Source organism: Lepidochelys olivacea (assembly GCF_965140295.1).
Source record: "Lepidochelys olivacea isolate rLepOli2 genome assembly, chromosome: 1".
NCBI lineage: Eukaryota > Metazoa > Chordata > Testudines > Cheloniidae > Lepidochelys > Lepidochelys olivacea.
Genome location: NC_140411.1, coordinates 312191490 through 312335668, shown reverse-complemented (window position 1 = coordinate 312335668; position 144179 = coordinate 312191490). Strand labels below are relative to the sequence as shown.

The 144179-nt window shown below is 42.9% G+C and overlaps 2 protein-coding genes and 1 long non-coding RNA gene across 5 annotated transcripts in view; 1 reads left to right on the top strand and 2 right to left on the bottom strand.

Moving 5' to 3' along the window:
- LOC311524323 (hyaluronidase-1-like) overlaps window positions 1-6036 on the bottom strand; it is a gene marked incomplete at its 3' end in the record, with an annotated part of 21897 nt that extends 15861 nt beyond the window's left edge. Inside the window, exons 1-2 of the mRNA XM_084635324.1 lie at window positions 5974-6036; window positions 124-218 (exon numbers count right to left, since the gene is read on the bottom strand). The remainder of the gene's footprint in view (window positions 1-123; window positions 219-5973) is intronic.
- A 42402-nt stretch (window positions 6037-48438) lies between these two features.
- On the bottom strand, window positions 48439-56970 carry LOC311516052. Of its 3 annotated transcripts, none has more exons than XR_014710307.1 (4): window positions 56262-56862; window positions 51701-51777; window positions 51502-51625; window positions 48928-49066 (listed from the first exon to the last, which is right to left on the bottom strand). It is a non-coding gene; the product is annotated as an uncharacterized lncRNA (long non-coding RNA). The 3 variants fall into 3 exon arrangements; XR_014710306.1 differs by lacking the exon at window positions 48928-49066 and adding an exon at window positions 49502-50113 and having other exon boundaries at window positions 56262-56970; XR_014710308.1 differs by lacking the exon at window positions 51502-51625 and having other exon boundaries at window positions 48439-49066; window positions 56262-56841.
- WASL (WASP like actin nucleation promoting factor) lies at window positions 55625-125344 on the top strand. The gene is made up of 11 exons (XM_084619669.1): window positions 55625-56310; window positions 87834-87968; window positions 90234-90320; window positions 91016-91112; window positions 95841-95864; window positions 106433-106604; window positions 112065-112107; window positions 112575-112728; window positions 119422-119945; window positions 121494-121602; window positions 122619-125344. The coding sequence occupies exons 1-11, from the start codon at window positions 56191-56193 to the stop codon at window positions 122678-122680; spliced, it is 1527 nt and encodes a 508-aa protein (XP_084475795.1). The 5' UTR covers window positions 55625-56190; the 3' UTR covers window positions 122681-125344.
- The last annotated feature ends 18835 nt before the right edge of the window (window positions 125345-144179 follow it).

Genomic DNA, 144179 nt, shown 5'->3' with positions numbered 1-144179 from the left:
CTGAGATGTAATATGCTATATGTTTGCCTGTTCCCTTTTCAGTTTACGTTCCTATTTTTCAAACTGAAATTTCACAAAAAGAAAGGGAAAAAGGAAGAGTATAAATTATGGAAGGTCACTTACTGTATCTACTGGGCACCCTGGTCAACTGTTGGAATGTTCTTCATATTGTTCACTTTTACTTTCCCTCTTGAATTCTTAGAGTCAGCTCTCGCCACCTTTGGAAAACATTACAGATTTGTAGAGATCAGGTGTCTAAATACATAGCTTTTTATGTTTCAGGTTCTCTGTTTATGTGAAAAAATATGGAGAACTTATACACATACCAGGGCATTCAGAAGTTGTGCTGTTATTTGTTATTGGATGTACTAAAGAGAATTCCAGATCATGTTTTGTCACACTCTAATTTTGCCACGTGTAACAAGAAGTCATCGTTAATGAAATGCCATTGTCAAGTATGCATATATTTATTTAAAACCCCTTTTTCAGTATTGATGATTTCCTTTTAGAACCTATTTTAGAACATATAGAACTTATTTTCCTTGCAGTTTTCTCATCTTACATTTGGAAAGCACTAATTGTCTGTCTGTGTTTCTTACAAAGCACGTATCAAAAACAGATACAACTCTCAATACACACAAGGATGGGCCCAGCATAAGAACATGAATAGAATAGAAAATGTGCTCTTCCTTGTTTGTACAGAGACAATGGGTAAAATCCTGGCTCCACTGAAGCCAGTGACAGATTTTCCCATTGACTTGAATGGAGCCACGATTAATAGCTATACTGTTAAAATAAATCTGGGGATACTACTAGTTCATGTGAATGTTTACCTTGTCTAACTGCTAGTTCTCTAGCAGCCAAATAATAAACTTACTATATTTTTTTTAGCAAGAGTTAGTGCAATTGTTTAAGGGTACACTATTTTGGAGGGTTAGATGTCTCAGGTGATAGCATACAGCACTTTTCACCTGTGGAATACCGGTTCAAATCTGGCCAAGGGAAGAAATGGTTGAACTCTATATGGTGGACTATGTGAAATGAGCTCCTGGTCTCAGTATAGTTCCTAGTGGCAGATGTCCACATTAGAAAATTGCCACCACAACTTGCAATAATTTAGTTCCTTTTCATAGTCTCAGCAGAAAGGCTGAGGGTTGAAAGGGCATTAAGAATTCACGCTTGTATCCTTTTAAATGTGGTTCTATGCTGAGAAGTCAGTATGTAAAAATGGCAATTTCTTACTCAATTGATCTGCTTCTTGTTTATATGTAGAGTCATATCTGCATTCTGCACACTTCAGTGACACAAATATGTTTTACTTGTTTTCATTCCTGTTAGCCCCACAGAGCCAAAAATATAACTGAGAGAGAGACTTGGATTCTGTTTCTTGTCTATCATCAACAAATTGTGAGCTAAATTTTAATGACAGTAAGTACGCTTGTGCACTGAAGACAAAGAATAGTTTTACTACATTTTTCTCCTGTAGCTGAAGAGAGCATTTGGCCTGCAATACCTTTGTTATTGAGGAGGAGAAGGAAAGGAAAACGCCTGGACTTGTGGATCCCGGGAGTGTGGGGCAGAGAGGGTGTATAACTAGCACTTAAAACAAATATTTTTTACTTATAAACTGAAAATATTTGGTGTCAAAATTAGTTAGGGACAATAAATATGGACCCTCAAATTCTATTTTTACAGAGAACTTTTCAGAATGAACTATTCTTTAAAAGTGACCTGTAAATAACTTTAAAATGTGAGTTTGTGCCATTTCTATATATATATATATATATTCTGCTTCTTAAAAATAACTTTGGAAATATGTCAGATTTTGCCCTTCCTAGTTTTACTGCAGGACCTAGGGAAGGGGAAAGAGGAAAAGAGTGTATTATGAGTTCTCACAATGGACAGAATATAAAAGATATCATTATTTCACAAATGCTCCAGTCACTGTTGGCTTCCAGGCTAGACAAGATCTCTTATTTTTAACAAGCAGAAAAAAAACCAAACAAAACCTTCCAGGGTTTGTTTATAAACCACTAAGAAGCAAAAAAGAATATATGACCAATTTTTTTCTTTTGCAAGTCAACTTTTAATTTGCACTATTGGGTCAGTGCTGAGACATAATGGCAAGGTATGGAGTAGTATGTTTTCCAACTTGTACAGCCATTTACAAGAGTGCAAATCTTGGGCAGAATGCGTGTAGAATGCTGCCATTCTCATCTGGTAGCTCTTTACACAAGTGCAAGAGCCTATACAAGCTATGAGGCAGTGGGGAATTAGGCCCAGAATGTCTTTTCTGTGGCCAAATCGACTTCAGTTTTCAGCACTGTCACTCCTTTCATGAGCAGTGAATTCATTTTAAAAGCAAATGAAAGATACCAAAAGACATTCTTTGTCAGATTATACAGTATTAGTAAGTCACTTTTGAGACCAAAGGTCTGCTTGAGCATTTCCTGTTTAGTTTTACCCTTGTTGTGATGTGTGGTTCATGATACTGTTTAAATTAACAGGAAATACTGTAAATGAGCATGGGAATTAGAGATCAAAGAACCAGCATTTGGGGTAGACTCTTGTAAGGTTATGTTGCTTTCCACTAAACCCATATTTCTTCTCATGGTATCACAGACTTCACTGAAATCTGAGTCTTTGAACAAAATGTTTTTTAATACTATATGGGATCTATATTCTATGGTATGTAAGCTAGTCTCTAGCAGTCAAATTCTACCACCCTTACTCAAATTGACTAGTACCTTATTCCAAGTAGTCCTGTTCATTTCAGTAGGGTTACCCGTGGAGTAAGGTACTAGTCAGCGGGAATAAGGGGAATAGAATCTAGCCCTAGTTTATCATACAACTAGTTTAAATTAAATACAAATCATCATTTAAAGTATGGACAAATTAATGTAACAAATCAACACAAGAAACGCGAATCTTTGTTCTACAGCTGCAATTTTATGCTTGTGAAATCACTGAGATTTTAGGTATACTTGCAGTACCTGGAACAATTGGTTGGGTTAGCAATGGAAGAATATTGATTTTTGTTGTTGTTGTACTTCCTGTGGCATTTGTATCAAACCCTTGATGCTATTACACACAACTATTTGTTTTTATTTCATTCGTTTTAATAAAATGAGAAATTCCATGAAAAGTCACAAAACTTATATTACTGCCCAGGGACATTAAGAATCCAGTCCCTCTGGTGTACAGGTTATTTACATTGTGGACACGGTCAGGCAGTAGATTCAATGCTTCAGGCTACAGGCATTCTTCTTCTGTCCTGAAGGTTCTCTTGTGTGGAGTTATGGAAAGCTCCATCTTGTCTCCCTTTTTGTTTAACATGTATATGGCACTAACAGTGGGGTTAGTGAGGAAGATCTGGGCTACAGAGTTTTCAGTACACTTGAAGCAGGCCTAAACCATGATTAGCTCAATGAATGCAAGTCTCTGCTTGTCCTTGTCTACACTTGCAGCCAACTCGTATTGACCAGTGCAGCTTCACTGATTGCTGAATCTGGTCTGTTCCTGAGAAGAGGCTGCATTAACATTTCACTGTAAACCCCTCTTGAAGAGGTGGGATCAGCAGTGGCCAGAACTGTCGCTGGCAGGGCAGCTTCCTGGGAAGAGAGAGGGGAACAAGGCCCTTTGACTGGTGCAGTTTCACAGGCCTCAGTATGGATGGCTTCTGTCTCAAGTGGATCCTCTAGGCACTGTACAGATCTCAGGACTGTATTCCCTGCCCATTCAGCTGGAAAGCAAGTACACATGCACATACACACAGAGACATAATGATCTTGGGGAAATGGCAAAGGTAATTTAATAGAATTTTTCTCTCTCTTAGCTCCCTGTCATTGGTTTTCCATAGAATCTGGCTCAGAATTCTGATAGTAATAATAGTTTGCAGTGTTGTTGTAGCTGTGTTGGTCCCAGGATATGAGAGAGACAAGGTCAGGTAGGTAATATATTTTGGTCCAATAAAAGATATTACCCACCCTACGTTGTGCCTCTAATAATAGTAATACTTTACCCTTCAATAATGTCTTTAATACAAGGATCTCAAAGTGCTTTACAACCTTTAAGTAATACTCAACACCTTGTAAGGTAGAGATATATTATTATCCCCGTTGTACATATTGTGAAACTGAGACACAAAAAGATTAAGTGATTTGCCCAAGGTCACACAGAAATCAGTGACAGAGTCAAGAATGAAATGGAAATCCCCCGATTCCCAGTTTTAGCCTTCTCCCTCTTTAACTACCATGAATTATGGATGAATAATAGGGCAAGACAAATGACCTTGGATTACATTAATCCTCTAACTGGCGCAAAGGCATAGGCATATATATGTCATGTCCCATCTTTCCATTGCTTCTAGCTGACAAAATGAAAGTTTTTTGGGTGGAGGAGACTGAGAAAAAGCTAGAATATCTCATCACTTTGTTTTTTATTTCATACATGAATTAGAAATAAGCAGTGACCTGAATTTTGACCCACAACTCCAACTGAGCCTGTATTGAAGTTAGAAAAAGTTTTATGTGCATTTGTTTTCAATTTCACCTGCCTCTCTACATCTGACTCTGGACACAAACATATAGAAGGTTATTTTATTTTTCAGTGTATGTATTAAAAGTATAAACAATATTACCTACAAACCAAAGCTTAACTTGATTTCATTTTGTGCCCAAAGAAATATTTTGCGAACAATAAAGGAAGGTGCCTCCGGCATTTTGCCTCCCATGTGAAGTGATATTGGTTGTCACAGTTGTTAGGGCCTTTTTTCCCTACTTTGTGAACTAAGTAAGGACTTCGACTTACATGCTAAACAAATTTCAGTAAATGCTGGGCCAGATTCTGCTCTTGGAATGGTGTAAATTCAAAGCAACTCTAGTGAAATCATTTGAGAGGAGTAAATCTGGAAATACTGCATTGAGGCAAATAGAGTTATTCAGATTTTATAATCCTGTAAATGAGAGTAAAATATGGCCCATAATGAGTTAATATTTCTTAACACCTTGGTCTAAATTTAAAATAATTGCTCATGTTCACTTTAAAATGATAAAAAAAAACCCTGCTTTGTATTCTATAAATGTTTCTTAACCTCTGGATACTAGGAATGAAAATATTCATACTTTGCCGAACAGAGGATAGGCAATATCTAGGCAATATGATAAATAATACATATAAAGTTTCCAAGGTGAAGTTACATTTTGTATCTTATTTCCAGGACTGTATGTAGCTTCTCTGGCATGCCACAGCCTGCCTCAACAAATGAGTTACAAGTATCCCTGTGTCTGCAGAGGCATGATGCAGTGTGTTAACACACAGCAGTGGTAAGAAGATTTCAGAATATTGTCAAGCAATAGTCCAATGAATTCTTTCCAGATGATTTTGGAGAAGATGTTCATAAACAGGACATTGGTTTTAGGTCATTAAATGCTGTTTTACGGTAGGACTGATAAGAAGGGATTGGTGAAGTTCTTTTCAAGTCAGCAAATGGCATGCTATATTCACATTTTGAAACCATACCCTCACTAGTGCTTTTATGATACTAACAAAGAGGCGAAATATATTTCTTAGTGAATCTTAAATATATGATCCACACCCAACAGTCTATTTTCTATGTCTCTGACACTGAATGCACAGCTCTATGTTTTTAAATAACATATTGATTGATACTGTTCTAAAATATATTTGAAGTCAAAGCAATGTTGTTGTTTCTCAGATGTGAATTTTATTTCTAACCAGGTGTCTCTGAGGTGCCTGTTTCAGATCAATATTCTAAACCAAAGTATTTATTATGCATCAAAGTGTAAAGCATCACACAGCTATTTGGCTGGAAAATAAAGAGAAAATTAACCCAGAGGTGTTTTCTGTAAGAGAAAACATTGCAGAAATATTTTCCTCACTATTGGACTGTAAACAAAAGATAAAACATTGACATTTACAATTATTAATTGAGTAAACAATATTGGTACTCACCTCTATAAAGCCAGTGAGTAGAAGAAAACTTTGGCAGAGCAGTTGCTGCTGTGTTTGTATTAGAAGTTTGCTCCTCCTAATGGGTGTACTTTTAACTGTTGAGATACTGACTGGATCTGGAGGGAAGAGGGGATTTTACCTACAAGGCATCATGTAATTGCAAAATAAATACATCATCAAAACCATGTTGACTCTTCCCCAGCATATCATGTTCTTCTATATGACTGCTCATTCTATTCTTTACTACAGTTTTAACCTATTTGCCTGTTACTGAAGTTAGGCTTATTGGCCTATAATGGCCGGGATCACCTCTGGAGCCTTTTCTAAAAATTGGCATTACACAGAGCCATCCCTTGGGTCTGGTAAATTGGGGCGACTGCTCCAGGCCCCATGCTTTGGGGGCCCCCACACTTCAGTCACATGGGGGGCACTGTGCTGGCCCAGGGGGTTGAGGTTACGTGTGCCTGGGAGCCAGGCCAGCCCTGGGAGTTAGCAGGGCACCTGGTGCCGGCAGCAGGAATTGGGCCCACACTCACTGGCGGGAAGCACACGGTCTATTTCTTTTTCTTGCTCGGCATCATGGGGCTCAGGCTTAGTCTCCAGCAGTGGCAGCAGCGACCCCAGCCCACCCCAGTGTCACCTGCCACCTCACTGGCCACCAACATCCTAGCACCACTGGAACACGCCAGCGACAGGCTGACTCCATCCACTGCCCTTCCACCCCAGACCCTTCCCTTTTCTGGGACCCCCCCCACCCCCAGCACAGGAGGCCCCTTCAGCCCAGCAATTTATCAATTTGTTCCAAAACCTCCTCTACTGATATTTTGATCTGGGACAGTTCCTCAGATCTGTCACCTAAAAAGAATGGCTCAGCTGTGGGAATTGACTTTACATCCTCCACAGTGAAGACTGATGCAAAGAATTCATTTAGCTTCTCCCCAATAGTGTTGTCTTCCTTGAATGCCCCTTTAGCACCTTGTTCATCCAGTGGCCCCGATGATTGTTTGGCAGGCTTCCTCCTTCTGGTGTACTTTAAAAAAAAATCCTATTAGATTTTGTGTCTTTTGCTAGCTACTCTTCAAATTCTTTTTTTGGCCTGTCTAATTATATTTTTACACTTGACTTGCCAGAGTTTATGTTCCTTTCTATTTTCCACAGTAGGATTTTACTCCAAATTTTTAAAAACTGTCATTTTGTCTCTTTTACTCTGTTTAGCCATGGTGGCTTCTTTCTTTCTTTCTTTCTTTCTTTCTTTCTTTCTTTCTTTCTTTCTTTCTTTCTTTCTTTCTTTCTTTCTTTCTTTCTTTCTTTGATCCTCTTACTGTTTCTTTATTTGAGGTATTCATATAGTTTGAGACTGTGTTTTTAAAAAGTTTCCATGACTCAGCATCCCCTTCTTAGCAACAAGAAGGTCAAGGAAAGTGTGGGCCCCTCACTGAATGAGGGAGGCAACCTAGTGACAGAGGATGTGGAGAAAGCTAATGTACTCAATGCTTTTTTAGCCTCTGTCTTCATGAACAAGGTCAGCTCCCAGACTACTGCACTGGGCAGCACAGTATGGGGAGGAACTGACCAGCCCTCTGTGGAAAAAGAAGTGGTTCAGGACTATTTAGAAAAGCTGGATGAGCACAAGTCCATGGGGCCGGATGCGTTGCATTTGAGGGTGCTAAAGAAGTTGGCTGATGTGATTGCAGAGCCATTGGCCATTCTCTTTGAAAACTCATAGTGATCAGGGGAGGTCCTGGATGACTGGAAAAAGGCTAATGTAGTGCCCATCTTTAAAAAAGGGAAGAAGGAGGATCCGGGGAACTACAGGCCAGTCAGCCTCACCTCAGTCCCTGGAAAAATCATGGAGCAGGTCCTCAAGGAATCAATTCTGAAGCACTTAAAGGAGAGGAAAGTGATCAGGAACAGTCAGCATGGATTCACCAAGGGCAAGTCATGCCTGACTAACCTAATTGCCTTCTACGATGAGATAACTGGCTCTGTGGATGCAGGGAAAGCAGTGGACGTGTTATTCCTTCACTTTAGCAAAGCTTTTGATACAGTCTCCCACAGTATTCTTGCCAGCAAGTTAAAGAAGTATGGGCTGGAAGAATGGACTATAAGGTGGATAGAATGCTGGCTAGATCGTCGGGCTCAACAGGTAGTGATCAATGGCTTCATATCTAGTTGGCAGCTGGTATCAAGCAGAGTGCCCCAAGGGTCAGTCCTGGGGCTGGTTTTGTTCAATATCTTCATCAATGATTTGGAGAATGGGATGAATTGCACCCTCAGCAAGTTTGCAGATGACACTGAACTGGGAGGAGAGGTAGATACGCTGGAGGGTAGGGATAGGATACAGAGGGACTAGACCAAAAAAAATCTGATGAGGTTCAACAAGGACAAGTGCAGAGTCCTGCACTTAGGACAGAAGAATCCCATGCACCGCTACAGAATAGGGAATGAGTGGCTAGACAGCAGTTCTGCAGAAAAGGACCTAGGGGTTACAGTGGACGAGAAGCTGGATACGAGTCAACAGTGTGCCCTTGTTGCCAAGAAGGCTAATGGCATTTTGGGCTGTATAAGTAGGAACATTGCCAGTGGGTCAAGGGACGTGATCATTCCCCTCTCTTCGGCATTGGTGAGGCCTCATCTGGAGTACTGTGTCCAGTTTTGGGCCCCACACTACAAGAAGGATGTGGAAAAACTGGAAAGAGTCCAGTGGAGGGCAACAAAAATGATTAGGGGACTGGAACACATGACTTATGAGGAGAGGCTGAGGGAACTGGGATTGTTTAGTCTGCGGAAGAGAAGAATGAGGGGGGATTTGATAGCTGCTTTCAACTACCTGAAAGGGGGTTCCAAAGAGGATGAATCTAGACTGTTCTCAGTGGTACCAGATGACAGAACAAGAAGTAATGGTCTCAAGTTGCAGTGGGCGAGGTTTAGGTTGGATATTATGGAAAACTTTTTCACTAGGAGGGTGGTGAAGCACTGGAATGGGTTACCGAGGGAGGGGTGGAATTTCCTTCCTTAGAGGTTTTTAAGGCCCGGCTTGACAAAGCCCTGGCTGGGATGATTTAGTTGGGGATTGGTCCTGCTTTGAGCAGGGAGTTGGACTAGATGACCTCCTGAGGTCCCTTCCAACCCTGATGTTCTATGATTCTATGATTCAGCTTATCTCTTCTTCCCACCTTTGAATTCTTGACCTTCCTCCATATGAAGCGTCTTAATAAACTCAAGCACTGCATTGCTACCTGATGCTCAGATTCATCACTGAATCTGCCTTCTGACTGCTGGTCCCAGATTGGTGCCTCTATTTCTCCATCTGTAAAATGGGAATAATTATACTGACTTCGTAATCTATTGACAAAAAGTGCTACATGAGAGATAGGTATGCATTAATTATTATCCTTGCCTTAAACCACTCCAGTTTATTCCCTGGGAGCAGATTTGCTTAGGCTCACTCTACTTACCCATATAGATCCGCAGGAAAACTGCAAATCATACATAGTATCTCTGTATCAGTCACTCCCATATGGTAGAACTTCAGCCCTGCTACCAGGCATGACATCCAGGGGCTGCTTTGGTAACTCACCAGCATGTAGTTCTGGCATCTTTTGGACTAAGTTCTAGAATGAAGAGGAAACAGTCTAAAATAGGAAGTTGGAAAAGATAAATCAGCGGGGTCAGGTTGGATATGAGCCTATAGCTTGAGTGATGGAGGTAAGACACAAGCGGTGGAGGCTGTGTTGTAGGCCTGCTATTAAGTGAGAATGCTTTGCTAGTGGAAGAGTGGTGATAGATTTGGACATTCTTGGCTCCTGCAGGGTCACAGTGGGGTGATATTCCCCACAGAATGAAGGGAATATAATCTGTTTTACCTAGATATCTAGTTACCTAGATATTTTTAGAGTTCATTCTGTGGACAACTAATCCTGGCTTCATATTTCCCACATTTATCTCTTTAGATTTATACAAGAAATAAAAGAGGCACCTACCCAAGGTTCTATTTTTAAAGGAATTTAGGTGCCTAAAGATGCAGATAAGCACCTACTGGGATTTTCAAAAGCATGCAAGGAGGTTAAATGCCTGTTTAGGAGCTTTTGAAAATCATACTAGGTGCCTAAATATCTTTGAAAATCTGGCCATAGGTGCTCCTGACGTAAACTGCAAAAACAAATAAAATGAAGCTGTCCACAGAACACCTCTTCCCCAACATACAAAGCTGATTTTCCTCAAAAGCAGCAGCCTATGTAAATGGATATGCTCTGATGGTCAGTAGACTTGGACAATTTCAGACTATACTGAGTTAAATTCACCACTGGAAAATAATCACGGGAGTTGTGTGTGTTGATGGTGGTAATTAATATAGCCTGATGATCCTGTTCTGTTTAGGTGAGGTTTTGCACGTGGCTGTACAGGAGCTGGTCTGAGAACACTAATTCATTCTGTACTATTCACAGAATAACTGTTGGATTGTGGAAAAGTTTGGTGACTACTGTCTTGAGCTAGATTAAAGCAACCTTGATTAGACAGGCTCTATCCCATTACCAGTTTCCTGAACGATTTAGACCTCATTTATTTTTACACCATATGTTAACAATATTTAACATCTATGTTGCACTTTTCATTTTTAAAATGCTTTACAAACATTCAATAATTAACTCTCTCAATGCTCCCAACGAGATATCTTCATTTTTATCTGTGGGATGCAGAGAAGGCTAATTAACTTGACCAAAAATATAGAGGGAGCCATTGTCAGAGCTAGGATTAGAACTGTGGAAATCATAGATCTCCTGAGTCTGCACTCTCTCAAATGTATTCACGAATGTTTTTCCTAATTATGGAGTTGAGGCTTCATAGTAAAGGCTGAATTGAGTTTTGTCTAAGAAAATAAATTATCATTTCTACTTTAGAAGGGTATTATATGCACCATGTAGACCATGTAGGTAATCTCACAAAGGATCATGTATGATACTCAGGTTGGAACCTGCACTTTCGTACATCAGGATTTCTTATTTTCTTGACAGTCTTAAATCCTTAGAAGGATTAGTAATTAGTGAAGTATATTAATTAAAAAGAAAAGGAGTACTTGTGGCACCTTAGAGACTAACAAATTTATTTGAGCATAAGCTTTCCTGAGCTACAGCTCACTTCATCGGATGAATGCTGTAGCTCTCGAAAGCTTATGCTCAAATAAATTTGTTAGACTCTAAGGTGCCACAAGTCCTCCTTTTCTTTTTGTGAATACAGACTAACACGGCTGCTACTCTGAAACCTGTATTAATTAAGGAGACATAATTTAGAAATTTAAATTTATTTGTCAGGTAGCTAATAAAGGGGTTCAATAATTTAAGGCAGTCTAAATTTTATTCAAGTAGCAGATCATTTCCCTCCTACAATGACCCGTGTCCTTAGGCATTCCAAAGGGGATAGGTTGCATTTATCCGGAATGATACTTTAAAACAAACTACCTTGCCCTCACTATTTATTTTATACCTCTGCTATTTGTAAAGAGCTTGTAAACAGCTGAAGTTCCCACCCTGCTCTGAACAGATTATGCCTATACCATATGTAGTCCAAATTTAGCCCCCCGAAGGGTTTGCTTTTATTGGTGACTCAAATACAAATAACAACACATAAACTTCAGTCTAAATTATCATCCCACTCTCAACAGTCCCTTCAGAAATGCTTCTGACACAGCCCCTAATTCTCTTTGCTTCAAGGGAGGCTTAAACCTCTTTTATAGCAAGACTGGAGCCCACAAGATCCATCTTCCACTATGAGTTAGCAGAAGTTACTATGTATCTCTATTCAGGGTACTAGCACCTGACTTTATGGTGACTCAGAATAAGAGTCCGGCATTTCAAAGAAACTGTCTTAAGACATCTCAGGCTTTCAGATGTTGTAACAAAGGCATGACAGACATGAGTGCTGGCAAGGGACTGGCCTTTATTGCCTGGTCCGAGTCACATGGTATGTGCCAGAGTTACAAAAGGTTACAGGTACACCTTTGTCACATGGCAGGTTTCAGTATCTACTGATTCTGATGACTACTGTCACATTTCCCTCCTCATGTCCCATTTTGAAAAGTCAAATGCAAACATAACACAACATCAAACAAAAATAATAATCACAAATTAATACATCCAGTTATTAATACATACATAAATAGGTGTAACCCTTTTACCAGGTGGAGTCAGCAGAAACCAGGGCCAAGAACAATATCTAGAGGTTCCTTTTCAATAATACAACACAGAATCAGCTCAAGCTCCGACCCAGTGACCTTGGAAAATTACATTCTACCCCTGGGCATCTCTAAGAGGCAATACTTCCCTTCCCACAGGCACAGAGTCTGAGTGTAGAAAATAAACTTTTAATGAAAGGAGGGAAGTAACCTGGCATTAATTTGGGAAAATGCCACAAGCAGGGTTCATAAACATAAAACCGTGAGCAAAGTGAGTGAGTTGGGCAGTGTTTTTTGCCTCAAGTTCTTGATTCCAACAACCAAAAGTTGAGTTCACCTCCCAGTCTGGGGGGAGAAGGCACCTTCCTTACTCTGCTGTCTTAGCTGTTGCTCTGGAATTGCCACCCTGCTGGCCAGCTACTGTGCCACTCTGCTGGCTGCCCTGCTCCGCCAGTCATTTGGCTGGCTGCTCTGCTGGCTGCTCCGCTCTTGTGGGCCGCTTGCCGTTCCGTCGGCCACCCTGCCAGCCGTCACTGATGCACACCATCACCTTCTGCTGCCACCTCCTTCTCTACTGTGACCTCTGTGGGTCGGTCTCTTGAGTTTCCACCCATCTCTCAGTGATTTTCAGTTCTTAGTGGTGGAAGCAGGCTGGGCAGAAATGTTGGTCCCACAAGAGGTGATTTCAACTCTAGTGAGCACGTAACAAAACAAAGACTCCTAATGGAGCCTTAATTAGCTCTATCTTTGAACAGAGCGGCGGGATGATTTAAGCCAGGCCTAGGACCTTAGGCAGAGCCCACACCTCCAGGCCGGGACATCCCCTCTTACTTTTCACAGTGGTCTGGTATCTGAGCCCTCTGTTCAGCAAGTTCAATTAAGTTGAGGGTGATCCCCTCAATCAGAACAGGCTACTACAGTTCTGCTGCCCTTTACACATGCAATTAAGATAACATTTCAATACCCCTGCCTTCAATACTAACGTAATTTTTAACCCAACACCATCCAAAATTGGTCACTTTGGCAACAAAGCACTGTCTGCTCATACCTAGGCAGAGTGGGTGTGTTCATGTAAATATAGTCTGGTCCTGAAGCCTTTTCCCCTCCCCAGCTCATCACTAGCTGTCGGGGCAGAGCTCATTCAGACCCTGCTTACAACAGGATATCTAGTATGGAGATCAAGGTTGATTACCTGACTCCCGACAGATTATTCTGTTCCTTATTAAAGATCTGTCATCTCAGAACCTTTGTGGTCATGCAGCCACTATTTGGTCTTGAAACAGTTCCTTCTGCTTTGCACTGTTTGGCCACTGAGGTAGTTCTGCCACCAGGAGCTAGTGCTTGCTGCTCCTGGGATTTTTATTGTAGTCCTGGATGGCCTTCTGTTACTCTGTGAGTGCACGGGCATTGTGGATACCTTCAAGAAACAGCCAGGCTTTTGGTTTTGTTTATATATCTTCTGTTCATCTTACAGAACTAACCCTCAGCAGTGGTTCTGACATATAACCTTAGTGCAAATGGAATAGCTGTTACCTTGGTAAGCTTCCAGGCACTATCTATTTGAAATTTATCATTCTCTTCCACTTGCAGTGGGGGTAACTGTTGGATGTTTTGTAATAGTATATCTTCTGTTCTAGTTTCTGGGCATATGGCTCTTTTGCAATTACTTCAAGGTTATTTATTTGTATTTATTTATTTAGTCTCAAGAAGCTTGTTGTACGGTATAACATTTTTTGTTCTTCCAGTCATTAGTCTCTGAAATGGTGATCTTACTATAGTATTGTGAGGTGTCCTGCAATATTATTACAGCACTAAGAATGGATTTTTTGATTGCATCAGAACTTGCTTTTATTTTTATTTGTTTATTTTGGTATACAATTCTTTGTCATTTGTACTGACTTTTCTGCGAACATACTGGATGGGATGATGATGCTTTATACAGTGTGCCTAACTTGATATATCAGAGAGAATTACCAAAATGGGCTACTCATGGGCCAATATCTGTTATTCATTTATCTGGACTCCCATGGCCAGCGAACTGCAATTTGCAGTATATCATACACTGCTACTTGATGTGTTGTGCAATAGTTCAGTTTAAAAAAAAATCAGAGCAGGAGTTCATTCATAAGAGGTAATCCTTCCTATTTAATTCAAATATATCTGCACCAAATTTGGACCACATGCGATAAAAAAAATGAAACCTTCATGTGGTTTCAATACTTCTTTTGTATTCTATTTCCTATATTTATTTCAGATTTTTCACTTATCTTTAATGGCAACAATCATAACTGACAAGATTTGGATATCTTAAACTCTGTTCTTACACTTCTCAATACTCAGAAGGTGACTCTGGATTAGCATTACTGACCTCCTGCTCTGCAGTATCCTTCTTCTTCCTTGTCTTCCTTTATGACATCCCACCACTTCTTCTTGGGTCAGCCTCTCTGTTTTTCTCTTTCAATCCTGATCTGTTGGATTCACCCCAATAAATAAATATCAGTTGGGTCAGAGAGAAATAGAGAGCACAAAAGAGACACTGACTCTATAACCCAGTGGTTACAGCACTCAGATGGGAGGTGGAAGATCAAGTTTGTCCCTGTTCTAATGACTATTTGAGCTAGTGACTAGGAGCAGCAAAGAAGGGAGTTCTCCAGGTGAAGGAGGAGCAATGTTGTAACCCTGTGTGAGTTTGCGGTCTGCTAGTTTGTTTGTTGCTGTGAGCTTGCTTGCTCACTGTGTGCCTGCTTGATTGAAGTTCATAGTGTGGTCTGTTTGGGGGGCTGTGTGCTGAGCCTCGCAGCCTGCTAGGCAAAGCTGAGAGCTTCCTAATGAGGCTCTTGCCCATCATCCTTTAATCCCTAGCCCCTTTAGGATCCCTTCACAAGGGGGCAGGACTAACGCAGGGAGAACAGGGGCTTAAAAAAACAGCTCGTAAGTGGCCAGAGGCGCTAGCAAACTGAAGCAGCAGACAGAGGAGTTTTATGAAGGAGTTTAGAGAGGTAGCATGAGAGCCAGATACACCTAAAAAAATTCTCTACATTTAGGCCAATAATACGCATTCCCCTTCCCCCCAAAAAATCACCACAGACAAAGAACAAACAAACAAACAAAAACCCCAGCAACAGTAAAAATAATGCAGGCAGAAGTCCAGCAGCAGAGTGGGGGTTAGCCAGTTTATTGCACTGAATGCAGCATGTACGATTGATTACCTGCCTTGTGGGCAGGTGGCATATGTGTGCATTCATTACAAGCAGCTCATGGCTGTCAGAGGCAGAGTGTGGGCTCTTGAAGCCAGACTGGATGAACTGGAGGAGTGAAGGGAGACAGAGAGGTATATAGATGAGACTTTCCAGGACACAGTAGAGTGGTCCCACCCTCAGTCTGACAGCCTCTGTGCTGCTAAGGAAGACAAAAGTCTCACGGAAGGAAAACATCAAGCTGGAGAGGAAGAAAATGATCCCATAGTTGAGACCCTCCTTCCAGATGATGTCATGCTATCCTCTTGCACTGAAGACACTTCTCTAGGGGGAAGGAGCCCTTATTATTAGGAAAAGAGAGGTAATAATAATGGGGGATTTGATCATTAGAAATATAGGTAGGTGGGTTCGTAATGACCAGGAGAACTGCATGGTGAATGGCCTGCTGGGTGTGAAGGTTGCAGATCACTCGAGACAGCTCGGCAGACTTCTGCGCAGCGTTGGGGAAGAGCCAATGGTTGTGCTACATGTAGGTACCAATGACATAGGGAAAAGTAGAAGACAGGTCCTGGAAGCCAAATTTAGGCTGCTAGGCAAGAAATTAAAGTTCAGTACCTCTATGATATCATTCTCTGAAATGCTTCCAGTTCCATGTGAAGGGCCAATTAGACAGGCTGAACTTCAGGGCCTCAGTGCATGGATGAGACAATGGTATTTGGAGGAGGGATTTAGGTTTATTAGGAACTGGGGAACTTTGCGGGAAAGGAGAAGCCTGTAATATAGGAAGGATGGGCTCCACCTAAACCAAAATGGAACCAGATTGCTGCAATGTAAAAGTAAAAAGATCCTAAAGGAATTTTTAAACTAAGTGCTGGGGGAAAGCCACAGGTGTGGAGGACTACCCAGTTTGGACAGAAATGGCTCATAGGGGACTATCTATTAACAGGAATTCTCTATACCCTATTTAAGAGGAGAGGATAGAAGTTGATAAAATACAGGTAGGAACTGAAGAAAAACAGTCAAATGAAAGAGAGTCACATTCAATTATATCTCATGAAGGGAGACAACTAAATTTTGATAAATGTTATAAGTGCTTGTATACAAATGCAAGAAGTCTAAATATTGAGATGGGTGAACTTGAGTACTTGGTATTAAATGAGAATATTGATATAATAGGCATTACAGAAACTTGGTGGAATGGTGATAATCAGTGGGACACAGTAATTCCAGGGTAAAATATATATAGGAATGACAGAGTAGGTCATGCTGATGGGGTACTGGCACTATATTTGAAAGAAAGCATAGCGTCAAATATATTTCTATATTATATGAATAAAACAGTACCACAGAATCTTTATGAATATAAATTCCATGGTTGAATAATCAGAGTATAGCAGTAGAAATATACTGCCAACCACCTGACTAGGATGGTGACGATAACTGTGAAATGCTCAGGGAGATTAGAGAAGTTACTGAAACCGAAAACCCAGTAATAATGGAGTATTTCAACTATCCTCATCTGGCCTGGGAACATTTCACCTCAGGATGGGGTGCAGAGGAGCTAGTCATTGAACCCATAAGAGGAGGGGTAATCATTGATTTAGTCCTCAGTGGTGCACAGGATCTGGTCTAAGAGGTGAATATAGCTGAACCACTCATTAATAGTGATCATACTGTAATTAAATTAAACATCCTTGTAAGGGGGAAAATACCAAAGAAACCCACCACAGTAGCATTTAATTTCAAAAAGCAGGGGTACACACAAATGAGGAGGCTAGTTAACTGGAAATTAAAAAGAACATTCACAAGAGTGGAATGCCTAAAAGCTGCATGGAAACTTTTTGATCTACTCTGATCCGTTGGAGTGGTCCTTCAGTCCTGTTCCTTCATTTCCTGATAAGGTGGTTCTCCAGTTTGGCACTTGGATTTGTATACATTTTCACACCCCAGCTTGCGGGGGGTAGGGGCGCGTGGACAGGGGCAAGACGGGTGCGACCCTGAAAAATTTGGGGGCCACTGCTTTAGCACATCAATCCATAGCTATATTTTAATGATTTGCAACTATAAAAGTTTTTAATCTTATCCTTAGCAATCCTTCACTTTTATATTTCAATCTTATGTCAGTCTATATTATCCTACTTTACTCCCTTAATCTATTACGGGGAGCGGAGGGGCTGGACAGCATGCTAGGATTCTTTAATGTCAACATTTCTTTATCTTCTGCAAATATGGATTTGTCAGGGGATTTTTGTTATCCAAAGTCCAAAGCCTTATATTTGTAATTACCAAATCTTGTCAGTGATTTTCCTGTTACAAATTTTGAAGAGCCTATGTTTTACAGGCTTAATATAGAGTTCCTTTTAACGGTAATCCAACAGCTGTATGAAATTTTTGTTATTGTTCTTAAAACAAAAAATACTCTTTATTAATTTTGAGACGATTTTAGTCTTCAATTTAAATTTCACAAACAGCATGTCTTTTCAGTAGGCCTAAGGCATGATCAGGAGAAATTGGAACTATCATAAGAAAAGTGGAATATTCAGAAGGTGTGGAAACATCCTGTATGACTGAGATTGGGACATGTCCCTGTGCCCGCAGCTAACCTAATCGAATACGTATACAGCTACGGGGCTGCTGAAAGTCATATAAATGACTGTGGTTGATGCAAATACTTGAAAAATAAGTTAACTGAATGTCTTTCAACATGTAGTGGGATGGAAATGTAGTTATATACGGTCCATGTTTTGAATAGGTTCACTGGAAAATTAGATATGCAAAGATTAAAATATAGATGAAGCTTAGGGCATCACTTGAGACAGGAAGAATTCAGGTGTGTGGGTGGGTAATTATCACAAGATAATAAGTTGCCTCATATTTGGAGTCACCCACATTTTTTAACCAAATTACCTCTCCCTGTTGTTCTGTTTCTATGATGTGTCATTGTGCAACAGTATCACTGATACCATTTTAGTCACTCTTTGCCTGTTTAGTTTCTCTAGTATAGCTAATTATAGCCATGTGAGTAGAAGCAATTTGGATTTTATTCTCAAGTAACATTTTAAGCCCCCAAGAGACTTACGTGCTTAAATCATGGTGACCTGCAATAGGAGTTAGGCTCCCAAGTCATTTAAGCACTTATGAAAATATTACCTCTCTAACTTAAATACACATTCGGTTCCCACTGGTAAAAAGTAGGGCCGTCAAGCAATTTAAAAAATATATGGCTATTAATCACGCAATTACAAAAATTAATCGCAATTAATCACACTGTTAAACAATAATAGAATACCATTTATTTAAATATTTTTGGATGTTTTCAACATTTTCAAATATATTTATTTCAATTACAAAACAGAATACAACGTGTACAGTGCTCACTTTATATTTACTTTTGCTTACAAGTATTTGCACTGTAAAAAAACAAAAGAAATAGTATTTTTCAGTTCACCTCATAAAAGTACTGTAGTGCAATCTCTTTTCATGAAAGTGCAACTTACAGATGTAGATTTTTTTTGTTACATAACTGCACTCAAAAACAAAACAATGTAAAATTTTACAGCCTGCAAGTCCACTCAGTCCTACTTCTTGTTTAGCCATTCGCTCAGACAAACAAGTTTGTTTACATTTGCAGGAGATAATGCTGCCTGCTTCTTGTTTACAATGCCACCTGAAAGTGAGAACAGGTGTTCGCATGGCACTGTTGTAGCCGGTGTCACAAGATATTACGTGCCAGTTGCGCTTAAGATTCATGTGTTCCTTCATGCTTAAACCACCATTCCAGGGGACATTTTTGTCTATCAATTTTACAGTGCAAGTATTTGTAATAAAAAATAATATACACTTTGATTTCAGTTACAACGTAGAATATAATATATATGAAAATATAGAAAAACATCCAAAATATTTAATTTTTTATCACAATTTTTGTTTTAGTTAATTGCGTGAGTTAATTGTGATTAATCGACAGCTCTAGTAAAAAGTAAATGAATTCTCCAATAGCCTTACCAAACCTGATCCGTGTTGTTATTTGAACCAGAGCTGGTAACAATGCCTAGAGTTTTCCCTACACTTTTCCATTATATGACCCTATTTTCAGTTGCTTATAACATTGCCAAATTTGAACCATTCAGGCTGAAAGTTTCCTTGCCAGGAGTCTCCCTCGGGATGATTATTTTTGTAAAGTTTCTTCAAAAACAATTCAACCAAGAGGAAGATTAGGGGGAAAAATATGGGTTTGTTTAGGGTTTTTTTGCTCATATTAAGAAAATTTTTACAACCATTTCATTGACAAGCTCTGGCATCTCCTTGCTTGAAATGTGGCAAGGGGACAATGTTCCTTTATCAGGAATGGGCCTTTTGCCATCCCCTTGAAAATTCACCCAGATTTGGCCAAGCTATAAAGCTCCAAAAAATCTCAGTTTGCACATGCTCAGCAGAGATTGGTTTGAGTTTGGCAGCTAAATTATCTGAAAACCCCAACATCCATCTGCACTGAGCATGCTCCAGCTAAGCAGGAGATTCCCTGCAATTGCTGCTCCCAGAGCCTGCTGTAGTGTCAGGCACCAGTGCTGAGCATGGAGAGGCTCTCTCTCCTGTGTTTTCAGTTCTCCCCTGCCCTGGCTATCACCCAGGCACCACATGGGAGGAAACAGTTACACTGGAATGCAGAGGGTGAGACATAGGGAGAGTGGGTTGCAGAAGCTAGTGGGTGAGGAGGATTAGAAGGGGAGCGTGGGGGAAGCAAAGGGAGAAGGGGACACTGGAGCTTGTGGAGGGTGGATAGGAGTAGAGGGGGTTGAGAGTCAAGGGGATGGATTGGCACAGAGAGGAAGTGGGGCAGGAGCCAGGAGGATGTGGCATGGATAGGAGCAGAGATGAAAGGGGGCAGAAGCTAGGAACAGCAGGGGTGAATAGGCGCAGATGAGCACTTGAGTTCTGGTATCTCCTAACTTTCAACTTTAATGTTCTTTTCACATAGTTTTTATGGATATAATATTGTCTATAATCAACTGGGACCATAGGTTTTTTAGTCTTACAGTTTTTTGTCTTGAATAATGAACTAATGTACAACCATGATCAGCACTTAACGTCCCAAAAGAGCCAAATGTGGTTTTAGTTTGAAACGTGACTAAAAATGGCATTATGGGTGAATATATTTATTGTCTTTCAATTATTTCTGTATTGTATGTACTCAGTTTATAAGTAAACATTTTTTCTAACTGCCAGCTTTGAAAACCCAGTAGGGATCTGAAAGTAAAGCTGGGTTCTTTCCACCTTATTAATCATCACCAGTAAAGACAATTCTATAACCCAAACTATTCCCTCAGTTACACATGGCAATCTCATTTTTTTAAATTATACCATCAGTAATAGCTGTGCAGTTCTGCTGTCTTCAGTATATTTGCATGGATATAATTCTTTAGAATTTGGTAAACAATTATTTTGGAGATACACAGAAAGGAACAGAATCCAACTCACTTTTAGTTATGTTAGTTCTTCAGGGCTAACAAGAACACAATGTAGTGAAGCTTATTTTTGTCTTTCACGCCAAAAAATATGACTGAATTTTGCAGAGGGCTAGCACAAGGCCTACGCAATATTTAAATCCCTCTTAAAACCTATTCTGAAGGATTACATGAGATTTATGTTGTCCATAGCCCTTTTCACAGGGATTAATTTAATAAAAGTATCATTTTTACATAGTTTTCAGAGTACAATTGCATTCTAAATTAAGGAAGTGGCACCATCTTGTGGGTGATAGTAAAAAATTTTCTTAAAGTGAATTTAGACTTCATTTAATGTGTTTCATTCTACTCTTCTTTCATTTGTCTCTAATATTTCTTCAGCGCTCCACAGAATTCTACAGAGGATTAACACAAGGTAAACATTTACTTTTGTCAGAAGCCTTTAGAGCACAGCCACCCAAAAATTGATCAGATGTATGCCATTTTGGTAACTTGAACACAGTACGTGGATTTACATGGGATACTTGAGATGATACACAAAATGATCTATGAAAATCCATTTTTTAAGATAACCCCAGTCTTACCAAAAATATTTAATGACTGCTGTTTAATATTTGACAAATATATTCACTTAATCTTCTGTTTGTTTTATAAATGCTGTCAGACAAAACATACCTATCAAGAAACTGTTGGTAGTCACACTGAGCCTAATAAAAATATAATTACAAAGACTTTCTGATCACCTACTCCACCCACATTTTCACATGCTTCAGTGCTTCCTGGCAGAAAGAGAGATTGAAACCAGAAGGCTGCTCGTGTGGTATTTTCTGGCCTAACCACAAACATGAAGCAATAGAAATTGTTCCATAAAACCTGTTCTCAAGGGATTCCCAGCCTAACTTTGCACACAGAAGAGGTGTGAATAGTTCAGAAAATTCTTAGATAAACATCCAGGCTTCCAAATTTTGTCCAAGTCAGTTTGAACAAAATAAGAATTGACCCACCTGAACCTTCATCCAGAATTCAAAGTGAACCAAATCCAAGCTGGTTTTGAAGTTCCCAAATGCTTGGTTAACTTCATTTGTCACCCTGCCTGTCATGTTTGTTAACTGTCAATAACCATTAATTATCAGGTGCTCTGGATTTCCTCATTTTGGGCTACCTTAGAACTGGCACTGTGAAAATACAGCTTTTCTTGCAGTATTTTTGACTTGGCTTAAACCAGAAAGCAACAGAAACTTTGGGAGGAAATCTGTTCTTGTGAGACTACTTCCCAGACCAAAGAGATTTAAAGATTTATAAACTATGATTTGGATAAACGTTGCAAAAGCCTCCAAAGCCAGCCAACCTATGAGCCTTCTGAGGTTTTCCCTTCATTAGTCACTGCATTTGAAAGGATCTTTATTTTTTTAAAATGAATTGCCATCAGTCTGCCATTCAGATCTAATGCCATCCACCAATCTAATGGATGGGCAACTTGATTGGATCTTCAAGTTACTGGACAGCTTTAAGATAAAAGGGGAGTATATACAGGGATAGGCCGCTCCTCCCTAAGTGCCCCATTGCCATTGGCCAGCCTGAGAGATGAGAGCCAACTGGTTCTGGCTTCCCACAGTCATTTATTAAAACTCTGGTCTGGGATTTTCACATCTTTTGTATATGTCTGTGTTTTCAGGTTGCTGTGGGTCTGACTGATCACTTGTTCAAGGGGTTTAGGGAGCTGAACAAATAGTGCCCCTTTCCAATGTTAAATTTTTATAATGTTGTGGCCTGCAGCTTAAAATCCATCCCTGTGTCTGTCCTCATTCACCTGTGTGTCCTGATCAAAAGGACAGTACACCTTTTCTTTGACCTTCAATGTAATGCTTTCAATGGTATTGATAGGTCCAGTGTAGGAGGTTTAGATTTTATAATGGACAGCAGTAGAGCAACTTGGTAGTGAGTGATCTTCAAGCACTGTTAACTGGACAACAACATAAGTCTCTATGGGCCCAAGCCTTTTCATTCAAGTCAATAGTAAAAATCACATTTATTTTAATGAAAGCAAGATTAGATTGTTTGGGATGGATGCTCAGCTCATGTAAATTGTCAAAGCTCTACTGAAGTCAATTTATGCCAGTTGAAGGATCTGCCCCTTTTGTCTGTTACATTTTGAATGATGTGTCTTTCTTGATGATGTGTGTTTCTTACAACATGCTGCAGCGGTCATTTAATATATGGTTAAGCATTGCTCAAAATTAACAACATCATTCCTCCTGTACTTGGCTCTGAGTGGGATAATAGACTTCCAGAAGGAAACAGCATAGTTGTCTGTTGTTGTTTCTCATATTATAGTCCAAGGCGTTTATCCAATGCCCATTGAAGCCAATCTTTCCATTAACTTTAATAGAACAGGCTCTAAGGCAGCAAATTATCCTCTTTGGAATTTATGATCTAACGTCTTATTAGTACAATAAGGATTCCCTCTCCGCCCTCTCCCACCTCGATTTATCTTCAACTAAATTCAGATAAATATTTACTAAATCCAGGAAGTGAAATAGCATGCTGAGTCACTTCACAGACAATCAATAGGAAGAAGTTGCTATGCCAGCATACGTACTGTAACAAAATTAAAAAATGGAATGCTGTCTTTAAACTTTTATGAAGGAGTCAGTGAAGAAGATTCCTTTTCTTCTTCAGATAATGAATATAAAATAAAAATAATCACACAACCTAAGCCAAAAACACTCAGCTGAAACATTATGGTATTGCTAAAGCATTCACTAAACTTAAAGATGGGCTCTCATTATAGTCTCCTGGTTTTAGGTGTTTTCACTTTTTTCTCAGCCACATCCTTCTCTTTTTGTTTTGTTTTTTTAAATAAATATAAATGAAACGGAAGGAAACAAGAAAAAATGTTAATGCTAGGGCAGGACATCAAATGCTAGAGTCGAGATTTAAATTCCGATTGAAATCCATACTTAAAATTCAATCTTCTTCCGATTTATTGTTCCAAATGGCCTACTGTAGAGATACTGCATACCTGAGCTGTACTGTTTGGACCAACATCTAGACCTGAACTTCCCCAACATTTGCATGAGCTCAGATCCAGTGTTCTACACTGAGCTTATCTCTAATGACAGTAAGAAAACGTGATGATTGAAATTTTGAATACACAAAAGTCAAGAAATTCAGGTATGGTTCCTGCAGCAACTCAGTCCTGCCGCAACTCAGTCACATTGAACATGTATTTTAAGACTTTACCATTAACAATCTGCACAGAGAGACAAGCTACGATATATGGGTGAGGGGATTATTTACGTGTGCCTGGCCCAAATTCTGATCACAGATACACTGGTATAAATTTGGAGTGAAGCTAACTTCAGTAGAGTTACACCAACAACTACCGAATCTATGAGCTGAATTTGGCCTGAGTATCTCTGAATTTCCCAACTTTTGTATGTTTAAAATCTCATCCACTGTGATGCATTAAGATACTTATTTGCATTTTAATTATATATTTGTTTCAAACGAAGCTTGCAAAGGAAATAACATTATTTAAAAGAAAAAACAAACACTTTTTTTCACTTGTCTTGTGCTGCTTCACCCATTATTCCCATAGGCAAATGTTATTTAAACAATTGCAATGTGTTGGCTCGTTCTGTACTATTAGATATCACATCTTTCTGATTAGATAGTAGAAGTGCGCTAGCCCAACAACTCCCAACCTTATTAAATTTATGTATGGTTTTATACAATATGCAAAGGCTGTCCACCAAGATACTGCAGCTTAATGCCTACCCAGCCATAAAATTAAAAAATCCCTATTTTTTAGTCTTTAGAGAGGAAACATATTAGGATTTTACATTTAATTTTCTGTAAACATGGTCCATCCAACACTTATCACAGAGTAACAGATGTTTCTTTCCATGGAGGAACATATTCATCCCTTGGTTCTGGACCGGGAGAGTGAATAGTGAGAAGAAAATAGACCAAGCTGGTAAACTGTAAACAGAAGATTTTCCTTGTAATTAAAAAAATAAATGTTTAGCTAATCAAAATAAGCTCTGGCTTCAATGGTATTATAATTTATTCTTATATGCTGTATTATTTACTGCAGTGTATATAGACACACTGTAGTAAATAATACAGTACAGTATTGGTATTATGGGAAGGCACTTAATAGACTGACAAAATATAACTAATATATCTGTCTTATATTATTTATATATCAGTATATTTTTGCCATTCTATTATGTGCTTTCCAATAGTACCAGTTGTCCCACTGTGGCAGCTAAAGTCTTAATAAACGTAATCTTTTGAAACATTTGTTCACAGACTGATTTTTCTCCAGGAGACCCAAAATCACTGAGTCATCCACATAATTTAAGACAGGGGACTCTGGACTCCTCCCATTTGGTAAATCAGAGACCGTTTTTATTACTACCCTTCAAACAACAAGAAATCAAAAGGGTAAATAACATTAGGATATAGTGAGTAAGGCAGCTCATTCATTTCACTGAAAAATTAACCAAACTGCAGATAATGAATTGCATTATGCTTTGAATAAATGAAAACATTATCATATAAAGCAAACAGAGTTCAGGAGGCAAATGTTTAGGTACATCCAAGTAACGTGATGAGTGAGTTATCATTTATTTCAGCAGATACCTTTTTCAGTGTAAATGTTATGATTTTTATCTTCTCTGCAGAAAACTGCAGATTACAGCTTTTGAATTTGTGGGCCAGATCCTTGTCCCTTGCTTGCATTCTACCTGCTTTGCCCCAGTCAGCAAAGGAGCTACTCTCTAGCGTGAAGAAGGTCCCCAGATGGCATAGAGCTGATGTAATGCCCTCTTTTGTAGCCCTGTCCTAGCATATGGACATGGCCCAGGAAAAGGAAGGCATGAATGTAACACTGCTCCATTCCAGTGACCCTAGGCTGTCAAAACTACTCCTTGAGGCCCAGTACAGCTGGACATAATTTAAAGGTGTCTTGAGCTGTCTCTAAATTACATCAATGGACAACTGAGCCCCTGTCTGACAGCAAAATTGTTGGGTGGGAATGTGGCATAAAGATGGCATGACATTTGCCTCCTACCACATCTATGCCAGACACAGCATCTATGCAGATGAGAATATGACCAAAGTCATGTGCATTCTAACAAATAAATCTTAGCTTGACATTAACATTTGAAACAAATATCTTTATTCCAGCAAAGTTCCACACTCGAAGCTCATGAGTGTATTTTGTGTCGGCAGTATTTTGGCTCTCCAGCTGGCAGTCAATGGCACAAGGCAAATGGCAGCTGGCTAGAGACACAGGGCTTCCAACTTTCTTCTTCTGTTAATATTCAATTTCTCAGTTAATGGTCTGAGACACTTTGTGTTTGGTCACTGGAACCAGCAGGAATCAGTGGACAACACTCACATATCCGAAATCATCCTCTTAAGGTACAGAAATGTCTTTCTCTTTAACTTAAGGGTGATCCTCTCTCTCATATATCTACCAAGTTACCAGTTCTCAGTCTTAGCTAACTAAATTCTTGGACAAATGTTTCTATTTCCCAGACTAAATGTTTACACCTGGTATTTCCTTTTGGTGATATAACCATCTACTTTAGCTAAGTGTACGGCTACACCTTTTACTCCACCTCACATTCTCATTCATGTTACTTTTTTTCCCTTCTGACTTCCTTTTATTTCTAACTTCAGTCTCTATTTGAATTTAAGTCTCTCCTTGTTCCTTCTCTGCTACTTTGTGAATAAAAATATTTGGCAGTCACAAACCTAAGAATACCTTTCCCAACATATACAACTATGATAAGGACTCTTTTGTCTTATGTGAGAAATGTTAGCAAGTTGCCTTCTCATATCTAGGAGTATTCAGCCCAGAATACTCCTTGTTCTTGTAGTAACAGGCTCTTTTCACTCCCCATCAAGTCCAGGGACAAACTAGCTGACATAGTTAAAAATCCCATTAACCCTTAGTTCATCAGTTTTGAGCAAATGATTCCACACCACATAGAATATAGACTTAGTTTTTAGGAGGTTTATTGAACAAACATACTCCTCCTAAACAAATGCAACACAGTCTATACTTAAGGAAAATTATTCTCAAGGTAATCAGCTGTAAATGCTGACAAACTGGTTCTCTTCTGGGTTTCCTATTTGTCTACCAAACCTCCCTCTGGCTCATTGCCCTGACCTCTATGAAAAGGCAATATAGCAGCATTGATGTTTTCCCAGATAGCCTCATTGTCTGTGTTTTATGTTTCTAGTCTCCAAGCAACTGCTTGTTTTAGTCTAACGAATTAAAAAATATTCTAAGTCCGCGGACTTGGTATTATCTATTATACACGTGGAAAAATCCAAGGACACAGAACATCATTGAATAAGTAAGCTCAATGTGCATATTATGGAGTAGCAGCAAACACGCCATCGCAAATGTTCCAGGTAAGTTTCCATTATAAATCCAATTCTGACACTCTTCTAAAATCCATAAAACCGTCATATCAACTCAAAATTAGTATATCTGGCCCTGAGTTAGAATTTCTGTCAGATTTGAAGTTACTAAGACAAGGGTTTTATGAATTCTGACACCCTAAAAATAGAGACTTTCACCACAGTACAAAAGTTGTGTAACATTCATTCGCCAATTTTTGGGAGAGGGACGAAAAGAAAGAGAGAAGCTAGATGACTAGTCTGTCCAACTTGAGCACCCATGATTACTGAATTACAAGCACACTTGAAAAGTTTTAACATTTTAATAGGAAGATCACAGTGGATGTTCATCTACAGCAAGTGTAAAATTTAAGGCTTTTTGGGATGAACCTTGGCTCTCGTATGTGATTGTTTGTGACCTCTGGACACTACTGTAATGCAAATAATAAATAACAATAAGACCAAGTAGCTAGACAGTTGCTAGAAAATAAAAAAGCCCCAACTTTTCCACCTCCTTCATATTGTTTTGAATTAATTGGCAAGCATGTTAAGTGGGCATCTGCATACCACATCCTCATTTTTATGTGTCATTTCATAACAATTGTTTATAATAGGGGAGACTAGTTAATCAAGTGTAGTGATAGGGTAGCTATGAAAACACTAGTTAGAATAATTTGGCTGCTTGTATTAACATTCTTCTAGACATTCATAAGATCTTAAAATAATTGTATAATCTTCTTTAATTAAGAATCTTCTTTCTTTTGGAATCTAAACAAGTCTTCAGAAAATGCAGATTTCTCAGACTCACTCAGACTTTGTGTAATAACAAGACGGATTGTTGATCTTCTAGCCTCCCAGCCACTCATCATCCCCAGTACCTAGCAGTCAGCATAACATTTTGCAAGTGATTTTCTTATATATCACTTTCATCTCTCTTTTCAAGGTAGATATTGTGTTTACTTTTTCTTTTTCCACAGATGACAAGCTGCCATATTTGTTAAACAAATTCTCTTTTTTCTACAAAAACAAAGACACAGGAAACTGTATGTTCTATAGGAAAATTTTCTCTCCTAAATATGGATGTGAACATTTTATCCAGTCTCTTGGAAAATACAGCATAGAAGTTAATGCAAATCTGGCCATATTAGAAGGTTATTAAAAACCCTTACAAAAATGTTTGAGCTAAATAATATTTATTTTTCTGATATTTTATCAACAGTTCAGGTGAACTTATGTCACATTCAGGGCTGAAAACTGCCATTTTTCTTAAGATAAACATCAAAAAGAACTATAGTTATTGTAATGAATGATACCCACCAAGTCAACTATGAGGATCCAACCCAGGGGGTGATACTTACTGACTGACCGTCATTACCATTTGACAGCTGTTCAGAGGCCTATGTGAATTAACTAGTGATATTGAATCAGTCCTTAATGGACGGTTTGCACATCATACTTAGTAGTCTCAGCAGAAGGGCTGAAGTTTGAATGAACATGAAGATTATACTACTCTCTCCCCCAACATGTTCCTTCCTGGCTAAGAGAGAGGCAGGTTGGGGTGAGGAGGTTGGTGACATTACAAAAGAGAATCCACATTTCAAATCCAGTGGGAGCTTTTAGTTGTTAATGAAATCTTTTATACTATTAGTGTGACATTGGCAAACCAGGTGCCAGCTCTTGCCAAGATGGCACGCATTAGCTAAGAACTAGCAAACTCATAGCTAGAGAGCAGACCAGTTCACCTATTTGTTAGTTTTGCTCAAAACAGGTATTAGTCTTATCAGGATGTATTTTGTGTTTAGACTCTATGAAATGCTAGTAAATTGCTGCATGCACTAATCTCACTTGCAATGTCAGTTCTCTATGCAATAAGTAGGGCCCTATAAAATTCACGGTCCATTTTGGTCAATTTTCCAGTCCTAGAATTTTAAAAATAATAAATTCCATGATTTCAGATATTTAAATATGAAATTTCACAGGGAAAGTGAGGGGCACAAAATTATTGGGGGGGGGTCATGGTATTGCCACCCTTACTTTTCCGCTGCTGATGGTGGCGCTGCCTTCAGAACTTGGTAGCCGAACAGTGGCAGCTGCTGGCCAGGAGCCCAGCTCTGAAGGTAGTGCCACCATCAGCAGCAGCAGAGAAGTAAGGATGGCATGGAATGGTATTGCAACTCTTACTTCTGTGATGCTGCCTGCAGAGCTGGGCCCTCGGCCAACAGCTGCCACTCTCCAGCTGCCCACTGCCACCCTTACTTCTGCGCTGCTGCTGGCAGTGCCGCCTTCAAAGCTGGGCACCTGGCCAGCAGCTGGCGCTTTCTTGCCATTGAGCTCTGAAGGCAGCGCAGAAGTAAGGGTGGCAAGATCACAGCTCCCCTAAAATAACCTTGCAACCCCCCCCTTAATCCCCTTTTGTGTCAGGACCCCGAGTTACAGGAAGAAGAGTCTCCCCTATGAAATCTGTATAGTATAGCGTGAAAGTGCAAAAAGACCAGATTTCACGGTGGATTCCAGATTTCACGGTTCATGACACATTTTTCACGGCCATGAATTTGGTAGGGCCCTTGCAATAAGTATGTCAGTTTTGCTTTATAACTTTGAAAATATTTGCTCTGAATTTGTGAACCCAGCACAGGAATCGTCCCCATCTCCATCCCTCCCTTGCCCACCCAAAAGGGCTATCAAAATCTGATGGGCCATGAACGAATGTCACAATACAAACAATTGGTTAATGCACCTTGGAAATGCTATGTGCAAGGAAGTTTATTCTGGGGACTTGGAAGCTGAATAAATGAAATAAAACAAAATTGCAGGAAAATTTTCCATCTCTCTTGGCTGTTTTCGCACTGACATGACCAGAGACTTTAAATTCAGGCAGAGATCCTCAGGAGTTACCCCTGGGTCCACTATGAATTGAATTGACATAACACTACAATTCTACAACAGGCATCCGACAAAGTGGGTATTCACCCATGAAAGTTTATGCTCCAATACATCTGTTAGTCTATAAGGTGCCACAGGACTCTTTGCCACTACAATTCTGTCACTCTTAGGATTGAGATAACTCATTTGTGTCTGTAAGTTTGCTTGCTTCAACCTCTAAATAACTCTCATTTCTTTTTCCTGGTTAATAAACCTTTAGAGAGTTTATTACAGGTGTGACAGGGTCAGGCCAGATGGCTATAGGAGAGTAATTTATTTTTTATTTGCATAACACACTTACAAAACAAAACAACAGCATATGCAATGTGTAACACTGCAACCAATCACAATTGTTTTCTCATTAGCTTCAGGGGAGGGAAGTGTTCAAGCTTGCCTGGGCCCAGAGCGGGGGGCTCTCTCGACTCTCGTGGTCTTCCACCCTTCCGAGTTACCTGGTGGTCCAGAGCGAGGGGTCTTCATCGACTCTCAAGGTTTGCCACCCCCTCGAGTTACCTGGCGCCACGCCCCAGTGTCACCAACAATTCCCTCCTCTAAAAGTACTCAACAAAAGGGGCAGGCTGTGGGGTGGACAACCCGGGGCGGGGGGGCTGCACGTGCACCCACGTGTGAAAGGACCCCTCAAAGGTGGTGGTGTCCGCAGCAGCAATGGCTGGGGCTGGGGTCCCTTACTCTCTCCCCCAATCAAAGGGTCAAAACAAAGGGAGCCGGAGGGGGACACCGAGCAGAGAGCCTCGGACAGCGCCCACCACTCCTCAAAAGCATCAAGGGAGTCGGTGGACGCCGCCCAGAGGAACTCCGCCCGGATACGTGAACGGACCGAGGATTAGAAAACGGCCCCATAGTCACAGGAAACTCCATCAGCCAACCTCCTCTCTCTGGTTTTACAGATGGCCGTTTTAGCCAGGGCCAGGAGGAGAACTAGGAGATCCCGCAACTTTGTGAGGCCATGGATGGGGAGTGCAAAAATAAAAAGGTGAGGGGAAAAATGCAACCAAAAACATAATAAAAGATTTGTGAGAAGCTGAAACAGGGGCTGCAGCCTGGCACACTCCAAATATACGTGTGCCAGGGTTTCCCTCACACCACAAAAGGGACAAGTATCCGGGATGGGTTGAACCGCGCCAAGTACGTGCCCGTGTTCACAGCTCCGTGAAGGAGCCGCCAACTGATGTCCACGACGGGCCTCGGAACCAAGTGTTAGAGGGCTTATTCCTTCACCCACTTACTTCCCTGGTCCTTCTCACATGAACAGAGAGCAACAATACCCAAAGTCCAAAGGTGCAAACAATTTGATGTTTATTGGGGTGAACTTCCAGCAAGCATGATTCCAGTTTCCTTCCTTAATATCCTCCTTCCCAGCTCTGACACCACAGAGCCTTACAGCTGTGTCCCTGTTCCCATTCCTACCCTTAGCCAAACATGATTCCAACTTCCTTACTCCCATTCCCTGTTCCCATTTCCCCCATTAGCAAAACATGATTCCAATTTTCTTACCCCCATTCCCTGTTCCCATCTCACACACCCACATGCCCACCCCCACCCACACCCAGTCACTTCCTCATTGACTACAGATTATATAGTAAAACTTGAGTTCTGCTTAGCTATACCTTAACCAATCATTTTCCTGAAATTTAACTAACCAATCCTAACATATTGTAACATGATTATGTAACCAATTATATCCCACCACCTTAATTAGTTTACACCCAGCAAAATTAATTATACAGCAGACAGGAACAATCACAGAACCAGACAGAGATTATACAGACAAACAACAGCAAAGTGGAAACTATAATGACAAGACAATACAGAAGTGAGGATTTCACATCCCAGCTATGGATAAGTAAGTTCTTGCCAGACAGGATGCTATCAAACTAAGTTTCCTTTTACATTTTCTAGGCACTTCCCTTTCTCTGGAGGTGATAGGAACTATCAGGACAGGATTGTATTCCTAACAGCCGAATAGCACCTTATTTCAGTGTGACTAGTTTGGAATGTGAGGATGTGACCGTTCGCTTCCCAGCTTATGGCTGCCTCTGCTGCTTAGCCAAAGGCCTGAGCCTAAGCACAGGGCCACAGACTGTCACAGTAAGAGAAGGCCCTTACACCGGCAGACAGTGATTTCTTTCTTTTATACCTCTAGAACTAGCCAAGTGATAAGAATACACCTAAATTCTTAGAGTATAGGCCTTTACAGACAGGCCTGAATATCTATATCCTAACACCAAGGTGGAATATAGGCTGGCCCACCGGGGTTGCTCACCCTCCAAAAGTGGCAGAAGGTCTCGCCACTTTGTGTCGGGGCGGGACACTAGGGTGAGGGTGTGAAGGGTGTGGAGCACGAGCATGTATAGATGTTTCCTTGGCGCGGTTTGGAAGCATACCGGCTGCAGTTCAAGCATACCGGCTGCCGTAAAGGGCTGAGGGGGTCGATTGGGCCTACGGGGAAGGGGCCCAATAAAAGGTCCGGCGGGCCTGGGGTAGAGGGTGGGCGGAGAGTGCCCTCGAGCAGGACCTGATCGAGGTAAGCTCTAGCAGCGGGCGGCAAAGCAGCCTTCACCTCCTGAAGTACGCGCCGGGGGGTACGAGGTCTGGAGAGCCCCATGCGCCGAGCGAGCGTCAGGGGATCCAGCCAGTCTCCCCGGTCGTAGTCCAGGAGGTCTCCGACTCTTGTGACTTCTACCAGGATCAAGCTCTGGTGCACCGAGTGGGACTCCGTCACCTGCAGACGGAGCTGGGGGCTGTGTAGCAGGGGCTCCGCGAGGAGATCTGCCCCCTTGGTGGCCGCCATGGACCTGGTCGTTAAAAACCGTTTCCAAGTCCGGAGGAGGTCCTGGTAGAAGACCAGCAGCCCGGAGAGGTCTCGCGGAAGACCTCCCGGACAGAGATAAAAGAGCTGCCGGTCATATCGGAGCCCTCGGATGCGGCGCAGGATGGCGTGCGCCAGTATGCTCCATGCCAAACTGCCTGCACCACAAAGGAGCCTCTGTAGGGCCTGGAGGTGGAAGACGCAGACCTGAGTGTGCAGACACTTCTGGCCCTGTCCTCCTTCCTTCAGGGGTAGATGAAGAACCCCTACAGGGGCCCAGTGCATTCCTGACCAAAAGAACCTCAGAATCGATGTCCAGAGGTTGGTCAGGAAACTCGGGGCCGGGACCAGGGTGTTGAGCCAGTATCAGAGCTTGGACAGGACTAGTTGATTAAGCACCAGCGCTCTCCCACAAAGGGAGAGACATCAGAGTAGTCCCGTCCATTTCCGGAGCCGCTCTATCACCCCACCCTCTAAATTTTCCCAGTTCTCCGGCGGAGAGGGATGCATGGCAGAAAGGTAAACGCTGAGGTAGAGCAGCGGACCCGCGCTCCACCAGATGGTCTGAAGCGCGGGTGGGAGGGAGCTTGCCTGCCGCCAGTCTCCTACCGCCAAGCCAGAGCTCTTGACCCAGTTGACCCGGGCAGAGGAGGCTGCCGAATAGATGGCCTGGCAAGCCTCCACCCGCGCCACATCGCCCGAGTCCTGGACCATGAGGTGCACGTCATCAGCGTACGCCGACAGGACCAGCCGCAGCTCCAGCTTCCGCAGCACCAACCCTGTCTACCTCCTGCAGAGGAGGCAGAGGAAGGGCTTGATCGCCAGAGCGTACAGCTGGCCCGAGAGGGGGCACCTCTGCCGTACTCCTCGCCCAAAGCTGACCGGTTCAGTCAGGGTCCAATTGAGCTTAACCAGACACTCTGCGGAGGCGTACAGCACCCGGAGAAAACCCACAAACTGGGGTCCAAAGCCAAATGCTCGCAGAGTGTTCAGGAGGTACGCGTGGTCCACCCTATCGAACGCCTTCTCCTGATCTAGGGACAAGAGGGTGAACGACAGGCCGTCTCTACGCCCGAGTTCCAAAAGGTCCCGAACCAGAAATAGGTTATCAAAGATACTGCGGTCTGGGACGGTGTTGGTCTGGTCTGGGTGGATCACATCCACCAGCACAGACCCTAGCCGCAGCGAGATTGCTTTCGCTACAATTTTATAGTCCGTGCTGAGGAGCGAGATGGGACGCCAATTTCATAAATCGCGGAGGTCCCCCTTCTTCGGCAATAAGGCAAGCACAACTCGCCTGCACGAAAGAGGGAGGACCCCGCTCTGCAGAGACTCGGCCCAGACAGTGACTAGGTCTGGGCCGAGGACGTCCCAAAACACGCAGTAGAACTCCACGGTCAGCCCGTCCATGCCTGGAGACTTATTAGTGGGCATACGATGGAGGGCTTCCGAGAACTCGGCCAGAGTGAGAGACAACTCTAGCTGGTCTCGGTCGCTCACGCTGACCGTAGGGAGCTCCTCCCAGAGCATGCTGCAAGTGCCAGGGTCAGTCGGATCCGGGAAGAAAAGACTTGCATAGAAGGCTCAGACCCTCCCGCACATCTCTGCCAATTCCGTGAAGGGGGAGCTGTCTTCTGCCAGGAGGCAGGTGACATGTTTCTTGACCCCCTTCATTTTCTCCAGGGCATAGAAGAACCAGGAGCCCTGATCCATCTCCCGAAGGAGGCGGATGCGGGATCGAACAAAGGCGCCCCGGGCCCAATGGTCCTCGAGGGCCCGGAGCTCCTCCCGCTTCTCCCGGCATGCTCCGCAGAGGAGCGGGTCCTCGGGGCTGGCAGCCAGATGCCTCTCCAGCTCTAAGACCTCCCGTTCCAACTGCTCTATCACCGCATTTCTCCATTGGCTGGTGCCCCAGGTGTAGTCGCGGCAGAAAAGCCGGGCACGCGCACCTTCCCCAGGTCCCACCATCGCCATGCTGAGGGAAAGGCATGCCGCTGCCCTCGCCAAGCCAGCCAGAATTTCCAGAAGGACATCACAAAGAAATCCTCCAACAGACTGTTGTTAAAATGCCAATAGGTTGGCCCTGGCCTCTCCGCACAGAGGGAGGCTGTCATGGTGGCTAGATGATGGTCAGAAAATGGGGCCAACCGAATGCTGGAGGAGTGGGCTCGTGAGAGATGGAAGCGTGATAAATAAATGCGGTCCAACCAGGAGTGGCTCAACCGATGGGCCTCCACCCGGACAAAGGTGAACGTGGAAGTGTCATCCGGGTGGTGGTCATGCCAGATGTCCACTAGGGAGTGATGTTCGACTATTTCCCGGAGGGTGTCCGCAGCTGCTGGGCTCTGCTCGGTCCCCGAGCGGTCCTGCTCCTCGAGGGTGGTACTAAAATCCCCTCCCAGGACCAGGCACTCGTGAGAATCTAAGGTGCTGAGGAAGGCGGATGCCTGCATGTAGAATTGCAGCCGCTCCGGATCCGATGTCGGGGCATAGACGTTAATGAGGTTAACCATGAGCCCCTCCATATGGACCCAGAGATGCAGCAGGCAACCCGGCACGGCCTTGGTGACCCCTAGCCCCCTTCTTCTTCGGGCCGTAGGTCAGGGGAGAACAGGGTTGCCACTCCAGCCTGTTGAACCGTGGCATGGCTAAAGTAGACCATGTCCCACCACTCCAGCCACCAACTGTCTTCGGCGGTTGGATCCATATGGGTCTCCTGCAGGAAAACCACAGAGTACCCTCCCTCCAGAAGGAGAGCACCTGGGACCTGTGGAGAGCCATCCTACAACCCCGGGTGTTCAACGTTGCGATGGTGAGAGGTGTCATGGGAAGGGCCGGGGGGGATCCTCACCGGCAGGGACGCTTGCATCTCCCAGCGGGCCGCGCAACAGTCCATGACCCATCCCGTAGGTGAGTAATTATTCACGGAAGACGTGGACCCGCCAGTAGGCCGTGGCATCCTGCTTCCCCGTCCCTTTACGTGCCCTCATGAGAGCCCTTGTGGCCCGAAGGATTTGAGAAAAGTCCCCCCATCGCTGGAGAACAAGCTGTACCTTGTTACGGGAGCCACAGACATCCTCTAAAAACTTCCGCAGCTCTCCTCGCAGCTCATGGGCGGGTGGGATTATGGTTTCCCGGTTGTTCCCCGGCAGGACCCTTGGTGCAGCCCCGTGGTCCACTAAAACGGACAAGCAGGGTGCAGACCCCCGACAGGGTGCCTGATGGGCTGGAGCTTCTAGGCCCGCCTCAAGCTCTGGGGCAATAGGGGGCGGCAGAGGGAAAATAGCAGCTCCTAATGAGTCGGGGCAGGAGAACACAAAGGCTGCTCCCTGGGAGTCATCGGTTGGGAAAGGGAAGGAAACAGCCCCGGGGGGGCAATGACATTGCAGGAGGTAAATTGGATGGGGTAGGGGCAGGGGCAGGGGCGAGGTTCTGGGTTTCGGGAGGCAAGCAGCTGGATGGTGGCGCCTCCTGATCAAGCTCAAGGGTTAAGGGGGTGGGGAGGGAGCTCTCAGTGACACTGGGCGCGCGCTCTGTGGTGGATTTAGCGGCCACAGCATCAGGAGGTGGATTATCTTCTGTAGGGCCCCTGACCGGGAAGAAAATAGATTACTCCGCACCAACGGGGGGTTCCCCTGGCGACTCGTGTCCCAGCCGCATGGCGCCAGCTGTCACCTGAGCAGGCTCGGTGGTCGTCAGCAGAATGCCATCAGTGGCCGGGTCAGTGGAGGAGTCAGGGGCTCCTCGGAGATGGGAGCAGAAGCAGCAGTTAAGGGGAGGGAGCATGGGGAAAAGAGGGGTGGAGTGAGATCGCCCAGATCGAGATTTGCTGGCAAAAGGTCGTCCTCCCCCTGGGCGACCAGGGTCAAATCTAAGGCCTCGATCTCCTTGAACATGGAGGAGAGGACACTTTCCGCTGCCCCAGGGTTCTCCCCACTGGCAGCTGCCACGACGGTTGCCTCCATGTTCACGGGGGCTTTGGGTAGCGTCAGGACAGAAGGGGCTTCCTCGAGGGTCTTGGAGGGGAGGGTCTCCCGTGGAGGGGAGACACTACCTTCCGGTGGGTGCTGCCGTGTCTTTCCTGGCTGACACCGGTGGGTAGGACTCACTCGTGGGCAAAGCGGAAGCCTCGGCATCGGTGCCCTCCTTCCTGGTCTTCCGGGGGGCCTCCGCCTCAGGTAGATGTGGCGGAGCTCGAGCCTTCCGCTTACCTCGCTTCCCCTGGACTAGGGCCCAGCCCTCCATGGCATCATCTGGGAGCTGGTTAGCAGGGGTCGTGTCAGGGGGTAAAGGCGATGGCTCAGGGACTTGGGGGGGGGAACGGTGGGGTAGCATAAGGGAGGGAGGATTCTCCCTGGGGCAGGCTCTCTCCCATGCTGGTGGTATCTCTGCCACACCCTCCTCCATAGGCCCTGCTAGATTGTCAGCAGCGAGGGCGGGGCTCTCCCACTCGTCTGGGCATTGTAGGGGAGGTGCCCTTTGGGCCTGAGCGGGAGAAGTGGTGGTCCGAAGAGGAGGGGGGGCGGGTTCGGGTACCAGGCAGCCAGGGGCATCGGCCATGACGGGGCCGATGTCCTGCCGGGTCTCAGGGATCCCAGGTGCCCCTCCTTGCCAGGCTAGGGGGGAGTCCCCCCGGACATGCCCCGACACCCAGCAGACGTAGCACCGGGCTTCCCCCGTGGAGAAGTACACCCGGTAACGGGCCCCCTGGTGGGGACTAGGAAGGACCCCTCAAGCGCCTCTCCGTCACGCGCCACTGACGGCAGTAAAAGTTGCACTTGCCGGCGGAAGGAAAAGATGTGACGGAGGATGGGGTCCTTGAAGCCCAATGGGAGAGGGCTGATAACAGAAACAGGTTTCCCCAGGGTGGAAAGGGTGGGTAGCAGGGCAGCATTGGGGAGAAAAGGAGGGAGAGAGGTCAGGACCAGGAGGACGCCCAGGTCCTCCAGCGGCTCTAGGGGGACAAACACCCCCCTCCACTGCCAGGCCCCTCTCCACTGCTTCCTGGGCGGCAGCCTCCGATGCTAAGAAGAAGACGACCTTCCCGTACATTTTGGAGGCTGCCCCAATGGCCGAGGGCCCCACCACCCTTGCCAATGCCCACACGTAGGTCTTCACATGGGGCGAGACGGGCACCAGGAGGCATCGGACACCATGCTTCCTTGTCATGGTGGGAAAGGGGCCCCGGCCGCTATTGATGGTGGCGGAGGTGGTGGGCGGGAGAGATGACGAGGCGGCAAGCAGGGGGGCTGCCACCACCCGGGCGTACGTCCTGGGGGCTGAGGAAGGGACACCCGCAGAGCTGGTGGAGGGGGCAGCGGGGAAGGACACCGTGGTCGGTGGCAGGACCGCAGCAGTGGGGGTGGCCCCTGCCATGGAGGGCCCCGTGGTTTTAGCGGGGCCCTTCCCCTTCTTCTTGCCCTGGCCTTTCCCACCGGCTGTGGGGCTTCCCTAGAGTCTGGGGAGGCGATGGGCATGGCAGCGGCGGAGGTCACCCCGGTGCCCTCCATTGCCGATGCCCCGGCGGTGGCAGGTGGTTAACAGGAGTTGGGGTCAGGTAGAAAGGGACAAGCTGTGGGGTGGACAATTCAGGGGGGGGGCACATGAACCACCGTACGCTTGTCCAGAGAGTCCTGTTTGGTTGGCTGGTGCTTCTGGCCCACGCAGTGGAATCAGGGCGAGCAGCTGAGTCCAGAGGCAGATGTTAGACAGCCAGCAAAGACGGTGGAGTGCGGTGGTGGAGTGCGGGGGGGGTGAAGATCATAGTGTGGGGGTTGGGAGGACACAGCTGGATCGGGGGGTAGCTCCGTGCCACACCCCCTGTGTCCCTGCACGATTAAGACACAGTCAAGAGCACAGTTCAAAAGTTACTCAGTCTTAGGCCCCCTCCACTGCGATTTGTAGATTTCCCGGGCGGTGTTCCTCCGGTGGATGGCTTTTTCTCTGTCTGTTCCGGGCTTTCTTTTTTACAGCAGCAGCATTCCAGAAATGCCAGAGCAAGTGATAAGAGTCCACTCGACCGGAGACGGGTCCGCAGACAAACAGCAAGCGGCTGGGTCTGGGTCCTTCCACTCCCCCACTCTGGGGAAGCGGGCCGGTAGGCCCCCCGCCTCCTCAGGGGGCATTGTTTCAGCTGGAGCGGCAGCAGCGTCTGAGGGCGGGTGGCGGGGGGCTAACAGCCGGCTGGCAGCCGGCCAGCACTCTAGTAACAGCAGAGAAAGAGAAAAAAACAACAAAAAGAAAAGAAAGGGGGGAGAGCATCTGGCCTGGTCGGGGGGGAAGCCAAAAGCAGGGGCAAAAAGCAATGAAAGCCCAGACCAGAGGGTAGCAGCAGGAGAGCAGACTAAGTAGGTCCCTTTTCCCTGAGTAAGGTAATAGGGAACGTTTTTTTTTTTTTTTTTTTTAAAACAAAAAGAAAGTTTATTGGTAACGCTTACAGAATTACCAAAGGAAACAAAACAACTATGCAACAAAACAACGCAATCAGAAGGTATAACACAGCAGCTTTCAGGAGGGAGAAGTGTTCAGGCTAGCCTGGGCCCAGAGCGGGGGGGCTTCCTCGACACTCGTGGTCTTCCACCCTCCTGAGTTACCTGGTGGCCTAGAGCAGGGGGGCTTCCTCGACACTCGTGGTCTTCCACCCCCTCGAGTTACCCAGTGCCGCGCCCAGTGTCACCGATCCTCCCTCTCCTGAGAGTGCCCGGTAAGATGGGCACGGCTGCGGGGTGGGCGGTTTAGGGAGGGGGGGGTAGACACCCATGTATTATAGGACCCCTCCTAGATGACAGGAATGATGGTATCCACAGCGGCAATGGCTGGGGCTGGCGTCTCTCGCTCTTCCCCTCAATCAAAGGGTCAGACGGAGGGAACCGGACGGGGTCACCGAGCAGAGAACCCCAGACAGCGCCCACCGCTCCTCGAAGGCTTCAAGGGAGTCGGTGGACGCCGCCCAGAGGAACTCCGCTCGGATACGTGAGTGTACTGAGGATCGGAAAACGGCCCCACAATCGCAGGACGTTTCATGGGCCAACCTTCTCTCTCTGGTTTTGTAAATGGCTGTTTTAGCCAAAGCTAGGAGGAGGTTGACCAGAAGATCCCGCGACTTTGTGGGGCCACGAATGGGAAGTGTATAGATAAAAAGGTGGGGGGAAAAATGAAGCCAGAAGCGTAATAAAATATTTGTGAGGAGCCGGAAAAGGGGCTGCAATCTGGCGCACTCTAAATACACGTGCACCAGGGTTTCCCTCACATTACAAAAAGGACAAGTGTCCGGAATGGGGGTAAACCGTGTCAAAAACACGCCCGTGCTCACAGCTCCGTGAAGGAGCCGCCAACTGATGTCCCCGACGGGCCTTGGGACCAGGGTGGAATACAGGCTGGCCCACCGAGGTTGCTCACCCTCCAAAGGTGGCAGGAGATCCCGCCACTTTGTATCGGGGCGGGACACCAGGGTGTGGGCGTGAAGGGTGTGAAGCGTAAGTGTATATAAATATTTCCGTGAAGCAATTTGAAAGCTAACCGGCTGCAGTTCGTGCAGCCGGCTTGCAGTGAAAGGGTGAGGGGTGTGTTGGGATCTATGGGGTGGGGGCCCGATGGAAAGGTCCGGCGGGCCTGGGGTAAGGGATGGGCGGGGTGTGCCCTCGCACAAGGCTCGGCTAACATAAGCCCGAGCAGCGGGGGTCAAGGCGGCCTTCACCTCCTGAAGTACGCGCCGGGGGGTACGGAGGCTGGAGAGCCCCATGCGCCGAGCGAGCATCAGGGGATCCAGCCAGTCTCTCCGGTCGTAGTCCAGGAGGTCTCCGACCCTCGTAACTTCCGCCAGGACCAACCTCTGGCGCACCGAGCGGGACTCCGCCACCTGCACACGGAGCTGGGGGTTGTGTAGCAGGGGCTCCGTGAGGAGATCTGCCCCCACGGTGGCCGCCACGGACCTGGTTGTTAGAAACAATTTCCAGGTCCGGAGGAGGTCCTGGTAGAAGACCGGCAGCCCGGAGAGGTCTCGCGGAAAACCCCTCGGAGAAAGATAAAAAAGCTGCCGGTCGTATCGAAACCCTTGGAAACGGCGCAGGAAGGCGTGCGCCAGTATGCTCCACGCCGAACTACTTGCACTATAAAAGAGCCTCTGCAGGGCCTGGAGGCGGAAGACGCGGACCTGAGTGTACAGACACTTCAGGCCCTGCCCTCCTTCCTTCAGGGGTAGATGAAGAACTCCAACAGGGGCCCAGTGCATTCCTGACCAAAAGAACTCTAGAATCAATCTCCGGAGATGGGTCAGGAAACCCGGGGCCGGGGCCAGGGTGTTGAGCCGGTACCAGAGCGTGGACAGGACTAGTTGGTTAAGCACCAGTGCTCTCCCTCGGAGGGAGAGACATCGAAGAAGCCTCGTCCATCTCCGGATCCGCTCTATCACCCCGCCCTCTAAATTTTGCCAGTTCTCCGGCGGGGAAGGATGCGTGGCGGAAAGGTAAACGCCGAGATAGAGCAGTGGACCCGCACTCCACCGGATGGTCTGAAGTGCGGGTGGGAGGGAGCTCACCTGCCACCAGTCCCCCACCGCCAAGCCAGAGCTCTTGACCCAGTTGACTCGGGCGGAGGAGGCTGCCGAATAGATGGCTTGGCATGCCTCCACTCGCGCCAAGTCGCCCGGGTCCTGGACCACGAGAAGTACGTCATCGGCGTACGCCGACAGGACCAGCCGCAGCTCCGGCTCCCGCAGCACCAACCCTGTCATCCTCCTGCGGAGGAGACAGAGGAAAGGCTCGATCGCCAGAGCATACAACTGGCCCGAGAGGGGGTACCCCTGCCGCACTCCTCGCCCGAAGCTGACCGGTTCAGTCAGGGTCCAGTTGAGCCTAACCAAACACTCCGCGGAGGCATACAGCACCCGGAGAAAACTCACAAACCGAGGTCCAAATCCAAACGCCTGCAGAGTGCTCAGGAGGTACCCATGGTCTACTCTATCAAACGCCTTCTCCTGATCAAGAGACAGGAGGGCGAACGATAGACCATCTCTCCACCCGAGTTCCACAAGGTCTCGGACGAGAAAGAGGTTGTCGAAAATGCTGCGACCCGGGACAGTATAGGTCTGGTCTGGGTGGACCACGTCCGCCATCACGGACCCCAGCCGCAGCGAGATTGCTTTCGCTACGATTTTGTAATCCGTGCTAAGGAGTGAGACGGGACGCCAGTTTCGTAGATCGCGGAGGTCCCCCTTCTTTGGCAGCAAAGCGAGCACCGCTCGCCTGCATGACAGAGGGAGGACCCCGCTCTGCAAGGACTCAGCCCAGACGGTGACTAGGTCTGGGCCGAGAATGTCCCAGAACGCGCGGTAAAACTCCACGGTCAGCCCGTCCATGCCCGGAGATTTATTGGTGGGCATGCGACGGAGGGCTTCCGAGAACTCGGCCAGGGTGAGAGGCAGCTCTAGTCGGTCTCGGTCGCCCACGCTGACCGTGGGGAGTTCCTCCCAGAGCACCTCGCAAGCGTCAGGATCGGTCGGGTCCGGGGAGAAAAGGCTTGTGTAGAAGTCACGGGCCCTCCCACACATCTCCTCCGGACCCGTGAGGGGGGTGCCGTCTTCCGCAAGAAGGCAGGTGACGTGTTTCTTGGCCCCCCTCGTTTTCTCCAGGGCATAGAAGAAGCGGGAGCCGCGGTCCATCTCCCGAAGGAGGCGGATGCGGGATCGAACGAAGGCACCTCGGGCCCGGTGGTCCTCAAGGGCCCGGAGCTCCTCCCGCTTCTCCCGGCACGCTCCGCAGAGGGACGGGTCCTCGGGATCGGCGGCCAGGCGCCTCTCCATCTCTAAGACCTCCCGTTCCAGCTGCTCTATTGCCGCATTTCGCCGTCGGCTGGTGCCCCGAGTGTAGTCACGGCAGAAGAGCTTGGCGCGCACCTTCCCGAGATCCCACCATCGCCGCACCGAGGGAAAGGCACGCCACTGCTCTCGCCAGGCCAACCAAAACTCCCGGAAGGACATCACAAAGCTCTCGTCCTCCAACAGGCTGTTATTAAAGTGCCAATAGGCCGGCCCCGGTCTCTCTGCACGGAGGGAAACCGTTACAGCGACTAAATGATGATCGGAGAATGGGGCCGGCCGAATGGCGGAGGAGTGGGCCTGTGAAAGATGGAAACGGGATAAGTAAATACGGTCCAACCGAGAGTGGTGTGACCGATGGGCCTCCACCCGGACAAAGGTAAACGTGGAGGTGTCATCTGGGTGATGGTCACGCCAGACGTCCACTAGGGAATGATGGTCAACTATCCCTTGGAGAATATTCGCAGCGGCCGGACTCGGTTCGGCCCCTGAGCGGTCCCGTTCCTCAAGGGTGGTGTTAAAGTCCCCTCCCAGGACCAGGCACTCGTGCGAATCCAGGGTGCCGAGAAAGTCGGACACCTGCTGATAAAATTGTGGCCGCCTGGAGCTCATTTGCGGGGCATAGATGTTAACAAAATTAACCACGAGCCCCTCCATACGGACTCGAAGGTGCAGCACGTGGCCCGGCACGGCCTCATTGACCCCTAGCACCTCAGGCCGTAGGTTGGGGGAGAATAGGGTTGCCACTCCAGCTTGCCAGGTCGCAAAGTGGCTAAAGTATACCCCGTCCCCCCACTCCAGCCGCCACCTGTCCTCGGTGGCCGGGTCTGTATGGGTCTCCTGCAGGAAAACTACAGAGTACCTCCCCTCCCGAAGGTAAGAGAGCACCTGGGACCTGCGGAGAGCCATCCTACAGCCCCTGGTATTCAGGGTCGCAATAATAAGAGGCATCATACGGAGGGCTGGGGGGGTGGGGGTCTTGTATTGGCGGGGGGGTTCAGGGCCCCCGGCGGGTTGCGCAGCAACCCATGACCCATCCCGTGGGTGAGTAGATCGCTTCGGAAGCTGCGGGCTCGCTCGTAGGCCGCAGCACCGCGCTTTCCTTGCCCCCTGCCCTCCTTCATAAGGGCCTTTGTGGCCTGGAGGAGTTGATCAAAGTCCCCCCATAGCCGAAGAGCCAGCTGTGCCCTATTGCGGGCGCCACGGGAGTGCTCTAGGAACTTCCGTAGCGCATGCCGCAGCTCATGGGGGGGTGGGATTACAATTCCCGAGGTATTCCCTAATGGGCCTCTTAATACAGCCTCGTGGTCCGCTAAGGCAGGTAGACAGGGTGCGGACCACCGACGGGGCGTCTGACAGGCTGGGGTTATTAAATTCATTTCACGCCTTGGGGTGGAGGGGGATGGCAGGGGAAAAATTGCCACTCCTAACGGGTCGCGACTAGAAAGTGCAAAGACTGCTCCCTGGGGGGAGTCTGCAAAAGGCGGAAAGGAAATAACCCCAGGGGCGGCATTAACATTGCAGGAGGAGGGACCTTGGGCAGGGGCAGGGGTGGGGGCAGGGGTAAGGCTCTGGGGTGCAGGAGGTGAGCAGCTAAAGGAAAGTGCCTCCTGAGCAAAATCAAGGGTTAAGGGGGAAGGGGAGGGGCTCCCAAGAATGCTAGGTGCTGGCTCCATGGTGATTTTAGCGGTCATGGCATCGGGTGGTGGACCACCTTCTGCAGGGTGCTCACCCGGAAAGGCAAAAAGGGGGAGGGAGCATGGGGAAAGGGAGGCTGGGGTAAGGCTGCCCAGCTCGAGGCCAGCCGGCAGCAAATCATCCCCTCCCTGGGTGACCGGGGTCAAATCTAGGGCCTCAATCTCCGCATACACGGAGGAGAGGCCAACTCCTGCCACCCCGGGGGCCTCTCCTCTAGGGCCAGCCTCAACGGCCGCCTCGGGGTCCGCGGGGGGTTCGGGTAGCATCCAGGCAGAAGGGGTGTCCTCAGGAGTCTCGGAGGGGAGGGTTTCCCGTGGAGGGGGGATTCTGCCCTCCAATGCCAGTCCGTCTTCCCCTCCCGACACCGGCGGATGGATCTCGCTCGCGGCCGTGGCGGGAGGCTCGATAGCAGTGCCTCCTTTCCTGGTCTTCCGGGGGGCTTCCGCGTCGGGTGGATGCAGCGGAGCTCGAGCCTTCCGCTTGCCTCGCTTCCCCTGGACTAGGGTCCATCCCTCCATAGCATCATCTGGGGGTTGGTTAGCAGGGGTCGTGTCGGGGGGCGGAGGCGATGGTTTAGGGGTTCGGGGAGGTAGCGGTGGGGCAACATGAGGGGCGGGGGCTTCTCCTTGGGGAGGGCCCTCTCTTATACCCGATAACATCCTTGCCACACCCTCCTCCATGGGCTCTATTGGGGTGGTACTAGCAAGGGTGGAAACCCCTTGCTCGCCCGGGCATTGTAGGGAAGGTATCTCTTGGGCCCGGACGGGAGCAGCGATGGGTCGAATAGGAGGAGGATTGGTTTCAGGTACTGGGCAGCCAGGGGCGTCGGCAGCGACGGGGCCGATGTCCTGCCGGGTCTCGGGGGTTTCGGGTGCCCCTCCCCCCCGAGCCAAAGGGCAGTCTCTGCGGACATGCCCCGCTGAGCGGCAGAGGTAGCACCGGGCCTCTCCGGTAGAATAAAAGACCCGATAGCGGGCTCCCTCGTAGGGGACTAGAAAGGACCCCTCAAGCGCCTCTCCGTCACGCGCCCCTGCCGGTGGTAGAAGCTGCACTTGCCGGCGGAACGAAAAAATGTGACGGAGGGTGGGGTCCTTGCAGCCCAACGGGAGAGGGCTGATGACAGAAACAAGTTTCCCCAGGGTGGAAAGAGCGGGTAACAGGGCAGCATTGGGTAAGAAGGGAGGAACGGAGGTAAGGACAAGGCGAACGCCCAGGTCTTCTAACGGTTCTAGGGGGACAAACACCCCCCCTACTGTCAGGCCCCTCTCCACCGCCTCCTGGGTGGCATCCTCCGAGGCTAAGAAGAAAACGACCTTCCCATACATCTTGGAGGCCGCCACAATAGCCGTGGGTCCCACCACCTTCGCCAACGCCTGCACGTATGTCTCCACGTGGGGCGAGGCGGGCACCAGGAGGCAACGGACGCCGTGCTTCCTGGTCAAGGCGGGGAAAGGGCCTCGGCCGCTGGTGATGGTGGCAGAGGCGGGGGGGGGCGAGATGACGAGGCGGCAGGCAGCGGGGAGCCCGCTGCCGCCCGGGCATACGTCCTGGGGGCCGGGGGAGGGACAATCGCAGAGCTGGTGGAGGGAAACGCTGGGAGGGGCGCCACGGTTGATGACGAGGCCGCAGCGGTGGGGGCAGCTCCCGCCATGGAGGGCTCAGTGGTTTTAGTGGGGCCCTTTCCCTTCCACCCGCCCTGGCCCTTCTTGCGAACCGGGGGGGGTTTCCTAGAATCTGGGGGGGTGATGGGTGCAGCAGCAGCAGCAGCAATCACCCTGGTGCCTCCTGCTATCGGTGCCCCAGCAGGGGGGGTGGCAAGTACCTTAACAATAGTAGTAGGGGGGGGACCTTGGGGGTTGGGCTGGGGTGGTGGTGGGGAAGGGACAACTAATTTTATTGAAGCAGTCTCACCCCTCTCGTTCCCCGCCATTGTGAGCAGGGAGAGACAGGGAGACACCGGAAGGAGGGGGGGGGGAGGCAGAATAGCCCCTCCCTCCGCTGGCTGCGGACGGGAAGGGAAAAAATGCCGAGGGAGGGGGTCTGGGAGGAGGGGGGGGACAAAATCGGGGTCCAGTAAAAGGGGCAAACTGTGGGATAAGCAATCCGGGGGGGGGGGGGGTGCAGACCCACACACGTTTGTCCAAAGAGTCTCGGTTGGTCGGTTGTTAGGTCCGGTCCGGAAGGCAAAGTTCAAAGCAAACAGCTGGATCCGAAGGGAGATGGCAGATTGCCAGCAGGGACAGACTGCGGGGGGGCCGTGACAGTTGTAATAACGATGGGGGGGGTAGGGGCACCGATGGATCGGGGGTGGGGGTCTCCACGCCACACCCCCTGTGCCACCACAAACGCAAGTAATCACAGTCAAACTCCCCCCCACGAGAGCATAATTCAAAAAGTTACTCAGTCTTACGGCCTCCGTCACGATGATTTATATTATTTCTTCTGTCCGATGGAATCTCCGTCTCCGGCTGTGTTGGCTGTGTTCCAAGTCCTCCGGTATGTTAAGAATGCTATAAGGTCCGAGCTACTGGCGAAACGGCTGGGTCTGGGGGTTTCCACTCCCCCCTCCGGACAGCAAAATCGGCAATCTTCCCCCCCCTCCTCCGGGGGCTCAGCTGAGGCAAATAGCTGCGCCCGAAAGCAGGCGTGGGGGGGATGGCCGGCAAAGGACGTAGATGGGAAAAAAACACAAAAAAGAAAAAGAAAAATCAAAAAAAGCGTCTGGCCCGGTCGGGGGGGGACTAAGGCAGGTGCAAAAAGTAAGAAAAATCCGGGCCAGGGGGCTTTAGGAAAGAAAGGAAAGCAAATAGCTCAGGAGCGAGTGAAGAACGATTCCGGCTCCTTAACAGGGAAGGGTCCAGAACAATCAGGAACCTTCTAGAGACAATTAAGACAAGCTGATTAGAACACCTGCAGCCAATCAAGAAGCTGCTAGAATCAATTAAGGAAGGCTAATCAGGGCACCTGGGTTTTAAAAAGGAGCTCACTTCAGTTTGTGGTGTGCATGTGAGGAGTTGGGAGCAAGAGGCACTAGGAGCTGAGTGAGAATGTGGACTGTTGGAGGACTGAGGTGTACAAGCATTATCAGACACCAGGAGGAAGGTCCTATGGTGAGGATAAAGAAGGTGTTGGGAGGAGGCCATGGGGAAGTAGCCCAGGGAGTTGTAGCAGTCACACAGCTGTTCCAAGAGGCACTCTAGACAGCTGCATTCCACAGGGCCCTGGGCTGGAACCCGGAGTAGGGGGCGGGCCAGGTTTCTGCCACATCCTCCCAACTCCTGGTCAGACACAGGAGGACTGTGGGTTCAGAAAAACGGCCAAGCTGAGGGTTGCTGTGAAGCTCCAAGGAGAGCAAATCCATCAATAAGCACAAGACCCACCAAGGTAGAGCAGGAACTTTGTCACACAGGATTGGCTATAAGTATTGTCTGTGGTGTAAGATCTAGGGTACCAATTGATCTGTGGTAAGTGCCTGGTCTCTTGGAACTGGAAGCAACCTACAATTTGTGAGATTTTTTTTTTTGTGAAAGTGACCATTTATCGCTAAGTCCAGATTGTTTGGGTGGCAAGATAGACCGGAGAGTCTTAGGGGACTGTCTGTGACTCCATGGTAAGCCTATTAGCTTGATCAAGGAGTTCATATTTGTTTCTGGCTTGGTGAAATCTAATTATAGAACACATCACCAGCTTGGGGTGTCTCTCCTGTTCGGACAGACTGCCCTGAGGTAGGCACTCCCAGTCATACGCCACTCCAGATGGTGTGACAATCAGTTTGAGGGATTGTGAGTCCTATCTAGAAAATTAAATGGCAATATGCCAAAGTTTTGCTGTGGGGTTGTTGGTTACTGTAAATATGCTGATTAGAGGCTGAAGAGGGATTTACAGGACGTTCTTTTTCATTTCTGTATTATTTAAGAATTGTCAAACTTATAGACAGGAATAGGTGCCCTTTTTCACAGATGTGAATATAAATCAAAATAAATATATACAATCAAGCACATAGTTATTGATTGTTTCCAGGTTTAAAATCAGAAATCACACTTCCGCCAAGGTATGAATCAGCTAAACAAAATAAGCTCAAAATACAAACAATACGCCAACTGTCCAAAAAATCCTGTGGTGGTGTGCTGATGTGTGGTGGGGCAGGGAAAGAAAAATACTTCCCTCCACTCTGTAGAGCAGCTGTTGAACTGCTCCACAAAGGTTACTGCAGCCCAATGGCCAGGACACTTGTGCAGCTCCTATGCAGGAAGGGTGTAGGAGCAGAGATAGGAGGTTCCTTGCCAGAAAATCTGGTGTTACCTCTCCTTATCACTGAACAGGGGGCTCACGCAGGACAAGGTTCCATGCCACTCAGGGACTGCACATGGACTCTTCTTTGCTATGGAGAAGTGGGCTGGATTTGCCCCTTAGTGATTCTAGGGTCAAATCAGTATCACCACTAGGTTTATTCTTCACTAGTACATTCCAAGTCAGTGAAATCTTCTGGCTCTATAGCTAAAACTAAGTTGGTGCTGTCTTCTGCTGAGCAAACTGGAATGGGTACAAACATGGACATTCTTCCTTCTTTATCTGAAAATAAACAGATCAAGGTTTAAAAGTATATACAAAAGATACAGTAAGCAGGAAGAAATGAACAGCAGGCACAATTAAAACACAGCTCCAGCTCGCACCCCAGCAGTGTTAATGAAAGGTAATGAAAAACCCTATTGTCCTAACACACAGAGTCTCAGACTTCAGTCGGGATACTCTGGTGGCTAGGGTGCACTTCCATGTGGTCGGCAGATCTGTCAGTGTTCAAAAAGAGATGCTTCCTGTTAATAGTAACCCAGTCCAGGACTCTCAGAGAATTATCAGTGGCTTTACTGACTAATTAAAGTAAAACATAATTAGTACCTATGTTAAGGCTGTATGGTTGTTTCATGTCTTTCTGTGACAGAACTTTCTCTGGCATAATTTCAGTTAAGAGTGAAACTTGCATACCACAATCTACCAACTTTTATTTCAAAGAAAGAAAGAGAAAATAAAGTCTCCATGGGAAAAAGAATACAGTGATTATATCTGAATGGAACAATAAAATAGTAGATACTTCAGAGTTGCTTCTGCAACAAGCTGGCATTTCCTCATATATTTAAAGGTTCAGTACCCAGAGAGTAAATGAGTGAATGAATTAATCTCCTGACAGTAAAATAACTATATACACATCTATTCCTCATTGATTCAATAGCCATTTGAACAACTAGCTCTGTCAGACAAAGTCTCTCTTGGGGGGGGGGGGGAAACAATGCTGTTTTCCTAAAAAGAGAAGTGTTTGTTGTCACAGCTCAAACCACATCTTCAACCACAACTGGAGTTTTTTCTTAGTTACCACAAGTGGTTTTGGAGGAAATGGAGTAACATCCTCCACAAGGACGATGAGGGAAACATGGTCCCCCTTACACTCTCCCATTTTTTTTTACTATACCATTGATGTCCTCTTTCAATGTGGCTACAATAATCATACATTCTCACTTCAGGTCTCCACCAATTATATTTATGTGGCAGCAACTATGATGTTCTTGCTCTTCATATGTTGTGTCACTTAGATTCTATCTTCTCTGAGATCTGAAAATGTGAGATCTGAACAAAAAGACATTTATATTAAGATCTGCACTGGCCTTTGATTTTATTTGTTCTTGTGGCCAAATCACTTATCTCTTGGTCTGCTGGAAAAATTAAAAAACATTACTCTGCCACGTGTAGCAGTTATCTTGAATTCCTGTTTTAAAAAAATTACACAGTCATGTAGGGCTTTAACACATTTTGATAAAGATCACTTTATCATTAGAGTAATGGGAAAAAACAAAGTGAAAGGAAATTTGGCTCAATAAAAAAAAATCCTCAATGAGTTTCCAAAGGGATGTAATGGAAGTCACTTTGGGCATTTAAAACTAGACTTGACAAAGCATTCAAAATATTCTATGAGTAGGTCCCTACCAAATTCACAGTCTATTTTTGTAAATTTCACGGTCATAGCATTTTAAAAATCTTCAATTTCACGGTTTCAGATATTTAAATCTTAAATTTCACATTGTTGTAACGAACATGAATGGTATTTTACAACAGCAAAATATAAACATGTAAAGCCCTTAAGAGTCCGTGTTTCTCAAACTGGGGGTCCTGACCCAAACGGGAGTTGCAAGGCTATTGTACGCGGGTCACGGTATTGCCATCTTTAATTCTGTGCTGCCTTCAGAGCTGGGTGGTCGGAGAGCAGTGGCCGCTGGCCGGCTGCCCAGCTCTGAAAGCAGCACTGCCGTTAGCAGCAGCACAAAAGTAAGGGTGGCAATACTGTGACCTTCCCCCCCCCCCCCAATAGCCTTACGAACCCCTTTTGGGTCGGGATCCCCAGTGTTAGAAATGCAGTGTAATTTTGTATATTTTTACCCTATAGTATAGGGTACTTTTATAGTATAGAGTAAAAGTATGCAAAAGACCAGATTTCATGGGGGAGACCAGATTTCGTGGTCTGTGATGTGTTTTTCATGGTGTGAATTTGGTAGGGCCCTATCTATGAGACAATGCAATGCAGGGAGACTGATTTTAATATTAAACAGGCTTCTCCACCTCTATTCTCTGTGTTTTCTTTAATTTTATTTATAATTTCAGATTCTGACATTTAATTCACAACCAATGACAAGTCATAAAAGATTTTGTGCAAATTAATAACCAGAATTCATAGAATCATAGAAATATAGGGCTGGAATGGATCCTGAGAAGTCATCAAATCCAGCCCTCTGCACTGTGACAGGACCAAGTAAACCTAGACCATCCCTGACAGGTGTTTGTCCAAGTTTTTCTCAAAAAACTTCCAATGATGAGGATACTTCTTGGAAGACTATTCTAGATCTTAACTACCCTTTTAGTTAGAGCGTGTTTTTTCTAATACCTAAATCTTCCTTGGTGCAAATTAAGCCCATTACTACTTGTCCTACTTAGTTCCAACTGGCTCCTGTAGAGCTACTTACCTTAGAACTTTGTCGTGTGCGTCTTTAAAAAAATTAAATTAAATTAGTCTGAGCAACCATTGCTTGGGGGGTGTCCGTTATAGAGACAGTCAAGGTGCAGTCTTTTTTGTGCGGTCACCAGCAGCTGTAAAGAAATTAAAGACTACTAACATCTAGTCATTTACATTAAACATCGTGTTCCTGAGTTCCAACATCTTACCTTTGGGACTAGTCTGAGGGCTCTCACCTTCGGGTCCCATTACTTCAGCTTCCACATCCCATGAGCCCGTGGATCACCTGTGAAGACAAATGCATCTTAACCTCATTCCTGTTGGTTAAGAAAACCTAGAGACAGCAAAGTATCTTGGGGTATTCTTTTGTTGTCTTTTGTTTAGTTGTTGCAAAGGTTTTGGTTAGTTCGGGCCTGAGTTTTATACTCACCTCTGTTAAACCACAACTGACTTGTTATTTGGTTATGGTTCATGATTTTTTTCTGTTCCTGTTGTTATTGCCCTTAAATAAATCTGTTGTTGTTGTTTTGGAAAAATCCTCTATCTCTTTTGTCCACTACACCACACAAGGGAGGTGGGAGGCGCACCAACTTCTATCTAACCCCAGGTGATAGATCCTGAAGGGTGAAAACATCCTGCTGCTGAAACCAGAATTGTAGCTGGCGTATTTACTCTGAGTTTCAGGTTAACAACTGGATATAAGCAGTGTTCCCTCTAATTTTTCCCACACATGTGAGGAATGAATTTTGTTAAGTGCACCAATATGGAGGTGATGTGTGACCTCCATATTGGTGCACATAAGAAAATTCATGTGGTGGGGGTGGGGCTGACGGGGTTTGGAGTGTGGGAAGGGGCTCAGGGCTGGGGAAGAGGGTTGGGTTGGGGTGGGAGTTAAGGCTCTGACTGGGAGTGCAGGCTCTGGGTTGGGGCCACAGATGAGGGGTTTGGGGTGCAGGCTGCCCTGGGGCTATGGCAGGGAGAGAGGATTCCCCCGAGCTCTCTCTCCTCACAGCAGCAGCTGGGCTGTGGGGAGAGGTGCCTCTCCCTGCCGTAGCAGCTCCGGGAGGAGGTGGGGGTGCAGGGCGGCAGGATAGACACCCTTCCCCCATCAGGTCTGGGCAGGGGCTGGGTTTGGGCCGGGGGCCGGGTTAGGTTGGGGCCAGAGGAGGGGTGCCTTTCTCCCAGCCACAACAGGTCAGGAGAAAGGCAGGTTCCCTGAGTGCCTGCACGGTGCTTAATAGGCTTACAGGGAACTTAGGATATAAGACTGATCCCTGATGAACCCCACTAGATACACCCTCCCAGTTTGACAGTAAACCATTGATAACTATTCTTTGAGTACAGTCTTCCAACCAGTTGTGCACCCACCCTATAGTAATGTCATCCACACCATATTTCCCTAATTTGCCTACAAGAATGTCATGTGGGACTATGTCAAATGCTTTACTAAGTCAAGCTATACCTTACCACAATCAAGATATTAATAGATACGTTTTGTTTACAAAGGTAAGTCCACTAACAAGAAATAAAAAATTACTAAAATTTCACATTTATAAAATAGGCCTACAAAAATAACTGAACTTGCTCATATTGAAGAATGTATGTCATGGTGTTATGTGATGGGCACTTTTATAAGTAGGTTCAAAAAACAAATACATTTGCATGACTCTAAGAACAGCCACCAGTTCCCACAAATAGTGACAGAGTTGTAGTCACTGTTACCAGTGACCCACTCAGCTTGAATCTTAAGAGGACAAGGGAGAAATCCAGAACAAAGCCCAGGAGAAACAGGAATAGAACTTTTCAGGAAAAAAAATCTAAGGTTCAGAAGCCCACCTGGGCAATATATAAAACAGCAATCCCCCTAAGAGCTTTTCTCAGGAGCCTTGCAACCTCTTAAAACAGTAGCTCATAATTCTGGTTGGTGACCTAGCAGGAGGAGATTTATTTGGGACTGGGGAACAGCAGCTCTTTGTTGTTGGTGCTGCAAATGCCATTACAAGAGACAAAAAAGTGATTCCCTGGCCAATTATTGATATTTTCTATCCCAGTACTATGACAATGCTGCAGGAACAGAAGAGCGTTTTGCATAAATAATGGGATTCACACAATGATAGTCACTTCTCCCCACCTATCTACTACAATTAAAACAGTAAGCAAGATCCTTTGGGTGAGGACCCTATAATAACAGAAGTGGAATATTGGAATTTGAAGATTCTCTAACAGTTCGGAATGATTGCTGGACAGGGGAAGAAATAATGCCAGTAGCCCAGGACGCTCGGGTGTGGGAATGGATGGAAGAAATACAGGAAGTGAGGAACAGTCAATAGGAAGCGGGGAAAATGTGACAACAGTCAGGGTGAACAAGGGACAATACAAAAGATGAATCTGCCCAGGTTTTAATGGCTGGAGGTTTGTCAAATTCCCAGTACATGGTCTGACCAGCAGTAAAGCCAGGTTTATAAATTTATCTACAGTAGCTATTGGCTACAAAATAATGCACTATTTGTAAGACAAAAACAGCTGCAGTAGCTTGTAAAGTATTTCCATGTCTGATCATTTGTGTATATTTTCAGTCAATGTAATGCTGCCAATGTTCTAATAAGGGGCTTCCACTAAAATGTTTCTCTCAGCATGTGTCCAGAGGGTGCATAAGCTTACACAGAAGAGGGATGAGGAACTGCAGTATTTATATAATAAAATTCCACGATCACCTGTCTGCATCACTCTGAAACCTAGAATGTCTGTTGAGTCAGTGTGAAGTGAAGAAAATAAGCCATTAGTACTAGCTAAGAGGAAAGTTCCTTTGCCTCAAAGGGCCTGTGTTTCAGAGTCTAACATCCCATTATCCTACTTCCTGCCCTCCACATGTGTGATTTATTATATAGTTGTAATAGCCTCTCTACATTTAGGGTTGTATACATTTCCCAGTAAAATCCTATTTTACCCACACTACAACTTTGGTTTGGGAAATTAGATTGGCTTGAAAATTTGCCAGATGTATGCTGGAAAGAGAATTTTCCTACAATGAAAGAAAAAAATTCATAGAATTTTTAAGTTACAGGTCACTACAAAATTACCTTGCATTAAATTTTTTATTTCTATCTAATGTTCCTTTTCTCCCTTTCACTCAAAACCAATACCCCTTCAAATACTCCATAAAGTAAAACCTCCTTGAAAAGTCATACACCAATTATAGATAATGAAAATAGTTTACAACTAAGAAAATGTATCAATCACACTCCAGTTAATTTTAATGGGACTTAAGGATCAAATCTCTCTCCCTTGCTCCTTGGAGTTGTTGGGTTTTTGCTGTTGTTGTTGTGCATGCTGTTGGCATCAGTGGGAGCAAAATCAGGCACCCTGGGTTTGATTTACAGAGAAGCTGAACATCCGCAGCAATTGTTGACTTCAGAGACAGTTGCCAAATCGGGCCCCAAACCTGTGTGTGAATGTTACCTGCAACTGTCACATTGCAGATTAGAACCAACATAAGGATATTTCTATAGCAGAGAGCTAATACAGAGCTTCATTAGAAGAAGTGGCAGAAGTCATCAGCAACCCAGGTTCCCACACCACATACCCTCCCAGGCCATTTGCAACCCAGGCACCTCCCCATCCCTTGACACCCCGGGGGCATTTGCAACCCAGGCTTTCCCCATCCCCTGCCCCCCAGGCCATTTGCAATCAGGTTCCACCATCCCCTAACCCCTCCCCGCAGATCATTCACAATCCCGGTTCCTTCATGCCTTGGCCCCTCCCCCCAGCCATTCACAACCCAGGGCTTCCTCATCCCCAGGCCATTTGCAACCCAGGCTTTCCCCCAGGCCATTCACAACATATGGCTTCCTCATCCCCAAGTGATTCTCAGCCCAGGCTCCCCCATCCCCTGCCCCCTCCCCCCAAGCCATTCGCCACACACCATTTCCCTCTCCCATGCCTTCTGCAACCAAGCCCCCCCATCCCTTGCTCCCCAGGCCATTCGCAAACCAGGCTCCCCCCATCCCTTGGCCCCCACAGGCCACTCACAACTCCGGGCTCCCCCCGCCCCGCCATTACCAACCCAGGCTTCCCCACTTTCTGTGCACCCACCCAGGCATTAGCAACGCAGCAGGCTCCCCGCCCAACCCAGCCCATTGGCATCCCTGCAAGCGCCTTAGTGCCCAAAGCAAGAGCCCGGCACCGCCCTAGGTCCCTCTCGGCCGGCCGGCCGCTCCCGCCCCGCCGCACAGGCAGAGCAGGTCGGACCAGGCGGCGGGGCAGGTATTTAAGGGGAAGGTGAGGGCGGCGCCGCTCACTAGCGGCACCAGCTCCCCGCCAGCCAGGCGCGGCCCAGCACAGGGGCTGCAGGCGGGGCCGGGCTCCGTCAGCGTGTGGCGGCGGCAGCGGCGCAAGTCCCGGCCTCCCCTCTCGCTCCGGTGCCGTGTGGTCTCGCCCGCCCCCGCTGCCATGTTGGATTGTGCGGCCGTGGGAGCCGGGGCGAAGTTGGAAGTTTAGCGCTGGTCCGAGCGGGTGGGGGCGATCGGGCCGCGGGAGCCGGTGCTGCCCCGCCCCGCCCCGCCGCTGGGCTGCCGGGCGCCGCCAGCTGCCCCCCGAGGAGAGGAGACTCCGCGATGCGGCCGCTGTGAGGCCGCTGGGCCAAGGGACGCGGACGGCGAGAGGCGAGGGCACCGCGGAGCCCCGGCGGCCGGCCCCGGCCATGAGCAACAGCCAGCAGCAGCAGCCCCCGCCGCCGCGGAGGGTCTGCAACGTGGGCTCGCTGCTCCTCACCCCGCAGGAGAACGAGAGCCTCTTCGGCTTCCTGGGCAAGAAATGCGTGGTGAGCCCCGGGCGGCGAGGGCAGAGCGCGGCCCGGGGCAGCGGCGGCAGCCCCTGGGGAGGAGCCGAGCGCAGGGCGGGGGGCCAAGGGCTCGGGCGGGGTCATTCATCCACCCCGAGAGGGGCCCGGCCCTGCCCGGTGGGCTCCCTGTGCTGGGTGGGGGCAGTTCCCTGCCGCGGCCTTTCGCCGGGCCCCGTGGGCAGCTGCCTGGCCGAGGTGCTCCCCCGTGTCCCAGGGCGCTGGCCCGAGGAGGCACAGGGACAGCTCGCTCCCTGGGCGGCCTGGTGTCTCGCCCAGGGCGGCCCGGTGCCCTGCTCAGGGGGTTTCCTGCCTCTCGCGGGGAGAGCAGGGGGAAGGGGCGTGAGGAATGAATGAAGCTGGGGAGAGGGGCCGCCGCCTCCTAGGGCGCAGGTGACTGGGCGCTTCTTTGCCTCGCCCCGGGCTCTTGAAGTAGGAAACGCCGCTGCTCTGCTTCCCCCGAGCAGAGCACGGAGGGCTCGTTTCCCCGAAATTCTCCGCCAGGCCTCGCCCTCTCCCCCCCTGTTGGCTCCTGGGATGCTGCCATGCGCAATGGAGCCAGCGTCTACGCCTGCTGGTTCTGGAGGACTCGGGAGTTGGGCCAGATTTAGGGACTTCAACTGCTGAGGAGCTGGGAATGTCATTATGGGAGAGGGGCAGGGGTATTAATTACACTGGCCTGGGTGGTGCAGATCTGCTCAGACCTGCTTTTCCAACCGCTGGTCTCCGAATGCTGTGGGCAGCTCAGTTCCTCCTCCCCTCTCCCTCTACCTGCTGCTGAGTACTTCTGTAGGTATGTGTGATGAGGGCTTGCCCAGTATGCAGTGCAGCTAATCTCTGACTTGGTATGGGAGCTAGTCAACAATAGAGCTATTGCAGCTTCCGGTAGAAAAGTTTAATTAGTTGACAAGGTTGAACAAATCTGGCCAGATTGCACCTGCAGTAGGACAAAGCTGAATTCATAAAGCTACAGGAAAACTGTTAGCAGAGTTGGGTCTAACTTGTTTTTAGCTTGTCTGTTCACATGAATTTGTTAGCCCAAACAATGGATTCAGACTTGCCGATGCAGTAACTCCATTGCTGCATTCATCCAAAAATACAATAAAAAGATTTTAAAAGCCATTCGTATACCTGGTCCTAGCCACCTTAATTAGTTTCAGGTTTCTTAAATGACATCTTGTATTCTAAAGGTAGAGGATAAGCTGCTTTGGGGCTGCAAAAATGGAAAAATTACTGTTCAGATCTTTGGCAAAGAGGAATCAGATCTATGGAATACTCCTCATAATTTTTGAAGATTTTCAGAATCAGCCCTTGTTAATCTGGTATCAAACTCCTTGATAGGCTACAGCATAGTGTGGTACATTGACTTGATGCTATTCTTTGTCATGTGCCTAGAACATCAGTAATAGGCACCTAATATTTTTATAATTTATATTATATTTTTATTGTATGTATGGTTTATATTATAATTTAATACTTATTTTTAAATAATGTATCATGCACAAGTCTTAGCAGAAGTCACAAAGGTTACATATTTTAAGTGAGGTCTGATCAAACTGACTAATTTCTAAATTGTAAGGGAAGTATGGGAAATATGGTGATTGAACTGGAAGTATGCAATATTTGCGTGCAGGCAGACTACATAAAATTATATTATAGTAATTAAATTACTATTACCTTATTCTAGGTGTTTAGATGTTTCAAAATGTGTTGTCATAAAGCATGAAAAGGAAGAGGAAAGATGAGAAGATTTTGAGGGTAAATTTAGGGCCAGCTTCACCCAACTACTTGAGCTACTCACTAAATTGCACTATAGTAAATTATGCTTAAACATGTTTTGGAGGTCTAGAAATAAGATTTGATCAGGTCAGTGAATTCATATATGCTTGATTACAGAAGAAAACTTAGTGGCTTGGCTTAAAAAAAAAATACGAATTACTCTTTAAAAACAAAAAAAGAGATACTTCCTGGGGGAGAATTGTTTGTTTACACGCCATTCTACTACATCTAAGACTTTCTAGCCAAGCTAACAGTTTTTGTCTGATCTGGTACTGTAATCATTGAGATTTAATACTTTGCTCTCCTATAATGCTTTCTCTGAGGCACTCAGAACTCATAAACACTGATGAATTAAGCAACTTCTGAGGTTATCACCACTATTCACATTTTGCAGACAAACTGAAACACAGGTAGGTTTCAGAGTAACAGCCATGTTAGTCTGTATTTGCAAAAAGAAAAGGAGTACTTGTGGCACCTTAGAGACTAACCAATTTATTTGAGCATAAGATTTCGTGAGCTACAGCTCACGGATGAAGTGAGCTGTAGCTCACGAAAGCTCATGCTCAAATAAATTGGTTAGTCTCTAAGGTGCCACAAGTCCTCCTTTTCTTTTTGTGAAACACAGGTAGTTATTTGACGGTCTCAGGATGTCAGTGCCGACGGCAGCTCTTCTGGGTTGACTTTGTAAACCATGGTGGCCAAACAACACTGGATTTATCCCATCTTTTCTTAGATTCTGTTCATATTTGTGGCATACTCTGAATCTTGTTGTTTAATTTGGTTGAAGATTTTAGGAATTCAAGAAAGATTATGCTTTTATTATGGTCTGAGTAGTAGGACTGCCTAGAAAACAGGAGTTACAGTTTGAAAAAACAATTGAGGTTTCAGCATTTGTTTTTGTTCTGTATCAGAATGAAAACTAGGCCTAAATTTTTTTTGTAGAAAAAAATCAGACTCCACCCTGGAATAGCCAAGAGTCCAGTGGTTAGGGCACTGACCTGGGATAATAGTCTTGAATGTGGGTCTCCTGCTCTAAATTAGGCAGAGCAGGCACCTGAACCTGGGTTTCCCACACCCAATTGAGTTCCCTAACCCTTAGGCTCTGTGTGCATGTTTTTTGCTGGTTGTGACCAGAAATACCATCCTGGATCTATCTGCAAGACATTTTTGACAAAAAATTTGTCAAAACAATACATTTCCACAGAATTTTGGTTTTGACAAATCCGCATTTTCTGATGAAAAAAACATTTCATCTAAAAATTCCCAACTAGCTCTACTGACCACACAGCACACTCCAATTTGCAATTAGGTACACCTTAATTATTGTTGTAGGGACCTGTAACTAAAGTCTGCCTATGGAATCTTCTGGATTAGAGTCTTCAGATACCTTGAGTGTAGTGCTCTGGGGGCATTAGGACCATCCAGTATTCCACAACCATCATCCTTAACGCTGTCTCCTCCTGTATCATCCTCGCAAATTGCTGTGCTATGCATCTATATGACAGATGAAACATAGAGTACTAGTGACCTGACAGGCTTCAACATCAGAGTATTTAAAGTTGTGCGCTGTGCTGATGCATGCTTTCTTCTCTGTAACATACATGGTATTTCTTCACTTTTCTAGTTGGTGAGCACTTGCCATTTTCTGCCGACAATCAAGTATTTCTCACTATGACAAGTTAACCTAACTTCTTGAGATCTGAAATAACTTGGATTTAGACTGGATTGACTGTGCACATGAGTTTGCGTTCAGGTCCAAGTCTGGATGGGACATATGTCACTAGTCTGTTTTTACCAGTTTAGCTCACTAATACGTTGTACTGGATGTTCTGTCAGACTTCAAGCTATTACTGTTACTTGGACCTGTTTACACAGCTAGTAAAATCAAACTAAGAGGTATGGGATGCATTGCTGGTGGGGAACGTCAGCGTCACCCTAAACACTCTTTTATATTAGCAATAGATTTAGGGCTAATCTACATGCGACAGCGCTTTAACGTAGCTTGTGTAGTCGTGGCAGAGCTCTGGGAGACAGCTTTCTGAGTGCTCTAAAAAACCCCTGCCTCCCCAAGGAGCGTGGCTACCAGTGCTGGTGCACTGTCTGCACTCGCACTTTACAGTGCTAAAACTTGCTGCGCTCTTTTCACACCCCTGAGCGAGAAAGTTGCAGCGCTGTAAAGTGCCAGTGTAGACAAGCCCTTAGACACTACTGCTGGGGAGAACATGGTGCTGACATCTCAAATATGTGGGTTTATCTGTGTCCTCATTACCGTTGTTTGATATTGACTCTTGTGCTAAACTTTCAGCTATAAAGGTCTAACACACCTCTTTGGGACAGATTTATTAAAGAAGGTGGTAGGCAAAATAAGTGTAGTGTCACCTGGAGGGTTTCAGCCCATGCTAGCATATAGGCACAAAGATGGCTTTTGGTTGATTATCTCTTCCAAGTGATAAAGGTAGGGTGTCCATATTGGGGTCTTAGATTTGTTGGTAAATTTGGTAATGTTGACCCTTTCAGGATGGTATGGCATGGGACCCTGAGCAATTGCCCTGCTTGCTACCCCCTAATGCTGACCCTGGCTTTTATATGCAGAAAAACAGTTGTGACACAGGTGGGCTGTGGAGTTTTTATAGCATTTTGGGGGGGCCTCAGAAAGAAAAAGTTTGAGAAACCCGTATCTAGACCATCTCTGACAGGTGTTTGTCTAACCTGCTCTTAAAAATCTCCAATGATGGAGATTCCATAACCTCCTGAGGCAATTTATAGTTAACAAATATTTAAATTGACACTCGATTTCAGCGTTAACATCCCATTGAGATGAATTGTGTAATTAAGAACTCTTATAGCTGTTTTGTGCTGTCTGATCAAACTCTTCCAAGACAGCTCTCCATGGGCTTATGTTCAGTTCGTGTTTGTAAGATTTCCTCTGCAACTGAAAGAGCTAAAAGCCTTTTAAAATGATACCTTCTTATCACACAGCTGCAAGTGTGGGTTCTGTGCTTACTCCACAGCCATAGAATATGTATAGCCCTTCCTACATATATTTCAAAACTTTCTAATAGATTGAACTAGTGCATTCAAGAGTTTATTACAAGGCAATGAAGCACCTTACATTTTCTTCGTATTCTGTCCAAATAGAAAGCAACAGAGTCTGCAGAAAAGAACTACATTATAAATTAATACTGACAGTCTCAAAATCACAATTCTTATGTGCCTTTAATGTAAGGTTAATACCATTAAAATTACATGGGAGGGATGGGAGCAACAGTATATAACTGTTCAGATCATTAGAGCTGGCTGGAATAATTTAGTTTTTTTGTTAAAATCTGCTGATTAAAATCACAGACACTGTTACATTTGACTGAACTTCTGACGGAACACTGCCTGCAAGGCAAATTTCAAAACCTGTCTAATTTCCTGAGAGTTTCTCATCTTTCCTCTCCATCTCCCTGGAAGGGGCTCCTCAGCAACATATATTATGGGCTGCCCTGAGGCCAGAGCTTCCAGAGTCCACTGCTCTGGAGCAGGGATTCCACTCCTTTCTGCAGAGAATTCTGAAATTTGAGTTTTGTTCCAAAGTGGAACTAAACCATATTTTGACATACTGAAACAGAATTATCTTTCTCCATCCAACTCTAGTCATGAGAATAGAGTGATTGTTTAATATGTACATTTGTGACACCTTTTCACAGCACTTTCATATCAGTGCAGTATTTAATGTTTAAAGTACCATGTGCTAATCATAAAATAATTTGAAGCATTTAAGTTCTTTCTTCTCTCTTATGTTCCATATCTTTACATAGCTGGAAATGACATCAACATACTGTATATACTCGTTCATGAGCCGAATATTTTTGATAAAAACGTGAGGCATCAAAGAGCAGGGGTCAGCTTATAAACAGGTGTACACCAAAAGTTGTTGATTTTACACTCTATGAAATCATTAAATTGAATATCTAATACATTGTTGTTTTGTTTACCTGGAGTGCCTGCAGGCATGGCGCGCCTAAGTTCCCTGTGGCTGCGGTTCACCGTTCCCAGCACTTGCATTTCTTCTCTTTGTGAATAGTGAATACAGTGACCAAGCAGCCTTTTTTAAACCAAAGTATTTAATTTTAATAGTGGAAACCAAGTACTTAAAAGGAAAGGATTTTAAAACAATAAATACTCTAACCACACATCTGTTTTACCTAACGCCCTACCATCTTGTTATGGTGGCCTTGGCAAGCCTCACTTCTTCAGACACCCTTGTGGAACCTTGGCTTTCCCCAAATAACTATCTCACTTTTTGAGAGGGGAGACCCTCTTGTCAGTTCCCGGACTTTTGGCTCATTTTGTCAAAACCGGGTCTCTAGGCTCAATGGGAGGCTGAGCCAAGCTCCTTGGAGCCAGTGGCTCTGTTATTGTCCTGTAACGACCCTCAGGTGTTTGCTAAAGGGTAGCTTATCCTTAGCTTATTCTTCATCTTTCCCTACAGCGTGCTAGTAAACTAAAGCAGTATATTTCAGACAATAAACATCCCAAATACCAGGTCAGCACACAGTACTCATAAATTTTTCAGAGGAGCTCCACGTGTGTCACTGCGTGTTTAGGTGAAAATTTCTCTTGGTGTAGACCCAGAGTGCCTCACTCTTGTATGCCCTTCTGAAGTTGAAAGGAATATGGACAGATTCTAGACAGGACTGGGTGTGATTCATTCCAAAGGGAGAGTCACTGCTGTGGCTGGGTGGGGAAAGTGGAAATATGAGAAACTGAGCTCTCTGTCCCTTGCTCCCAGGCTCCCCTGCCGTCTCTGGGTCTGCATGTGTAGAGGCGGCTGGGCAGAGCACACTATGATGGCAGTGAGTGGGAGCCAGCCCCCCAAATTCCCCACAACCCCTCTGGGATTACTTATCCCTACCTCCTAGAGTGCAGCAGGGGCAGTGATAAGGGATCCCTCGGGGAGTTCTGGAGCACACTGCATCCCAAGCTTTGGGGGGTGCACTTTACTGTTCCACCGTTGGCAGCAGGCTTGGGGGGGGGGGGGTGTATGCTTTTTCTTCTGAAATCTTGATTTTACGAACTTCAAAACAGACAATAGTAAATAAGAGAACCAAACAAAAACACCTTAATTGAACATTCCATTTTAAAAATTAAGAATTGCAAAGTTTCATTTTAATAGTTTGACAGCTCTAGAGACTGATGTCCTTATTATCACTAGAGCCAGGTGCACATGGGCATTTTCCTTTCAGTGTGACTGAGTTTAGAGGCAAATAGCGCAATTCTCAATTAGATTGTCATTCATTGTAAAGCTTTATTGAACTGAAGTCATTCTATTGAGACAGCCATCAAAGTAGCTAATTAAGCACTTTATGTACTCATGTGCTCTTTAGGGTCCTGAGTCCCATCAGTAGCACCATCAAAGTTAGGGAATAGGGTGGGCAGTAGATTTTTCCCACAGTGCAACACATTCTTAGGGCTAGAGTGTCAACACTGGAGGGGTGGGGGGCACTAGTCTCTCTGGGATAGTTACTTTGTTTGGCTCAGGTCTGTGCACTGCAGTGTAGACACCAGAACTATAGGTTTAAGAATGGGTCAGAAAATCCTTAAACTAGAGTTAAAATGTTGTGTAGATGTTCAAGCCCAGGGTTCCCTGAGATGGGTCAGCTGACTTGAGTCCTACTAGCCTGAGGCTTACATAATTAAGGTGGGCCATTTCCAGCACAAATCCAGGTTTAGTTTGTGTGTGTATGGGGGTGGAGGGGATGTGAGAAAACCTGGATTTGTGCTGGAAATGGCCCACCTTAATTATGCACATTGTAGGGAGAATGGTCACTTTGGATGAGCTATTACCAGCAGGATAGTGAGTTTGTGTGTGTGGTTTTTGGGAGGGGGGTGAGAGAACCTGGATTTGTGCAGGAAATGGCCCAACTTTATTATCATGCACATTGTGTAAAGAGTTGTCACTTTGGATGGGCTGTCACCAGCAGGAGAGTGAATTTGTGTGGGGGGGTAGAGGGTGAGAAAACCTGGATTTGTGCTGGAAATGGCCCACCTGATGATCACTTTAGATAAGCTATTACCAGCAGGACAGTGGGGTGGGAGGAGGTATTTTTTCATATTCTCTGTGTATAAATAAAGTCTGCTGCAGTTTCCGTGGCATGCATCCGATGAAGTGAGCTGTAGCTCACGAAAGCTCATGCTCAAATAAATTGGTTAGTCTCTAAGGTGCCACAAGTACTCCTTTTCTTTTAACCAGGAAAGTGATTTCAATTTGCAGGATTTCAGGCCCTAATGGCAGTTTCACTTTGTTTCAGATTTTACAAGGATAAAGTAGGGCTAAGAACTCATGATAGATTCCTCTTAAAGATTGTGATGGCATTATACACTAATAAGCATAACATCCTGTCAACATTTCTTAAAACCTGCACCCCCATTCCATTGAGATCTTTATTCTTATGGTCTATATCAAAAGATCTTAGTGTTTTTTATTGAGCAGACTATGGCCCTTAATGTCCATCTGGCATTCTTGTTTCATATAAATTTGCTGAGCAGTATAGTTGGTGGATCTTCTATGGTTTTGATATGGCCAGTCGAAAGCTAGAAGATTCTGTCAAGGCTCATGGTCAAAGGTGAGAAATATTCCTCACAGGTTTTCCATTTTTTAATGTTAACATATATTTTCACATGCTCATAATGTTAAAATTTCCTTTTGTGTAGAAACTTCTATACCTAACCTTAACCCCCTAAAAATGAGATTTTTTTCCCTCATATTTTGAAAAACTAAGGGAACTTTCATGTAGCTGTTTGAATTCTGTAAATATGGAAAAATACCTCTTATCTTTTTTAAAATCGGAGTCTTTTTAGACAGAATTATAGGAAAAACAGCTGAAATTTAGTTTCCATGTAAATAATCTTCAGTAAGGAGTGTCTTTTTGCTGACTTCTCAAGGTAATGGTAAGTTGTGTTAGATAAGTTATGCTGGTAAACTTGAACCCTTTATATGTTAGATGAGTAAATTGTGTTCTTTGGAACTAGGTTTTGTGCTGATTGACTTAAATTTAAAATATATGCCTTAAAGTTAATATGGAATGTTAAGGTTCTTATGAAGTGTATAAAAACTTGACTTACCAGTAATACATTAATGGAACAAATATTGGATGGATGATGGATCAACTGCTACTTTCAAGATGAGCTTTGAAACCACAGAACTTTGTAGTACTGCTTTGAATGTAATGCAAGTTTATTTCCTTTTTTTTTTGTATTCTCATTACTATTATCTCTTTCTCTAAAATATGGTCAGACTTTGTATGTAGACAGTCTTCCTTTGCTCACTGTTGTCCCCAGCAAAAGCCAAGAGAAACATCATTTGGTTTATGAATAGACTTGGAAGGATTAGATTTTTATCAGTAAATGTTGATTTCACTGTATACATTCAAAGCCAAACAGAATATTTCCATAGGTAATAACTGAAATGTACAGATGAACAAAGTAAGAAAACTACTTGAGAACTTACTAGAATTTGATTTAAGCATATTTGCTTTGTATATTTTGCAATGTAATGCTTACAATTCAGTTTTAACTGTTATAAAGCCTTAACTTTTTGAATCTCGGCATCTGTCATTAAATAATTCTCATCTCCCCTCACCTCCCCCCACTGACTGTCCCCACTGTAACTTCCAACAATTGTGAAAATATAAATCAACAAAAATAAAAATGCTTAAAAATAAACATTGACATGTCAATTATTAAAAAAAAAAAAAATTCTGCCCAGCTTATTTATGATGCTGAATATGCACAGATACATCTGAGAAAGCTCCTCTCTATATAAAGACAGAGTTGCTTTTTTGGTAATTGAAAACAGAGGAAGAAAGTTATGAACCTCCTATAGTGGTGTGGTTTTGTGGTAGTTGTTTTTAAAGTGAAATACCGCAGATTAGCTTCCTCCTTCCTTTTGTTAAAAGGAAACAATAGGATCAGAAAAATGAAACTACTCAAATGTCTCTGCTACTGACTTTAGTTGATAGTTAAGAGTATATACCAAATGACCTTTTTCTCCTAGAGGGAAAATAAGACTAAATGATTCTTCAGTCATTTCACCAGTCAGTTAAACTTCTTATTTTGTGTACTTAGCAATTGCCATGTACCTATTTTGGGAAGAGGAAAGTTGAGGTGATCGATTTACAAATTAGTCCCAATTTTACACTAATCAGGCTCTTTATTTAGGAATGAAGGATTTTAGGCCTACAGTAGAAATAGAAAATGCCTTATAGTTTGACCTACCTTGGGCAGTGATAACCTTGGCCTGCACCTTTGGGCATTATATTCCACCATTCATCATCTTTTCAGTCTATGAATTTGTACTCTACCACAAACCAAAGTTCCAGTTTGAATTGTAGACTATTTAAATGTTACTGCAGAATTATCGATTGCATTAGCTTGATTTCTGGCAAAAAGCCCAATGCTGATACAACAAATCAGTTCTTTAAATTAGAAGAAATGAATGGCATGTGTAGTTCTAAACTTGAATGATTAAATAAGCACAGATGAGGGTTCTCAGTTGATTAAACTAGTGAGGCAGATTGCTGCACACGTGAGATATATTGCTGACATGCAATTTGTACATCTATCACAGTAAAACCATAAAATTTATTTCTAAAGTCTTCCATTTATGCAAGAGCTGACAAGTCCTTGACCTGTCTCCAATACTGTTGCTGTATTTTCTGTCGCATCAGAGGGCCACTAACCTTTGAACAGTCCCTCATAAATTTCAGTAAATTAAGAAGATTCCAATACTTGCATAAATGGATATAGATGTATATAACACTTCAGATCTAAAATGTGATTAGTATGCATTGATATTCTTTAGACTTGTGATACTTGTTGACTAAATTTCCATTGAACTCCAGATTGAAAATTTTGTTTTCATATTTCATTCCGACTATGGTACAGAAAGGAGAATATTCACTAAGAGTTATTTGGCTGTAGAATTGAAGCTGAAACGCTAACACTCAGCACTCTTGCTTCAAGCTGTAGTCTGAATTAACTAAAAAACTCACAAGACTAGCCCAAAGGAGTAGTAAATAGCAAAGTGTAAATGGAAATCTGTACTTAATGCAAAAAATGTGGTGTGGTTTTGAGGGTTTTTTTTGTTTGGTCGAAAGTATTGAGTGTATTTTGTCTTCAGAGCTTGTCTTTCCTAAATTGAGTGAACTTCAAATGTTTTTTATGGGTCAGAATAGTAAAAACTGGAAGCTTGTTGTATTTCTAATTTGCGTAATATTGTTTTTGTTTCTGTGGAGCAGTGGATAACTAGTACAAACCTGAGTGGCGTTATTGACACCTTGAAGGCTGTAACAGTATCTGTTATGGGAAAATTCACTTCTGGACAAAACTTAAATTCAGGTTGGTTGTATGTTTTATGACATAATGTACAGTTGTAACTCACTGATCAGTATATTGCACAAAGCTGCAAATACTTGTGAACAGGTGCACTGGAAAACTGTTCTTGAATGGACAACTGTAATTCTGGATTTCCTAACAATTGAGTGCTTGACTTTGAACCATAATTTCCTTTTAACAAGGTTTATATAATATCAATATATGTGCAGCTACTCAAATTAATAGTCTTAACCTAGGAAGCAAATGTGATTGGTTGGAGTACTATTTCGCTTGGTAAGCTTTCCTTGGACTAAAATCAAATATGTCATATACTAGTACACAGTATGGTATATTAAGAGTGTCATTGATTGTTGTTGTTTTTTTTCAAGTTGAAGTTTTAAAGTTGCTTAAACGTATTAACACACTTACGGGAATCATACTGAAGCCTGACTGCTATATTACCTCTTCAGTGCTCAGTCATATGCAAATTAGTTTGCTGTTATACTATTACTCATTAGTGCTGAGCTGCTAGTTTTTAGGTTATATTTGTTTAGAAAAATATAACCTCGTTTGTGGTGGTTGTTGGTTGTTCATAGAGATGGAAAATCAGTCAGTCTGTTCTAGAATCTATTAGCATCCTTATGGTATTTTTCTTTTTTGTTATGATATAGTAATTATGCATGTTTTAGTCTTCTAAATAAACATTTTTCCATGGTTTTAGTTCTTAAGTCAAACTGCTGATCTTATGTTGCTTAAAAAAAAATGATTTCCCTTCAGAGAAGTGTATCCAAGATTTATCCTGGCTGGTTATTGGTTTCCAGGCAGAGTTTAAAGTGCTGATCTTTGATCTATAGACTTAAAGGATTTGAGATCTACCAACTTGAGAAGCTGCCTGTCTATCTGCCACAGTTTGCAGTTAGCAGAGGCGCACATTGATACTATCATCAGTACAGAGTCTGCTTTCTGTTTGTGATGGTACATTGTGTTGTAAGGTATCAAAGCTAATACTGGATATGGAAAAATATCTTATAATTTAGCGTTTTAGCTAGAAGTTTCACAAGTAACCATGTATGTTAAATTATAACAGGAGTTGTGTGGACTCTCTCAAACAGAAAATTCCTTTTTTCTTTGTGTTCAGGGCTTGTGTATTTAAATTACTGCACATATTCACTTTTCTATAATTGATAATATAAGATTATTCTGTTTCTTCGGAATGGAGCCATTCCTAGAATCATAGAATATCAGGGTTGGAAGGGACCTCAGGAGGTCATCCAGCCCCCTGCTCAAAGCAGGACCAACCCCCAGGTTTTGCCCCAGATCCCTAAATGTCCCCCTCAAGGATTGAACTCACAATCCTGGGTTTCGCAGGCCAATGCTCAAACCACTGAGCTATGCTGCCTCCCGAATGGAAGTTGTAGCACTTTAAAGCAGTGGTTCTCAACCTTTTCAGACTACTGTGCCCCTTGTGATGTCTGCTTGTGGTTAATAGATGTCAGATTAAAAAGGCAAATGCTGTCAAGAATAACACTAGAGTTACAATTACTCAAAGTTAATTTATCTTTTCTTCATCCCATATTTGCATGTTTTTTTCATAATAGTCCAACCTGGCTTCTGAGCTTCTGTTCTCCTGTTGTATCTGAAAATTGCATTGCTTGGCAAGCTGCATCTCAAGGTTTCAATTTTCCTTATTTTTATTCCCCATCAATAAAATAACTTACATCCAAATATTACCCTGGTATGACTTCATTCAGTAAGCGTTCTGTTTAGAGAGGAGCCTAATAAGGGGAAAATATATCAAACACAAAATAACAAATGGCAAATGAAAGAATTACTGTTTTTGCATGACAAGAATCTAGGAATAAAAATTTAAAATTTGATTAAAAGAAATATATATATTTTAACTAGTTACTTATTAACTTCTTATTGTTACAGAGTAGCACTGAGACAGAGGTTAGTCGGATTCAAAAAATTAATAAATCCAGAACTCCAAAATTCAAAACTAGAACTTTTTCATAGTCTGTGTCTGATACGTGTATAATGATATCGTGTATCGTGATACAACCCTCATGCTTCATGGTATAAGCAAAACAGAAACTGAGTATTTGGATGAAACTTCTGTTGGCAGGTTATTTCATAATTCTCCATTTTATTCCTGATCCTGGCTATGATGTGGATGACAATTCCTAGGTGTCTCTCATCAGACCTCAGGGTTTCCTTTCTAAGTCTCCTCTTTCTTTTAGGGCTCTGCTGTAATTTTTGTTGTGTCGAAAATTTCCCCCATGGATGTTTATAGAGTCCTGGTTTTTGTGAGGAGAGTTCAGGATGACTTCTAGCCATGTGGTAATTCGCTGTGTTTCATCACTTGGTTTTGAGTCTCCTCCCTAATATTCCTGCTTCCTCAGTCTTAAGAAAAACAACCAAAAGGATTAGGGTTAAGATGTATAGTGTGGAGGAAATTAATGAACAATGTGGCAAAATTCAAAAACAACCCAGTAAGTAAACCCACAGTCTCTACAAAGAATTTACATGTGTAGTACATCGTACTTGAAAAGGAATTATAGTACTTTTCAATTCAAACTTGTTAAGATTTGTACAAGAACGGCTTGTCTTCACGGTGCACAATAGCTTTTGAATCCATCCAATGATGATGTAATTATAACTGCTAAATTTTCTTTGCTACTTTTTCCAAAAGCACAGCTGCCCTTCTAAATTTGGCCTTTGAGGATGGGTAGGCATCTTAACAGATTCAAACATTTTGCTATAAATTGACCCTATGTACATTTACTGACTTGCTTATCTCTGATTTTAGTTAGTAACAAAGCAATTATTGTACATTAATTACTGAACTAAGAGGAAATATTTCAGCAAGACCAACTTTTGTTTTGTATATCCTTATGTCTTTTATATACATTAATTGGGTTTGCTTTTGAGTGAGCTGTCAGGACACTGGTGGCATGCTTATATCTTTGGCTGTCATTCATAGTGATTTTACTTTTATTAGCCTTCTCTGGAAGTTGGTTCATATTAAGAAGGGTGTGCTTGTTTGTGTTGGCATAAAAGTGATAGCTTTAATAAAAACGATTTAGTTGACCAACATTTTCTCTTTTTATAAAGTGCTCTGAGCTGTTTTTTATTCCAACGTTATCAAAGTCTGTGGAGTCAGAACTCTTGAAAAGTGTTCCAAACCCCCTACGAATATTAACCATGATAGACACTCTGATGCAAAGAACTTCACCGACCAGCAAATGTGTACCTCACCTCTGCGATGTAATCATCACCACTTTTTATGTGGGAAAATGAATTAAGTAGCATGCCAAAGGCACAGGCAGTTAGTTCCTGAGCTAGAATTATGAGACAGGAATTCCTGCTGTTCAAACTTCTCACCTTCTCCCACTGACAATTTAACAAGTACAGTATTGCTCTGGACCCTTAATTTATTTTTTCCTTACACTAGCAAGTATACTAACATAGAGTAGGCCTATGAAGAATTTGTGCCTTCACTTAATTGGGTCTAAAGGTTTTAAAATAACTTTTGTGCCTTGTCATAAATATAAAGGGAAGGGTAAACACCTATAAAATCCCTCCTGGCCAGAGGAAAACTCCTTTCACCTGCAAAGGGTTAAGAAGCTAGGATAACCTCGCTGGCACCTGACCAAAATGACCAATGAGGAGACAAGATACTTTCAAAAGCTGGGAGGAGGGAGAAAAACAAAGGGTCTGTGTCTGTCTGTGTGATGCTTTTGCCGGGGACAGAACAGGAATGTCTTAGAACTTAGTAAGTAATCTGGCTAGATATGTGTTAGATTATGATTTCTTTAAATGGCTGAGAAATTAAGTTGTGCTGAATAGAATGACTATTCCTGTCTGTGTGTCTTTTTTGTAACTTAAGGTTTTGCCTAGAGGGATTCTCTGTGTTTTGAATCTAATTACCCTGTAAGGTATTTACCATCCTGATTTTACAGAGGTGATTCTTTTTACTATTTCTTCTATTAAAATGTTTCTTTTCAAGAACTGAATGTTTTTTTCATTGTTCTCAGATCCAAGGGTTTGGGTCTGTGGTCACCTATGCAAATTGGTGAGGATTTTTACCAAACCTTCCCTAGGAAGTGGGGTGCAAGGGTTCGGAGGATTTTGGGGGGAAAGCTGTTTCCAAACACCGTTTTCCCGATAAACCCAGATAAATGTTTGGTGGTGGCAATGGAAGTCCAAGGGCAAAGGGTAAAATAGTTTGTACCTTGGGGAAGTTTTAACCTAAGCTGGTAAAAGTAAGCTTAGGAGATTTTCATGCAGATCCCCACATCTGTACCCTAGAGTTCAGAGTGGGGAAGGAACCTTGACATGCCTATTTTGCTTTGATATGCAAGGATGGTACAAGATATGGTGTATTTTTTTTTCCAAAGGTCTCTTCTGCGTGTCTTTAAATTCTGGCAGACACCATGGTGAATGGGAAACCGGTGAGAGGCATCTGCAGAAAGTGATCCTTTCGAGTGAAAGGGAAGGATTTGATGGAGACACTGAGGAAAATGAAGCGCTTGCTGGGAGGAGGGTAAACTGGACACTTGGCAGGAGGAAAGGGGAAGAAATGAGGGGAAGGGAAGGGTTTTGAACCATATGGGCTGTGAGGGGATAGGCGGAAACTGCCATGGTCCTTGAGCAGATTCCTGTCACTTGGAGAGAGAGGTTATTCTTCTCCCACAACTTTCTGGGAAAAATTACTCCAATGTTGCTAGGATAACAACAAATTTGTTGTTCCTTGTATTTCTTTCCCATCAAATACAACCCAGTTCAAGGTTGCTGTACCAATATTCTTTTTCAAAGCTCTGCACAGCACGCAAGCTAACTATAAGAGGAGAATCTCTCTGTTAAGATAATGACCTCACATAACAGTGGTTTTTCACTGTAAAAACTAAGTTGTGTGTCAGCAGGAGACAGAACTCTCACAGCAGCTGGACAAGGAGTATGAAACTTCCTGTGGTGCAATTAAAATGACCACCCTTTCTCTGTGTGCAGACTTGAATGCAAACCCATGTGTTTGACTTAACTTTCCCACACTAGTAGTTTAAAACACCTCTGCATCTTCATGTTGTGTGAGTTATAGAATTCTTTAAAAAACCCACTGTGCAATAATCTTTAACTTCTTCTTTGAGTAGTGTCCCTATAAGTGCTCCACTGTAGGTGTGTGTATGTCTCCGTGCTGTCTGTCAGAGAATTTCAGTAGCAGTCCGTACTGATTGTGTGGTACCCCTCCAGCCATAAGTCTAGCCGATGTGTGCTGGCATTCACTCCTCAGGTTCTTCTCAACCACTCTAGGCTGGAGACAGAGCTAGAGCTGTCCATTCGTGGATAGTTCACTTCTGTAGTTTTTCAAATGTTTGCTGCTTTGACGCACCTTTTCTCTTAGTGCTTAATTGTTGGGGTTTTTTTAAGTTGGCTGTGCCGAAAAAGAAAAACAGAAAGGGTTAACCTCCCGCCAACCCTGGTGTGAGCCTCTCACCTCCCCCCCCTCCCCCCTCCCCCCCCAAGACAAGGATATGTCTGGCTCCTCAGGCTTCAAAAAGTGTCATAACGGCAAAGAATTCATCCCAGTATTGGTGGGCATTTGCAGTGTATTCCCTGTCCCGGGAGACAGGTTGCTCCAATCGGCATTATTTGAGTTGTTACTGGGAGTTATCCACAGCTGTTTCTTATCTTGTCCCTCTGGCTTCACTCTTTATCTTGTCCTTGGGGTGTATGCTTTTGCTTTAGGGTCGTCAGTCTGCCATCTGGGTGAAAGTTGACACCTCTCTACTCCTCCATTCCCTTCTTGACCATCTGGCCTAGCTGACTTTCCTTTCTCAGTTAATTGCCATACATTCTTCACTCACACCAAACAGTAAATAAGGCAATTACAGCCATAAAACTTCTATCCTTCTAAAAACAATCATTAACACAATCAGTAAAGAATAAACTCAAAACAATTTCTTCTTACTAATTCAAAGCTAGCAAAATGGAGTATAAGGCAAAATAAGCAAAATGGGATACAATTTTACTTGAGACAATTTCTTCCCGTCAGGTTTTTGGCCTACTATAGGGGGACACATCTCGAAGAACCATCATTCCTGCATAAGATGAGTAACTTCTGGCTAGGATGGCACAGGGAAACTTGAGTCTTTTATTGGTTTTTGTTTGTGGAAAGCACTCCATAGTCTTGTGACTTATTAAAACCTAAAGATGTCTCAGATAAAAAAGCAGTCTGCATCTTCCTAAATTATATCTGACAATGCATGCTGTTTTGGGGTTTTGTCTGTGTGTTTTACCAAAAATGTTTTAAGCTATTTTTTTCTGAAAAATGGGGTTTTAGATAAGAACCACTCATCACACATGTAGCTGTTGAAGGAATAAAGGAATGTGCTGTACTTGGATAAATCTTGTCACATTTAAAGAGATTAACACTGGAACCTTTTGATATTCTTCAAACATTACCTGCTTGGATACCCAATGTAGGGAAAGTGCATATCCTCAGTTCTGGAGCTAAAATCTTTCTGGATGGAAGTATGTCTTTGGGCCTCCCACCCAAAAATAGTAGGCCAATAGATGGATGAGTAACAATGGCGGCTAACTGTATTAATATCAGGCAGGAATGCAGTTAGAGAAAATTGCCTCTCCATGTTTTAACTAGGTAAGGTAATTGAAGTGTATTTGGGCACACTTACCAAGGTTTGTGGCTGTTGAATCTAAAGGAAAGAAAAGCTCACTGAGTTTCTGTTTGTTGTGGGAGTGGGGCACCAAAACCCACCTACGCTTCTCTTTTGGGATGATTCAGATGAAGTCCACTATCTTCAAGCTCTGCCTCTGCTGGGACAGCTCTGTCCATGATGGGCAAGCAAACTCCACTCCAAGACAGAACAGACCCCATCTCAAGCACTGCTCTGTGTGCTATGACTTCTACAAAAGTCACAAGCCATACAGCAAGTTGGACGAAGCCATACAGAACTTCTGTTCGGCTCTGTGACGGATTTGGTGTAAAATTATCCATCCAGGTCCACTAAGTACAGTGCTGGCAGCCAAATGTGCTACATGCCCAAATGCTTAATGTCAGGTTTTTGACTGTCTTTATTAATAAACTGGTGGGGTGGTTCAAATTCCTTCAAATTAACAGAAAAAGCTCAAGTAAATGTTCCTTACGTCCTAGATTTAAACCCCATATCAGAAATTGTTACTTAAATATTGCTCAACATCCATTGTTTTGAAAAAAAAAGTTTTTTAATAAGGCAGGGCATATCTGAATTTCTTAGAGTATTAACTACATACTGCCCTATGGGGTAGGAAAGAAGAGCACCTGCAAGGAACATGTGTTCAGTCTACAACGTCTGATTTTTTTCTCTTGGAAGTAACTGAAACTTCTTCTTCGAGTGCTTGTTCACGTCCATTCCACGTTAGGTGTGCACAAGTGTCGGAAGCTTTTTCCCTTAGCGACTCCTGGCGGGGCCCCCGAGTGGTGCCACTGCGCCGTGCATATATACCCCCGCAGGCGTGACCCCCTCCTGTTCCTTCTTACCGTCCATGGTGGCGCTGGAACAGCCTCTCTCTCTCGTAGAAGAGCAGTCCCTTAGCCTTTAGAGTAGCTGTTATCAGTTCGTTTATATACAGATTGTGGACACTCAAGTCATTAGGTGCATAGAGGCCTCCAGCACCTGCCCCAGGCTGCGGGGCATGCCGCAGGCCCACCGCTTTAAGGTTTGCGCCACCTGCCGCAAACCTATGCCAGTTAGTGACCTCCACAACTCGTGTCTACGTTGCCTGGGGACGGACATCAAACGGTATGGTGTAGGATTTGCAAGGCGTTTAAGACAAGGACAAGGAAGGAAAGAAAGACTTTCGCCTAAAGCAGCTGTTGCTGGAGGCCGCATTGCAGCCGCCGGGCCTGGAGTGCCCGACGCCAGCTCAGGCTTCCTCGGTGCCGGGCACCTTTGAGGCTGCAAAGGACCTCATCAAGCTGTTGGTAGTGAGCCTTCTCCTGTATCAGGAGAACCCTCCAGCACCCATGCCTTGAGTGCCGTCGAGGGGTAAGCCGGCAACGATGTGCCGCTTGAGGACACCGTCCCGGCACCGCTCCCGGAGTTAGTCCTGGTCGAGCTCCAACTCTGCGGAGCTTGCCAGCGGCCCAGAAGGAGGTTGCGGCACCGGCAGCAGGTCAACGCGAAGAAGCACCGGAAAGGGCATGCCGCTCTCCGGCACCACCCAGAGACTGGCACCGGGAGGAGTTGAGACGGCCCTCGCCAGAGGACTCCCGCAGACGGTCCTAGTCCAAGGAACTCCTGTCCCGGTCCAGATCCCGGTCCCGGGGATACCGGTACCGCTCCCGCTAAGCCAGGAGCCGCTCCTTCTCCTTCCGGCACAGATTGTTGACACCGCCATGGCCTTTGCGATTGGCATCGCTGCAGTCCGGTGCCGACTCTAGCCGCTATAGCTACCCACACCGGGCCCCGGACAGCAGGGTCCCTCGGGAGCTGGCAACCCAATGGGGGCCGCTAGGCCATTGGCCCTTTTGGACCCCTGGGCCTATCAGGACCGCCAAGGGGCCCCATCCAGGGCACACATTACTCGGTGCAGCGGTCCTGGTCCCTGCACCGATGCCAGACGGTGCCAGAGGTATCAGTATCCAGGCCTCCAGCATCCCCCCAGCATAGACCGGAGAGACCAGCACTGAGCCCGGTGCTGTTCCATGGACTCCCACCCCGGCCTGAGCCGGAGGCCCCTCCCACAGGAAATGGGGAGCAGGAGGACCAACCAGAGGGGGTTGAGCAGCAGCTAATCTCCTTGTCTTCCCCTGATGAGGTGATGGCGGGTATAGAGATGTCCAGTCCTCCGCCATAGACCATAGAGCCCACCAGGAATTGCTGCGCAGTGTCGCCCAAAACTTGGGGTTGCAGGCCAAGGAGACGGTTGAACAGGAGGACATTTTGAGCCCCGAAGGTTCATCCAGAATAGCGCTCCTGCTCATGAAGACCATTCAGTCCAACTATAAGACTATATGGCAGACCCCGGCCTCCAGCGCTCCAACAGCTAAAGGAGTGGAGCTTAAATACTTTGCCCCAGCTAAGGGCTATGAGTTCCTGTTCTGCCACCCGAGTCCATGCTCCCTAGTGGTTTCAGCGGTAAATGAAAGGGAGTGCCATGGACAGCAGGCCCCGGCCCCTAAGGCCAAGGAGGCGAAAAGCCTGGACCTTTTTGGCAGAAAGGTGTACTCATCTGGTTCCGCATGGTCTCTCTGGGCGCCATCATCCCTTCTCTGGATCCAGGGGACTGGTACGCCACCCTTGACATGAAGGACGCATACTTTCATATCGCCATCCACCCAGCACTTCGGTGGTTCCTACGCTTCGCCGTGGGCCAAGAACAGTACCAGTTTGCGGTTCTCCTGTTCGGTCTAGCCGTGGCCCCAAGGGTGTTCACGATGTGCATGGCGGTGGTGGCAGCCTTCTTATGGAGGCAGCGAATCCGGGTGAACCCATACCTCGATGACTGGCTCCTGGCAGGCCGATCCAAGGCAGAAGTGCGGCCATGAGGAGGTGGCCCTGAGATTGTTCCGCGAGCTGGGGCTCCTGGTCAACGTCCCCAAGTCCACGCTCGTACTCACATGGAGAGTGGAATTCCGGCATTCCAATGCTGGGCTATCTAGCAAGCGGTGGCCTCCCTGCGCCAGTTTCCAATGACAACGGCCAGGTGCTGCCTGTGGCTGCTGGGCCACATGGCAGCATGCACGCACGCACGTGGTCAGGCATGCCAGACTGAGGCTCAGGACTCTGCAGGCGTGGCTCGCTCAGGTATACCACCCGGGCAGGGACCTCCTGGACTTGGTAGTGACAGCCCCAAGGAACATGCTGGTCTCCCTGCTGTGGTGGCAGTCCCAGCCTGTGGTTTGCGAAGGCATCCCCTTTGCTGCCCCACAACCGGACCTGACGCTAGTGATGGACGTGTCAGACCACGGATGGGGGGCTCACCTAGGGGACCTCATGACGCAGGGGTTGTGGTCCGGAGAAGAGCGGTCGCTCCATATCAACGTGAAGGAGCTCAGGGCTGTTCGTCTTGCCTGCCAGACCTTTCACACCGCTTTGAGTGGTCACAGCGTGTCAGTTCTGACAGACAATACTACTGCCATGTTTTATATAAACAAACAGGGCGGGGCTCGTTCCTCACCACTCTGTCGCGAGGCTCTCCTCCTCTGGTACCTGGCGTTCTATTTGGAGTGCACCAAGCCCTTTCACAAATCCGCGCAGCTGTTCATGGCTGTAGCCAAGAGGATGAAAGGCCTCCCAGTGTTGGCGCAGTGGATTTCATCTTGCATTACAAGCTGCATCCGGGCGTGCTATGAGCTCGCAGGTGTTCCGGCCCCAGCGGTCACGGCCCACTCGACCAGGGCGCAAGCGACTTCCACGGCGTTCCTGGCACAGGTCCCGATCCAGGAAATCTGCAGAGCAGCCACTTGGTCTTCGGTGCACACCTTGACGACCCACTACGCAGTCAACCAGCAGGCCAGAGAGGACGCAGCGGTTGGCAGAGCAGTCCTCTGAGCAGTTGTTTTGTGACTCCTACCCTTCTCCAGAGGTAAGCTTGTGATTCACCTAATGTGGAATAGATGCGAACAAGCGCTCAAAGAAGAAAAAAGGGTTACTTACTTTCTCGTAACTGTTCTTTGAGATGTGGTGTTCACATCCATTCCACCACCCACCCGCCTACTCCTCTGTCGGAGTTCCCGGCAAGAAGGAACTGGAGGGGGTCAGGCTGGCGGGGGTATAGATATGCACGGCGCAGTGGCGCCACTCGGGCGCCCACCAGCCCAACGGGAGCCACTACGGGAAAAAGTTTCCGACGCTCGTGCACGCGGCGTGCGCACACCTAATGTGGAATGGACATGAACAACACATCTCAAAGAACAACAGTGATGAGAAAGTAACCGTTTTTTAAAACTTCAGTAGCATGACACAACTATTATGTTTTATGCGTGCAGCTACGCATTTTGACTATTCATATTTTGTAGGTTTATAGGCGGGAACAATATACTTGAGGTTATATGTGTGAATGATGTAAACAGGTCTTTACAATATTCACATGCCACTCTTTATTGGTAGAAGGAAGTCAGGCTGGTATCTAGTGCAGTAAATCTTTGTAGACAAATTGGCAGAGAGATGATTTAGTCAAATATTTACGAGAGAGGTTTGAGTGGCATAGTCGTACTGGAACATGTTTATGGTTACATCCTGTTTCTGGAAGGCTTCAGTAATATTTGTTTTCTAGGTAGGGATTGAGGTTGCGGGGGGGGTGGGGAGGAAGTTTAAATTATGCTTTGTTTAGTTAAGGGCCTTTCCCCCCTCCTTCCCCCTTTGAACCAGTCCTGGGGTTGTCTGATTTGAACTGGAATTTGGTATTTTGTCTAGCCACATCCTAATTGTAGGACTTTTGTGAACCACAATAAGAGCAGCTCCTGTAGTCTGAATATTGGGGAAAGTGATGGGGATTGCTATTTCCTTGAATATAGCAGGTTGAGTGCTTATCAAACTGCATTAATAACATTTGCAAGTTGTGTAGGCTATATATGATCAAAAATGTGAATGTTTCAGAAAATGTGGATGTGAAGTTGCTTATCATACTGCATCTTCTCAAGGAGGAATTTGTGGGGTGTCTGTGGTAACTTTCTTAACAGGTGACTTAAAATCCTTACAAACATCCTGAAAGCAGCTTCACTGGAAAAATAAGCAGTATGTTTAATATATGGAATAGATTGTGGATACGTTTCTGCAAATAAAAGTGTGAAATAGTATCTCATTGAAATAAATGGTGTGCTTTCTCTTTCCCCGTACAAAAAAATCCAGTTTAAAATGGTCTGTAATTTTAGTCTGACCTTTTTAAGAAATTATATGCCTTTTTTATTTAATTTTTTTTATTGTGGACTTCTAGATGTATTCCTGTTCAAGGCATCTTAAAAACTTCAAAGTTAAAAACTAAATATAAAGCGTCACAACTGTTAATTTAACCAAAACCTATGGATAAACCATGCAGAGAAAACTCATCAGTATGAAAATCAATGACATACCTACCTTTTCAACTTCTCCAAAAAAGAGAGAGCTCCCAGTTAATGAAAATTTGAACATAAGAATGGCCATACTGGCTCAGACCAAAGGTACATCCAGCCCAGTATCCTGTCTACCGACACTGGCCAATGCCAGGTGCCCCAGAGGGAGTGAACCTAATGGGTAATGATCAAGTGATCTCTCTCCTGCCATCCATCTCTACCCTCTGACAAACAGAGGCTAGGGACACCACTCCTTACCCATCCTGGCTAATAGCCATTAATGGACTTAACCTTCATGAATTTATCCAGTTCTCTTTTAGGTCTTGTTATAGTCCTAGCCTTCACAATCTCCTCAGGCAAGGAGTTCCCCAGGTTGACTGTGCACTGAGGGAAGAAGAACTTCCTTTTATTTGTTTTAAACCTGCTGCCCATTAATTGCATTTGGTGGCCACTAATTCTTATATTATCGGAACAAGTAAATAACTTCTCCTTATTCACTTTCTCCACACCACTCATGATTTTATATACCTCTATCCTATCCCCCCTTTAGTCTCCTCTTTTCCAAGCTGAAAAGTCCTAGCCTCTTTAATCTCTCCTTATAAAACACTGAAGGTGTTGGAATTGGAACACTGAAGGTGAAGGAATCTTAAAATAGTCAATCTCAACTTTCCATGTTCTTCAGCATTAACTTTGTATTGTTTGAGTTACATCTCCAGCCACTCATCCTCTTCTTCCCCCCAACCCCTCTGGCGTGACTTTATGGTCACTGGGGATTTCCACAACCCAGGGAATCCTGAGCAGGGAACTTTTGCAGATGATTTCTATTCCTACTGTATTGATTGGAGAAGCACTGAGAATCTGTTGCAAAGGGTTGGGTTGTCTTTTTGTTAGTCCCTTGCCTTTTAGTTTTTTAAATATGTTTTGTCTTCAGAGTGAATGTGTTAGACACGACCTCTGTTCTACCCCTTCTTAAAATCCTTCACATTTTCTGAGTGAAGTATTGTGGTAGCTCTCCATTGCACTTCCTCAGTCACCTTTATTTGAACGGTGAAGTAAAAGTTTGCAGCATCCTTTTGTTGTGGACTTCTCTCTCAATAAATACTCTTGACTTCAGGCAGAAAAATTGGAAAGTTAACAGTAAAGAGAGCATAAAAAGTTATATGTGCAATGTATATTCACAACACAACTCTCAAGTAGAGTAGACATTTCAGCTATGAGAGACAGGTTGTCTTAAATTAGAGCCCACAACAAAGGTTGTCTAGTAAAAACTCTGTACACGGTGTTTTAAGATAAATGCATTAAGGGGGACTGCTGTTGAAATGTGGTTTGTTTTATTCATTTAAAGGCTCGATCTTGTCCCTCAGCAGTCAATCCATCTAAATCCACAATTAACTTAAAAACACAATAAATACTGGCAGGTCATTAATCAAAATCTGTAATAGCTTTAAAGTTAAAGTTCATACAATTTTATCTAAATCACAAAAAATAGCATCTAAAGCTACAATAAATGAACGTTGCCAAATGTGGGACTAATGTCCTCTATGAAGATTCAGGAAACCACCTGGTGCTAAAATGCAGAATCCAAAGCCAGGCTTTGATAGCTGCACAATCTAAAAGCCATCGAAGAGAGATCTAAATTTTGCTTCAAAAAACTGTAAGGTCTTTCAAGGACCCAAAAGTCAAATGTGTCTATCCACAGGAAAATCTCCATATGTGCTGTAAACACGTCATTGCACTCTTCAAGCCTTCTGATTAATATATTTTGTGTAGCTGATCAACCCTCCTTTGAGGAAGACCCACCAGAAGAGGTTGAGAAGAAAATCTGAGATTTTTTCCTTGTCTCATCTATCTTTCCATCGGGGTGAAAGTGGAACAGGGTGTTGAACCAGCCCATAAACCCTGTGGCTCTCTGGATGGGTGTATGGGTGGGAAGCCAGAGCCATCTGCATTAGCTTTGTCACCCTTCTTCCACCTTCCCCACTCCAAACTCCTCAGCAGAGTTTAGCAGCTCACCCTGGAGGGTACCCTTTAGAGGATATCTGTAACATTTAATAGAGATGACAGAAATATTATACAGCTTCTGGAGCTATTGCCGTTGGACATTCTCCATGCCCCAGTGGTGGAGTAATGTATATTTTCTCAGCCTATGTTCCTGCCCATCCCTTCTCTTCGTGTGAATCCCAGAGCCTGTCCCACTTCATGAGGTCCAGGGGAATGGGAGATCAGTGTACAGAGGTTCTCCATTGGATACAAAGTTCCTTATTGCCATTTTGGACTGTTGCTTTCTTCTGCCTTGTTTATGCTGGCAAAAACGAGACCTGTAATTTGAGTGGTGATGGCAGTGGTTGAAGCTGTACAGTGTCATCTAGCCCTGCTCAAGTTGCAAAAATGCCTAACCTCTAGTTGTAGTGTAGCTAGAGTAGCTCAAACTGCACCAATGGGAATGAGTGACATAATATCGTAGCTCCCATTTATGCCAGTGCAGATGCAGTCTTGGGAAGAAAGGATGATAAACTTTTAGACAGGGAAACCTTTCCAGTCTCTAATGACGCTCCTCCCCACAGTCCTTTCCTTCTCAACATCTAAGGGCTGGCCTACACAGAAAAGTTAGGTCCACCCAGCTACGTTGCTCAGGTGTGTGAAAAATCCACACCCCTGAATAGCATAGCTGGGTTGACCTAACCCCGGTGTAGATAGTGCTAAGTTGACAGAAAAATTCTTTTCTTGACCTGGCTAAGGCCTCTGAGGGAGGTGGATTAACTACAGTAAGAGGAGAACCCCTCCTGTTGTGAGTGTCTGTACTGAAGCACTACAACAGTGTAGCTGCAGTGCTGCAGCTGTAGCATTTTAAATGTAGACATAGCTTAAGACTTACGTTTTAAACATAGTTACAACAAAACTTCTGGTTCCAAGGAATAAGTAATAGAATTCGGGGTAGTTGGAGCTTTCCTGCCCCAATTCTCTTTTGGTGGCTAAACATTTCCAGGAAGGTCAAATGAATGAGATACCAGACTTGATGTGTATACATTTTAGGTGTATTTGAGGAATTCCTTTCCAGGATGATGTAGAAAGTGAGAACTTCTCCCAGTTGCTGCTAAGCATCTTCTGAATACTTGGCCAGGTTGAAGGGCCGGTACTATCATGTTCCTATGTTAAGGAGTCTTACCAAGAAGTGAAAGTGATTATTGGAAAACACAAATATGAGACAAGAACAGTATAGTCTAATAGTAGAGCCCTCATAATGATGGTGGAGTTGGAAACCACACTGCCAAATACTTGCACAAGCTCCATCCATTTAGGATGCTATAAAATGAGATCAGTCACAGTACCTTGTGCAGTTTTTCATATGATTACCCAACTTCTGTTTTGTTTCCTTTACTCAGGTGAAATTGTTAACACTGAAATTTAAACATGCAATTAGCAGGCTTTGGAGTTCGTTCCATTGAGAGAAATGGGAGTTTATACTTAAAGTTGTCGGTTTAAGCTGTCTAGAGCAGTGATTCTCAACCCTGGGGGTACGCAGAGATCTTCCAGGGGGTACTCAACTCATCTAGATCAGTGTTTCTCAACCTGGGGGATCCTGGGATGGGTTCAGGAGGATTGCAAGTGCAGGGCTGGCATTAGAGAGTAGCAAGCTGGGCAGTTGAACAGGACCCCACACCACAGGGGACTCTGTGAAGCTGTTACATTCTTCAGCCCCAGGGAGTGGGGCTCAGGCTTCAGACAAAGCCCACAAGTGAAAAACAGGCTCAAGTATCACACTGAAATGCAAGTACAATATTTATATTCCAATTGATTTATTTTATAATTATATGGTAAAATGAGAAAGTAAGCAATTTTTCAATAATAGTTTGCTCTGACACTTTGTATTTTTATGTCTGATTTTGTGAGCAACTAGTTTAAGTGAGGTGAAACTTGGAATACGCAAGACAAATAAGACTTCCTGAAAGAGGTAGAGTAGCCTGGAAAGGTTGAGAACCACTGGTCTAGAGATTTGTTCTGACACCATTGTGTTGTACATTCAGTTCACTTTTTTCCTATAGAATGTTTATATTCTATCTAGATCCTAGGATGTCATCCCTCTGGGAATAGACCTGGCTAGCCAATCTGCTGTGAACTCCTAATCTGACTCAGATGGAGTGGTCACCCAGGTTGTCCTACTTTCTCCTCCTTTTCTTCCTTCTCCTTCATATAGAATCATAGAATATCAGGGTTGGAAGGGACCCCAGAAGGTCATCTAGTCCAACCCCCTGCTCGAAGCAGGACCAATTCCCAGTTAAATCATCCCAGCCAGGGCTTTGTCAAGCCTGACCTTAAAAACCTCTAAGGAAGGAGATTCTACCACCTCCCTAGGTAACGCATTCCAGTGTTTCACCACCCTCTTAGTGAAAAAGTTTTTCCTAATATCCAATCTAAACCTCCCCCACTTGCAATATGCTCTAGTGTGGTTGGTTGTGCATTGAGTAGAAGTTTCTCATGTATGTCTGGGACTAATTCTTTAGGGTCTGGAAAGGCTGTTTTGCTGCCTAACTTAGGGAATGCATCTGGGAGGCCCAGGTGTCCCCCTCAGTAGTAGTGAAACTAAAAAACAAAACCCTTACATTAATCAGTCATTCAAAGATACCTGGAAGGTGCAAGTGCGTACACGTACCATACGCCAGTGCACTCTTGTCCTTTCCGGTGTAACCAGTGGAAAGGCACAGGAAGTATATCTGGTAATATATGTTAGCGCCTGGGGAAATGAAACAGGGTCCTATAAAATAGTTTCAGAAGAAAATAAATTATGATAAATACCTGAATTAGAATGAAAGAAAACAATAGAAGCCCAATAAAAATGGGGTACCTTCGTTAAAAAAGGAAAGTGAAATTTAAAATAAGGTAATCTCACCATAAATTTACAGTAAAAAAAATATGGTTGGTGGAAATTATATAAAACCAACATATATGTGTTGGCATAAAAAAAGGGTAATGTAACAATAAACAACCAAACCTGGTTCATGGACCAAGAAATGTGGTGTGCTCATAAAAATATAACTTCTTTCCAGTATGAGCAATATCAATGGCACCCTCCGATGACTAAAAACTTTTGTAGTGATAATCAAGCTGGCCCATTTAGATAGTTGACAAGAAGGTGTGAGGATCCTTGTCAACTGTCTAAATGGTCCATCTTGATTATCACTACAAAAGTTTTTTTTTTCTCCTGCTGATAAGCGCTCATCTTAACTAATCAGCCTCTCATGGCTTGTATGGCAACTTCCAACTTATCTGTATGTATATATATTTCTTCTTACTATATGTTCCATTCTGTGCATCCAATGAAGTGGGCTATAGCCCACAAAAGCTTATACTCTAATAAATTTGTTAGTCTCTAAGGTGCCACAAGTACTCCTGTTCTTTTTGCGGATACAGACTAACACGACTGCTACTCTGAAACCTGTCATTATCCATAGGCTGTCTGAAAGATTTTCAGGTGAGGACAAGCCTTTTCCGTGGTCCATTGTCTTTATTGATGGGCCATTAGCACTGTCTAGCTTCTTCACTGTTGTACCTGAAAGGCTAGTTGTGGGTGTTTCCAAGTTTACAGTATCTTTCAGTAACACATACATAGCAAAACTTTATAACTTCACATACAATGACAGCACATACTATCCAATGAGATATTAATGTTTAGCAGATCAAGACTTTTAGAATAATACCTCAAGGCATATTTTGTACAAAACATATCATAATTACATCACTGTGGTAAATATGGGGTGCTTTGGAATGCAGAATGTCACAGGATGTTTTGTCAGAAATTGAACTCTTGAAATCAGATGACTTCAAAAAAATCTGACACATCAGTCAACATACTTTAAATGAAATTATGTGGAGAAAGTCCAGCAAAGAGCAACAAAAAAAAATTAAAGGTCTAGAAAACATGACCTATGAGGGAAAATTGGGGAGGAAAATGGTTTTGTTTAGTCTGGAGAAGAGAAGACTGAGAGGGGACATAACATTTTTCAAGTACATAAAAGGTTGTCACAAAGGGGAGGGAGAAAAATTGTTCTCCTTAACCTCTGAGGATAGGACAAGAAGCAGTGGGCTTAAATCGCATCAAGGGCGGTTTAGATTGGACAATAGGAAAAACTTTCTAACTGGCAGCATAGTTAAGCACTGGAATGAATTGCCTAAGGAGGTTGTAGAATCTCCATCATTGGAGATTTTTAAGAGTAGGTTAGACAAACACCTGTTGAGGATGGTCTAAATAATACTTAGTCCTGCCATGAGTGCAGGGGATTGGACAAGATAACCTCTTGAGGGCCCTTCCAGTACTACAATTCTGAGATATATAAAATTGAGACTTGGTTCAATGTTCTCAGGCTACGATACAGGCAGTTCTTATAAACTGGAAAAATAAACTGGCTTTGAAGTTAGACTCAAATAGTTGATATTCATAGTGGTTGACTTGCAACATCTATTGGTACAGTAAACATGAATAAGTTAAGAGCTTTGCCAGCAGAGCTTCCAAGTTTCTGGATCCTGAAATGAGACTAAGAATTACTTATGCATGAATCTTGCAGAAGTTGAGTAATGTGGAGTATCAGTGGAAAGCATAAATTGCCATGTGTGTGGCCCTCAATGGTGGTTGATGCAGAAGAGTAGGGATTTGCTGCTTTTCCCTAGTTTCTAAAACATTACTTGCTGCAGAAAAAAGCAAAACTTTCTGTATTTTCCACTCCATTCATCTGATGGAGTGGGTTTTAGCCCTTGAAAGCTTATGCCTAAATACATTTGTTAGTCTCTAAGGTGCCACAAGGACTTCTCATTGTTTTTGCTGATACAGACAAACACAGCTACCACTCTGAAACCTGAAAAATGAAGCTGTTTCTCATCTTTAAAAAAAAATCCCATTGGAGACACCCCTCAATTGTTTTTAATTGTTTGTTAACTAACCTCATCATAAATTCTAGAGTTGACAGGAAACATGTTAATTAACATGTGAAAACATTATTAAAAATCCTAGTGTAAGGAAGTCCTAATTGAGTCAATTAAATAATTCTCTCTATTGAGTGTTCTCACGTTCCCATTAACTTTTGCATAGGTGCTTTGCAAACAGATGCTAACTCCATCACCTGTACCATCATCCCAGTTACCTATCCGCTTCTTGCTTGTATTTATTTCTACTAGCTGGTGTCCAGTTAAGAATTCTCAAAATCCTATTCTTTTTTAAAAGAACATCTAAAGGATCTTACAAAAGGATATAGTAATAGGATGAAATTTAATAGTAAAAAGTGCAAGGTCATTCATTTAGGGATTAATAAGAATTATTGTTACAAACTGGGGACGCATCACTTGGAAGTAACAGAGGAGGAGAAGTACCTCAGAATATTGGTTGATCACAGGGCTACTAGGATGATCTGAGGAATGGAAAACCTGTGTTATGAAAGAAGACTCAAAGAGCTTGGCTTGTTTAGCCTTACCAAAAGAAGGCTGAGGGGAGCTGTGATTGCTCTCTCTAAATATATCGGAGGGATAAATACCAGAGAGGGAGAGGAATTATTTAAGCTCAGTACCAATGTGGACACAAGAACAAATGGATATAAACTGGCCATCAGGAAGTTTAGACTTGAAATTAAACAAAGGTTTCTAACCATCAGAGGAGTGAAGTTCTGGAACAGTCTTCCAAGGGGAGCAGTGGGGGCAAAAGACACATCTGGCTTCAAGACTAAACTTGAGAAGTTTATGGAGGGGGTGGTATGATGGGATAGCCTAATTTTGGCAATTAATTGATCTTTGACTATTAGCAGTAAATATGCCCAATGGCCTGTTACTACAGAGAATTCTTTCCTGGGTGTCTGGCTGGTGAGTCTTGCCCACATGCTCAGGGTTCAGCTGATCGCCATATTTGGGGTGGGAAGGAATTTTCCCCCAGGAAAGAATGGCAGAGGCCCTGGGGGTTTTTCTCCTTCCTCTACAGCATGAGGCACGGGTCACTCGCTGGAGGAGTCTCTGCACCTTGAAGTCTTTAAACCACGATTTGAGGACTTCAGTAGCTCAGACATAGGTTAGGGATTTGTTACAGGAGTGGGTGGGTGAGATTCTGTGACCTGCGTTGTGCAGGAGGTCAGACTAGACGATCATAATGGTCCCTTCTGACGTTAGTGTGATTCTATGATATAAAAAAAAGTTTAGACCACCTGAGCTTGACAACTGGTGATTTGTTGCTGCTGCTTGATACATAGAATCAAACTAGGTGTAGGTTTCTCTAGAAGAAGGAATGTGGAACTCTTAATTTTAAGCTTTAACCAGTGTGAACTTTCTCATCTTTTTTTAGACAATGTCTTCAGCAGTTGTCCAGATATATGCAGCAGATCGCAATGCCATGTGGTCAAAAAAATGCTGTGGAGTAGCCTGCCTTGTAAAAGACAATCCACAAAGGTCTTATTTTATCAGAATATTTGACATCAAGGTAAGAAACATTTCTCTGTCTAATTTTTTACTTGCTAAGATAAGGTCATTTTATGTTAAATGTTTCCTTGAATTGTTTGCATGAATTACATAAAGGGATGTTATAAAGTGAGTAATGCAAGAATTACACCTATTAGATTTTAGTAAGACTTTGATAAAGTCCCATGTGACATTCTGATAGCAAACTGTGAAAATATGGTCTTGATGAAATTACTATGAGTGGTGTGTATGACTGAAAGACTGTATTCAGAATCAATGGCTTACTGTCAAACTGGGAGAACCTGTCAAGTGGCATCCCACAGGAGTCTGTGCTTGGTCCAGTAATAGTTAATATTTTTATTAATGACTTGGATGATGGAGTGGAGTCTTCCTATAAAATTTGTGGATGACAGCAAGCTTGGAGGAGTTGTAAGCACTGTGGAGAACAGGATTGAAATTCAAAATTATTTTGATAAATTGCAGAATTGATCTGAAATCTACACTATGAAATTCAGTAACGGCAAATGGAGTACTTCACTTAAGTATGAAAATCAAATGCCCAAATACAAAATGGGGAATAACTGGAGAGGCAGTACTGCAGAAAAGAATCTGAGTGGTGTAATAGGTCACAAATTGAACACGAGTGTGTGCTGTTGTGAAAATGGCAAATGTCCTTCTGGGATGTATTTAACAGGATTGCCATAAGACATGGGAAGTAATTGTTCAGCTCTGCTTGTCCCTGGTGAGGCCTCCACTTAAGTTGTGGGCACCACACTTACAGAAAGGATGTAAACAAATTGGAGACACACCAGAAGAGAGCAACAAAATGATAAAAGGTTTAGAAATCATGACCTGTAAAGAAAGGTGAAAGAAGAAACAGGTGCAGTTCTATAGAAGAGAAGGCAAGGAATGAGGGAGACATAAGCTTCAAATATGAAAAAGGTTAACAAAATGGACAGTGATCAGTCGTTCTCCCTGTTTGTCCTCTTAGTTCGCAGCAAGCGGGGTGAAAGTAAGCCAATACAGGCTGGTACAGCATACCAGTAAAAAGTGGCCGACAGTACCGGCCCACACCCTGCTGTTCTTAACATCGCTGCCCCTTTTGTGCCCCTCCCACCCCCCCATTGGCGGCCCTGCCAGGTCCCTACCAGCAGGGCCACTGATGCGGGGGCAGCGATGTTAAAGCACTGCCACGGCAAAGGACCCTGCTTAAAGGACTGTCGCAGCGTGGGCCAGCTAGTGTGGATGGTCTGGCTGGGGGACGCTGCCCCCCCCCAGCCCTGCCCCTTCCGCCCGAGGTGCCAGCCCTCATACCGGTAAGTCATGTGTTTTACTTTCACCCCAGCAGCAAGGAAGATATAGAATGCTTTTCCTATTATCTAACCTAACTGTAAGGATAGTTAAGCACTGGAACAGGTTACTAGTGAGGTTGTGGAATCCTTATCCTTGGAGGTTTTTAAGAAGAGGTTAGGCAAACCTCTGTCGGGGATGGTCTGGGTATACTTATTCCTGCCTTAGCACAGAGAGATGATTTAGATGATCTCTTGAGGTCCCTTCTAGCCCCACGTTTCTATGATGGGGGAGGGGAGGAAATTGTTGGGGGCATTTTTCATATTTAAGTATGCTGTGTAACTATCTGATATTTAATTCTACCCTGCCAATGTGTGTCAATTCAGACAGAGATAAAGCCTTCAAAGGTGCCTAAATCCCATGCTCAAAAGAGACTTGAGCGCTGAGGAGCTGTACGTCTGTGATTTTTGTCACTTGATCATTAGGCACTGGGCTGAGACCACCTATTCTTTTGATATTGCACTCGTGTAACACCTTTCATTCAGACATTTTAGAACACTTCGCAAAGGTGAAATTTCATAACTATTTCCAGTTGTTACAAACCTGACCTTGATATGACACCGCTACCTATAAATGAAAGGCTCCATAGCCCCTGTCTTATTTTATCCCGTTATTTAAATTTTGACCAGTGTCCTTGTATATGTATAAAATTTTGAAGGATATAGTTTGATAATATCTGGAAACTTGGGCAATAATATAGTAACCTGTAAGAATAATTTGGCTTTCCTGCAAGCTCCAGTAATCATCTGACTTAGATTGTAAGCTCGGTGGGGAAGACACCATCTCTTCTTCATTGTGCATGTACAGTGTCTAGCAAAATAGGACTGTGGTCTCCAGTTGTGGCCTCTGAGCACTATTGCAATACAAGTTTGTCTAGTCATTCTTTTTTTTTATTACTATCTTCAGTTTTCAGTATCTGCATTTCTTTCCTTTCCAGGATGGGAAACTCTTGTGGGAGCAGGAACTGTACAATAATTTTGTATATAATAGTCCTAAAGGATATTTTCATACCTTTGCTGGAGATGTAAGTTTCAATAGTAACTTAATTCTTGAATAGCTATTTTTAAAATGTTTGTCCTGCTTTTTTTCTTTGTACAATAACTTTTTAATATCTCATATGTTTTTTCACCTTTCACTTTGTAAATCAAACAATTTTATAAAGTACAGTATTACCTATATCTTCTTTCTAGCAACTTGTTGCAGATTTAATTATAAATAAGAACTTTTTCTAATGTCACTGATAAAATAGAACATCTAAACTACGAATGGAACAGGAGCACAAAAAAACCTCTTTAATGTGCTCTTTCTCTGGCAAGGAAGTAACATCCTCAGTTGCAACTGATAGTTGCTTCATTAGTGTCACCAAACGAGCATTTTCAAGTACATAAGCAATTTTTATGTACCCTTAACGTAAAATTTTCATTTTTGTCATTCTTTGTACTTGAAATTTTGCTCAGATATGACAAAATGGGACTTCACGCATCTTGTTAAAAAAAATCCACAATTTGAATGTTTTTAAATTTGACATTAATATTTGCTTCTACGTTCTTCACTTACAACTATAAGGTGATGAGTCTTAATTGTTTCCAGCTTATTCCTTCATAAACAAAGTCTGTTTACTTAATTTTTAGAATATTTCACAATTTAAGCTTTTTTTAGAAAACTTTAAAACAACTTTCTTGGTCTCTATGGGGGGAAAAAACTGATGTTTTCTTTCAGACATGCCAGGTTGGTCTTAATTTTGCTAATGAAGAAGAAGCTAAAAAATTCCGGAAAACAATAACTGATTTGCTTGGACGACGGCAAAGAAAATCTGGTAAATATTCAATTTAACATGTCATTAAATTGAGGCTAGGCTATGGGTGTCTGGGGGATTAGTTGATGCTTCTATATCTGAAAGCTATTTAAGAACTTATTGCCATATTTAGGCATTAATTTCCCTGTGTAAGCTTATTTCATGTGTGTGATATAGAAAAATATACAGTACAAATTTCCTGAAGGTAATACAAAAGTTTATTCCTCTTAAAGTTTCTTTGCAATTTGAAGCTCCTCTAATATGTGGTATTTGAAAGTACAGACAGGAAGGGGTAAAGAAAGTTTACTTGTGAACTGGAAATCTTTATGTAAATTGTGGGCAAATTAAACTGACCAGCCATTCATTTCTGGGTTTCTCTTAACTAACTCTATTGTTTAAATTTGGCCCAAATGATTAGTAACTGAAATCTCTTACTATCTGGTGTGTCCAGTAGTCCATGTGAAATTGATTGTTGGCATCAATCGAGTTATTAGTGGAGAAATGTCTTAGTCACAATTGGTAAGGCTACATGTGTGTTATGGCATGAAAAAAAAACAACAGAAAATTTGTTACTTTTGTCTCCCCCGTTTGAGTTTTTTCTCTGTCAGTGTCTCATCCCACAGTGGTGGCTTCTGCAGCTCCTGTGTCCTGTGGGGCTGGCTCCCTGCTCCAGGTATGGCCCAACCATCCCTCCCATCATGATGGAGGGTTGGGTGAGTGAAACCTAGAGGGTGCTGCAACCCCCCATGAACCTGGTTGCAACACCCAGAGCAGTGTGCTATGTCCAGCGCCAAGGGACACTGGCTCCAAGTTTAGGATTGTGGCTCCGGGGATAGATGGTGCTGCTGCGAATGATTGATGCCCCCTTGATGATGCAAAGAGGATATTTATCAAAAATCAGATAGCAGTCAAGTGACTTTTACTAAATTTACTATGACTGTGCCATTATTTTTGATTTTTAAAAAAAAAAAAAAAAAAAAAGCTGTGACAAATCTGCTGGCCTAACAATTGGTAATCAGTCAGAGGCCAAAACCTGAATACACCTGCAGTGTAGTTCCTGTGATTAGCTAGGCACTTAAAAGTTAGGTATTGTGACACTTGGCATCACAAAACTTAAGTCCTTTTGTGAACGTCCGGAGTTAGAATGTGTTAGTGAGGTACAGTGGTGGAAACTCGCAGGAATGGTGTCTGTGCTTTAACTGTTCATTGGGTAAATATATTCTCCAAGGCTATCAGCCTTGCAACTTTCACAAGCCCCAAGTTTCACTCTCATAAAGATGATACTAAAGCAAAGCAACATTTTAAAACTTGAAAAGCCTTTATTCATATATGGCTGCAGAGCAGACTTCTGAACGATGTTGGCCATGGTAAACTTTCTTCAAAAATACAGAAAAAAGATGATTTCGTAAAAATGTTAGTTTTTAATGTAGTATTTTTCATGTAAAGACACTTTTACTTTACAACACAATATAAGCATGCCATTATTAACCTGTACCGCTTTGTGTGTTTGAACTTCATGTTTTATGCACCATAGTAACATTGTGACTTATTCATCCTTTTTGTAAAGTTTCTCCATTTTAATTTAAAACGCTACATAATCAACAGCTACTTAATTATATAGTTTTCAGTTGATTGGTTTTCTCCTTTTTAATTCATTTCTAGGTTTTTTTCCTTTCATGTACAGAACTCGTGAAGTTCTCAGATCAAGCCACCAGATGGAGTTCTGAATGTGTATATACCTCAGACAGGATTTTATCTAATTCTGGGTGTTTGAATTATAGCTACTGTATTTCTCACTTATCTAAAGACTACACAGTATAGCTTGATTAGTAATTTGATATGTTTACATAATGCTTCTGATGTATCTCCACCTTGATTCATCAGATGTAGAAATAATGTATTCTAATGCTCTTAGTGCTGTCTGCACATGGTATTAGAATAGTCATAAATATTGAGCAGTTTTGGTAATGGGTGATACTCTAGACTTCCAAGGAATTATTTTAATAATGCCAAACACTGGAATGTTCATTTTTTTCTGCTTTTTACAAGAATCCTACCGCTCTAGTGTATATCTCAAAATAAACTTCACATGGAACAGGTGCCACCTGACATATTGGCAAGTGGTCACACTGCCAAAGTACTCCTGGGAGGCTCTGACTAGCCCGCAGGACTACTGGGAAAGTTTCCAGGTGTCCCTTGAGGCTTTTCATCATTGGCAGGGGCTGAGCAGGACAATTCTATGCCCTTGTGAACTAGGTCTTGGAGCTGAGGCTTGCACATAGAAAGCCTACTTGCTGCTTCCTGCTCTTCCCCGTTTTCTGCCAACCGCTTCCTACTAGAAGTGCTGGGATGTGATAAGGACACTGATTAACAGAGGTGACCAGGAGCAGCAGCAACAGCTACCCCAGGAGCTCATCTGGCAAGGCTAAAATAGAGCTTTGGAAGACAGGAAGAAGAGGGGAGGCCCCTGGTGTTCCTCAAAAGAGAAAGTACAGTGTGGAGGGAAGAGTGTAGCAGAATGGTCTGGTAGGACTGGGTGCAGGTAAACGAGGAAAGGAGGATGGATTGACTGGGTAGTAAACAAGAGGAGAAAGAAATTGAGTTGGAGGAGGAATGGATGGATAGAAAGAAAATCTGGGTGAAGGAAGGAGAGAATAAAATGAGAGGTAGTATGGAGGGAAAGAATAATTACTGAACATGTTCTGATTGGGTGATTGGAGGTTTTTGGTGGTACATGGCTGTGACTGACTCCTAATTAAGCACAGTTGAGAACTCCCACAAAACAAAAGTCTTTAGCCCATGTAGCTAAATGGATAAAATAAAAGGAAATAGGAGCAAAGAGTCTTTACTGTATCTTCCACCCCCACACCCAAGCTGTATTGGTTTGTGGGGTGTTAGGGAGAGTTTTTTGTTCTAAAATGCTACAGGTTTTGGCTGGGAAGGTCATTTAACCTTCTTGTAGACCTGCAGCTGTGACCTTTGCTTCTTGTCAGTCCCTTCTCCCTTCACCTCCCCTGAAAAGATCTCCTTACCTGCCTTTACCTTAAATTCTGAAGGAACAGAACTAGAAGTCTTACACTGACTCCCAATTTAGATCTCGAGAGTCCTCTTAAAAACCGTCCAGCCATTTCTAGAGAGTAACAGCTGGCAGCTTTTCTTTGAACATCTAACTGCAGGAGGAAAGCTGCTACTTCCCCTGCAATCCAGTTGCTATTCACCAGAGCTTTTATGCTCAGTTTCAGTTGCCTTACTGGAAATAGGTAGCTGTGAAAGTTGTAATTAGTCACCCTGCTTTGAAGAAGTTAGTCATCTTAAATCCATACTTAATCAAAAATGCTGAGTACGTGCCACTTCGGTTGACTTCATTTGTAGTGTGGGTGCTCAGTGCCTTTAACATCAAGGCTGCTTTTAAACCAGAAACTTCATATTTAGCTGCCTGCTGCGTTAGGAGAGATGATCAGGAAGCTAATATAGATGAATAAAAATACACACCCATTTGTGCAATAAAGTAAATCTAAAATAAACCTTCCCACTTTAATTCCAAAAAAGAAATGAGCTGATCCCAAATATGTCTCACATAAGCATTTACAAACAGAAGAGTGCATATGGGTGAAGAAGAGAATAATATTGTTGGAGGGAAAGCCATTTTAAATGGTAGAGTTGAACATCAAAGCTGACCCCTCTGCTTGTTAAAGTTAGGTTGCCGTAGGTTGGTGGCCAAGTTGGCCCTATTTGGCTTGTTCAGCTTTAGATCTATATGAAATACTTGCAATTAAATTCTAATATTTCAAAATGGTAATATTTTCTGCTTCAGTGGGGACAGTGTTTCTTAGTGGATAGAGCAGTGGACTGTGCTTTGGGAGACCTGTATTCTAACCCCAACAGCGCCACTGGCCTGCTGGGTGACCTTGGGCAAGTTGCTTCACCTCTGCCTCAGTTTTCCCATCTGTGAAATGGGGTTGACGCTTCCTTTGTGAAGTGCTGTGAGATCTACTGATAAAGGCACTATATAAGCACTTCAGATTGTGAGTAGTTTTACATAAATGACTAAAGCATGGTGTCTGTTCAGAGAGGACTTTACAGAGTATAGTGCATTCTCTTTAGAAGTCTGCTTTAACAATCTTTGCATCAGACACATTTTTTTTATTTTTCATTTGAAAACTAACATTATTTGAACACTTCACCGTACAAAATGTTACGGCCTCAAATTGGCCTGAATCAAATTTTCAGTTGGAAAAATAGTTAGGTCCACACAGTCCTACTCAGTGTAAACTGTTCAAACAACTAATTCTTTCCTAATGTGGGTTTTATAGTTTTGTAATTTCTAATTTTGCTGTGATTCGGCTCTCTGTGGCATATAATCTAAGGCCCTGACTTTCCAAAGACTAAGCATATGCTTAGCTGTAAGCATGAGGAGTCCCAATTGTAAACTCTTGCAGGATCGGGGGCTTTCATGATATATACATGATTTCACTGATCTGTTGTGCTAAACTTTGTGTTTCAGATTTAAATCAGTTTATAAATGGGCTAAATCTGGTATCTTTTCCTCTGTTCTTGGACAAAAAATACAACTACTAAAATAAAACAAAATTGCAATTATGGATAATTTGTATATTACTAGAAGAGTAAAATTCAGATGTAGGAAGTCTTTATAATTTGTAAAACTACAAGTTATGGAGATATGTGTAATGTTGAAGAATTCAGTTTTACCTTTTGAATAAATATTTTTTTGTTTTGTCTCTTTAACAGAAAAAAGACGGGACCCACTGAATGGTAAGCTTTTGCATAGGGTTACTGCAGTTCATTTTTCTTAACTCCTTCATATTTAGACATAATCGCTGACTTTTGGCTTTCTTTAACGTAACCTAATGGTTGTATTAAACAGTCCTGAAAGGATCAATCCAGTAAATCAGAATTTTAATGTTTACATGATTACTTACCTGTACAGTAGTTCATGACCACTACCAGTGAAGATGGGGGCCAGCTATTGAATGAGATCAGAACTAAGGTTCGGAATTGTCTACAAGTAAGGCAAACCATAGAGTCATATACAAATGAATTCCAAATTGCAGCAATCAAGTTGCAAACAACAATAAAATCAGAGGGTATGGCCTTTTTATCTTAAAAACAGGAGTGCTTAAGTCTTAATAGGCAGTGATTTTTTTTAACAGTGTAAAATTGACATTCTCATCTTTCACAAGTATCTGTAAGGTTCTGAACTGCAACAGTGAAATTGATCTAAGTCTTGACAGTTTTGTGCTGCTGCTTATAAAAGCAGAACAGGCATTGGAACTACCTGTTAATTTAGGAAGACAAAATGGCTTTAGTTCACTTTGTGAAGTTTACTGTCTTCTCAGCTCAAAGTGCTACTAGAAACTTGAGGGCATGTGCTCTGCCTGATCTTCCAGAAAACTGTTTCAACCTATTTGCAGCATCTAAGATTACAATAACTGCAAAGCCAGCAAAAAAATCTCCTTCTCAGTTCGGTTATTTTATCCATTTGACAGCACTTTGTGTACAGTTGATTTCTCTGTTATGCTGGTCAGTAGAACTCCCTTGTCTTCATGTTCAGTACTTATGAGACATCACTCTTGGCCCTGCACTGAGTGGAAGAGCGCACATGCACAATTTTCTCAAGGCACAAGAGTTGCTGTTTGAGTTTAAGAACAGAGAAGTGTCTCCTTCTCCCAGAGTCTCTGGATGGAGCCAGGAAGCAATGGGCAGCCGGGAGAAGTCCCTTTTTTCACTTCTTAGGCCCCTGCACAGGGTTGAGGAGTAATGGGAGCCTGTGTATATTCAGAAGTCCCCCTTCAGTTCCACACCAGGATGGCAGTGGCGAGAAATGGGGGCTGGATGGCTTGCCCCTTCACTCCCAAATATTTTTCAAGGGCTTGGGGAGCATCTAGCACTAAATGGGGTATGCGTAACAACCCCAGACTGATCCATGGGGCCTGGGGAGAAACTTCAAACAGTCAGGCCAGGAAAGATGCTTTCTTTTTCACTTCTACCACTACCATGGACTAGGAGAGAGGGGAGGCAGTGGGTGGTGTGGGGATGGATTCATCCATAGGTATGGAGAAGGCAGTCAGGCATTAGGCTGCAGGGAGAAAGGAGGCATGCTATTTTCACCAGAAAGACTTGAAGACAGAAGGGGGTATCCCTTCAGCCTCTCTAAGGGATTTGAGGAAACAAGCAGTTGCATAAGGGGTGGATCTTTCTTCAGATGTGGGGAGGAGGAGGAGGAGGCACAAGTATGTGCATGTGCACAGTGGAGAGGTGAGGGAGGGGGTTACCCCACCTTTGGTATCGAGCACACTGGGAGCTGAATGGGATTGAAACTGGAAAGCAGTGATTCCTGGGAAATGCTGTGGTGCAGTGGAATTACTCTGCAAGTCCTGGGGAGGAGTTTGGAACCTGGTTGGTCTCATACCAATGCTGCTGCTGAAGAGGCTGCCACATAGCAGGCCTCTGTGTCTGGGGAAGAGCCTGAAAAGGAATGAGCTGAGCATGTTTGATGTCTTAGGCCTGTCCAGTCTTCCCTGCTGAAAACACATAAACATCAACAGGGAAGCAGAACTGTCCTTCGTTCTTCTTTTAAAAGAAGAAAATATTTTAAACTGTGACACTTATTGAAAGGTTTTGCTATCAGAATTCTTTAAAGTAGCTGGTATCAGAAAAATCAGACCATATTAATTTCATTCCAAAAAAGTTTTCTGCAAAACTTGTTGGTTTAAACCCCTCATTAATTACACACTGTCCTTGCATCCTGTGGAGAGCTCACTAAGACCAAATCAAAAAGACCTTTGGACACTCAAGGAGACTTAATCCTTCCCTACATATAAATGTTCTAGAGCTTTTTGATTAGCCTGTGTAGCTTTCCTGCCCATGGTCCGGGGCCGAACTATGACAGATAATACTGCAACAATGTTCTATGTGAACAAGCAAGGGCTTGATTGTCCTCCTTCTCTGTTGGGAATTGGTGTGTTAGGCTGTCGCATCACCTTAGTAGCTCTGCACCTGTCAGAAGAAGATACCCTAGCAAATCACGAAGCAGAAAGTTCTCATGAGATCGCAAATGTTCAGTCAAGGATTCCATCATACAGAACACTTCTACCAGCGAGGGCTTCTACTCGTGGACTTCCTCAGAGGCAAAATGTCAATTTCTGTTCCAGGGAGGGTCTGAGCTCTGGTTCACAATCCATTGCATTCCTCATCCCAGGATCACTGAGGGTAATGTATGCCTACCCACCAATTCCTCTAATATGAAGCGTCTTGAGAAAGCTTAGGAAACCCCTTATGGTAATAATCCTGGAAGCAGCAAGTTGGCCCAGGAAACTTTGGTAGGCAGATCTGGTGACAGTCTAGTAAGCCATCAATAATGCTACTGCTAATTCCAGTTTCCCAGAACAATGAAATACCCCAATGACTGCAGCTTCCTGATGGTCCAAACCAGATGTTAGACGCGTGTTCTATGTCACCACATGGAATGCATTAACACTAAACAGCATTGGGTACAGGACAGTTTGTCAAAGAACTCACCCATTACAAAATGGTTATTGCCACAGAGGCCCATTTGCCATAAAGCAATCAAGTTACTGTTGAAGGAGTAACATTACCAACTTCTAAACTTAAGGTGTGATATTAGTGCAAAAGTAGAAGCATGGAATCTGCGAGATGTACAGGAATGTAAACACAAAGGCATTTTCTGGCCCATTGCAAAACATGACCATGAGATCTACATCAAACCCCTGGCTGATGAAGCAGAGGATGGCCTAAGAATAACAATGTAAATCTTGCGTACGGACCAATCAAGCTCCTGGCTGGCAGCCATAAAAGCCTTCTAACATCGTTATTATGAAACCAGATTGCTGTCCCTCCTCATCAGTGGACGCGGTTCTGGGCAGATGGAAAACACATTATGAAAGCATGTTGAACTACAAACATGTTGATGACTGTCCAGAGCTGCCTGACCTGGCAAACCACACCACTTCAGATGCTCAAGTGACAGAGGATCAGTGTTAGTCCCTGGAATTACAAAAGGCCATCCAAAAGTTTCAGAACAGACCTGATGGTATTCCACTCAAGCTGATCAAAGGTGCCTTGGAACCAGTGAGCACTGGCCTGCATCAACTATTGTTAAGTGTGGACATCAGAGTAGCAGCAAAATGGAAAGATGGCATCACAATGTCCCTGAACAAGGGCAAGCATCTCACACATTGTGGTGCACCTACAGGCCAATAGCATTAATGGTCCCTGGAAAGATGTTCATTCACATTCCGCTTGGTAGGATGCAGGTACTCCTTAATAGGTATTGTTTGTGTACAACAATCAGGTTTCACTGTTGGATGGTCAGTGATGGATGCTATTCTTACCCTCCAGCTTCTGGTTGAGCTGCAGCGAGAATTTAACCACCTGCTTCACCTGGCATCTATCAACCTTAAAATGGCTTTTGATTCCACCAAAAGGTCAGCACTTTGGCTCATACTGATAATTAGCATTCCAGATATTCTGGGAAAGCTAGTGCAAAATCTTAATACCAGAACAGGTGCAAGAGTATGCATTGGTCCTCAATTTTCACCACTTTTCTGCACAACATCAGGTGTGCGGCATGGGTGCATTCTCACTCCTCCACTATTCTGTTGAGCTATTAACTAGATGTTGGAACTTGCTGATTCATACATCAGAATCAGTTTGGTCAAGAAGCATTCATCAACCAAGACTACACAGACGACACTGCCTTGCTTGTGAAGGAGACAGACTTTGGCAGGTAGATGCTGTCCATACTATGGAGTTAAACATTTCATGGCAGAAGACCAAGGTAAAGAACCTTGGAGTTGGGCCACCAGAGCCCTCAGAGCAGGGGCACTTGAGTACTATGGAGAGCACTAACTAGTTCCTCTACCAAGGCTGCAAGTAGAATTCAAACAGTTCCAGCAAACCAGATGTTGCTCAATGAATAGGTCTTGCTGCCTCCTGTATGAAGTCCATTTATGGATGCAAAAAAGTTTATGCTGAGACAAGGATCTATCAAACCTGCATTCTGCCCGCATTGCTATACAGAAACGTGGACCCTCTTACAGGCAGACTTGGATCAGTTAAAGGCATTCCATACACGCTGTGAGTGCAAAATCCTGAGCGTAGAGTGGTTTGACTTCATGTGAAGCTTCATGATCTCGCTCGTTATATTCAAACGTCATTTTGCATGCTCTTCAGCCATCTTGCCAGGATGGACAAAAGCACCGTAGTCACTGGTCTCAAACTCTCCATCAGCATTCAAAAAGGGTCCCCCAGCTGTTGTCACCTGCAGGACCACCCTAGAGATTTGTGGATTTTGCAGGTTTGGGACAGATCGGTGAACTTCACTAATGTGATGCCATCAACCATGGTCAATCTGGCTGGCGCAGTGGTCCTCAGTAGACTATAGGTGTTTAATCTCTCAATTACAAAAAGGCACACTGTATTCTCACTCCTGAAGGTAGGTAAGTTCCTGAGGAGCCTAGTCTACTCATTTCCTCAAAGCTCCCCTTCCTTCCTGGGATCTCATTGCACTCAGTTTCCTCTCTCCATGAAGATGGTATTCCTAGTGGCAATTACATCAGCCTGCAGAGTAGGGAAATGCAGCCACTCATGAATGGGCCATCATACACTGTCTTCCATCAAAACAAAGTTCTCCTTAGGCCCACCCTAAATTTTTACCAAAGATGTTCTGTCTTCCATCTGAATCAGATGATTCATTTATCTTCAGTCTTCCCTTAACCCCATGCCAACCAAGGGAAGGATAGGCTTCACACCTTGGATACATTTGGAGCCCTCTCCTTTTGCCTTAATAGAACTAAAAACCTTGGGGAGATCCCAAATAAGTCTTATGACCTTTATCCATAGGATGAAGAGTCAGGTAATATTCACCCAGAGGCTTTAAGTGGGTAGCTAATTGTATTAGGGCATGTTATAAGCTAGCTAAATTAGACCTTCCTTTACATACAGATCTTGGCCTATTCTGAGGATGCTCAGGCATCCTCTGCAGCTTCTTTGAAAAATGTACCCATTTCTGATATTTGTAGGGCAGCTGCATGGGGATCATTACATGCATTTTTGAGGCATCTAGGTCAGATGTCCATTTTGGCAAAGCTATCCTAGAGTTACTATTCTGGTAGACTTCAAGCACCCTACTTATTTACATCAATTCACTGTTGTAAGTCACCAAAGTGGAATAAACATGGGCAAGCACTGAAAGAAGAAAGAACAGTGATTTACCCTACAGTAAGTGGGGGGCTTTGACGTGTTGTCTATATGTATTCCACAACCTGCACTCCTTCCTGCTACTACAAAGTCTGATAATACCTGGATTCTGTATTGGTGAAGGAACTGAAGGCTAGTTGGCCCCGCTCCACACTTTGTCCTCAAGAAGAGGAGGTGGTACGAGGGTACTCAAGGTTCAGGGATGGCCACAACAAATACTGCTGGTCAAAATAGTCTCAACTTGAGATGTGCAAGGGATGCACCAGAAGGGAATACCTATGGACAACACACCTCTAAGAACCACAGTCACTGCAGCTTAAGTAACTGTTCTTTCGTATAACTTCCTCCAGCTCCTAGGAGGTTCTAGTAAAAAGCAAAAATACATTTCCTTCTTCTAGGAAAAAATATTTTACTTTTTTGTCTCAGTGCATAATTATTTTTATGAAAGGTTTTGTGAACTGGAATATAATCATTTTTAGATAGATAGATGGATATAGGTATAAAATGGTTATATTCCAGTTCACAAAACCTTTTATAAAAATCGTTATATATATACAATTTTTTTAATACATGTGTGAAATCCTGGCCCCGTTAAAGTTAGTGGCCATTGATTTGGGCCAGAATCTCACCCAAAATGTTTAAAAGTCTCTGAAGTTTTCTGCACATGTAGAGAAGGCTGTCTGTAGAGCTATACTTCAAATAAAAAAAAAATCCTCTGTTATGAATGACCTTTAGGATTAAGGATTTAAGTTTTCAAGCAGAATTAAAACCAAATTTGCATAAATGGTTATGTAATATGCATTACATAGCCTGTAATTTCCTGGGATTTGTTTTACTCTCATTGGTAATAGCAAAGTCTCTTTATGCAAATTGAAGGAGTTGCCTTGGTTATACTGACATCATGGTAAAATTTATGGATGAAAAAAGAAAGGGATTTGTCAGAGAATTAGGTTTCTAAGAACCATGTGGTACAATTTTTATTTCAGCTGTAATACAGCACTACAACCAATAAGATTTATTCTAGAGTTGTCTGCGCTCTGGGACAGATGACATGCAAAGCTTTAAAATACAGAGGATTCTATAAAATACAAAATAATGTTTTGTACTACTTTTTCTGGAGCCGCTTCAGAAGATATCACAGATATTAACATCAGTGGATGCTTAGGGCCACTGTATTGTCAAGTACTTCCAAATGATGAGCTCTATTTGCCTCTCTCATCTTCATTTATTGAGTTGTCTACAGCTGATGGGGAAGGTGCATGTGTTATGATGGGGAAAATTTTGTTGGATATAAATATGGCAGTACTAGAAGAAAATGATAGTTCATGCAGAGGTTCTTGTATTCCTCATGGACAACTAAGGTCTAAACCTGGCGGTAAGCATTCTCAGCTAGCTAAAAATTCTTCTGTGAATTTTGGAACAGGTGTTGTTAATATCAGGGAACCTGACTAACATTTCAAATATTACAGCTGAATAAAGATTAATTATGAAATTATCTAACTCTTTGAATGGACAACCTTTTATAGTTATAGCATTTTACATACGGTGTGTGGGCAGCATATATTCAACATACTGAATATTTGAAGATTTAGCCTTTCTATCAGAAAAGGTGAGATACGAAATGTTCTGATCTCAAAAGAAAATGCAATATATTCCCCCACTCCCAAGACAATGTTACAAATTCCATTTGATTTTTGGAATAATTTTTTTTAAGAGTAATATATTAAAACTACTGCTATCATGCAAATGTATACCCATAGTCATGAAAACTAAGAGTAAAATCAATAGTTAAGAAATATTTCTGTAGTGACTTCAGTTTGGAAGCATGTAATTGTTAATGCATCATGTAAATATAAATGTAATTTCATTTTGTTTCAAAATTTTATTACAGAACTCAAGATTATATATAAGTTCAGGTTTAAGATTTGGCTGAGTCAGTAAGCTTTTAAAGTACAGTTTTTAAATGTGATATGCAGTGCCTCTACAAAATCCTGTCAGCTATAGTAATATGTACTCACTGCCCCAGTAACCACTGAGCATACAATTAGTTTGAATTTTATCTTTTTTTCATTTATATTTAGTAAGTCTCTGAAAAAATAATACACAAGCATTCTTTCAAAGGACAAATTTCAGGAGTCAAACAATACTTAACGTATTCAAGGCTGTGCAGAGAAAAATCGTTCCCTGTTAAGGAAAGTCCACTAAAAAAACAGGCAACTAAAAAAGGAGACCTATTAGCTAATACTACCAAAAATACATTTTAATAACCTTCTTATATTAAGGAAAATGTAAGATAAATAACTCCTGAATTCATTAGTATTAGGAATATCCGTATTTGAATATAGTCAGTTGCCTTCAGAAAAAAATGTCTAGTTGTTAGTACAGAGTGCTCTATTTTTTCAGCTTATCAAAGTCAGATGTTCAATTGATATTTAATATGACATCCAAAACAACTGTTAGAAGAACATATGCTAAAGTTGCAAAGTCAAGTACCCAAAAGTTAAGAAATACCAGAATTAAGGTTTCTTGTACAACTTTAATCAGTCACCTTGTGTGTATGCTTTGTCTTTAATGGTGTGATTGTATTTGCTAGATAGACAAGGAATGTTGAGACTAATGATCCTCAGTTCAGTTCTAAATTTTGGAGGGGAATATCCTGTAGTGGCTACACACCTTTCTGTTTGTCACTCTTTTCTTCCTCTGGCTTGGCCCCTTCTACCCTCTTCCCTGCCAGCTTGTCCAGTCCTCTTTCTATTCCCCCACCCTCTTTCCTCATCTATCTGCATTCCAGTGAGGCTGCTTCTTTCTCCATGCAGTCTGGGAGCCAGCAGGAGGGGCATTGAACAGAAGGAAGTCTTGCTCTCATTTCTGGTGCCAATACCACAACAGCCCTCAGTTGCTGTGAGATCCAGTTCTTGAGAAAGTCCTACCCACTCCTGCAGCCTCAGGATGGAATATGCTCAGCCACTCTGGAGATGGTGCAGGAGCAGTGGGGGATGGATTTTGGCTGCCAGCCTCTAACAAACCTCTATACTGAACATGTGCAAACTGACTTTTCAGTGGCTTATAGCTTGGATAAATTTGGGGAGACTTTCATGGGGACTGTAAAATGCACATCCCTGGTACTATGACAATCCCCTGCCAAACTTCAAGCTCCTGCTTCAAAGCACAGAGGTTTTAGTGTGTGTCAATGAAAAGTTGTAGGAATTTAACATGGGTAAGACCAATGATTTTTTCCCAAATTTTGTTTTCTGAATGATGGAACTGTTTTAGCCAAAACTTTTCAAAAGCACGTCTGCCTGAGGCATATGCGGTTTCAGCCCAAAAGATTAAAGTTTTCTAAAGTTATAAGCAACTGAAAATAGGGTCTCATAATGCAAAGTGTTGAGCAGCCTTAACTTTCGGCATTGCTGTCAGCTCCACCTATGAATAATTGAAGATGGAGAGAAATAATAATGACTTCTAGAAACACAGACAGGTGTATTTGGAAGATGACTTTTTTCTACATTGAGATATTCTAGAAAAACAAGCTAAAAATGATTTTTTTTCCTTTTTCAAGACTGCAGATTTACCTTTGTTTCCATACCTTCATTATTCAGTCTTTATCATATGATGTGAAATTGCCCATGGTTCAAACAAAATTTTAAAATGGAAGCATTTTTAAGACTATAAAGGATTTTTAAGGATATCTGATACTTTAGGTTATATTCGGTTGACAGTCAGTTGATCCACCAGTGACGTACCTTCCTGAGCTTGAGCAGGGACCAGATAGAATGATCCTTGCAGCTGCCATATACATACAACATTAAAGCCCAATCCTATGAACACTTATCCTGGAATCTAGGAATTGTCATACTTAATCAGACTTGAGGCTCATCTAATCCAGTCTCTGACAATGGCCAACAACAGAAAATTCAGAGGAAGGTGTAAAAACCCTGTAAGAGGTAGATGTGGGATAATCTGTCTGTGATGTTAAGTCTTGTTCTGGTCTCTAATAGTTGTAGATTAACTTGGGCCTTGAAGCATGAGTTTTAATGTCCCTTCCAAAAAAATTTCATGTGGATTGCTGAACTGTGGGAGTAAATGTTTCAAAATCAATGGGACTAGCAATGGAAATAAGCATAAAACTCTCCCATATAATCAGTTGAACTACTACATTAATATCTCCTCTTGAATGAATAGTACAAAAGAATGACTCACTAACAGAATTGGTTTGTACTGATGTACAGGTGTATCCTCAGCCGGTAAATTCTCATAGCACTATTGACTTCAATAAAGAGATGACAGCTTACACCATCTGAGAATTTGCCCAGTAGTGTCCCACATGTCATTACACTCCTCTACATTAGTATCCTCTTTATTATTAATGGAAATATTGACTGGATGAGTCAGAGGACCAAATCCTACTCGCCTTACTCATGTCAACAGGGCCGCTTACATGAGTAAAGTAAGTTGGAATGGGCTTTGGGAGAGTTGTTTAATTTTTGGCTGCTGTCAGTCTCAGAAACAGAGTAGCTATCTGGCTAGCTACTGTCTTTTTTAAAAACAGATTGTTTAGGGTCCAGTGAACATCACAGGCATCCATCATAAATATTTCAATCACAGGCTGACACTCTGGTAGTCTGAGGTTTCTTGTCTCTAGACATTGTTGGCCATATGATGAGATGATGGTGGTAGTACACTGCTACTGACTACGTAGGGTTTAGTGTTCCATATTTCAAACACAGATCTATGTGCAAGCAAATCTTACTGTTATGCTTCAGTGAAAATCATGGAATGAACGAGCTTTCTTACTCTGATTTTGTTTGATTTCTTCTACACAAAAATGACATAAAACAAATGTCCTGCTTGTGAAATTGTTACGGCAGTACCCCAAATCAGACTAAAGTTCAGTCCTGAATAATGAATAATTTATCTTGAGCCTCTCTACTGATTCCTAATCTACTTGCGCTCAGAACTCAAGCAGAGTACCACATTTGGGGAGCAAATGGGTGCAATATGTGTATGTCAGCAATGCAGAATGATCCAGTTGGTAGGTTAAACGTGTAATCCACTTTGGTTAAGTATAGTACAGTAGTGAAATCCGTGTCCTCTCTTCATAGGTCCAAATCTACCAATGGCAACTGTTGATATCAAAAATCCAGAAATTACAACTAACAGATTTTATAATTCACAAGTCAACAATGTTTCATATACCAAAGAGATCAAGAAAAAAGGAAAAGTGAAAAAGAAGAAATTGACAAAGGCAGATATTGGAACTCCAAGCAACTTCCAGTAAGGACACTTGTATTACTGTTTGTTTCCCGCTTAGAAAAACAGTTCAGCCACATAAATATGGTTTATTTAAAAGGTTGTTAGCAAATTAGCCCTAAATTTCAAACTGACTGCTTAGCCAACAGAGCCTCCTCTTAACATTTTGTTAGGTGTCGTATCTTTTTATATAGCTTAACGGTTCTTTTCTAATTTCATTTCTTTTTACACATGAAATATGTTAGATCCTATTTCACTTATATTATTTTTTAAAAATTTCACATTCATACCATTTTAGATTAATTCTTATCTGTTTCCTGAATTGTAATTTAACAAGATTTAATCTCAATGCTTTTTGAAAAGTAAGTGTGCATTGTTCACTTGTTAGCAGGGAAGGAGAAGTAATGACAGATAACACCAAGAAGACTGAGGGGTTTAAGGCCTGTTGTGCTTCAGTCTTCCCCAAAAAGTTCATTGTGACCCAGATGCTTAACACAATATTAACAATAAGGGGGAAAGGAGCACAAGCTAGAGTAAGGAAAGAACAGGTTAAAGAATATTTAAATAAGTTAGGTGTGTTCAAGTTTGTAGAGCCTGATGAATTTCACTCTAGGGTACTTAAGGAACTAGCTCAAATTCAGAATTATTAGTGATTCTCTGAGAACTCATGGAGGACTGGTGAGAGTCTCAAAGGACTGGAGACGGGCAAATATGGTAGCTATCTTTACAAAAAGAAAAGGAGTACTTGTGGCACCTTAGAGACTAACCAATTTATTTGAGCATAAGCTTTCGTGAGCTACAGCTCACTTCCGAAAAGCTTATGCTCAAATAAATTGGTTAGTCTCTAAGGTGCCACAAGTACTCCTTTTCTTTTTGCGAATACAGACTAACACGGCTGTTACTCTGAAACCTATCTTTACAAAGTGGAACAGAGAGGACCCGAGATTATAGACCAGTCAGCTTAACTTTCGTACTCAGAAAGACATCTGAATAAATTGTTAGTCAACGAGAAGATAATAAGGTAATAGTAAAAAGAAAAGGAGCACTTGTGGCACCTTAGACAAATTTGTTAGTCTCTAAGGTGCCACAAGTGCTCCTTTTCTTTTTCTGAATACAGACTAACATGGCTGCTACTCTGAAACCTAAGGTAATAGTAGTAGCCAACATGGATTTGTTAAGAACAAAGCATACCAAAACCAACCTAATTTCCTTCTTTGACAGGTTTACTGGCCTAATGTATAGGGGGAAGCCGTAGAGGTGATATATTTTGATTTTTAGTAAGGCTTTTGACCCAGTCCCACATTACATTCTTATAAGCAATTAGGGAAATGGGGTCTAGATGAAATTACTATAAGATGAGTGTACAACTGGTTTAAAAAAAAGTACTCAGTAGTTATCAATGGTTTACTGTCACTCTGGGAGGGAATATCTAGTAGTCTTGCAAAGATCCATCTTTGGTCTGGTACTAGTTAATATTTTGGGTAATGGAGTGGAAAGTATACTTATGAAATTTTCAGATGACACCAAGCTGGGAGGGGTTGCAAGCAGATTGGAATTCAAAATGACCTTGACGAATTGGTCTGAAATAAGCAAGATGAAATTCAATAGATACAAGTGCAAAGTACTACACTAAGGAAGAAAAAAAATCAAATTACCCAAATACAAAATGGGGAATAACTGGCTAGGCAGTACTGCAAAAAAGAATCTGAGCATCGTAGTGGATCACAAACAGAACATCAGTCAACAGTGGTGATTCTGTTGCACAAAAGGCAAATGTCATTCTGGGATGTGTTTAACAAGAACATTGTATGTAAGACATGGGAGGTAATTTCTCAGCTCTACTCAGCATTGGTGAGGTCTCAGCTTGAATTGTGGGTACTACACTTAAAGACAGATGTGGGCAAATTGGAGAGATCCAGAGGAGAGTAATACAAATGATAAAAAGTTTAGAAAACATAACCTGTGAGGAAACCTTTTAATAAACAAAAATGTGCAGTTTTTAGTCTTGAGAAAAGAAGATTGCAGGATGGGGGAGGACTTGGTAATAGTCTTCAAATATGTAAAAGGTTGTTATGAAGAGGATGATGCTTAATCTTCAGGGAGGAATATTTAGGTTAAATATTAGGAAAAAAAAATCTTACTATAAAGATAGGTAAGTACTCAAATAGATGACAGGGATTACACAACATCCCTTGGTAATTAGAGATTTTTAAGAAGAGGTTAGACAAACAAAAACCCAGGGGACTAGGTGGTGGACTAGGTGACCTCTCAAGGTCTCTTCCAGCCCTATGTTTCTATGATTATCCACTAGGTTTCATAGTCATATTATAGCAATGAGAATTTAAAGACCCTGGGTTAGCTACGGAAAGCATCCCCTTCAATTCCCTTAATACAAAATCAAGGTTTTCTTCAATGTGGGATTATGCCCTTGTCGAGCAATCCTGTTTTGTTGAACCCTCATCCTCCATCACTAGCACGCTGGGATAGCCTGGTAAACTCTTCCATGGAACTAGTAGCACTACCGTTATAGCAATCTCATTTAATAGTGTTTGGAAAGAATGTGGAATATAGTGAGAGCTCAGTAAAGGTGAGGAAAGAGAAGATAAAATGTATCCTTTTACCAAATGTGATGCTTAAGTTCTTTGAGGCAGGAATCATTTTATCTGTTTGTACAGTGCTTAGTACAATGGGGCCCTAGTCTGTGACTGAGGCTCCTTGGCCCGACCAGAATATAAACAATAAAAGAAGCACTACTGCCAGAAAACGAGACAATAGGGAAAAACTGAACTGCATGACCTAAAAGAAGGAAAAACTCAAATGACCATCAGGCCTGGTCTACACTGGAGATTTCAGCTATCTGTGGGTCACTAATGATGGCGCTCCGCTGATGCAGATCCATAGCATAGATAAGCAAAATTACAATAAATTATCAATTGCACTAGTGGAGTTTATCGTTGCTTAAACCAACACTGACTGCACTAGTGTGGCCACACCAGTGGCTAATCACAGATATCTGTAACAAAGGCAAAATTCCTAGTGAAGAAATTTAATTTATAAAATGTTTCCATTGTTTTTTACTTTGGTGGGACATGGTCTTATTCTGGAGTGTGTGTGTGTGTGTGTGTGTACATACACACATACACAAGTTTCCCTGTTTAAAGTGACCTAGTATTGTGGGATAAATGTTTAATATCTGCTTTTGTTACAAACATAGGGAAGTTCTAATGCTTGATATTGTCAAGACAGCACAGTAGATGTTGCATAATTTGGTCCAGCATAGATATAAATAAGCACTGTGGTTAAAGTACTGAACTATTGAGCATCAGAGCTGGTTGGGAAAATTCTAATGAAACATTTTTTCATCAGAATTTGCTGATTCATCAAAAATGAAACAGTGTCTTGTCACACTAGCCAGAATCTGGTCGGTTTCATCACTGCTATTTGATGGTGAGCAGCACTGAAGTGATAAGAATCATGTCCGTTTCAGTCAACACCTGTGAAGGCTTTCAGGGTCCTTGGTTCTACTTCAACCTGCCAGGCAGGCAGCCGGGGATCTCAGGGTATATATTTTGTTTTGGAAATGCCACATTTTTATCAGGCCAAAAAATATTTCCTGAAACTTAAATTTCACAAACCTAAAATTTGGCTTCTCTGCCAACTCTAAGCATAATTCATGTTACATATACCTTGTATAAATCAACGTTGAACCTGGCTAACTAAAGATGTTGTTTGAACCAATTTAGTTAGTTGTGCATCCATGAGTTAACTAAATTGGTTTAAAAAAACAACCCTTAATTATACTGTTGAAACTTTCTTATGTAGACAAGGCCTTACCTTGCACACAATCATAAAACTTGTATGTGAAATATTTTAGCATTTTCATACTAATTTATTTTTGTTTGTTTATTGGAAAGAGTAATGTAGCATTTTCCAAAATAAATTTGGTCAATACATAAAGGTAATCTGTGTGATATTTCTCCATGTTTGTTTTTCCAAAGATTTTTTTTAATTGTTTTTAATACCACTAGCAATGACCATGAATATTTAAGAAACAAATGAGCATACATATGTTAATTTAGTGTCTGTCATGATGTTCTGTCCACCATCTGTAAGACTTTTGAGGAGCAGTGTGAAATATGGAATTAGCTTAAATGTTTAATTTCTCTGTTAATTTCATCTGACTTTGTACAATAAGTATTAGGAGTAAATTGTATATGTAATTATATTTCATATTGATATATGAGACAATAAGTTTATGTAAACACTTATAAAATGATTTAGCTAGAGATAGCTCATGTCACTTCATATGAATGTTTAGAATAATAGCATGATTAATAAGGGGTTTTTTTTAGACGAGACTTTTGTTCATTTTGCCCATCTTATGTAAAAGACTTCTAATTTTGCTGCTTAAAAACAGGCTTTAAGACCAAAAAGTATCATTCTTGTAAGGGAATATTTGTATTAGGGTAGCACTTAGAAGCCCTAACCAAGATTGGGACCCCAGTGCGCTAGGCATATATGAAGGCAGTCCCTGTCTTGATTAACTTAATCTGAAGTATGCTGTTTCTCAATTGGATATCCCACCTGATGTATTTTTGTGACTGTCATGACTTACTCAGATTGTGCAGAATCTCAGCTTGATTTTTAAAAAGGTGTTTTTAAACCCTTGCTTTTGTCAGAAGACATTCCAAACATGAAATGCTTGTAAACTAATGTAGTGCTGCCTTCCTGATTCTGCAGGCAGCCTGAAACAGTGGCTTGGAGAAGTGTGAACTCTTGTCTCCTATTAATCTCTTGGGAATGTTAAATAAAATGCTGGCACGTAAATGTCAACATGAACTGTATTAGTGGATGTAGGGGTGTGGGAGAGAAGCCTGGGCTGATAGGAACTGGGAATTGCTTAGGGAAGGAAATGCAGCATAGAACAGGAACACTAAGAGAAGGAAAAGGAGAGAAATGGAGAAAGGAGCTGTTGGTGAGGAAAAGAAACAGAGCAAAAATGGTGGCCCAAAGAAGGAGGGCCAGCATACTTTCCCACTGTGTGGTATTGAATGTGACAATAAATAACTTTAATAGTAGCCAGAAGTGTAGTTACTGTATAAAAGCTAAAATCTGTCCTTGATGTTTGTGCAAGCCTCCAGTTAACACATTGTATTATGCTGGGGTATAGAGTCATAAATTTATGCCACACTCAATAACCAAAAGTAGTGGAATTCGGTCCTCTCCACCAAATGAGTGTGACTTGCGATCTGGGTGAACAAGAAAACAGGTGAGAGGAAAATTATTTTATAGTGCATAATACAAATAGAGAGCTGAAGCACTGAGAGGTGTTGACTGTTGACTTACCCAGTGTTTCACAAAAAGACTATGGCATAACCCGGTATTGAACCCAGAGCTCCTGGAGTCCTAGTCCAGTGTTCTAACCACAAGACTGTCATTTCCCTAACATGGATTAAATGTATTTCTTTAATTTTGCTTTTTTAGACACATTGGGCACGTTGGTTGGGATCCAAACACAGGTTTTGATGTAAGTAACTTCAGTATTGTACATAACATCAGATGGTTAAAGGCATCATGTTTTTGACTAAATTGTCCAAGAATGGCATCAAAAACTAAAAGTTCCATCGCAAACCATGCAAATCATGGCTACTGGGATGCTACAGAATGATGCACTCTGGAAAAATTCTATGTGGAGGGAAAATACTAAAAGGATTTGGGGGGGGGGGGTATTTGTAGAAGGCTAGCTAATCCTTAAATTTTGTGCTTAATATTTTCTTTCTGCACCAAGAAAAGTCTGTTCTTCTTAAGGAATTCAGCACAGAAATCTGTGCTTGAGTCTCATTTTTTGTTTAGCTGTTCCTCTTAGCTAGATGGGATTTTTAACCCTCCAAAATGGTTTATAAGTAAAATAAGAATATTTTTTCAATTTGTTTACTTCAGGTGAGAAAACAGTGTCCATAAATAAATTATAGTACTAACATGTCTGATTTGCAGGTGAACAACTTGGACCCAGAACTGAAAAAACTATTTGATTTGTGTGGAATTTCAGAGGCTCAATTAAAAGACAAAGAAACGTCGAAGGTGATCTATGATTTCATTGAAAAAACAGGAGGAGTAGAAGCTGTTAAAAATGAGCTGCGTAGGCAAGGTAAGTCGTCTGCTACTAATGCATCAGACTGAGCTATTTGACTTAAGGATTAAAAAATGTTACTGATGTGAAGCAGTTTCTGGAAGTCTTCTCATGCTTTTGCATTGACATTGAGTCTGAGATTTCTGTGCATTACAGAACACTACATAAGTGTCCCAGTGTCACCCATGAGTATAGTTCCAAAATATTTCTCTTTATCCTCAAAATGTTTTGCATGTCATAAGTAATTTTCAGTAACACTTTCACTGACTGCAAAGCTATGCAATATCTCCCATCTGAATTTTTAAAGTAGTTTCCATTGCATATTTATGGTCTTGCAAAATCATAAATATTTAAAGATATGATTCAAGAAATCCATTGCTGCTGTCACTTCAAGGTAAAGAACATGGTTGAATCATCAAATGTAAGACAGATGTGCGTCTGCAAACTTAAGCTTACTAGTACAGTAAGTAATGTACCTTCTAATATACAGAGACCTGCAGATTGTTCTCCTTTTAACTCAAGTAGTGGAACTATTGCTTGGTAATCAAAGGGTCTCGGAGTTAAGTTTCTACTGGAACTTTATTCATAAATGAGCCATTTCCAGCATAATACTACTTAATGTATTCAAGAATGGCCATACTGGGTCAGACCAGAGTTCCATCTAGCCCAGTATCCTGTCTTCTGACAGTGATCAGTGCTGGGTGCCCCTGAGGGAATGAACAGAACTTTTCCCTGAATGAACAGAGACTAGGGACACCATCCTTGCCCATCCTGGCTAATAGCCATTGATGGACCTATCCTCCATGAACTTATCTAGTTCTTTTTTGAACCCTCTTATAATCTTGTCCTTTACAATGTCCTCTGGGAAGGAGTTTCATGGGTTGGTTGACTGTTGTGTGGAAAAAATCCTTCCTTTTGTTTGTTTTAAACCTGCTACCTGTTAATTTCATTTGGTGACCCCTCGTTCTTATATTATGAGAAGTAAATAACGCTTCCTTATTTACTTCTCCACATCAATCATGATTTTCTAGACCTCTATCATATTCCCCCCCATAATCTCTTTTCCAAGCTGAAAAGTCAGTTTTATTAATCTCTCCCCATACAGAAGATACCTCTACACATTTTTGTTGCCCCTTTTCTGAACCTTTTCCAATTCCAATATATCTTTTTTGAGATGGGGCGATCACGTCTGCATGCAGTATTCAAGGTGTGGGCTACCATGGATTTATATAGAGGCAATATGATATTTTCTGTCTTGTTATCTATTCCTTTCTTAATGATTTCCAACATTCTGTTTGCTTTTTTGACTGCTGCTGCACATTGAGTGGATGTTTTCAGAAAACTATCCACAATGACTCCAAGATCTCTTTCTCGAGTGGTAACAGCTAATTTAGACCCCATCATTTTATATGTATAGTTGGGATTATATTTTTCCAGTGTGCATTACTTTGCATTTGATCCTTTTGTAGCTCTTCGCAGTCTGCATTGGACTTACAAAACTATTCATGGTCGTTATCGGCAAATTTTGCCGCCTCACTGTTTACCCCTTTTTCCATATCATTTATAAATATGTTGAATAGGACTGGTCCCAGTACAGGCCCCAGAGGAACACCACTATTTACCTCTCTCCATTCAAATATTTGTTGCCATCATATTTTTCTGCTGTTTTTCATAACATCTTAATGTAACTACTAGTGGTGGAAAGAAAAGGAGTACTTGTGGCACCTTAGAGACGAACACATTTATTTGAGCATAAGCTTTCGTGAGCTACAGCTCACTTCATCAGATGCATGCAGTGGAAAATACAGTGGGGAGATTTTATATACACAGAGTACATGAAACAGTGGTTGTTACCATACACACTGTAGAGAGTGATCAGGTAGTGGTGGGAGGATGTAATGTGACATGTCATTCTGCTAAAAATAGATTGATGATATCAAAATTCAAAATAATTTCCTGATTATTTTTCAAGTAGTACCGGTATTAACGCTGTTGGAATTATAGCAGTTTCAGGGTGCTTGGTAAATTGCTTCATATTTGTTCGCCAGTTACAGGTTCAGAGTATGGTAACTTGTTACATTTATTCTCTAGGTCCCCCACCTTGGAGTGGTATGTACTGAGCTGTCATTTACGCATCTGTCACTAAAAAAATATGTATGTTGTGACTGTGTGACCCTTACTTAATGGATAAGAAGTGTTAGGCAAAAACTCATTTATTAACAATAAAATACACAGTAATTGTGACACTAAAAAAATATAATCAAAAACTACCCTTCAGTGTTGGTTTACCATTGAAATTTGGCTTGGATTAGGACTTTTTATATCAAAACATTGGATTTGCAAATTTCCAATTGTATTTCTCTACTCTAAAAGTTTGATTCTCTTTTAAACTTAAAATATGTATGAAGAACCAAATTTTGAAACTGCCTGACCATGTTAATCTTTGAGGTGTTTCTTTACTTGTCCTTGGTGTTTTACAGATAGCGTACAATACTAGCTTTTACTACGTGTGCATTAACTTAAAGTTCCACCACTTTGCATGGGTGTAGTCAAACAAAGAGCTGCTGCCTCGTGTTAGCATGCATGACAAATAAGGTGGGGGCCTCCTTTGTGTTAGAAGTAGTTCAATAGTCCTAAAGGTCTTAACTTTGTCAGCTAGAATGCTTTTATCTGTAATGGTTATATATAATATGCAAGGTAATGTTTAACCTTGACTGCGGTTTGAAGTGCTTTGTGATTTTCACTGAAAAACCACCTCCTTCTCCCTCTCCTCCCCTCCCCCCCTGGAATTTTTCATTTTCTGTGTTTTATTGCAAGATTCTCTGTGCTTATCGATGGCATTAGGCCTGACAGGATGCTGGGTAGAGTTTGAGTCCATTCTGCTGCTAGCTGATTTTGAAATAGAAGTCATCTGTCTTAGATTTCATTTCTAACTCTTGCAGAAGTTAGCAAGGCTGTTTTCATTAGAAGGTTTTAAGAAACTTTGAACATAACTATTGGCAAAAATAGAGTAATTTAGTTCAGTTATATCAGTCTTGATAAAAGCTATCTTTTGCTTGGAACGTTTCACTTACTCACTTTTCTTCCTCATAAAACTCAGATACTCTGTCATTCTGTTTTCTGGTGTGAGGTTACTCTCGCTCTTTGAGTTGTACAGTTTTGAAAATCCATAAGGCATTCAGCCATTCACTTGGTAGTATGTAACATTTGTTCAACAAGTTTCTTTCTTTGCATGCAAGTGAGCCTCAAAACTTCAGACTCTTATTTCCACAGTCATCAGGTTGGTGCTTTCACTGTGTTGTCGGGGATATGGCATGTTTTCCCCCCTCTAGATATGAATCTAATGCACATAGATAAAAGTTTTCTCTGTAAGTCAGATTTTAACACCACTCTGTCAAGGAAAGTGGACTGCAACAAGTTATGGCGGCAGCACAAATTCTGAAGCATGGCAAAGTTGTATATTTTTTCAAAAAAAGAAAAGGAGTACTTGTGGCACCTTAGTGACTAACCAGTTTATTTGAGCATGAGCTTTCGTGAGCTACAGCTCACTTCATTGCATCCGGTGAAGTGAGCTGTAGCTCACGAAAGCTCATGCTCAAATAAATTGGTCAGCCTCTAAGGTGCCACAAGTACTCCTTTTCTTTTTGCGAATACAGACTAACATGGCTGTTACTCTGAAACCTATATTTTTTCAGTAATCCAGAAAAATATACATAGCTCTTACTGAAGATGTTACATATGGTGACAGTGACCTCTAGCGGCCAAAGGGGAAAATTTGCCCAATACAGCTCATTCTCATAATACCAACAATGTTTGCAGCATTGATTTCTGCTGCAAAAAAATATATGAAATTGAGGTTTGGGCAGGGAGTAGAATATCCTCCTTCTCCCTTTTTGGAAGGAAGGGGGAGGTAATAGCAAGGAGAGATCCTCCCTCCTTGTGGAGGAGGGGAAGTGAATGTTGAACTTGGTTGGCGCACACGTTTTCTTGTCAATGCTGTTCCTGCTTCACCTACAGGAGGAATGGCTGGGAGCCCCTGAATCTACCCAGTGAGGCACCTGTGTCTCTTGCAGTTCCTACTTCAAATTCCTCTTCCTGGTTATTTCACTATAATCAAACCTCATTCTTCAGGGCATCAGCCAGTCACACACAGGGATCAGGAAGCCCCAACCCCACCCCCTGTGCATAACTGGTCAGATGTGTTCTGGTAGTTTTTCCTTTGGAGCATTGAGAATTGGCCACATCTGAACTCTGGAGACGAGATGGGATGGACCAGTGCTCTGAGGAGGTACAGATAATGATCTTTCTTAGATGCCTGGCTGGTGTGTCTTGCTCACATGCTCAAAGGAAAAAGGTCAGCAGATGTGGGGTCTGGAAGGAATTTCTCACAGCACATATTGGCAGGGACATTAGGTTTTTTCTAGAGCTGTCGATTAATTGCAGTTAACTCACGCGATTAACTCAAAAAAAAAAAATAATCGTGATTAAAAAAATTAATCGCACTGTTAAACAATAGAATACCAATTGAAATTTATTAAATATTTTGGATGTTTTTCTACATTTTCCAATGTATCTGTTTCAATTACAACACAGAATACAAAATGTGCACTGCTCGCCTTGTATTATTTTTGATTACAAATATTTGGACTGTAAAAACTATAAACAAAAGAAACATATTTTTCAATTCACCTCATAAAAGTACTGTAGTGCAATCTCTTTGTTGTGAAAATGTAACTTACAAATTTATTTATTTATTTATTACATAATTGCACTCAGTAACAAAACAGTGTAAAACTTTGGAGCCTACAAGTCCACTCAGTCCTACTTCTTATTCAGCCAATCGCTCAAACAAGTTTGTTTACATTTGCAGGAGATAATGCTGCCCGCTTTTTGTTTACAATATCACCTTAAACTGAGAACAGACATTCTCATGACACTGTTGTAGCTTGCATCACAGGATATTTATGTGCCAGATGCTCTAAAGATTTGTATGTCGCTTGATGCTTCAACCACCATTCCAGAGGACATGCAAAACCTGTCATCAGCATGGATGCATGTCCTCTGGATGGTGGTTGAAGCATTAAAGGACATATGAATCCGTAGAGCATCTGGCACGTAAATATCTTGTGAATTTGAGCGATTGGCTGACCAAGAAGTAGGGCTGAGTGGACTTATAGGCTCTAAAGTTTGACACAGTTTTGTTTTTGAATGCAGTTATTTTTGTACATAATTCTACATTTGTAAGTTCAACTTCCGTGGTAAAAAGAGATTGCACTATAGTACTTGTAATGGGAGAATTGAAAAATACTATTTATTTTGGTTTTTACAGTGCAAATATTTGTAATAAAAATAAATATAAAATGAGCACTGTACACTTTGTATTCTGTTGTAATTGAAATCAATATAGTTGAAAATGTAGAAAACATCCAAAAATATTTAAATAAGTGAGATTCTATTATTGTTTAACAGCGCTATTAATCGCGATTAATTTTTTTAATCGCTTGACAGCCCTAATTTTTTCACCTTTCCTTGTAATATAGAATTAATAATGGCCCTTCTGGTCATAAACTTTAGGAAACCTCTTATCATGAACTCCCCCTTCTTGCGAGGCAGGGAGGGAGCTCTAGCTCTGCATTTCGCAGAACAGAGGAGCTGAGTTTACACCTTCAACTCCTCCTCTTGTACTTCCCTCATCCAGAGCCCCAGGACTTCACAGACTTCATCTAGAGCCCCACGCCTTCTTCCAAAGCATAACAAATGAAAAGAATGCACACGCTTCTCAAACAACCTAAAGACCATCCATATAGCTAAGTATTTAAATAAAGTACACAAACTATAATATCACACAAGCTATTAGAAGAAGCCCAGTTGAAAGTAAAGTGAAACTATGCTTTGGAAGATAACTGTTGTCCAAATAAATTCATTTCGATACAAAATTCAGTTATGTTAAAGTTATCAAAAATGTATTCAGGTGGACATCTAAGAAGTCATTTCATTCTGTCATTCTTTCACATTAGGATATTGTTATAAAGAATAAATTGTTCATGATCTGAGCAAGATGAAAGGCAGTTCAAAAAAACAAATCAGCATCTACAAGTTAATTATAACCCTCAGCTTCACTTAGAGTGGTGAAGCTCAAACTGTAAGAGTTGAAACATCACATGGGCAATAGTGCATTTTTTTTATATTTTGTAGAAATGACTAGGTTTCCATTTAATGAGTATTTTCTACCTGCTCACCCTTAATTTAGCAAAAACTAAATATTCCTGAAATCATACCTGTGTATCTGAGGAGAATGTCTTGGAAAGTTTAATGTTAACGTTCTAAAATATTTCCCTATACAAAAAGGACTATGGATATTCAGGGAAATTCCTACCCAATGATAACACAAGCCACTCATCAAGACCCAGCTTATGGTTTATGACTTATTTGGTTTTTTTTTTTACAAACATAGTGCAGTGCTGATAGCTAGTATTATATCAGTTCTTTTCTTGTAAAATACATGAGAAAGAAGACACATGGACAATATTTTCAGCGTACCAAGATCAGGACTAGTAAACTTTGTATAGGCACAGAGATCCTTGTTAGAGACATGACAAAGGTGTTTTGGCATTCTGTTTTACTCCTTCCCATGCATCTCCGATGGAATGACTTGGGATAAGAATTTTGTGTAGTATATAACTAGGCGCTATCTTATATGTTTTATTTCAGCTCCGCCGCCGCCGCCACCATCCAGAGGAGGACCCCCTCCTCCACCACCACCACCACCTCCACATAGCTCAGGTCCTCCTCCTCCTCCTGCAAGGGGAAGAGGAGCTCCACCTCCTCCTCCTTCAAGAGCTCCCACAGCAGCACCTCCACCCCCACCTCCATCTAGACCAGGTGCAGGAGTGCCCCCTCCTCCTCCAAACAGGATGTATCCTCCTCCACCTCCAGTGCACTCATCATCTGCACCATCTGGGCCACCTCCACCGCCTCCACCATCAGCAAGTGGTTCATATGTACCTCCGCCACCTCCTCCTCCACCTCCCCCTCCTGGTCCTCCTCCACCACCTGGCTTCACTTCAGAGGTTGATAACCAATTTCCAGCTCCTGCAGGAAACAAAGCAGCACTCTTAGATCAAATCAGAGAAGGTGCCCAGTTAAAGAAAGTAGAACAGAACAGTCGACCTGTGTCCAGCTCAGGAAGAGATGCGCTCTTAGACCAGATACGACAGGGTATACAGCTGAAGTCTGTAAGTATCTACTCTTTGTCTTCTAAATTTCCAAAACTAATTTAGAGCAATAGCCAATGGGTTGTTTTTTGTTTTGTTTTGTTTGTTTTTAGTGGGATTTGTAGGGAATTGACATGTTGTATATTTTTTTTGTTTGTTTTTTGATAAATCCTAAGCCACCTTTCTTTAATGTTATGTCTTGGCTGTTGTCACACCATAATTAAAATTGATTCTCCATTTTCAATATTTATGACTTTTGGCCCACCTCTGAAATCTTTACAGGAGGTTTTTCCATTATTTTTTAGGCAAATCAAATCTCTTTTTCAGTGACTTTTAAATAATAATCTTAGTAGTAATAATAATTAATAATCTTCTAGATTTTAGTTTGAAAACAGATTAAAATTTAATTTATTGGAATTATCTAGTATAGACGCAACGTGCAGTCCTACACCTCTGACGCTGCGATCAAATTACATGTTGGTTTAGTAATGTTAGCGTGGCACGTGAGGTTATGGTGACCTTTGCCAGGAGCATCCGTGCTTTAATAAAGTTTTCTGAAGAACTGTAGAGGATGAGTTCCATGGGAGACAACATCTGGATTTCTCCTTATGCTCCACTTCTCTTCACTGTTTCCCTGTCTTTACTCATGAGTTTCAGACTCCGCATCCTCACAGGTCTGCTCCAGCTTTCAACTTCTCTCCTAATGCATGTATACAAACACCCTTCGTTCTGACCACTTTTCTCAATCTTTAGCTCCTACAGTCCCTCTTCCAGTGCGGCAGGCATACTCATTCTTGTCAGATCCCTTCTCAAACCTGCTCTGCACCATCTCTCGTCTTGCCGTCGCAGTCTTTAAAAAAACAAAAACACCTGAATTTGTAACATTTGTTAATAGTGCAATACTCACATTATTTTTGTTTCTTTCCTTACCCCGGATCCTTGCCTGGTCTGCTTCTAGGTTTTTCTGAGCATGTTCTCAGCTCTTTGGGACAGACTAGGTCTTTCTGTAAAGTACCATCCAGAAGTATGGAGATGTATAAATATTAATAGACTTGTTAATACATGGGTGCAGTATGCAATTTTATAAAACCCTACTAGGGAGATGCAGGATTTATCTGCCAAGACTAGATCTAGTCAACAAACTTTAGCAAAAAAATTTAATAAGTTTTCAGTTATCTTGAACATAGACCATTATGCAACTGAACAAGGCTTGCCTATTCCGATACATTATGGAACTTTCCCTCAGCCGTGTGGGGTCTCTTCCTGATGATGATAAGGCTTGCTGAGTTTAGTTGTATGTATTTAATCATCACTGTGTCAGAGTACTGACTAACTGGAACTGTGTTGTGCAAAAAACAGTGGAAGAACTTACATTTAGAAAACATGGAGTTTCCGAGCTTTCTTTTTTCTTAGTTTTCGTAGCTCTAGCTATATCGGAGGTTGTAGTTTCAACAAACGTCTAATCTCCCTCCGTAATTGAAAAATATTCAGTTTTCTAAAAGAGGATTTGCCTGGAAATATAAAGGTTCTCTGTTTAATTATATCATAGCATTGTATTCTTCTTTCAAGGTATCTGATGGCCAAGAGCCCTTGCCACCCACAGCTGCACCCACCTCAGGAATTGTGGGTGCATTAATGGAGGTTATGCAGAAAAGGAGCAAAGCCATTCATTCTTCAGGTAGGTTTGTGGGAACTTTTGCTTTGGTTTGTCAAAGGGTAGCTGTTAACATACAGTGGAACATGAAATGTTAATTACATTTGTTTTTTTCCTGATGACTATATTGAATTCTAGATGTATAGTGAAACAGAATATACCAGACCAAGCCACTGGACCATCTGCAGTACTCTAGCACAGTGGTTCTCAAAGCCGGTCCACTGCTTGTTCAGGGAAAGCCCCTGGCGGGTCGGACCGGATTGTTTACCTGCCACGTCCACAGGTTCGGCCGATCGCTGCTCCCACTGGCCATGATTTGCCGCTCCAGGCCAATGGGGGTTGCGGGAAGGGCAGCCAGCACATCCCTTGGCCTGCGGCACTTCCCACAGCCCCCATTGGCCTGGAGCCACGAACTGTGGCCAGTGGGAGCTGCGATCGGCCAAAGTCAAAGAACAATTCTAGAAATTTTAGCAATTCTGGACTGCACTACCATGAGCAGCAATCAATACTATTTGAAGACTGATACGTACTTCATGCATAGGCAGATATAGCTCTACACACAAGTTAGAACTATTCCATAAACCACAAGTGCTCCGTGGACACGATAGAAATACTTTTGTCTGTTTTTGAAGGGAGAAGAAACCCCTTTGGTAGGAGTTTAAATTTGGAGAGGCAAACATCTAACTTTGGTTTTTCCTCTTTGCACAAGTAGAAAACCTAATTTAGAACATGTTTTTCACCCTGCCTCACTCAATACTCGGGTGGGCAGGAGTATTGGAAAGTACATTTTTACCACTATATCTAAAAACTGTTTTTTGTTTTGTGTTTGTTTTTCTTCCCTGGAGAAGAAAACACCCAGAACTGGAACCTTGTATATTAGGTATTGATAGTAAGAGCAACTTACAGTTGTGAATTTCATTTCTTGTGATGCTAGTAACCATATTTCAGCTATGCAGCTACTGGATTGATTTCTAATGGAAAGGTAATATTTTTTGTCATGTAAATTCTGTATACTCAAATGACTGTTGCTCCTCTTCTAGATGAAGATGAGGATGAAGATGATGAAGAAGACTTTGAGGATGATGACGAATGGGATGATTGATCAATATATTATATTATATATATATATATATATTTTTTAAGGTGAATGAAATACTAAACACTACTTTCTGTCTATGGATTCTGTAAAATTATCATGTAAATGTTCTACCAATTTGCTGTATATTTTTGTTGCCTTTGCTTTTTTATTAATCTGTGCAATACCTCATTTAATCTGTAAAGGTTTGTCATAATCCTCTACAAAGCTACTCCCTGTTAATGTGTGCAAGTTTACATCTTGATGCTCAGTGTACATGTGAATACTTTCCATTCCATCAATAAGGGAGTTTAAATGTAATATGTGAGACTGACAAAAACCTTAATGTAATTTAGTTATAATGCAAGAAGGAAAACACTATTTTCATACCCTACTTTTCTGTATCTAAATTTTCTTATTAAAACCTAGTATAGTACTACATTCTTTAAGTGATGCAGCTCTTAGTTTATTGAGCCCCTTCACTTCGAATACAATGCTACATGAATGTTGAGGCTGATTATAATATTGCACGGTTTTCAATACATCACAACATTGTGGTTGTTCGAATCTTAGCAGTATGCTTTTCATAAAACTACAAAAATACACAGCTAGTTATAAAAATTAATAACTTACCATTATACGGTAGCAATATTGTCTGATATTGGATAGCAGTGATATTTGAAGGCTTTAATTAGGAAACTCTCTGCGTGAGATTAAACAGGATGGCTTTTTGCTATAGCAATGGTGAAGGCATCTTTGATACAAACCAGTTTTGTCCTTGTTGCCAGCTGTCTTTCAGAATGAGGAAGAGCCTAAATTTCTGGGGCTATACTGTAATCTGGCTGTTGCTACAGTCATTTGATTCATTTTTAAAATCAATTTTATGTATTTTTTGGGCTGAAGGGCTGCGTTTAATGCTTGCTTCAATAATGTTGGGTTTAAATTCATTTTTAAATGTGTAGGGCACTGGTAATAATAAAGTAAACTTTTACATGGTGTTACTTTGCAGTCTTTATGGGTTATGGTAATACCAAACACTAAGACACCAGTCCTACATTTAAAAAAAAAAAAGTTTAAAAGCATATAAATCAGAATATACATTTTAAATATGTACTGAACTTTATTATGGCAATATTCTGTCTGCATACATTGGCTTGAAGACCAAGAGTTGTGATAAAGATCAAGGGCCCTATTCATAAGAATAGCGTTTGAGTTCATAATTGGAAAATGGGTTTCTTGTTTCACAGGTTTCACCTTTATATAAGATGTACTTAATAGTAAGGTAAAAATTGGAGTATCTGCCTATTAAAATACACTACTCTGCTCTAGCCTGGGTATTTAATGTCTGCAGCACTAATTATTGTACTTGCAGTAAGATTTAGGTAGAAAATCTTTTTACAGAACCACGTTATCTCACTGATACAGAATGTTTAGATAAGTCAGTCATATTTGGAGTATAGTTAACACATAAAATCCTGAGACTTTCTGACTATAGTCAAGGTACCAAACTACATTTAAGTTATCCAGAGTTGTATTGACTGAAACCCAGTGTTGGCCTGATCTTGACAGGCTGGACCTGCATGATGTGGCTTGGGATTTCTAACCCAGCTATCTAGTCTCTAGTAATCAATTACTTAATCGGGTGAGAAGAAAAGAATTTAAAAGGTTATGTTGCCGAAAACTGGTGTGAGAGGAGTTAAATTATTCCAGCGATGCTAACTCCCTTCCAAGTGTAACTTAAGCATGTAACTTTGGAAGTCTCTTCCAAGTGGTCTCATTTTCTTCCAGTAATATTCACATTGCCCTCTGCTGCCAGAAATACTTCTACTGGCTTTGCTGCTGTAATGGCTTGAGCATTCTGAGTTGACTATGGGTGAGGCCTGGGAAGCTACTGCCCAGTGGGTTTAAGAATGTGCATATGGAGAATATTCTACGACTTTGATATAACTTCAAGCATTTTCTCTTTTATAGCATTAAGGGCATTTTAAAGTTAAGTGGACAAGGCCCAGATGCTCTCCTAATACATTGCTTAATAGGGTATTTTTGACCTATATAGAGTTGGGATTTCTGTACTTTAATACATAATTAGCATTCATCAAGAAATCTCCATTCCCTGTGTTGGGAGGGCTGGAAGTTAAACACTGTATACTTGGGATACCTGTGTTGGATCCACAGATCACTTAGCAAAGAAGGCATTTGATTCTGTTCTTCTATAAATATATCCGCTTTATTGCACAAAGTCCAAATTAATACCTGCTTAAAATTGCAGCTGTGTGGTTAAATCTAGGCATGAAGCCTGCAACTGCCATTAAGCTAAAATAATGTCATGGCTGCATGTTTCAGTGCTCCACCACTTGCAGTGTGGGCAGAGGACAGGGTTTCCGGGCACTGATTCACTCCCGCTAAACATTGTAATGAAGGCCTCTCTGTATACTCTAGTTAAATGGCTGCGTCCAGAGAGCCTTAGCAATTACTAAAAGCCTCATGCTAGTTATCTCGACACTGTGTGCATAGACAATGTCAGCTAGCCACTCATTGTACGTATGGAATTCATAAGAACTTCTCAATCATTCAGTTTTCCGTTTATCAAATTGAAATGTTTAGTATGTGAATTTTTGAAATGTACAGTGAATAGGATGTTGCACTGGTGGCAATCCATCATCAAGCATAATAAAATTAATTTGACCCAAATAGTGTAAAATGGTGTCGTTTGTTTGAAGTGCTAACTGTAGCCCAGCTTTTAAAATAGCTCTACGTCTTGATTACACACTTCAAAAGTAATTTCAACTGCTGAGCCAGGACCACAAAGCAGTAAATAGTGCCCTCAAATTCGAATAGTTCTCATGTCTGGAAAGTTGGATTGTGCCACTGACTAAACACATTCTCTTACTCATCGTAACATCCCGTCCTGCTGGCAAATGGGACAGCTGCTCAGCAGCTCCCCTGGAAACAAGCGCTGCTACAGACAAGTGCAATAATGCATTAACACTTCAAGGTCAAACAGTTGTGGCCTGACTAGCCAGCATTCCCAAATAATCCCCAAACATTTTTTGTCACAAGTATTGTATGTACTTTGACACACTTTTCTCAACGTAAATCCAAACTTTGTACCTAATATTGCAATGTTTGAATTTTAGAGGACCACTTCTTACCCCAAAAAGCAAATAAAAAGAGTTTGGGACCTTTTATAAACTATTAATTGAATCCTTATCCTCCCATGTTTGCAAAGTCTTGCACCTTTCTCTGCTGTAATCTAAACATCTCCATTCCTAAACTTGGAGATCCAAAATATCTCCCAACAATCCTAAGTCTAGGGCAAGGTAAATTCAAGTTACTAGTGTATGTATTTTAAAAACAACATACTAATGTTAACATTCTCTCAATTTAGTTAATATTGAGAAATAAAAATGTTTTTTATATTGAATGACAATCTTCACTAGGGTTACTTTCAAGAATGAAATGTGTGTAGGAGTCTTGGGGTTTTTATACTGTTGCCTTTTCATCATAACAGCTTTTATCTAATCGTCAGAGGAATTCCTGGCCTAGTTAGTAAAGTTCCTGAAGTTCAAGTACAGTGATAAAGTCTTATTTATAGTACAGCAAAAAATTGTTTCAGGAATGTTTGGGAGAAATTAACACTTGGTTATTTTTTATTCTTTTTTCCCCACAATAGGACACTGTCATGTTATAACATCACAAGAAAAGGTTAAGCTAATGTTTTAGTTTCCTTTCTGAGGCTTGCAGTAGGGTGGCAGGGGAAGGGAGAAAGGAGAGGATTGAGGCTAGGAAAGTAAGAATAGAATTTGAACTGCAGTTTTCATTAAATTCAATGGTGAAACACTGGTATCAACCTTGCTTTATATTCTGACTATGTGTTTAGTATTTCTGAGCATGTTTACGTAGATGAGGAGGCTTACTAAAAGAAAAGCTCTTCACTAAGGAGAAGAGGTAATAAACTTCATCAGTATATGCTACTTTACAATATAATCAGCAGCTGACTGTATTCAGTCAGGTTGCTTCATGGATGTTTTATAAGCAGAGATTTGAAAGTAACAAGAAAATTGAGGGTAAAATAGAAACATTACACATTCTGCTTATTTCACTGCTTCATTGTCAAGAAATTGAGCATAGCTGGAGTTTTTTCTGTATAAAAGACTCTTGTGCTGAATTTTACAGGCATTTGCAGAGTAGCCTAGTAGGTAGAGCACCTCTGTGGTGGGTCAGGACACTTGCTTTCTCCTCAACTAGCCTGCTGCATGTGTGGACTTGGGTAACTTGCACAGCCTCCATTCCTCACTTTTGCCTTTCCCTAAAATGGGGAATAATATAGACCTTTCGGACATGTTGAGGCTTAATGTTTATAAAGCATTATGCACTCAGTAAGTGCTGCAACTACGCTAGTAACAGCTAAAGTTGAGACTCTGGTTTCATTCAAAGCCACTATTGTCAATGGTGTATAACTGTCCCAAAACGTACATCTTGGGCTGAAATTGCTCAGGGAAGCAATGACTGTGTAAAGTCTCAGAGAGTAGCCGTGTTAGTCTGTATCCACAAAAACAACAAGGAGTCTGGTGGCACCTTAAAGGCTTTATTCTTTAAAGTCTTTAAGGTGACACCATACTCCTTGTTGTTTTAATGACCGTATAGAAGACTTAAGAAAATCATCCTTCCCTCACCCCCTGGGTTGACTGCCTATTTTGATAGTCTTGAATCAAACCGTTTGGATCCTAACCTTGCATTTGGGCAGGGGGATGGGAGGCATTTCTAAGGACTTCCTTGCTAAGTTGGGAAAATATAATGAGGGGGAAATATTGGTGGTTACGAATTACAATTTTCAGTTTACAGGTTGTAGGATGCAGCATGGTCTGGAGTGTGTAACTTCAAAAGGATAAATGTGATGAGAATGTGCAGTAGTGCATAAGATGATATCCCCAAATACTCTTAAGGTGATAAATACAATGGAGATGCAATTTATTCCTAAAAGGATGTCGGGTGAGGCCTGCCAGCTTCACAACAGCTTGGTGCAATGCTACACAAGAGTTTATAATCCTGGTATTGTATGTAACTGGAATTGTAAGTAGACAATTTCTTACCAAACTGCAATTTAGCTAGAATATTAAGGGGGACACCTTCATATCAAAGTTCTGTAATGAATAGGAATCTCCGGGTCTTGAGTTTTGCAATCCATCTGAACAATGGCATTTCCAACCTTCCATTTTCCCAACTGCTTACTAGGCAGGGTAGTGGTTCAGTAGAAATCAGAAGAATACCATCTCTTGAAAGCAGAACCTCCTGAAGTATTTAGATTTCCTTCAAGTGCTGATCACTTTCTTGTACTGAAGTTTCCTTTTCCACTACCTCACTCCACCGTAAAGAAAATGCAAACAACCATGTTTACTTCTGTACATGAAAATCTCAGTTGACTTGTTGTCCATATATATGTTCATATATATTCCATTGTCTGTATCCCTGTGCCCAACATGCTCAAGTTTTGGTTCTTTTGGCCAGCCGTGTCCGTTGAGGACCACAGCTGCAGCCTGATTGTTCTCTTCCTTCCAGCCAAGGGCGTAAAGGGCTGGGTGATCCCAAGTGCTCTCAGTTGCTGCTCACTGCCAGTGTGTGAGTTGAACCTTGCAGTCTCCAAGCCTCTTCTCTTGCTGTGTAGTTTACCATTGTTTTGTAACCTGAGACTTAGCAATTAAATTCCTTTCTTCATAAGTAGAAATCTTTTTTATTTTCCCTGAATGTCTGTTCTGGTAATGGGATCAGTCACAATAACTAAACACAAATCTCCAGGCTTTGAGTTGTCCTTAATGTCCTTAATGCCTCTTAATGATGGTCACACTAGATGTTTAGTGTGTCTGGGTTAAGGGCACATAGCTGAAAGATGTGCCATATATAAATCCTTTTCTAGGATAACTGAAAGAGCTAGGGAGTCTAGTGTGGAAATAGAAAAGGAGTATTTGTGGCACCTTAGAGACTAACGAATTTATTTGAGTATAAGCTTTCGTGAGCTACAGCTCACTTCATCAGATGCCTGTTTCTTCTCCTGGAGAGGTCACTGCAGACTTTGGAATGCCTTAGGCAGAAACTTCTGAGCAATAGGTGCACCTGCTGTGGGAGAAGGGCACCCAGACTAGAAAGAGAAGAGATCAAAGTCTCCTGCAAAGGCTCCTTCCTTGAAGAGCCACAAATCCTCTCAATCCTTGGTTGAAAAGGATAGCACAAGGCCCAGCATGGGTCTCTGATACCCAGTCAGTTGCCAGTGACTGTGCCTCTAGACCATGTTCCATGATACTACATAAATTGCCTCTTGGCTCCAAGGCTCCCGGTACACTACTCTGGTACTGACGTCATCCACTCATCTGACTTAGGCACAGACATATTCAGCACCAAATTCCTATATGCATCAAAGGACCTACTGCTTTGTTGGGTACCGGCCTCCCCACCATAGAATCATAGAATCATAGAATATCAGGGTTGGAAGGGACCCCAGAAGGTCATCTAGTCCAACCCCCTGCTCAAAGCAGGACCAATTCCCAGTTAAATCATCCCAGCCAGGGCTTTGTCAAGCCTGACCTTAAAAACCTCTAAGGAAGGAGATTCTACCACCTCCCTAGGTAACGCATTCCAGTGTTTCACCACCCTCTTAGTGAAAAAGTTTTTCCTAATATCCAATCTAAACCTCCCCCACTGCAACTTGAGACCATTACTCCTCGTTCTGTCATCTGCTACCATTGAGAACAGTCTAGAGCCATCCTCTTTGGAACCCCCTTTCAGGTAGTTGAAAGCAGCTATCAAATCCCCCCTCATTCTTCTCTTCTGCAGGCTAAACAATCCCAGCTCCCTCAGCCTCTCCTCATAACTCATGTGTTCCAGTCCCCTAATCATTTTTGTTGCCCTTCGCTGGACTCTCTCCAATTTATCCACATCCTTCTTGAAGTGTGGGGCCCAAAACTGGACACAGTACTCCAGATGAGGCCTCACCAATGTCGAATAGAGGGGAATGATCACGTCCCTCGATCTGCTCGCTATGCCCCTACTTATACATCCCAAAATGCCATTGGCCTTCTTGGCAACAAGGGCACACTGCTGACTCATATCCAGCTTCTCGTCCACTGTCACCCCTAGGTCCTTTTCCGCAGAACTGCTGCCTAGCCGTTCGGTCCCTAGTCTGTAGCTGTGCATTGGGTTCTTCCGTCCTAAGTGCAGGACCCTGCACTTATCCTTATTGAACCTCATCAGATTCCTTTTGGCCCAATCCTCCAATTGGTCTAGGTCCTTCTGTATCCTATCCCTCCCCTCCAGCGTATCTACCACTCCTCCCAGTTTAGTATCATCCGCAAATTTGCTGAGAGTGCAATCCACACCATCCTCCAGATCATTTATGAAGATATTGAACAAAACCGGCCCCTGGGGCGCTCCACTTGACACCAGCTGCCAACTAGACATGGAGCCATTGATTACTACCCGTTGAGCCCGACAATCTAGCCAGCTTTCTACCCACCTTATAGTGCATTCATCTAGCCCATACTTCTTTAACTTGCTGACAAGAATACTGTGGGAGACCGTGTCAAAAGCTTTGCTAAAGTCAAGAAACAATACATCCACTGCTTTCCCTTCATCCACAGAACCAGTAATCTCATCATAAAAGGCGATTAGATTAGTCAGGCATGACCTTCCCTTGGTGAATCCATGCTGGCTGTTCCTGATCACTTTCCTCTCATGCAAGTGCTTCAGGATTGATTCTTTGAGGACCTGCTCCATGATTTTTCCAGGGGCTGAGGTGAGGCTGACTGGCCTGTAGTTCCCAGGATCCTCCTCCTTCCCTTTTTTAAAGATTGGCACTACATTAGCTTTTTTCCAGTCATCCGGGACTTCCCCCGTTCGCCACGAGTTTTCAAAGATAATGGCCAATGGCTCTGCAATTACAGCCACCAATTCCTTCAGCACTCTCGGATGCAACTCGTCCGGCCCCATGGATTTGTGCACGTCCAGCTTTTCTAAATAGTCCCTAACCACCTCTATCTCTACAGAGGGCTGGCCATCTCTTCCCCATTTTGTGATGCCCAGCGCAGCAGTCTGGGAGCTGACCTTGTTAGTGAAGACAGAGGCAAAAAAAGCATTGAGTACATTAGCTTTTTCCACATCCTCTGTCACTAGGTTGCCTCCCTCATTCAGTAAGGGGCCCACACTTTCCTTGGCTTTCTTCTTGTTGCCAACATACCTGAAGAAACCCTTCTTGTTACTCTTGACATCTCTGGCTAGCTGCAGCTCCAGGTGCGATTTGGCCCTCCTGATATCATTCCTACATGCCCGAGCAATATTTTTATACTCTTCCCTGGTCATATGTCCAACCTTCCACTTCTTGTAAGCTTCTTTTTTATGTTTAAGATCCGCTAGGATTTCACCATTAAGCCAAGCTGGTCGCCTGCCATATTTACTATTCTTTCAACTCATCGGGATGGTTTGTCCCTGTAACCTCAACAGGGATTCCTTGAAATACAGCCAGCTCTCCTGGACTCCTTTCCCCTTCATGTTAGTCCCCCAGGGGATCCTGGCCATCCATTCCCTGAGGGAGTCGAAGTCTGCTTTCCTGAAGTCCAGGGTCCGTATCCTGCTGCTTACCTTTCTTCCCTGCATCAGGATCCTGAACTCAACCAACTCATGGTCACTGCCTCCCAGATTCCCATCCACTTTTGCTTCCCCCACTAATTCTACCTGGTTTGTGAGCAGCAGGTCAAGAAAAGCGCCCCCCCTAGTTGGCTCCTCTAGCACTTGCGCCAGGAAATTGTCCCCTAAGCTTTCCAAAATTTTCCTGGATTGTCTATGCACTGCTGTATTGCTCTCCCAGCAGATATCAGGAAAATTAAAGTCACCCATGAGAATCAGGGCATGTGATCTAGTAGCTTCCATGAGTCCTAGTACAAAAAAGCAGTTAGTGGGTTAGATGGTTGTAATAAGCCATAAAGCCAGTGTCTTTTAAGTGTCTCTAGCACATAGGTACATTGGTAATTCAAATAACTAATAATGAGCTTCACACCCAAGGTGTTCTGAGAGGACACTCTTTCTATTCAGATAGAACTAAGCCATTTAGGATGTCCCCAAGATTGGTCATCAGTTATAGGGATAGTTATAAAAGATCAGGCCATATCAACACAGAGACTCTGTACAGCAGAACCACAGAGTTACAGACACCTTAGGAATGAAGGTTATTCATAACTCTGAAATGTTCGTAACTCTGAACAAAGCGTCTTGTTTGTAACTCTGAACAAAGGTGGTTCTTTCAAAAATTACCAACTGAACATTGACTTCATACTTCAGCTTTGAAACTTTACTATGCAGAAGAAAAATGCTGCTTTTAGCCAGCTTAATTTAAATGAAACAAGCACAGAAATAGTTTCCTTACCTTGTCAAATATTTTTTAACCCTCCCCTTTATTTTTAGTAGTTTACATTTAACACAGCACTGTACTGTATTGTTTTATTTTGGTTTCTTTGTCTCTGCTACTATATGATTGCGTACTTCCAGTTCCAAATGAGGTGTGTGGTTGACCAGTAAGTTTTGGTAACTCTGGAGTTCGTAACTCTGAGGTTCTCCTCTACTATGAATTAGCCAACATAGACCCAGCAGGGAGAATGACAGTTCAGTCTGTGAGAGTGCAAGCAGCTTCTGAATTTCTTTGAGAAATGTTCCAACACTAGAGCTATGTAGGCAGCTGCTTGGGGTTCAGTGCACATTTACCCAGCATTATTCCAAGTGTCAAGATCTGATGCTCATTTTGGTAGAGCTGTGCTACAATCATTGTTTAGGTAGACTCCTACCACTCACTGCTTGTGAGTCACCAGCAGTGGAATCCATGTGACAAGCACTTGAAGAAGAAGCTGTTACTTACCTTACAGTAACTGGTTCTTTGAGATGTGTTGTCCATGTGTATAGCATTTCCTGCCTGCTATTACAGAATCTGATAAGTCATGGAGTCTGCTGGTGAAGGAACTGAGAAGTGGTTGGGTTGCTCTGCTTTTTATGCCCTGGTTGGAAGCATGAAGACACTCAAGGTGCAGAAGTGACCCTCAACAACCACTGCTGGGCAAAAGAATCCAAACTCAAGTACCAGCAATAGAATATAGGTAAAGACGATGCATCTTGAAGACCCACAGTCACTGTAAGGTAGGTAACCATTTCTTCCCTCATCAACCCTAGCCCTGCCACATGGCACGCACATTAAGGGCCAGACTTTGCAAGTCCCTTCTATGTATATGCAATGTGTGAGGGAAGGGGGACAAAGTCATAAGGAGAGCCTTCTCCTCCTGCCCCTGTGGTCCTTAGAAAAGGCAGGCTGAATTTGACTCTATGCCATGTCCGCATCCCCTTTCACACTGGCCTGCAGAGCATGACTAGCACGGGGAGGGAGGAAGTGAGCTGCTCTTTTGTGCATTGGCGTCAAGCATGTTGTCTTCTTCAGACAGAATGTCTCCAGGTACAAACTCGGGGTGGTGCATGTCTGCACAGCCCCTTGCCAAGGACTATGCCTTTAATTGTAATTCCATAACGAATGTCTCAATAGTTGAACTGAGTTGCCGTGAGCCGCATGTATCTGAAGTTGCTGACTCCTCTGGCTATCCTAGAGGAAGAATGGTCTGGTGGTTAGAGCACCAGTTTAGGACTCAAGAGACCAAAGTTCACGTTTCCTGCTCTGCCACAGATTACCTATATTACCTTGGGCAAGTCATTTAGGACTTGTCTACATGGTACTTTAATGCGCACCATCAGGACGGGTAAACTCTCATGCACACCAGTGTGTTGCACACTAAGTGGCCTGTGCAGGCCTGCTGGCATGCATTGAAAGTTCCCTAGTGTGCATTAATGCAGGACTGTTTGAAATTTTTAGTGCACGCCAGCAGGGCCCACTTGAGCCAGTTAGTGTGTGAGACACTGGTGTGCATTACAATTCACACTTCTGCTGGAGCTCACTGTAGCACTATGTAGACAAGCCCTTACGCTGCTCTGTGCCTCAGTTTCTCATCTTTAAAATGGTTATAACAGTACTTAATCGGAAGTGATGCATAATGGGTGCTGATAAATACATTAGGCTGAGAGACACTCAGATACTGTGGTAAGGGGATTACATTTAAAAAAAATCTGATTTCATTAACCTTAAACACGTTTATTCATAGAATGGATCTTACCTAATGTTTTTGTTCTTTCTTGCTACTGGGTCTCGTTCTCAGAAGCAGCAATTATTTCTAGGCACCTCAAAGCACTGCAGGGTGCCAAACCATGTGGTTAAACTGGGCAGTTACATTATCCAGATCTGTAAATACTACGTCATGCTCAAATCAGTTTGTTGGGTGTCCAGTAACTTAGAAACCTAAGGCTGGAAGAGCAAACATTAGCTCCTGAGTCAGGCCACTTTGACCTGTTAAACTTTTTACTTTAATTTTCTGACATTTTCAAAATCTCTTCTCCCAACTTTCCTGCATGAGCAGAACCCTGGAGAGCCAGTTGCAGTACATTTCCCAGTGCATTCAGTTTTACTGAACTACATGTAAGCTCATGGTTTCTGTGAACCACGTTTTTGGCTTTCAGTTATAGAACCAGTGCTAATCCTGCCTGCTTATAAGTGAAATGGACTCTCTGGATTCTGTAGCAGTTCATGTCCCCACCCACCATACCAGATGTGCCTTAGTATGATTGACGGTATCAGAAGTTGAGGTTTAAACTTGTATTGCACACAAAGTCCTTGGTGAGGATGATTCCCTCCTGCTCAAGATTGTGATTGCTACAGAACCAGTATTCGTCTAACTTGTATCATTTCTTCCCATGTCACTGAGCGCGGTGTAGGTAATAAATCAGACTTTTCATTTTTGTGCTGCCGTGAACTGTTGCCAAAGTTTTTCTTCCCCAAAGATAAAAGAGTAACATCACATTTGACCAAGTCTAAATCACTAAAGGATCAATTCCACTTCTGAACCCTCTAACAACCACAAGACCAACATAAGTGGTAATGGTGCATCTGAAAACCTCAGGGCTTCTGGAGGTTTTAAATATAGAAGGCATTTTGTTTATAGGGTGGATTTAATACTGGCAGCTCTGTGTGAGTTGGCCCTGCTGGTTTCACCTTACTGCCTTGCCTGTGCCTATTGTATGGTTTGAAAGGGGCCATTCTGTTTTCACCTCTATGCATGCTAAAGCTCTGGCTGTATTTGAGTGAGGGCAGCCAATAGTTCTGAAGTGTGTGATAGCATTTTTGTTGCATGATGACAGTCACAATCTATAATCCCCAGCCCCTTAGATCATTTTAGGACACTAGGGGGGAAATCATTCTGGATAGGGCTGAAATTTCTTTCCTTTACATTCCAGTATAGTTTCCTACCTACATTTGATACATTAAATATTACAGCAGCACGGTAAAAAGGTGCCTAGTCTCTGTTTCAGCTGTACAGCTTGATCCATATGGTACTTCAAACTGTCTGACTCGCTATATATTCTGAGAACCAGCTACAGAATTTATTAATCTTTCTGAATAATTTTCTGTGAACAGCTGCACTGTCGATTTAGAGACTGGGAGTTCTTCCAAGAACCACAAGGGCAAACAGAGCACTTTAAATCTGACCTCCTGGTTTTATTATTACTAAGGCAGGGAGGTTCTAATTTAGTAGTATCCATTTTGCAATGCTGGAGAAAGAAGAGGAAAACAAAATCTTTGCTCAGGCCTTCTGTGCTGCTAAAGTAAGGCAAACTGGCAGCATGCTCCTGCCCTGTTCAGGAGAGCTCACTAAAAGGAAGATTATGTATGTTAAAAAGCCACAGTGTTTTTAACCCATTTTAATTACTGATAAGCCTTTGCACTTCTGTAGCACCGGCCATCTCAGGAGCTCTAAAGCACTAACACTAATCATTAAGACTAATCCTGTACAGAAGCAAAGTATTATACTGCTTGTTTTACAGATGGGAAACTGAGGCACAAAGATTAAATGGGTTGACCAAAGTCCCAAAGGAAGTCTCTGGCAGAGTCCAGAATCAAGCCCATTTCTCCTGATGCCCCATGCTATGCTTTAACCACTGTGCCATCCATCCATGGAACCTTTCAAAGCAGCATATGATTAAAACTATCAAATTAAAATGAAATGCTTGTGCTGCCTTGCTCAGTTAAATTCTTGGACGGCTGTGCTGATGGAATGGGAATGCCTGTGCAGAAAGAACCCTTCTTGGTGCTTTATTAAACTAACTAACTATGATCTTTTTGGCATGTGTGTCTGAATTTAAACATTTGTGCTTAAGTGGTGTCATACTTTAAGTACAAGCTTGTAAAAAAATTGGTGATATTACCATCTGTTGAGAGTGCCAATGGATGTTTCCCTGTGTTCAGTATCTACAGTGTACTGTACGTATCTTTAGTATTATTATTTATTTGTATGATAGGGCCTGGGATAGGCCTCTTTCACTATTTCCAGCTGACTCTCTAGGTATTTGTAGCCAGCACCTTCCAATTGTCTGCTCCATTTGGTTTAGCTTTTCCTGTAAAGAAGCCTTTTCCTCTTTACATGAAGACAAGCTGAGGTAAGAATCCTTACATGCCTCCCACAACAACCAAATTGATGCTGCATCTCTTTTGGCAGCACTAGAAGGTTTGTATATGAGGATATACTGAGCCAATCTATCCTCTAGCTCCGAAATAGTGCAGACATCAGCTAGGGCTTGTTTAGTCCAAGGACTGTGCCCAAATTTTTGAAGGATTTGTTTAAAAGGTGTAATTTCTTTAACAAAAGATGAGGTTGGAGTTCCTTCTGACTCCATTCCTCCCTCTGATACTGGCTTCCCCTGTTTTCTTTTAAACATCTTAACACGGGTATTTCAATCTCTTTGTCACTCCTGGTATTACTCAGTGAGTGACACAGCCTAGATTCTGAAATCTTAGCTTATCAAATTTCCTCATCACACCTGGCACAGGTCAGCGAGTGACACAGCCTAGATTCTCTGATCCTGCTACTCCTTGTTCCAGTGAGCAGCACTGCCTGGCCCGTAGGCCTTCTTGTTGCCCCTGATACTTCAGTGAACAATAGGACTTGGATTCTGTAATCGTAGCTTAGAAATATGTTATAAGTTTCTTATTTTCCTGCTACCTATCCGGAGGCCAGCAGGTTTGGTTAACCAGATCATATCATGCCAAGTTTACTTGGCGGTGTGCACACCAATATTTACAATAACTGAGGTTTTTACCAATATTCCCCCTTTCGCAATTCTCCACCAAAATGTTATACCAATAAAATAAAAACCAGCAGGATCTTATTAAAGGGGATTAGGCAAAATACCACATTTATTGTGAATACAGAAAGAATCATAGTAAGTAGTTAGTTATAGCTATAACATTCCATTCAATTTCATATTTATTCACACATACACACAGAGGTTCTGCAAGGTTGTTATCATATTTACCAGCCTTAGAGTTGCTCATGCCAAGCCACTGGCCAGGTGGCCTGGACACAAGGAGGGAGCAGGGCCTTGTCAGATGCACATCTGATGCTCCTAGAAGTTGGTTTCCAGAATCAGACCCAAAAGTTCTCAGTTTCTAGAGTCCATTTTTATAGGAATTTCTTCCTATGCCAGTCTATGGGAATTGCTTCATCATGCTGACAGGTTTCAGAGTAACAGCCGTGTTAGTCTGTATTCGCAAAAAGAAAAGGAGTACTTGTGGCACCTTAGAGACTAACCAATTTATTTGAGCATAAGCTTTCGTGAGCTACAGCTCACTTCATCGGATGCATACTGTGGAAAGTGTAGAAGATCTTTTTATATAGACACCAAGCATGAAAAAATACCTCCTCCCACCCCACTCTCCTGCTGGTAATAGCTTATCTAAAGTGATCACTCTCCTTACAATGAGTATGATAATCAAGTTGGGCCATTTCCAGCACAAATCCAGGTTTTCTCACAAACAAAAGTACTTATTTCCTGACATGTAGTGGAAAAATAGAAAGGGGATGCTATTGATTGTCTTTGACAGTAGTTGTTGCAAAAATGGGAAGGGAAATGAGGAAAAACTAAAAAAGTACCAGTAGCTAACTAGGTGTAATCAAAGACGTAATAAATAATGGTAAGGTCAATGTGAGGATTTAGAGCTTTGAAGTGAGAAGTTATTTATTTGTAGTATGTTGTACACTACTTTACTTTAAAAAAAAATCCTTAGGTCGATGTACACAGGGGTACTGGAACAATTTGTATAGTGGGGGTGCTGGGAGTCACTGAACCAAATTGTAAACCCTGTATATGATGGAAACCACTTCAGGCCAGGGGTGCAGCAGCACCCTTAGTTCCAGCACCTACGGATGCACAAACTACTATTGCATCAGATTTTGACTTGCTAGAAAAACATAATGGAATATGTCATGTTATCATTCACTGAGCAGAATTCCCTTAACGATTTCAATGGGGAGGCCTGCTCCAAAACCGATAAGCTGAGCTAACCAAAATGTTTGTATTTGAAAACTTCCTAGATCATCTATATTACCAGGTTAGGATGCAGATGATGACATAGATATGGCTGCAACAGCAGGTCCAGTCTAAACCCCAATTTTGAATTTCTTTAATGCTGTCTTTAATAATTTATCTGGTGGTTGAACTGCCTCATGGTTGCCCCCAGCTCAAAGTTCCAACCAAATCAGATGAGCTGCTTTTAAAACTGTGACGGCCTCTATAAAAGTTATGTGTTCCTGTTTCAAAAAGGGGTCTAACATTCTGTACTCCAGTAACTCACTTTAAAATGTCAACCTTACTATGGGCTAAGGCCTCAGGGAGGATTCAATGCCTTTGGCATATTAGTAAAGACTTTTTTTTAAAAAATCAGATCGTTATGAAGCCTGTGAATGCTTACAAGGCAGCAGCACAGAGCTGATCTCAACACTTGGAGCAAGTCCTCTGAAATGACGTGGCATTTCAGTTATACCTTCATGGATAATTTTCTAAAACGCTCCCATCATTGCACTGGCAGTGCTGCAGCTCCACCAACAGCAGTTCTGGTCTACACTGACTCCCCCCCCGCCCCCCCCCGATACTTTGACTCCTTCATTGCAAGTCTAGCTCAGCACCCCTATTAGTGCAGTGGTGGGAGAATTTCAGAGAATTGACAGCTCAGGCAAGGCAGGGGAGAAAAGTTCTGGGACAAGCAGAGGCGAATTAGGGGTTTGTGGGGCCTTGGGCCAGAGCGAGTGGGGGCTCCTCCCCCCCCTTCCACCTGCAGTCCACCTCACCCCCCAATTAGTATTTGAATGGATGACCAGTGTCCTTTTCTTTTTATGGGCCTGTTCAGCTCCCACTGTAGTCAATGGGGTAATCACACCTAACATTTTATATGCCCAAAACACTGCACAGATAGTAACTGACCAACCCTCCCAACACCCTATGTGGAAGTGGGTGAGTAGTCTCTCCCTTTTACAGATGGGGAAACTAAGCCAGAAAGACCAAGGGACTTACTCAAGGCTACACACTGAGCCAATGGCAAAGCCAGGATTACTGCTCAGGACTGCCTGACTGTGCTCATTCCTTCAGGCCGCACACCTGTACAGTGGGATTATTTCTATTGATCTCAATGGGAGTTTGAGAGCCGTGGCCGGCAGTACAGTGGTGTGACCTAAACTCCTCATACGTGTTGGGCTCCGAAACTACAGGGTCCTCCCAACCATTGTCACGGTAGCTCAGTGAAGCTGTCACCCAGACTACAGCAGCAGTTATAATGCTAGAGTGGTCTGCCCTCATTTCAATTATTGTGCATTTTTAGTTACTTCACCTCACGGAAGATACAGCAGGGACTGAAAGGTCCAGATCAGAAATATTTAGAAGTATGATGAGACATGCATATGAAATGACATCATAAAGAAAAGTTATAGTAAGACTGACAAAGAGAATTGGGAACTTGGCTGAGGTATTCAAAAACGACAAGAGCATAGCGAACTGAGCACTCCCGCCTTTTCTCCCTGGTTGTGAAATAAGGGAACATGTGCACATGCAATGAAATAAAAGAGCAGTAAACAGAGACCCAGTAAAAGGAATAACCCTTCTTTGTGCAACATATAAAAACTCTTCCTTACAGTGCCTGTGAAATTAATTGCAGTAGATGTGGGTCATTTTACAGCCATGTGTACCATATGGGTATGTGAGTTAAAATGATGGTATGGTCCCTCTGTTTCTAGGTGTAAGCTTTATCACCCAAGAAGACTAGGAAGGGTTTACACACTTTTGTACAGTTGAATATGTACATGATGTGAATGGGATGTAAAGATGGGCTCTTCCCCTTGAAGTAGTTTGTCCCTGCAAGATGCAACAATGGTCTGACTTGGTGTGGAAATTTTTATGTCCCATGTAGAGGTCCTACCTGGTTAGTCCTATAAAATTATCTCCTAGGCCCATCCTGTTGAGTGACCTCAGCCATTCTCAAGCAGAACAGATGAGGAGCCAGCAGAGATGACCCAGGCCTGCCAATGGGCAGAGCAAGGGCAGACGGCTTCAGCAGTGTTACTGAGCATGCTCAGTCCATGTGAGCATGCTCAGTACAAACCAAGCTGCAATTTGGGGGGATTGGGGGCATGTGACCCCACATGTTCCTTCCCTACACGTCACCTCTGTTTTTTTCAGTTCCTAGTGTGCACTTGTCTTAGGAGGATAGCTCACAGGAATTCCACACATTTTCTTTTTCAATAAATGTTCTCTTACCCTCACCGAGGTAGATCTAGAACGCCTACCTGGGTGGCTTAAGAATAGCTTGCTTCCTTGGGAAACACCTTTCTCCTATTTTTTGCCAGATATTTGTTCAGGCCTCTCATAGTTGTGAGCCCTAGTGAACTGGAAGTTTAATTATTGAGTCTTATGGATTTATGGTTTTCTGCTGCTGATGTAGGAATTCCTGTGTTTTGTAATGGGCTGTGGTCCTCTAACAGTTTAGAACTGTGCACGTACCACTGATAATTGCACCTAGATATTCAGCCAATCAGAATACTTGATTAGCTTAATCATAATAATATTTATAGCACCTTCCATCTGAGGAGCTCATAGAAACATATTTGAATTCACACTAACCCTGTTAGACAAGTCAATATTAATATCCTCAAGGGAAAACTGAGGCACACAAGTAATTTGCCCAAGAACACCCAGAATCAAGAAATTCCCTGATCTGTATTTCCAAAACATTCCAAACCCATTGTGTCCTTTGGCAGAGCACAATGGCTTGTTTATATTTTAATTACTGTCCTAGAACTCCAATGACATGTGGACATTAGGGGCTTGATTCTGCAGGGTGTTGAACATTCTGGCAGCAACGCATTTAAGCAAGAGCTTAACTGTAAGCATGTGGGTAGTTAATACGACTGCTCATGTGCTTAAAGTTAAGCACATGCTTAAGTGCTTTGCTGGTTCAGGCCAGCGGGCTCAGCACCCGACAGGATCTAGCTGTGCTGAAGGAAAAATATCTGGTAAAGCTTCCACTGATGGTGCCTTTGAAAATGCTATTGGAAATACAAATAATTTGGATATTGAAGAACTTTGAGCTAAGAATTTCACACTGTAAGGATGATTGGATGATCTTGGTCTCCTTGGGCCTGCAAGCCATTTCATCTGCAGCCTCAGACATGCTCTAATTCCAGAGTTTTCCATATGTTTTTTGGCAAATCGTCTTAAGAACATCACTCAGGGAGGCCCAACTCCTGCCCACCCCAACCAGGATCTGCATGCTACCGTCCACATGCGTGTGCAGAGTCCAGTACGAGGACCATGATATTAACCAGAACCTTTACATGAGGATATACACATGGGGTTAGAATAGAAATCATGAGATTTAAAAAAAGATGACACGTAAAATCTCATGTAACCTATACGCTGCCTTCCTATCTATAAACCTCAGCTACCTTTCCTGGACTACCAGGTAACTATGTAAAGGCTAAAGGGCCAGAGTCTGCCAACTTTGCTCACGTTGTATAGTACTCTACTCTCCCAGTTCAGTGGGATCACACTAGAGAAAGGTACTGCTCAGTGTGAGTAAGGGTGGCAGAAGCTCCTTACTTTCCTCTTATTCATCCAACTGCAATATCTCTGCTCTTCAGTGCCTCAGTCATTTCTATGGCTAACGACAGGAAAAAATAATTTAGGGCATTCCTGGTGGAGTGGAGTAGGAGTCAGCAATTCTGCACCTAGATCCTTCTCAGTCTGTTACAGCCCAGGCAGAGCAATCTTGGTTACCTTGTCAGCTTTTCCCTTCAGCTCTTACTCACTTGGACTATCCAGTTGATATAAACAGGGAAAGGTTTGCAAGATCAGACCCCTTTTACTATGCAGGTGCTTTCTTTGCTTTGAGTTTGATCAGACAGGTAGTCTCATAGCCGCATCGCCATCACCATCCTGCAACGAATCTCAGGAAATCGGATAAGGAACATACTTCCATTCCTGGACTCCATTGTGAACGTACTACAATCAGCTTCAAGGAGAGCAGATTACTGGATAAAGTGCAGTTGACCCGAGGATCACATTCTTTAGAGGTCGAACAGGAGGCCCAGCTTTCAGATGAAACTATTTGCCTGCCTTGGTGACTCAAGGGAATAATACAGAATGTGAACTAGGCCTGCAAGCAGGAAATGGGCCCAAGGAAAAATACATGCTTCTGGTGCTGCTTATTCCCCATGAGATTTTAAATGAGCTAGTTACATAACCCTGTCAATATTTCACTTGTGTGAGGCTTTCAAACCCTTACATAAACTCTCATGTCTCATTCTAACCTAAACAACATCTCCCAGTACATTTTTGTGTGCCTATCATTTGGTGCAAGCGGATCTAGTTAAATGCAGACAAACTGCTCTCCAGCCCCATTTGTAAGCCACCTCTGGAAGGGAGAAGATAGCAACATCAACAGAAAGAGCAAACTTCATCAAGGCAGGGAAATCATCTGAACCTTCCCTGCAGCTGGGTGGCAAAATATTAACTAAGTGTGCCCAGAAACCTTCCCCTCTAGCACAGCTGTGAACAGAGGGCAGGATTTGCAATTTCTCCAACTGAAACTGGGAAATTTAGGTAGGCAGAATGTAATGCCCCAGATTAGAATTTGACCAGGACATAGGGTAATACTTCATTATGAAGAGTGCCATGGGATCTTGAATGACTGTAAGTGATCAGGGGCTCCTTGTTTTTACATTTTATCTATAATACTCACCTCCATCAGCACAGTGGGCCCCAGCACTGTGCAGGAATATTGAACAACTTGTCAGCAACTTGTACTTAACTTATATAAGGGTCCGTGTCCGTTTGCCTCCTCCCATTATGGCAGTTAGAATAAATGAAGTGTCTAAAATCATGGATAAATTAAGCAATATTTACTGACCTGAAAGCTGAGTATGTGTTTTCTTGCTTTCTCTTCCCTTTTTCAGGTTTTCTATTCCCTTCACACAAACACTTTTTTTACCTGCAACTTTCCCTCATTTCTTTTTTCAGTTTGTTTTCGTTTTCTGTACATTTTTTCTCCCTTTTTATTTTCTCCTCTTCCTCTCCCTGTTGGCGTATATGCTGCTTCCTTGCCTTTTCCCTTACAACCTCCATATCTTTCTTTACCTCCAAATTTCCTACACTGCCCTTTCCCTGAATCCTGCATTTGTACTTCAGACTGCTTTCCAAACACTGGCTTTCCCCCTCCATGTTTGCCTCCCATTTCACTGTAGCTCATACTTACTTCAGAATGGGTTCCTGGTGCAAAAGATCTTGGGCTCACGTACGTCCTCCTGGTTGCAGTCTCTGTTCCAGTGTAAGGTTGCCATATTGCTTCCACCCTTTAAGTATCCTGATTTCGAACTTCCATGGGCTTGAGGGAGACTGTGGATTATGCCTTGGGCCTCAAAAGCCTAAAGAATTTTAGAGGTTTCCAAAGAGTGGATAATCAGACAGACTATATTTATTGTGATACTGAGGCAAAAGGGTAAGTCATGGAAGGAGCCTAAGTCATCTATCAATTGCTTCTGATGGGTTATATTGTATATTTTAAAAGCAATTAGAAATAGAAAAGATTCATTAGTTTACGTCGTCTATCCCCCTGCCATTGTACGAGTATTGCCCACAACATAGTATTGTAGGCTTCGTCCATTCTGATTTATTTAACTCAAGCAACCTGTCTTTTTCACCTCCTGCCACATCTCAAGAATATTATAGCTTAAGAATATTTCCAGATCTTTAGCTTACATTTATTTTTTCAGTTTCAGCTGATTATATTTGCTTGAGACAACAGAAACAATTATTTTTTATCCTTCCAATACATATAAAGAGGTAGAACAGACATTCTTTAATGTTGAAACAAAATAAACGTATTTAGTTCTTTATTTTCCTCATAAACTCACATCCCTTTGAACTTCATGTCTGGCTAACTTTCTCTGAGTTCCCGCCAAATTATCATAGTGTTTCTGATAGCTGAAGTGCTCAGAACTGTAATTAATATTCTAGAGGGAGACTCACCAGTGCTGCATTGAGAGGGGCTTTCCACTATGTTGTCTGTGATATGACA

Excerpts from the sequence above, each read along its gene's own strand:
- WASL (XM_084619669.1), top strand. The coding sequence starts at position 56,191 with ATGAGCAACAGCCAGCAGCAGCAGCCCCCGCCGCCGCGGAGGGTCTGC. Across the intron at positions 56,311-87,833 it reads TCCTGGGCAAGAAATGCGTG|ACAATGTCTTCAGCAGTTGT; the intron begins GTGAGCCCCGGG and ends ATCTTTTTTTAG. Across the intron at positions 112,108-112,574 it reads ATCCAAACACAGGTTTTGAT|GTGAACAACTTGGACCCAGA; the intron begins GTAAGTAACTTC and ends TCTGATTTGCAG.